The sequence below is a fragment of the Magnolia sinica genome, chromosome 18, assembly GCF_029962835.1.
Source record: "Magnolia sinica isolate HGM2019 chromosome 18, MsV1, whole genome shotgun sequence".
Lineage (NCBI taxonomy): Eukaryota > Viridiplantae > Streptophyta > Magnoliopsida > Magnoliales > Magnoliaceae > Magnolia > Magnolia sinica.
The window spans coordinates 43,129,074-43,257,027 of NC_080590.1; the positions used below are offsets into that span (position 1 = coordinate 43,129,074).

At 40.2% G+C, this 127,954-nt stretch overlaps 3 protein-coding genes across 6 annotated transcripts; 1 reads left to right on the top strand and 2 right to left on the bottom strand.

Moving 5' to 3' along the window:
- Positions 1-11,087: 11,087 nt before the first annotated feature.
- Positions 11,088-11,767, bottom strand: LOC131233436 (17.3 kDa class II heat shock protein-like). Its single transcript, XM_058230143.1, has one exon. The coding sequence runs from the start codon at positions 11,690-11,692 to the stop codon at positions 11,228-11,230; it is 465 nt and encodes a 154-aa protein (XP_058086126.1). The 5' UTR covers positions 11,693-11,767; the 3' UTR covers positions 11,088-11,227.
- Positions 11,768-26,030: 14,263 nt separating this feature from the next.
- On the top strand, positions 26,031-26,700 carry LOC131233262 (17.3 kDa class II heat shock protein-like). The gene has a single exon (XM_058229906.1). It carries the CDS (start codon positions 26,163-26,165, stop codon positions 26,625-26,627), a length of 465 nt encoding a protein of 154 aa, XP_058085889.1. The 5' UTR covers positions 26,031-26,162; the 3' UTR covers positions 26,628-26,700.
- Positions 26,701-28,491: 1,791 nt separating this feature from the next.
- On the bottom strand, positions 28,492-97,547 carry LOC131233967 (25S rRNA (cytosine-C(5))-methyltransferase NSUN5). Of its 4 annotated transcripts, XM_058230876.1 has the most exons (13): positions 97,164-97,545; positions 94,658-94,716; positions 94,012-94,062; positions 86,604-86,742; positions 77,253-77,338; positions 71,697-71,795; positions 69,629-69,682; positions 64,829-64,973; positions 60,805-60,866; positions 44,086-44,173; positions 31,220-31,294; positions 29,006-29,167; positions 28,492-28,919 (listed from the first exon to the last, which is right to left on the bottom strand). In XM_058230876.1, exons 1-13 carry the CDS (start codon positions 97,423-97,425, stop codon positions 28,582-28,584), a joined length of 1,620 nt encoding a protein of 539 aa, XP_058086859.1. In that variant the 5' UTR covers positions 97,426-97,545; the 3' UTR covers positions 28,492-28,581. The 4 variants fall into 4 exon arrangements, with proteins under 4 accessions (XP_058086859.1, XP_058086862.1, XP_058086861.1 ...); XM_058230879.1 differs by lacking the exon at positions 31,220-31,294 and having other exon boundaries at positions 97,164-97,547; XM_058230878.1 differs by lacking the exon at positions 69,629-69,682 and having other exon boundaries at positions 97,164-97,546.
- Positions 97,548-127,954: the final 30,407 nt, after the last annotated feature.

Genomic DNA, 127,954 nt, shown 5'->3' on the forward strand with positions numbered 1-127,954 from the left:
CCTCTATTCATAATAACATGAGGCATCGAAAGCCAATTATAGCTTATTGGAAGCCAGGCATGAACCTAGTGGAATAATAAATAGGAGCTAATCATGACAAAAAGTTGTCAAAGAGACAACCGAGCATAAAAATTAAGTTGTACCACTTGATGTCACTCAAAATTTACCAACATGTCCATAAATGTCCATAACTATTCCACAACATTTAATTTGACACATTTCTAGAATGCTTATAGGGATGACTGTCAATCACCTTGACCAAAAGTGAACATTTACTAAGTACCCTCAGGCACCATTCAATGGACCCTGATACATTATTTGAAAGAAGAAAACAACCTGTGACTTTATAAGAGTTTATCTAATTCCAACAGATATCCTTCTGCAATGACTGTCACCATAATCTGCCTCATGAAAATTTTGATGATCCCCTCATGAAGATCCAACCAGGATCCTAAAGCTGCAAACACCAAACAGTATGAAACAGAGGATCTCGATCTGATTCGTTCCTACATACTTTTCACTATAGGTGACAGTTTAGCATAAATTTAATGCTTGCATTGTCACTTGACAGTAGAAATTTTTATTGATAACCAAAAATGCAGTCACTGAAAATTCATGTGTTCATAAAAGGTCAGTTAAGACTGAAGTCTATTAAAGTGCACCAAGATACTTAGATTGGAAAAATAACACTCCAAAGAGAGAAAGAGAGAGAGAACAAGATGTTGGGGATTTGTGCTGCGAAATCACATAGATCTAGATCTAGGATAGCAATCCAATGGCACCAAGCAATCACAAGAGAACACAGCAATTCACGTGGAAAACCCTTACAGGAAAAACCACGGCACAAAGCGACAGAATTCCACTATGAAAATAGAAATTACAAAGAGAAAGGACTTATCCAATTCGAACAACCTCGAATCTCAACCTTGATACACCCTTTGAAAACCCTAAAACCCTTTTAGGAACCCTTGGAACCTCTTTACAAAGCCTTAACATTACTTAGAAAGGCCCTAGGGACCCCTATTTATAGTTTAGGAAACTCCACTTATGCAACTCTCTGAAACCACCTCAAATTTACGCAGTCCGTGCAAAATTCGCACAACATTTGCGTAACACTCGACTAGTCAAGCCATGTGTTCGACCGGTCAAGGGACGCCTTCGACTAGTCGAGCATGACCCTTGACCGGTCAAGCATCTCAGAAAACCCAAATACCCCGTTGTTGGACTTCGAGTCGAACGGGCTACGACCAGTCGAAAGGACCTTCGACTAGTTGAGCAACGCGGTGAAACAAGATTTAAGACATCCGATTTACAATAATCTCCACCATGTCTTCAATCTTTAACCGTGTAGCTTCTTTACTGCTTCTCTTATCTCTGCATCACATCATAGCTTCTCGTGTACACTCCATCCTCCTTTTACGCCATCACCAAGCCCAAAGAAGTTGCATAGAACTTCAACTTCTCTGTAGGAACGATCTAGGTGATCATGTCTGCCGGATCTAAATCCACAAGCCCAACTACCTTTGCTCATGTCTTCCCAAAAGTAAAGACGTAGTCTTCTTACCATCTCCCCGCTACCCAATATTGCTTGCCGGGGTATTTGCTCATAACATTGATAGCCTATGAAATAACCAATCTAATATAAACCATGGCATATACTGCCAACTACATTCGAATAAGGCTCATGAGATATGTCCTGCTTTTTCTCATTTGTTTTGGGACACGTCCTCAGGAGAGACACGTAGGGAACGCTCTTCGGCTTTGCCTGATCAATCACATACTTGATCAATACCTACCCAAGGTATTCTGCCTAAGATAACCAAAGCCTACTCCTCTTTCAGTCTCAATGTCGAGAACCATCTTTGCGGCCCCTCGATCCTTCATCCTAAATGTCCCACTTAACTGAGTCTTCAGTACATTGATTTCAGACATGTCATAATTGACGATCTACATGTCATTAGCATACAATTCCTGACTCACCATGAAGGAATCAAACCACTGCCTAGGCGACAGGTTATATCACAACCTCCTGCAAATTTTTTCTCAACCACTTTAACTTCGAACTGCTCTGGTTGCTTCATGTAGATCTGTTCTTCCGATTTCCCTTACAGAAGTGTAGACTCTCCATCCATCCTTTCAGCTTGAGATCGCATTGGCCAACCAGCACCAATCACGAATCTAATAGACACCTGCTATACCGTCAGCGCGAATATCTCTGAGAAGCCAATCCCTTCTCTCTGAGAATAACCCTTCACTACCAACCTCGCTCTGTATCTATGCCGTATTCTCCTGAAGATCCACTTGCATCTAACCACTTCCCGGCCCACTGGAAGCTCCACCAGCTCCCATGTGTCGATCTGGTACAACGAGTCTATTACATCGCTCATAGTCACCTTCTACTTCTCAGCACCAGGCTCACCTAGAGCCATCTAAATAGAGGATGGATCCCCTACGATATTGGAGTTGTCCATGTACCTCATCGATACCTGCGATTATGCCGTATGATTCTTTTCACAGGTGACTGCTGCACCTGCTTCGTATCTCTGTCAGCACGTCACATCCTTCATGCCCTGCCCGCTCATGTGGCCATGCCCAGCATGCCACACATGTGCAGAGGTGGAATCCGCTATAACCACTACAGTTCCACCTTTTGAAGTGCTCCTGATCAACCTGTAAACATTATCGAGTCGTTGCACTTTCATGATCACCCGTGCCCCCTTAGACACTTTAAGGACACCATCAATACTTATGAACCCGCACCCTATAACCTTGAGTGCACCGAGAGAAATCAAGCTCTTCTTCATGTCAGGAACATGTCTCAACCCAATTAGGGTATGCTCTGTCCCACAAACATCTTGACATGCACCGTACCAACAACCACAACATTACAGGCACTGTCATTGCCCATAAATATTTGTCTACCATCACATTCCCTATAGCTGGTGAACCAACTTCGATGAGGAGTCATATGAAAGGATGCCCCTGTGTCTAGAATCCACTCGCCCTTACAATTATCGTATGGGCGTCTGATCATAGATACAGACAAAACATCACCATCACATCCACTCGATGCATCTGATGTGGCAGCATTGGCCACCCTGTACGAATCCTCAGATTCTTCTCTCTTAGATTTAGGATTTGTACAATCCTTCTTCACATGTCCTTCCATCCCAAAATTCCAGCACTTTACCTTTCCATTGCCCTTACCCTTGGATTTGGATCTAGAACCTTTACCTTGTTCAGAATTCCTACCCCTTGTAAACAGTGCATCAGAAGATATCCTCGTGTCGATGTTAAGCTTTCTCATAGTCTTCCCTTGAAGGGTTGAGAAAACGGTGTCGACAGTCAGGGTTTTATTCATGGTGCACATTGTGTCCTTAAATGACTCGTATGGTACTGGAAGAGAATTTAACAACTTACATGCTTGTTCCCTATCTTTCATCACTTCCTCCATATCCAGCAATTTGCAAACCAATTTATTAAAATTACTGATATGAGCCTCCAAATCTCCACCCTCTGTCATCTTGAAGCTATACCACTGCCACTTCAAGTGTAGGCAATTTTCAAAGGATTTTTTCGCATAGACATCCTCTAACTTTGCCCATAACTTAACCGTAGTTTTCTCCCTCATGACATTGTAGAGAACCTCATCCATGAGATATAAATGGATCGATGATAAGGCCTTTTTATCAAGAGTATTCCAATCATCATCAGTCATAGTAAACTTTCGCTCTTCAAGAGCATCATCTTCGCCTTGCTTAATTAAGGAACTGATCATCTTGATCTTCCATAACTTAAAAGTTATTTTTCCTGAGTACTTCTCAATCTCATACCTAGTGCTTCCCATTATTGCTTATCTCTCAGATTCAAATCTGTGCCCTAATGATTTCTTTGATACCAATTGTTGGGGATTTGTCCTATGGAATCACACAGTTCTAGATCTAGGATAACAATCCAATGGCACCATGCAATCATAAGAGAACACAACGATTTACATGGAGAACCCTTGCGGGAAAAATCATGGCACAAAGCGACAAAATTTTACTATGAAAATAGAAATTACAAAGAGAAAGGACGTACCCGATTCGAACAACCTCGAATCTCACCCTTGCTACACCCTTTAAAAACCCTAAAACCCTTTTAGGAACCATTAGAATCCCTTTAGAAAGCCTTAGCATTCCTTAAAAAGGCCCTAGGGACCCCTATTTATAGTTTAGGAAACTCTGCTTACACACCTCTCTGAAACCGCCTCAAATTTACGCAGTCCGCACAAAATCCACGTAGCATTTGCGTAAACCTCGACTAGTCGAGCCATGTGTTCGACCGGTCAAGGAACCCCTTCGACTAGTCGAGCATAACCCTCGACCGGTTGAGGGTCCCAAAAAACCCAAATACCCCGTTGCTGGACTTTGAGTCAAACGGGCTACAACCAGTCGAAGGGACCTTCGACTGGTCGAGCAGCGTGGTGAAACAAGATTTAAGACATCCGATTTACAACACAAGATAAGTACATCAAAATCCAAGGCATGGAATCCAACCTACTATAGGAGACATGACATCCAGAACCAACATTTCCAGGTGTCATCAGTTGCTCACCAGGGGTACCAGGTAGATATGACGCAGAACTTAGTGTCATGCAGAGAAGAAGAACCCTATTTTCTCATATTTTTGGCTTCAAATAACAAGGAAATGGAAATGCGTTGCAGATTCTGCTTGAAATGGCAGGATGAAAACCCAAATCTCAGCAAAGAACATAGAAAATGAAGTCATTGGAGAGAAAGGGCGAGAGAGAAAGAGAGACAAAGCAAGGAAGCAATCAAACCTATAGAGAGGAGCCTCGGATTCCTTCAATTTCAAGGAGGAGGAGCAATTTACAAAGTAGCTCCAAGCAGAAGGAAATGCAATTTTAAGAAGATGGGTATTAAAGAAAATGTGATTTTGAGAAGATGAGTGTGAGAAAAGAATCGATTTTTGTAGAGATTTCAAAGTTTCAGGAGAAATTGAAGAGGAGGTGGGGTGGGGGATTTAAGAGGGGTTTTGAGGGACAACTTTACAGCTATTTTTTATTTTTATTTTTTCGAGAGAGAGAGAGAGAGAGAGAGAGAGAGAGAGAGAGAGAGAGAGAGAGATGCCCCTAAGGCTTTTTTTTTGGGAGACTTTTACTGGTAGTTTTGGTGACTGTTGGCTTTATGACTAGTAAATACTTTCACCGCTGGTCATTCCCTACACTAGAGGTGGCCACACGGAAGCATCGGGGATTCATCTTTACATCACCGTTTTATATTAGCTGCTAGTAAAAATGCGCTAGTAATTCTCATATTTCTTGTAGTGTCAAGAGAAAGTTTATACATCCCTTCTACTTTATATAACTTCCCTACAAACTTTTCATTCTTTAAAATAAAAAATAAAAAATAAATTAAAAATAAATTAAAAAAAAAACTTGTCTACACTCTATTATTGCTTTTATGCCAACTCCATCCAGCAAGTGATGAGACACTAGATTTTTTCTAAGATCTGGAACATGCAGAACATCCTTCAAGGTTAGTTCTTGACCAAAAGTAAACTTTAGATGACGATTTCTTTTTCCAACGCCTTTGGCAGTTGCAAAACTAGCCATATGGATGACTTGGTAATGTTAGGATGGTTCGCAGGTTTTAAATCAAGCTCGATCTGATCTAATGTGCCTCATTGCTCTCGATCCAATGTGCCTCGTTGCTCTTGAGTCAAGCCTCTAGCCTTCGTTCACTTCGATAGAAGGTCTCTGTGATCCTAAACACCAATTGTTCCTCCTCATTAGTTTTATTATCTTCTGCCACATTGGCTTCAACATTCCCTTTGTGGTATTTGGAATTCCTAGCAGTGGCCCGAAATACCGCACACAAAACAACCTAATTTAGCTTTAGTTTTCTTGAATTTTTCATATGATTTTTTTGGCCCATAATTAGACTATATTAGATTTACATGCTTTCTTAGGATTTGGCTTTTGGTCTCAACATAATGGACCTTAAAACGGATATCTTCCTTGTGGTATTAGAGACGAGCCTCCTCTTCTATACAAATGTCTACTATCAACCTTTCCATTGTAAGTTCATCAATTTTATGTCTAAGGTCCTTCTTTAATTCCTTCCATGAGGGAGGTAGTTTGTCTATGAAAGAGGCTACCAAATATTGTTTATCAACTTTGATTCCCTCTTACAATACCTCATTGAAGATGAGTTGGATTTCTTCGATTTGAGTCACTACGAATTTACCATCTAGCATCATATAGCGGTTAAAATGACTAACCACATATTTTTTTGAGATCCAACCTCTTCAGTGTGATATTTTTTCAGTTGGGGTCTTCGAGAGTTCCATCAATGATTTAAAATTACAATAGAAGTGAAACATATGATTTGTCATGCAACTTAGAATATGATCCTTGCACAACTCATCTTCTTTCCACTCGTTTAATATCCAACCACAATACGATTCCATCAGCTGGGTATCTGATTCCTCCTTAAGAATATAAAAGAGTTTTTCTTTACGAAGGAGGAATTCAATTTTTTTCTCCCACCTTTTGAAATTAGAGCTGTCAAACAAAAGGATAATTACAAAAGATTGGGAGTGGTATTTTGTAAATGCCATTATCCTCTTCCAATAAATATAGTTATGCCAAACTGTATTGAATTCTAATATAATTGAACAATAGAAATATTTATCAAAATATTAAAACACTAAATCAAATGGTTTAGCAAATGAATCTAAAATGGATCTAAATTAGATACCGATTCAATAGAATTTATGTCAAATAGATTAAACAACACTACATCGATTTAGCATAAATGATTAATAATCTATTTAATAGACAGATCTAAAGATAGTACAGATGATTGATAATCTATTTAGCAAATAGATCTAATAGTAATACAGATGATTGATAATATGTTGAGAAAACATATAAAGATTATGAGACATCTTAATTAAATCAGATGGATCTAAATTAAGAAGATAGATCTGAATTAAGGGACAATTTTGAATTAACAGACAAATCTAAATTAAGGAACAGATCTGAATTAATAGACATATCTAAATTAAGGAACATATCTGAATTAATAGACATATCTAAATTAAGGAACATATCTAAATTAACTAATCAACTTTGAAATAATTAAACAGATCTAAAAAAAAAAATTAAAAATTAAAAATATCTGAATTAAACAGATACGTAAAATTAAAGATATCCGAATTAAATAGAATTATCCCAAAAATAAAACTTAAAATTCACACGGTAATTATATCCCGGTTATGTGAGAGTTATCTCTACTATGCAAATATAATTTAATTAATAGATCACTAAAAGGATTCATCTTTAGATTGTTATTGCAGTGCTAAAAAAAAGAATCAGCAATAATATAATTTGCAAAATTCTAGTAGCAACAGACATGAAATAATAAAAAGAAATAACCACAATAATAAAAAATTTAAGAACGAGTGCACCTTATGCTAAGAAAGAAAAAAGTAGAAAATGAGAAAGAAGAATGATGAACTCAGCAGAGGCGCATAACCAGGTCGCTCACTGAGGATGATTCGCGCCTATATTTCAAACCAAATGAATGGCACAAATGCCTTGCTATGATTGCCTTTGGGATATAACTGCTGATGGATGAAAATCACTGACTCCACCACCATAGTGGTTGATGCTCAATATACCAATAAAATAATAATTAAAAATTATATACTAAAGGAAAATGAAGGATCAAAGATTTTTTTGTTGTATGTGAAAATAGAGAAGAAAGAGAGTGCCGGCTTTTGTTTTCTCCTTCGATGAAAATTAGATTTTTCAAAAGAAAGTTTATATAAGAAACTTAGTAGACACGTGGCACAGAAGTGGAAGCTAGCATGTGGCAACGATCATAGCACCGTTGTTGTAATGCGCGACGCGGAATTGAGTTTCTTGCACAAGACTCAATCAAAGAAAAAAAAAATGGAAAAAACAAAATTGATCATGCAGACAAGCTTGAGCCCAAGGTGCGGCAGGTGTGCACATGTTGTATTCGGCATACCATACCCAAGAGCCAATACAAAAGTTATTTACATGAAACTATATATAAAGGGGCCAATACAAAAGCTATTCACATGAAACAATATATAAAGGGATAAAACTCCCTCTCAAGTTCCAATGTGGGACTATTCGCAAAGGCAATTTTTCAAAAGAGTTTCAAAGACTCTTCTCTTTCTTTTATTTTTAAAAACAAAACCAAACCAACACACCTTCTGCTGGTGCATAATGATGACTTTTACGTAAAGTATAAACCACTTTGTTAAACCCTAATTCTTAAAATATTCATAACTTCAATTAAAATATATTATTCAAAGTAAACTACCATAGGGAACTAATTGCTAATTGTTGTATAAAAATATCCCCCAATATATGTAGATGTTAATAGATGATTGGAAGGTATGAGTATAAAACAATGCCTCCTTGTAATGAAAAGCGTGTAATGTTAAGAAAGGCAACAAATGAGGAGGTGGAAATGATGCAGTCACCTCGTCTCTAAGGTTAGGTTGGGAATTTGAATCTTGCTCTCAGCTTTGATTTTTTTTTTTTTTTTTCTTTCCCCTTTTTAATTAAAGAACATCGGACTTAAAGAATTTCAAGTTTATGAACTCCACACCGCACGTAAAGATGTAGCTCACTTGTTTACCTTTTAACATTCTTACGACAAGCCATGTCTACATTGGGACCCAATTAATGAGTCCCGCTTCTTAGAACTACAAACTATTGTACTTTATTTCTGACCGTTCTTGAAGTAGTCAATCAAGGATGGACATGTGTTATAGCAAGGGAAATATATAACATACTAAATATCTTCAAGAATACTTGGAATGTTTTTTTATACAATCATAGCTAGCAAGATGATAAGACATGGAGCAATCGAGAGGTATTTAAAAGCAAATCAAGTGACCAAGTGGCATGTAAGAGGCGAGGCCGAGAGGTATTTAAAAGTAAACCAAGTGACTGAGAGGTATCTAACAAGGTGCAGCCGAAAGTAAAGATGCGGTCAAGAGACGTTCAGAAGTGGACCAAGTGGTCGAGAGGCGTCCAGAAGCAGTGAGCAACCAAGAGGCACCCTAAAGCAAAAAGCGCTCAGGCGAAAGAGGAATAGATAGAGGGACATGTATCATGAAAGGAGGGATCTGGAAGGCTGACGTGGCAACTCCTCAACTGTCATAACCATTGGATTGAAGGAGAGAAACTTATAAAGAGAAGTTGCGGAAGAAATATATAAATAGTAAAAGAAACCAATAGAACAAGGCATCATCTCACACCAACCAAACCAAATCAAATCTATCAATTTACTTTATCTCATTCGATTCTAAGAGTAACGATAATCCAATAGAAATAACCCTTAGTCGTAATCCATGTCTACGCTCATATTGAAACCCGGCTCCCTTTCAACTCAAGGCTCTCTTAGTAAGCATCTCCCCCCCCCCCCCCCTACTGAACTTTCGTCACTTCCTTAAGACCAAGGCTTAGCTAGCAATAGACAACACACTGGACTTGATCTTTATCCAATATCAGCAGTTATTTCAAGAGACGCATTCTTACAGTCGTTCTTAGTCACCGATTGTGAGTTTTTTCTTGTGTTTGATTGCACTAGTATAATGAAAGTTCCTTTCTTGTGAAATGTAAGGTGCAACCCATTCTCAAAGAAAGAACTCCACCCTCCGACAATCGCCTTAATCATTGTAAATATTCTACAAGTGGTTGATTAGGAGACCGATCTTATCAAATTCTAGTCATATACGTTCATAGTCGTATCTATTTCTTTCGATGCTTGGGTCAAAGTTGTTCGGTTTGAATTAAACCGTTATATCGATTCTGGCACGCCGACACACACCGCACTTGACAGAAAACAAACTGAGTGCCAAAAAATTTTGTTATGCCCAGTGAGACTCTTAGTATTAGTATAGTTACCGATGCATTAATCTTATAAAATAATGAGCCAAAGACAAGTTCATCGAGCCTGAATAGTTAAGTTTACTACCGAATCCGGTACCTTTCCATTAAACCCCGGATATGACATCTGAGGCACTACAGGTGTTCTTAAGATGGGCAAGCACAAATAAGACGGCCAAATTTGATGTTTTTAAGCCAAGACGACTGAATTTACTGTAATTGGATCAAGATGGTCGAATTATCTATTTTTCATTCCAAATGGCTAAGTTCGACCAACATGACTGACTTTAATATTTTTAATTAAAATAGAGAAAATTAATGTTTTTACTCAACCAAGCTGTCACATTTATTGTGTGAAATGACAAATCGACATCACTCTCACTTTTCAACCAAAGGTGTACCTTAAAACAAAAACCAAAGGTGTACTTCAAAACAAACCAAGTCGAGAAGTGCGCTCCTTTTAACCTTCATGGTCCACCTGTTTTTCAACAAATCACACGTACGGCACACCTGTTAACCTTCCAACATCCAACATTTCGGGGCCTCACTCTTGCTCTGGTGGTAGACTATCAAGAGTTTCAACACCTGGTCAAGGGTTCGAGTGCCCCTAGTTGGTGAAATCCCACTACGATGAGTGCGCGGGGGTGCGTGTGCGTGTGTGAAAAAAAAAAAAAAACAAAAGTCCATGGACGCGGATTGCGTCCTAACCCCGCCCGTCTACAGTTGAGAACGTGCAGAAGCTTTGAGTGGCTACAGTGAAGCATGGGTCTTATCCACACCGTCCATCCATTTTTTCAAATCACTTAAGGGTCATCCTTTAAGTTGGATCATGGATGAACAAAAAACATCACGGTGGGCCCTAATAAAGTTTCAACGTTGAGCTGCTTCCTGTGGTGTGGTCCACTTGAGCCTGGAATCTAACTCATTTTTGGGCGTATACCCTAAAATCATACGAATAAATGAATGGACGGTGTGGATAAGACCCGCACATCACAGTGACCACTCAAAGCTACTGGCCGTTTCCTGGAGACGGGCGGGGGTAGGACGCAATCCGCGTCGTTCGTCACAGTCTTACGTCACAATGGGACCCAATTAATGAGTCCCGCTCGTTAGAACTGCGAACCGTCCATCACAACATAGTGCATCATACGCAACAACTTCCACTTTCTATTCATTCATGATCACTCGACACAAACAGACGGAAAAAAAAAAAAAAAACACGGGAAAAAGAAAAGAAAACAGAAAGAGAGAGAACTTAAAGGAAATGCGACTGCCCGTCTCTTCCGCTCAAGCGATGTTGACCTCAATGGTCTTGGGCTTCTTGGGCTCCGGAGGTGGCAGCTTCTCCACCGTCACAGCCAGCACCCCATCCTGACACACGGCCGAGATCGCATCCGTATTCGCGTTCTCCGGCAGAGAGAACTTCCTCATGAACTTGCCAACCCTCCTTTCCATCCTCACGTACTTAGCTTCCTTGTCCTCCTCCCTCTTCCGCTCGCCGCTGATGACAAGCACGTTGTCGTCCTCGACCTGGACCTTGATATCCCCCGATTTGATGCCCGGCATATCCACCACGAACACGTACTTCGTTGGGTACTCCTTGATATCCGCAGGGGTTGAGGCCATGGCCTTTGCATCGCGGACGTAGGTGCGTGTGGGGCCCTCTTCGTCTTGGGGGATGTGTTGGTCCAGCAGCATGTGATGGAGGGCTGACAGGAAGGGGTTTTCAAGGCCCACCATTCTCACGTCCATTTCTCTCTTCTTTCTTGAAATGTTTCGGTGGTTTGAAGGGGTGAATTTATTTAATGCTCGCGCTGATGGGAAAGAGAAGGGATTGTGGGTTTTATAGGAAGAGAGGGAATGGATTGAATGGTGTTTCTGGGAGGTTCCAGATCTATCCCGTTCATGATTGCTTTTTTTTTTTTTTTCAACAAGCTTCTGGAAAGCGATCCAGCCTTTTAAATTACTAAAATACCCTTCACTTCAGCATTTCCGAACCCGAAAAAGAGGAGCGCGGATTAGGTGAGACCTCGGCCTCACCCAAGACGTTGTGGCCATTACCGTGGGCCACCGTGATGTATGTATTTTGTATGAACACTGCTCGTCCGGTTTTTCAGATCATTTTAGGGATTTATCTTAAAAATGAAGCAGATCCAATTATTATGTAGACCATATTGTAAGAGACCGTGCTGATTGACTGTCCTACCATAAAAAACTGCTTGCACCTTAGCAGCTCCCTCATGTTTATTTACCATCCAATTTGTTGATAACCTCGGCGAGCCCTAATGAAAGGAAAAAACAAATATCAACGACAAATCAATATTATTTTTCAGGATATAATTTATCTGATAATTGATATGTTTCTTTTTTTTTTTAAGATAATGTTGATGCAAAAAACTAGCACACCTCCTTCTGAGTTGTCACCTGCACAAGAAAGATAGAAAAGGGGACCCTGGCTAGAGCCGGGAACCTCTAATGCTTAAGTCAGTGACCGGACAGGAAGGGAGGAGTTTTTGAGGTATTTTTCTGCGTACCTTTCATTTTAGAGAGTCCTTTTATAGGAGCGGGAGGTCCCAGCATGCGGGGATTCTCTTTCCCGTTTTCAGGAGATTTGATTTGGTTAGAATTTATTCATGGATTCTGCCCAATCCTGAAATCTTTGGGGTTGGGAATCCTTTTACAAGATTTTCCGGACGGTATTTGAATTTACACCGTCTCTTCCCTACTTAACTCAGCCGCAACCGACTTAGCTAATAACTGAGCCTCAGCTGACCATAAGGGTCGTGCTTTTTGCCTTCTGTCGGACGAAACAGAATCAGCTTATGACCGATGTTCTTCCTTAATTCGATAGTCGACGCTGTAACCGGCCTCATTGGGTCGGTTTTATAGTTGGTCAGGTGGCTTTTAACTTTAGGGCCTTAATCGACCTCTTTAAACGTTGCTGCCTTGTTAGCCGAAGCAACTTCATGCGTCTTAAGTATCTCGCCTATGGCTCGTGACTCTTTTACTCTTGATCGGGATTAATTTCCTACGAATCCGATCTAAGTCTCTCCTTTAGGCTTCGTTTTACCTCGGTCGCGCCTGGAGCCTCGGATTCTTGGGCAGTGTCAGTAGAGTTGGTCCATTCCATAACCGGGTCTCCGAACTTGTCATATTTTTTCCCCAACAGATAATATAATGAAATGATCTGAAAATCTCATGGACAATGTGGATGCATCATACAGATATCAAGGCGGGTCCTACTATAACCCCACAGTCAGGGTGGCACTATCTTGGGTGAGGCGGTCTCACTTATTCCACTCTTGAATTTGATTTGCACCGACACAACATGATGGGATGAGAGCTCATCTAATCTGTTGTCAATTTAGAATTGCCCATGCTTCTACAGTACGGACAGGAGACAGGACATGAAGAGATGAGATTATGTTTAAACTGTCGAATATGTATGTAGAACATTGAACCCATGTCTTTCAAACTGACTTGAACTCATATCTTTCAAACTAATGTTTTCCTGGTGTTTATTTGCCATCCAGCCTATTGATAAGGTCAGGTACACCTGATTAAAGGGAAAAAACAAATATCAGCTTGATCGAAAACTTTTGTGACCCACTTTTTTAGATAAAAAGTTTTTAATTATCAATCACCATTCTTTCTTATGGTATGGTCCACCTCAGATTTGCATCTGTTTCATTTTTGAGATCACGCCCTAAATGATCTGCCAAAATAGATGGACAAAGTGGATATATAATACAAGCTAGCCCCATAGCAAGGGCTGCACCATCTTGGATAGGTCTAAAAATGAGATAGATCCAACCTCTCCTGGACCATAAAGAAACACCAATTTTAGCTTTTTTAAATAAAAAAAAATTGTAAGCACCCCCACACACTCACGGTGCCGTGGGATTTCACCACCTATGGATACTCAAACCCTTGACCAGGAGTTGAAACTCATGAGTCTATCACCGGAGCAAGAGTAAAGATCCAACACAAATTTCAACTTGATTTAAAACTTCCATGCCCTTAAGAAGTTTTTAATGGTGGGCCTTCAATTACTACTATTTCCTTATGATTCGTCTAAGATTTGGATCTACCTAATTCTCGGGATAATAACCTTAAATGAGTTGGCAAAATGCATGGATGGCATGGATACAATACATGCATCATTGTAGGGCCTACAACAAGTTGATGTTGGAAAAGCTCTATGGACCCCACCATGATTATGGACCTCACAATGATTTGTCTTATCAACGTCGTCCATTCATTTTTCCATATTATTTTATAGCATGAGCCCAAAAAATGAGGTAGATTTAACTCTCAGGTGGACCACACCATAGGAAACAGTATTGAACACCCACTATTAAAAACTTTATAAAGCCCACTGTAATGTTTATTTGCCATCTAACCCATTGATTAGTTCATAAAAGCCCTAAATGAAGGGACAATATAAATATCAGTTTGATCCAAAACTTGTGGCCCCCAAAAAGTTTTGGATGGTGGGCATTCAATCACCACTATTTCCTATGGTGTGGTCTACTTGAGATTTGGATCCGTCTTATTTTTTTGCTTCATGGCATAAAATGATCTAGAAAAATGGATGGACTACATGGATAAATCACATACATCATGGTGGGGCCCACGGAGCTTTTTCTAGCACTGACCAATACTGAGCTCGGTACTAAAGGGGTCGCTACCAAATCTAGACGGTGTGGGATGATGTTAGGGTGTCATTATTAGGAGACCCTCGTCATGTGGAGGTGGGACCCACATGTGTGGGCTTAAGTAGTCTTTTTATCCACATGACCCTACTGGGGGCATTTTAGTCTTTTGGTCAAGCAAAGTAAATGGAGAAAAGTGACTCTTTTTTTTTTTTTTTTCCAATTGGAGCGACTTCTAGCAATATTTGAAAATTTTCTTTCTTAGATAAAAAGAGGAAAAGGAAGAGAAAATTGGGTTTTGTAGGAAAAAGAAGATCAAGTGTCTTCTACCACTGAAATCTTCACATATAGGTTCGTGAGGCTTCATCCACAATGTCGGTTTCTTCGATTATCTTCTCTAATAGTTGTGTTGGGGTTTTGAACTGTTGGAGGATCGCTGAAGCACACAAAGATGAATTAAGTCCAATTACAAACAAACCAAATTTAACGTGGAATGACTCTTTTAGGAAAAAAAAAACCACGGCACAAAGCGACAATAATGCACCATGAAAGCAGAAATTACAAAAATGGAGAGAATACCCAATTCGAACAAGCCCCAAATATCCCCTTACAAGCCCTTGAAAACCCTACGAATGAATTAGAAAGCTCTGAAATACACCATAATCCTGAAAGTAAGTTCGGTGTTATCGAAGTATTCCTGGAACTCAGAAAATATCTTTAAAAATGATTTTCCTACCATGAATAATTTTTAAAGTACGATTCCATGGTATGGTTGAGAGTGTGAAATCTTTAAAATCCTTCCATAGAATATTCAAAATGTTCAGAGGCCAAAAGTCCTCAAAGGTATCTTTTAGATCAAAATGAACCAATAACCATTCAAAGGAGATGGTTGATCAATAGGTAATAAACACTTAATTGTAGTATGTGTATCAACCTTTTCTGGTTCAAGATAAGTATCATATTATTCATGAGTATTTCAAAGGTTATGAATGATACTTGATATATATGGAGTTTTGAAAGCATTTTTATCAAACTGCATAAAGAAATTATTAGTCAAGAATTTTTGTGAATTGATTCAAAAGTAATATGCTTTTGAGAGCTCTAGAATCCAAATTAACCAAACGTGATTTATTTCTTGACTAAATTTATATTTTATATTTTATATTTTATTTTTATATTTTTATATTTTTATGGCTCACCTTTACTTGACTCATTATCAAATATACCAAAAAATGAGTCGAGGTAACTTGTTGATTTACATGGACTAGATGTTAGAAGGGCCCAAGTCATTTGCAGGGCACTTGTGTTTGTTTTGTATTATCCATTTGGTAACCACTTTCTTTGAGCCAGAAGAATATTTCTCTGAGTGACTTTCAAATGATTCGGATGTAACTTTGTGATTTGCTTTGGAAGTAACATCAGATTTCTTTACCATAGAACATTCCCATTTGTAGTGTCTTATCTTTCCACAGTGATGATATTCAACTGGGTCTTTCTGATTTGGAGTAGTTGAATTTGTCATCATTAATGAGGTAAAGGAGGATTCCGATTTATATCCTAGGCCTGTCATATTTTTGGATTTTCTTCCCATGCCTGGAAGTTTCTCAAAGTTTTCATTACTTTGAGTAAATTTTCAGGTTAACTCTGCTATTTGATTAGAATGTTTTACTTCCATTTTTAGTTTCTTGTTTTTTCTTTTTAATTTTTCAACTTTTAATTCCGGAAGTTCAATTTTCTTAATCAGATTATCAAAAGTTATGCTTCTAACTCTAGTTCCTCTCCCCTTTTTAATTTCTTCAAGATCAAGTTCATCTTCCTCATCTGAATTTTTAGGAATGACTGTAGTGGTGGAGACCATGAGAATCTTCAATGATTTTGTGTCTCCATCACTACTTGACTCATCTGAACTTGAATTTGAGTTGTCAGTGTCATCCCAAGTGGCTGCCATAGCTTTTCCTTTGGATTTCTTTGTAGGGCATTCCGTGGAGATGTGACCAAACGTTTTACATTTATAGCATTGAAGCTCTTTGGAATTGTTGAATTTGTCAGTTTGGCGCTTGTGGTCCGGTTGAGCTCCCTTATTTTTGTATGGTCTTCCACGGTTCCTATTAAAGAATCTTTTGAATTTTTTAGCTAAGAGGGAAACTTCCTCATCTCCATCTTCATTCTCACTATCTTCTTCCTCTATTGTATTCATGTTGTTAGAGGTTTTGAGAACAGTAATTTCGGATTTTGTGGGTGGTTTAAAGTGTAGTACAATAGTCTATAAGGAACCTACTAGTTCTTCTACTTTCATTTCTTTTATATTCCTACATTCTTCAATGGTGGTAACCTTAGAGTTAAAACGTTCTGGTAGAGATTTCAAAATTTTCTTACATATTTTAGGTACCGGAATTCTTTCTCTAAGTCCTCCCATGGAGTTACATATACCATTTAGTCTGGTGAAAAACTCCATGAATGTCTCATTTTCTTCCATCTTAATGTAAGGCCCATATCATAGTCTGTATCATTCCATAGGCTTCCGCGGTCCTCCCAGTCAAATTCCGGCAACCCGTGACCCTAAGTCGCATCCTGTATATCTATGTCAACTCGACTCGAAACTTGTACCCTAGCGATCGCACCGTCGTCATGGTTCCAACGTCGCGTCTCATGCGCTGATGCAATACCTAGGCTAAGAGTTGTGAGCCCGCATGTATTTCGAGGAAAACGCCGCCCGTTGCGAATACCGAGGGAATATCTAAAACACATCACATCAATCCATCAATCAATGTTAAGTACAAAACCTTACCTAGCCCATCGCTCTCCCATTCCCAAAGTCAACTCTCTCTCTCCACCCATCTCTTTCTTATAACTCCATCACTCCACCCATCACCCATCACCCATTACTCCATCCCTTTTCATCTCATCACTTCTCTCTCTCTCTCTCTCTCTCTCTCTCTCTCTCTCTCTCATATTCTCTCTTCACTCTCAAACTCCCAAAGAGAGCAACCGTCCAAGTAATTTCCATGGAGAAAGAAGCTTAATGTGGCCCACTCCCTACCACCCAATCTCCCATCTTAGCCATCCAATCTTCATCCTCCACCATTAAAGAGCAAGCCAAGGAGCCTAGGAGTCCAAGGAGCTAAAGAATGAGTGTCATCGGTGGGTGATCCACCATTGATTTTCAATTTGATGGCCCACTTGTGATGGGACCCAATTTGATGTATGTGTTGTAATCATATGAGGGGCCCATAATGGCGAGGTCCCTCCACTACATGTCTCTCTCTCTTTATCTATCTCTCCCATCTTGTGGCCCACCATGATGTATTTTTTATCCATGCCGTCCACCATGTGGACCACACCGCTGTCCTAGTGGGCCCACCTTGTCGGCATCCAGCAGACCTGGACGAAGAGGAAAACACAAGTATCAGCTTTATCCAGGGTTGATGGGTCCCACACGTGTGGACCCACCTTTGTATTTGTTTTCAATGTGGACCATCCATTTGCTAGACAATTACCCATGCTGGCTGCTGTATTAACTATTGGCAGGTTTTAAATACACACACACACACACACACACACACACACACACTCTGTATGTTATGGTGGGCCCCATGTGGGGACCCACCTGCGTTGAGCTTATTGGTTGGCTACCGCACACCAGCTATGTAGCTGTTGAATGGGTAAATCCCAACCGTCCGCCCATTTGCTGGATAGTGGGACCCACCTTGCACGTGTGGGATTTCCACCGTCCAGCTAGTCGTGGACCTCACCCTTAATGTATGTATTTGCACCGTTCATCTTTGGACGGTGCCATATGAGCCTTGGCATGATGTAGGTGTTATATCCTAGCCGTTCATCTATGTGGGACCCCACACATGTGGACCCACCTTGGGAAGTGGGATGGCTGGTGTACCTCACACAAGCTATCTAGCTACTGTATTGGTGTAGCAAGTTTTGTGGGTCCCTCCATGATGTTTACTTTGATCCACACCGTCCATGTGTGGGGTCCACCGTATGATGTACGTGTTACATCCAAACCGTCCATTGGATGGTGAGCCCATCTTAAGGCTTGAGACTAAAAATAAAACAGATCTATTTATCAATTGGACCACGCTGCAAAAATCAGTGGTGGGTTGAATGTCTACCATTGCATCCTTTAGGGATTACAAAGGTTCTAGATCAATGTTTGTTTTTCCTCTTAGTTCAGCCCTTTATGCGAGGCCCATTGCGATTTTCCAAGGCCCATTGTGACTGTTCGGGGCCTACTTTTATGTGTTACATGCACTATCCATCTATTGTGCCTACTTCATGGGCCCCTGTTTGAGGCCCAAAGTGACGTATATGAGGCCTTTGAATAGGGCCCAATATGATGTATGTGTGCGGCCCATTTAATGTATATGAGGCCCATTAGTGTGGTCCATTGATGTATATGAGGCCCATTGATGCAGCCCACTTGATGTATATGGGCCCCTTGGTGCGGCCCATTAATGTGGTCCACTTGATGTATATGAGGCCCGTTGGTGCGGCCCATTGATACGGCTCACTTGATGTATATAAGGCTCATTAGTGCGGCCCATGTGATACGGCCCGCTTGATGTATATGAGGCTCATTGTGATGTATTTGAGGCCCATGGGTTAAGGTCCAATGTGATATATATATATATATATATATATATATATATATATATATATATATATATATATATATATATATAAGGACCATGAGTGAGACCCAATGAGATGCATGTGAGGCCTTTGTATGAGGCCGAATGTGATGTATATGAGGTCTATTACGATGTGTGATTCCACCATGATGTATGTAATGATGTTTATGGCAGGTCATGCTTTAGGAGCAATGATGGTTTGACATCCACATTGTAAGAGCAATGATGGTTAAATGTCCGCATTGTAACTCTCCCTAGGGCCCATTGTTAGGCCCATACTTATTATGTATAGGCCGTCTAGGCCCATCCTCGTTATGAGTAGAGTTCATCACCATATAACATGCTTAGTATATCTCCATGATTCATGCTCATATGCATCATATGTATGCTTGATATGAGGAGTGACTGATCATAGCATATGCCTTCGGGCAGATCGTTTATGGGCTTCCTGATAGGCGGAGTTGCCCCACATGAGCGCGCGATACGCGCAGGATTGTTGCATGACTGATAGTGTGATTCATGCATCTGGCATTTATATAACATGATTATTATACGCCCTAGCGACATCAGGGTTGTGGCCTCCATAGGCATATCATGGATGGCAGGATCGGACACCGAAAATATTGTTACTAGCATCAGGACGCCATAGATGTCCCTCGGTGAAAACTCCTAAACCTGATGGTACCAGAGGATGCTCCAATGTCGAGATCAAGTGGATAAATGAGCGCGTGAGGGCCGAATATTAGGAGGTCATGTCTCCCACTGTGTCGTGGTTGGTTGGAAGGGGGTGGGGCCTTACCCATCCGAGTATGGGCATTGTTAGGCTGAGTATGACCAGTTCGTAAATGGATCCATTATCGACGTGCCGGATAGGTATTGACAGGCTATTGGCTAGGCGGATAGTGAGGTTTCTTATGCTCACTTGAACTACATGCCTGAGAAAAGGGCATTGTCATTTAGAGTGTACTAAACCCCGGTGATTATCAAATGTGAGAACTGTACTGATATTTGATGCTTTAGTGATGAGCTGCATTGATATGTGGATTGGTATGCTTGAGCTACATCTTGCACATGACATTGGCTATATAAGCCTTGTATCCTATAGCCTTGGTGTGGTCGATAGCATTCATGCCTTGCATCGCATAGCCTTGGTACGGCTGATTACATTCATGGTCTCATCAGTATGATTCCACATTACTTTGATATAACATTTTGAGTACGCTCATATTGCGCACACATTTACACCATCTTCTAAGCTTTCTATAAGCTTATGCACGATTGATGCATACAGGTGACGTCAGGTCGCAGCCGTAGCTTAACCGCAACAGGAGTGTGTAGTTGAGCTTCAGGAGTTTCCGTTATTATTATCATTGTATTTCCCTTCATACGCGTTGTACCTTATAATTTTTTATCATAGTGGATTTTGTGATGATGTCTTGGTTATTGTTCGTGGGTTATGTTTATGGTTATACTTATTACGAATTAAATTCATGTTAAAAAATCCTTCTTGTAGGATCTCAGGATTAGAACTCAATATATGGATGCCGGGAGCCGAGAATGGGAGGCTGTTGGCACCGGATTTAGCAATTGGGAATTTTGTGAGCCCGGTTTCCGAGTTTGGGGCGTGACATTTATGTGTTCAAACTGAGATGTTAGAAGTTAAAGTCTTGACATATTTACCGTGTTAGTTCCTTCGTGAGTATTTTTTAATAACTCTCATGCTGCCTTAGAGTTTGCACACATACTTATTTGATGAAATACTTCCTGTGAAACTCCACAGCAGATTGCATTCATGACTTTGGCTTCACGCATCCTCATCTCTTTGTTATATTGGGTCCACTTGACCTTTGATTTTGCTTTGGTGATTGTTGTACCATCCTCAAGAACAACTGTTCTGTAGGTGCATTGTATCCATTTTCAACAATCTCCCATACATCATCATCAAAAGCCTGGAGAAAAACTATCATTCTAACCTTCCAGTATGCATAGTTTGTACCATTAAAGATGAGTAGTCGTGAGACGAAGGGTCCATCTCCTTTGCCCATAATTCTTTCTTCAGTCAAGATCTTCCTCCAGGTGGTTAAACCTTTTTTAGAGGAACATCGCTTTAATACCAATTGAAATTGCAGTTTATACCGCTGATACTGAAGAAAGAATCTTAATTAAGGTCCTAGAGGGGGGGTGAATAGGACTTTATCAATTTTTTTTGCCTATTTAAAGTCCTAATCGCCTAACTTAAATAATCATTCAATTTAAAGCAAGTTAAGCAATATAACTCTAATAACTTCCAAGCCAGTTAGAGATTCTAATCACAAAAACTATTAAAGATATACAGAATATAACAACTAGCCTAGTGTTGTAAGCTTATGTGTGGAATGTGCTTCCTATCAATTTATAACATTCATGCAATCATGTATGTGAAGTTAAAATATTCAAGCATATATAAGCATGATTAAACAATGCGCAAATGACAATTCATTATCCTAGTATTATATGTTGATCACCTGTCAAGATATGTCTAAAATTAACATACTGAAAACTTAATTATTAGGGACATTCAAGATGAAAGATCTGGGGGCTGCAAAGAGGGTTCTCGGCATAGATATTCATAGAGACAGGAAGAAGAACAGGCTTTGGTTATTACAAGCAGAATACCTTGAAAATGTGTTGATCAAGTATGGAATGGACTAAGCAAAGCCGGTGAGCATTCCCCACGCAGCTCACTTTAAGCTTTCCTCAGAATAATGTCCTAAATCAGATGAGGAAAAGCATGTTATGTCTCATGTGCCTTATTTGAATGCGGTTGACAGTTTAATGTATGTCATGTTCTGTACAAGACCAGATATTTCATATGCAGTCGGTGTTGTGAGCAAATACATGTCAAACCCCGGCAAGCAACATTAGGAAGTGGTGAAATGGCTACATCGATACATTCGAGGTACGAAAGAATACATCTTAACTTTTGAGAAGACAGGGTCAAAGTTGGTAGGGTATGTGGATTCCGATTACGCAGGCAGTATAAATTCCAGAAAGTCTACTTTAGGATACTCGTTTGTACTAGCAGGTAGAGCAATCAGTTAGATGTCGAAGCTCCAGTCCGTGGTGACTCTTTCCACGACTGAAGCAGAATATATGGCAATGACGGAAGCTTTTAAAGAGGTGTTTGGCTCATAGGCATGATAAATCAGTTGGAACTTCAACAGGAGGCCATGCCGGTTAACTGTGATAGCGAGAGCGCTATCCATTTGGTTAAAAATTCTGTTTATCACCCACATACTAAACACATTGATGTTCGTCACCACTTTATCCGATAGGTGCTTGAGGAAGGAAAGGTAACACTGGAAAAGATTCATACCAGCATGAATCTAGCAGATATGCTCACCAAGGTCGTTCCTACAGAGAAGTTCAACTTCTATGCAACTTCTCTGGGCTTGGCGATGGCATAAAAGAAGGACGGAGTGTGCACGAGAAGTGTTGATTGAAGCAATGATATGATGCAGAGAAAAGAGAAGAGGGCAGTTAGATATACAGTTAAAGATTGAAGACATAGTGGAGATTGTTGACGGACATCTTAAATCCATACATTTATACATTACTCAACCGATCGAGGGCTTGGCTTGACTGGTCGAGTGGGCCGCTCGACTAGTCGAGGCCTGCTCGACTTAAAGTCCATCGACCTATGTTTTTTAGTGTCCAAGCCGCTCGACCAGTCGAGGGGATGGCTCGACCGGTCGAGGGGGTCCTTTGATTAGTCGAAGGCTCGTCTCGACTAGTCAAGGTTACACAGCCCACGCGCAGACTACATGAATTTGAGGCGATTTTCAGACTTTTCCAAGGTCGGTGCGTAAGTGAAGTTGCCTAAACTATAAATAAGGGGTCCCTAGGGCTATTCTAATGTATTCTAAAGCTTTCTAAAAGTTTTTGAAAGATTCCTAAAATGGTTTTAGGGTTTTTAAAGGGTGTAGCAAGGGTGTGATTTGAGATTGTTCGAATCGGGTAAGTCATCTCTTGTAATTTCTTCTCATAGTAAATTTCTGTCGCTTTGTGCTGTGGTTTTTTTCCGCAAGAATTGTCCACGTTAAATCTTTGTGTTCTCTTATAATTGTTTGCCGTTATTAGATTGCTATCCTAGATTTAGACATATGTGATTCCGCAGCACAAATCCTCAACACTAAATACAAATGAAGTGCTTTGTGAGCCATAATGCTCCATTGTAAATTGTTTTTTTTTTTTTTTTCCTCTAGATAGGTAGGAGAGTGGGGAATTGTAGGGCCGCATGATATTTATATGATACCCATGTAAGAATTTTATAAAATGGGCCTTATTGATCAATGGTTTGGATTGTCCCAAGTATTGGATAGTGTGATCGGGAATACCAGTGGACCCCACTAAGTTGTGATGCATCTAAAATCATATGAGGAGTGGTATACTAAAACTCTGATACACATATAGTGTACAGATGGGACTGGGATTACCAAATTCATGTGGAGTAATAAGAAGAGGAGTTTTGATGGATTTCGAACTCCTCGATCCTCTAAAATTATATATACAGGGCTGGGTCCCAATCATACACACAACAAAAGCTTCATTCTCATATCAGCTCTTCTCTAAAGGTGTAAGGTGTGGAAGATTATGCCATCAAACCTATACCGATGGGTTCCAACAAGATACGTTGTCTAGCTCATATGATCTCCATATTCGATGCGTAACACTATCCTTTGCAATTCCACGTTTATTTAAAAACCCACCATTCTAATAGATGTAATCCTCCATGATGCTTAGGAAAAGAAGAAAAAAAATGATTAAATAAATATTGAATGAGACACACTATAGAAATAATATACATATCAATTAAAAACATTAAAATGCACTTGCAACCCATCGGATGATCACACTGGAACGATTTTTAGTTGGTGTGTGTGTGTGTGTGTATAAAAAGGGTTGGGATGTTACACACATGCTATGCTGGCTTCAAAGTTTTCTGGATTTATTACTTCTTATAGAAAAATAATATATGAGTGCTCGATCGGGTAACTTTTCTTCGGAAAATCTAACTTTTCTTCCAAAAAACTCATCGTCTTTCAATGGGGAAATTCTCTGTAAATTTGGAATTAATGACGATAAAAAATTTTTATATAAGCATTTCTATATTTTTTAATATTTCATTTTTAATGAGATTTTTTAAACTTTAAAAAACACCCATCAAACAATCCTAACCGCCTAAATGATGATTAATTATCAAAAGTAAGATAATGATTGGTCCAAATTCTACGCGAATAATCAGATGATTACTCCAGATTGACTAATGTAATTTTTGGGTTATTCTCCATCCATTGGGTCAGCCATTTAAACGGTGTGGATTACCCTACAAAATTTCCATGCGTGTACTAGGAGAGCCACACCACATGTAAAATTGTGATAAACAATCACAGAGGAATACTCTTTATTCGGTTTTCTGCTGTGATCCTAACCGTTGGAAGGAGATCATTGCTGTTACCAAAGGCTACGATTGCCCCATGGGTAGAGTCCACCCTCAATGTGCCGCATCATTACAGTGGCCGCCGAAGCATGGCCCCACTTGTCAGAACCCAAAGATCCACGTGTAATGCTCAAATGGAATGCAGGCGTGGTCGGTATTTACTCGTCCGTAGTGAGGGTATTTTGGTTATTTAAATTACCAGCAGGTGGGAAAGCGACTCGGCTACTGAAGTGACGTCACTACGTTCTGTGGGCCCCACTATGATCTATGTGTTGTATCCACACCATCCATCCATTTGTAGATATCATTTTAAGGCATTATACAAAGAATGAGGAAGATACAAAGTTCAACTGGACCCCACCACAGAAAACAGTGGGGACCATGGCGCCACCATTGAAACCTTCCTAGGGCCTACCATGATTTTTATTTGAAATCCAACCTGTTTATAAGTTAAAAAAGACATAGAATAAAGGGAAACGCAAATATCAGCTTGATAAAAAACTTCTGTGGCCCAAAGAAAATTTTAATGGTATGCGTTCAATCCCCGCGGGGTACATTTGAAACTTTTTATCTCACTCATTCTTTGGATTATGCCCTAAAATGGTCTCTCCAAATGTATGGACGGTGTTGATACAATACATACTTCATGGTGGGGCCCACAGAACGTGGTGACGTCACTTCTCAGTAGCGAACCCGCGTCGTAGCAGGTGGCCCAAATGCGAGCGTGGCGGATAGTTTCTCGTAGTTAGCGTGGGCATTTTAGTCATTTAAATTACTCGCAGATAATGCTGGCGAAACCTTGTAACGTCGTGACAAATATCCCCGAGATTTTTAAAATCTCCTCCGCATTCATATTGCGATATGTTCAAAATCTCAGCAGTTATAATACCGCGAAATGATCGTAGATTTGTTTACCAGAAGAAATTGTTTTATCCGATAATGCCTCTACGGCTTAAAATTATATTAGTTTCTACATGATTAAACTGTCCAAGTGAAATAGTGCTCTCCGAGCACACCAGAGTATTTCTCTATTTTTAAATTTGTGAAGTCATTATTAGTTTATAACAAATATATTTTGTCAAATATTCACTTCCAACGAGAATTTTCAAAATTATCGGGAGAAATGGAAAACTTTCAAAATATCCCGAGAAATTCCGGGGCCGAGAACGATATTTGTCAGGAGGCACAAAACGCCAAAACGGAGGGCGTTTTGGTCATCTGGAAGGTTCGATCGCGTTCCAGAAGCTCGCAGAAGAGAAAAGCAAACGGTACGGCAGAAGAGGCGGAGAGATCCGGAACCTCCCAGAAAACACTCCTCAATCCATACCTTCTCTTCTTCCTATAAAACCCCAATCCTTCTCACCTTCTTTCACATTAGAGCGAGCACACAAAAATTCACTACTCCCTCAAAGCACCGAAACATTTCGAGAAAGGAAAAGGAGATGGACCTAAGGGTGGTTGGCCTTGAAAACCCCTTCTTCTCAGCCCTCCATCAGATGCTGCAGGACCCGCACATCCCTCAAGACGAAGAGGGCCCCACACGAACCTACGTCCGCGATGCAAAGGCCATGGCCTCCACTCCTGCGGATATCAAGGAGTATCCAACGAAGTACGTTTTCGAGGTGGACATGCCGGGCATCAGATCGGCAGATATCAAGGTCCAGGTCGAGGACGACAAGGTGCTCGTCATCAGCGGCGAGAGGAAGAGGGAGGAGGATAAGGAAGCCAAGTATGTGAGGATGGAAAGGAGGGTTGGAAAGTTCATGAGGAAGTTCTCTCTGCCGGAGAACGCGAACGTGGATGCGATCTCGGCCGTGTGTCAGGATGGGGTGCTGGCTGTGACGGTGGAGAAGCTGCCACCTCCGGAGCCCAAGAAGCCCAAGACCATTGAGGTGAAGGTCGTGTGACCAGAAGAGAGAGGCTGTCGCATTTCCTTTTGTTGTTCTCTTATATCTAATATCTGTATTTCTGTTTTTTTTTTTTGACGGAGTTTGGTTTTCTCTGTTTGTGGTTTTGTGTTAAGTGAATGAATAGAATATAGAACTTTCTGTGTACGATGTAAAGTGTTATGATCGACGGTTTACACTTTTCTAGAATGTTCAACAGGTGGGCCAGACGTTTACGTGGAGTGTGGACCACATTTCAAAAACCTGGGTGACTCGACTTGGAATTCTCTGAGTCAAACGGACTTTTTATTAAAAATAAAAATCAAAAATCAAAGCTAAGATTTAGATTCCCAACCTTACCTCAGGAACTGGGGAGTGCATCATGCCCACCATAGCATGCGAGAGCCGATTACGTGCTGGGACCTCGCGCCCTTACTGTGGAGCCCACCTTAGTGAATTTATTACGCATCCACGCCGTCCATATATTTTTTTAAGATCATTCTATGGCATGAGCCCAGAAATGAAGGTGGACAATACTATTCAACACTAAAAACTTGCATGTTTATTTACCATCCAACAAAAACGTGGATGAAGGGAAAATGAACAAATATCAGCTCGATCCAACAAAAACGTGGATGAAGAGAAAAGAACAAATATCAACTCGATCCAAAACTTGTGGCCTACTAACTTTTTAAATGGTCAATCACCCCTGTTTCCCATCGCATGGTCACCTGAGATATGGATCTACTTCATTTTTGGTTTGACGCATGGTCACCTGAGATTTGGATCTGCTTCAATTTTGGTTTGACGCAGGGTCACCTGAGATTTGGATTGCTTCATTTTGGCTTCAGGCTTCATTTTAGTTTCGTGACTTTTAAGTGATATGATAACACGGAAGGACGTCATGACGTGAAGAATACGTACATCCAGGTTGGTGAGGGCCCACTTAATCATCCGCTCCCGGTTTTCATTACGAGGAAGGATTATTTTATGCTCATGGCATCCGAACATGTATCAACCTTGAAAAGACATTTTAAATAAAGTCTTGAATATAAATATTTTTTGGAATTGGTGCTTAACAAAGTGGAGTTGAAATGCAACAGGTCATGCTTACGATCTAAACGCTGGCATATTTAAAGAACATGAAAAGACATTTTAAATGAAATTATGGGTAAGTTAAAAATTTTGAATTAAACAAAGTGCAGTGAAGATTTTACCCACAAACAGAACCCAACATTTATAATTATACTATTTGTGTACTTTGAGATCTATAAAGTCATTTGAAGTTTCTGTATGCGTACTTAGAGATATGAAAAGTTATTTAAATGAGGTAACGAGTATTTTATGAATTTGGTACTTGACAAAGTGTTAAGATTTCACGGACAAATGCAACTCAATGGTTCATATTTTACCTTTATAAATAAATACATTAAAAATAAAAATAAAAAACCCAACAACTCTCTCCCCTTCCAAGTGGGCCTGGGATACTTACAGTTGGGTACCTGTTTTTCTTTCACAAACCATGAAAGATCCACCCTCCATCTGGAACACTACCCCATTTTAACTGTCATCATCCAAAACTTTAGAACGCCAAACAATAGGAAATGGTTGGATGTAGTTGGGATGGAATGAGTACCATTAGCATTAGTTTTGTTCACCTGATGTGCCTCGTCATGACGAAAGAACTCTCCCAAAAATACACAGTATTTCAAAAAAATTAGGTGGGTCGTACCATAAACTTTGATTTTGGGGGCATAATTTCATCATGTGGCGCACCTGAGAGTTGAATCAGACTGATTTTCAGAATCAGTTGAGTCCATTCGAAACAGTAAACACACTTTTGGTAGCAGAAGACATTTGGCAAATTTCAATTTCCCCCCAAAAATAAGTGAATAGAATATTCCTATGCATGAGCAGGCACCACTAAAACGATTTCATGTTGGAGGTACCAACTAATTCTGTATAATCAGTACCATCATTTGCTTTTCAGACGCAACAAGCTACCTTTTTCAGAAGTTCTTTTTCTAACCATGGAACCATGTGAAGACATTCTAAGCATCTTCAGGAAGGGAGATGTCATGAGAGGACAGGAGATTTTCTTTCTTGGATGTAACAGAGGCCTTCCCTTGTTTCTTTGGCTTGACAAGTTCTTGGATCTCACATTAATAGAATTTGCCCGAGTGGACATCTTTGAAGCTTTCATTTCCTCAGAAATAGCAGTCTCTGGTCCAGTTACAGCATTCTTCCTAATAAACAGAGCGATGAAAAAGCCTTCCATGTCCTCTGCTAAATCCATCCTTAGCAAATGCTCAGCTGAAAGAGGAAAGGCAAAAGATACAATGTAAGAGAAGTTTATCTACTTGAATGAAAATCTGATGGCTTCTTTTGATAACACTCACAGCCTTCGAACACTGGGAGACCACGGCGAGGCCACTGTGGGAAGGGGGTTGCTAGTTGAAAATTGAGGGCAGCGGCAAGTGGGAGAACGGACTTGACAACATCCTCATTTTCTTCTTGGTGGATGGAGCATGTGCTGTACACAACTCTTTCAACAGCAGGGACTGAAAATGTTGAAATGCATGATGACATGGTTTTCTGAACATGGACTGTTGTCCAAGATATGATGAAATAAATTTTAAGAAAATATAGAAAAAGGTCTTTTTTTTCCTTCTTTTTTTTTTTTTTGCTTAATAATAGGAAAAAAAATCTACACTCTAAGACTGTTAGCCAGCAACTCTGTTGGTGGCTAATCCTCACTTGCAGGTAAGTGACTGTGTTAACTGACTCGTGCATGCACTTTATCGACCAGCTGTCAACAGCATGTGTGTGAGACTTAACCTAAATTTAACCAAAAAAATAAAAAATAAAAAATAAAAAAATCCAGACCAAATTATGAGATATCTGTCACTAATTGGGAACCTTTTGAGGGTTGTACACACGGAGCTGGTCAAATGCTTCCAAGGAGTATGACCCTTTTAAGACCCTCTTTTAGGTAGTATAGGGTTGCGAGGACATTTTAGGCTGTTATTAGTGAAAATAGCCTCTTTTAGATATTTGATTAATTTACCTAACCCTTCAATAGGTGTCCGGCAGAAAGACAGGAAAGAAAATGTGGCAATGGCTCATATTCCGATAAGCAAGACAAATATTCCACAAATAGAATCTTCCGATCTGTGGAATTATTGGTGCATGGGCCATCCATGGCGGGGTGCATCATACCAATGGTTTTGATCAGTAAGCAATGGGATCCTCTTATACAAAGTGAAAGCCCAGGTTCGCTGTAAAATCTCTTGGCCGAGCTTTGTATAGTACCTTAATGAAACAAACCACCGTCTAGTTATCCAAAACAAGCTTCTCCAGGGATACACTCAGGGTCTCCAAACTAGATCTAAAATCAGAAGCTGATCAAAAAATTGAAAAAGGGTTTTATAACCTAAGTGCATGTGAACCTGCACGCATCATGCATGGACAGGCGTATCTATTAGTCTGAACGGGTTGATGAAGAATACAATCCGAGACTTCTAGATTTATCAACTGTGAAGTGGACGTAGAGAGATTATTATGATTTCTGAAATATTGTTTCACTATATATAATTAAATTATAAAAATGCTACTCTAGCTTTTTCTTTCATCCTTTTTTTCCTGGATAGGTAAGCTGGGCTTAAACCCAGGACCTCAATGTTGAAACACGCCCTGTCTAGCTTTCAGTTACGCCAGTTCTTAATAAATAGTCAACAACCATACTGGATTTTGCTTCAAATGTTTCCACAAACAAAATGAATGCATTCAAGGGACCTTAGAGTAGTGCCAATAGGTAATAAGATGAGGAAAAGTAGACTTAGATGGTTTGGTCATGTGCCATGGAGACCAAGAACCGTGTCGATTGGGAATAAGTTGGTACAAGTGGAAGGCTCTAAAAGGGCAAGAGGAATACCCAAAAGGACATGGATGTAGTAAGAAAAGACTAACTGAAAGTATGGCCCTTGATAGAGTGGAATGGCAGAACAGGATTCATGTAGCCAACTCCAATTAATTAGGGGATTAAAGCTTAGATGATGATGATGATAGTATCTGATTGAGCTGACATTGGTAAATATACAACTAGGGATATGTTTCTACAAAAATTTTACCTCGAAGTGTAATATGGGACACATCTCTAACAAGGTTCTTGTGTGCTTTGGATATGATTCAGAGACAAAGATCTCCACATTTTTTTAGGTCTTCTTGAAGGTCCTGCTGCAATCACTGGGAATAAAAGTGCTTCTGTCCTTGAGGTTTTAGACTACTTCAGTGTTTGCTAAATTTTTCGCGTGAATATTAGCCAAAGAAGATGCTGAATATCTCAAAGATTTAGGGTTATGGGCGAAGATGCCTTAAGGAATACATGGATATGATAGTTATGCTTGAGAAGCAGTGTTCACCTTTTAAGCTGGTAATTTTTTTGTGTGTAAAATTATAGTGTTATAACCAGTACTATTTAGTTAAGTATTAGAAAAGGAAACTGATAAACATCATTTCCCACGAAAATCATTTTCAATGCATCTTCCTTAAGAATAGGTTCCAACTCAAAGACAAGTAAAAAATGCATTTTGTTCTGAAGCACTGAAACATACAGGATAATGCATGTTCAAGGGCTCTTTTCTGAAATGCAGCAAGCTTCTTAACACGTTGCATGTCTGCAGACTCTCCTACATAACCGCATGCAGTAAAGGAGATCAGCTATCCAGTATGAAAAAGATATACAATACAGAAGGTAGTGCATACTTCAATTAGATGCCATTTATATAAAAGAAGAACAAAAAAAAGAAACAAAGAAAGATAAGAAGGCAGATAAAGTTGCTTAATTGGAATATTGATGCCTACATGATTAGCAATTGCCTGAAATGGAATGCCAGCAGTATACCACATTAGACAATGCTAAAAACCAAATAAAATAAGATATAGAATTATCTGGTCCTATACTGCAGGACATATGGTATCCTGCAACACCCATGTCTGTACATGTGGGGTCTTAGTGTTCACTGACACAGACTGTCAATCTGAAGGCCCCACCATGGATGGAGATCTTCCAAAAATCTCGAAGATCAGAAGATCATAGATATCCATGTTTGGCATTCTATCTACTGAATGGGGACCTTTATTTATTCTGAATTGTGTATTTGTAGGCAATCGGTCAAAAGAATAGGATCCTCCAATTTGCAAGTTTTTGGGGCATCCCCATTCACCATGGGGCTCATCAGATCAACGATCTGAATCACTGAGCCATGGGCTCTACATGTATGAATTGTTTTGATGAGGACACCCCATCCTGTGGCTCACGGGACCTGATAATTTCTCAAAGATCAAATGGAAAGTTTTTTTTTTTTTTGAAGGGTAACTGCAATTTTATTTAAAGAAAGGAAGGGTAAAAGGGGGGTACAGGAATGGTTGGGTTTGTTTTGGTGACGAGGATTAGATCTTGTTCCGTTTGGATCTCAGGACCTGAGAGGTTGCTACGGTTTAGGTCGATTGGGGTTGACGGTCCCGGGTCCGGGTCCGGATATAGCACTGGAACGGACTCGAGAGGTGGTTTTGATTGAAGGGATGAGGCCACTTGGCATCCCGCAACGCTACCACTGTTCTCCTTTAATGCCATAAGAGACTGACTGGGAAACGGAGACCCACGCTGATGACGTGGCTCAATCTGCAATGCTCTTGGATTGATTCCCGCGTCTCGAGGGGCACAGCTATCGAGGCGCTGTAAATGGGTTTCAGAAGGAGCGACGCGTGTCCCCTGGAATGACTAATGCGGCAGGGAAACAGCTGGAGTCAGGCTTCGTGTTCCGCAGGAGCACCGATATCGAGCTCCTTCATGCTCCCTGGGCTCATCCGACGAACGGCCGGAGGAGGATCCTTGGCTCTCCAAATGTCGCCCCACCGAGGAATGAGATTGTCCTTCACCTCCCTTTGCACCGGAAGGAGGATTTGCCTGTTGTCTGCTAGAATCTGAATGTGGGGAGGAAGAGGGTCCTTTTTCTTTCTTCTAACACGAACTCTAATGACCGCCAGTTCCTCACCTATCTTCGTTTTGAGATCCACCTCTATGAGAGAACCCAATAGGTTTGTCGTGGAGATGAAGAACTCGTCGTACCATAGCTCCATAGGGATTCCCCAAATTAGGATCCAAACCTCCATGCCGAAAATGGAGAACTCGTCCCAACTGAGGACCTTAGACACAGGGCCTTCGGAGTGGATGGAACCTGCCATTATCAATAGATCCGGATTGATCCCCAGGCAAACTCTCAGCCATAATTCATTGAAACCGATCGGTTTGATATTGTATTTTTCCAGTTTGAGACCACAACACTCGTCGATCCATTTCCGAACATCCGATATGGAGGCCCCTTCTTTAGCAATCACCACAACCGAATCCCTCAGTTCCATTCTTTGGCGATTCAACCTTTCTTGCTCGATTCAAAGAGCGTAGTTAGTTGATAAGCCAGCAGGGTCTTCTAACTTTGGCCCTTGCATCTTACCAGAGTTCATATTTGAGGAGAGAGATTCAGCGTGGATCGGATTGGAACTCGCCAGTCGCTTGGAGTTGAGGAGGGCATCTCTGAAAGAGACACCATCGGATTGAACCTCATGCTTTGGTTTGAAATTAGCCTGAGACTCCTTTGGGGCCTTAGATCTATTCGGATTGCCAAATGCCGGGGGACGTTCTGGGCCAAATCTCGCCCTTTGAACAAGTAAGGGCACCCCTCCAAACCTCTCGCCATGTAACATCTCAACTGCTTTGGCCAGTTCTTCTTCTGAATTCATTTTTACTAACACAAAATGATGCGGACACAGGTGCATTCAAGGTGTACCAACGAAGAAAGCGCCAACCACAAGTGCCGTCCTTGTGGATAGGCGAATATTGAGGAGCTAAAGACCTTTCACATGTGATTGGACATATAGAAGACCCCACTTAGGGAAGACACATGTGAAGGAAGATTGGAGAAAGAAGACCGAGTGCCCAAATTTTCCCATACTTAAGTTATTTGTGCGTTTTTTGACTTAGTTAGGGGTCTTTTAGTAATCTTATATCTTTATTTGCTTATCCTAGGGGTATTTTAGTAATTTTATGTCTTTATTTGCTTATTTAAGTGGGGTAAAGCCCTAAACACGAATTTCAACTATTGATTAATGAAAAGCAAACCCTTTGGTAGCCTCATTCCTCTCTTCTCTCTAATAGTACTTCTTCTCTCCCCTTGATCTTCTTCTTCTAATTTCTTCTTGTGCCCCTCCAACTTCATCAAGGTAACAACTTTCTTCCTTCTATTTTTCAGTTTTGGCTAATTCCTCTTCGATCAAAATCTTGAGAACCGATCTAAACCCTAAATCCCCAAATTCTCAAATCCCTAATCCGAGAAACTTCTTAGTTCTTTGGACTAGTGATCTTCATTGATCGATTGGGTGTGACCATGCAAGATCGGGAGGTCTCATCCCTCGCCAGATCCAACCTAAGTAGTAATTGAATTCCATACTCCATGGTTGTAGTGATGGCCCGCTCCATTGCATGTTTCCTTTATGATTTTCTCAGTTATGATGATTACTGTTAGAATTTTATATCATTTATTCCTTTTATTTCCGCTGTTTAATTATCTCCATGAGCATGCATCATAATTAGGGCTGTCCTGCGTCACAAAACCTCTGTACTGTCCTGAAATCCTATCTCTAGGCATTATGACATCCATAACTGCTCCTGCTCAACCAAAAATCCTGGAGATGTTGATGGGGAGCCATCCATCAGGATACCCTCTAACGAAGAGGGTTGGATATGCATGTTTAGACCCTAGAAGATGATTCAATGAGCTGGCTTTCCTTCTGTTTCACATGATCTCTATCCATTCTTCTTTTTCCTATTGCGAGGAGTTCTGCTCGAAGCCGGTACCTTCACCTTCACCTTCTTGGTCTCTAAGATCTGTAACATCGCCAACATCTTTCACTTTTGCTTTGTCTTTCGTCGTCACTGCACCCTTTACCGTTCTCTTCATCGCCATCGTCGCACTCAGTACTTCGTTGCCATCATCTGTCTCAAATGGAAGAGTTTAATGGATGGAAATACGAAAAACTAAGAGAATGTCATTAAGGAATATGATTCTGTGAATAATGAATTTTGTTTCCATTAATTAATTATCTATTGGAAAGAAACAAGTCTCCCAGCGAATTCTGGAACCAGAAGGAGCCAACCGTCCAGGCTTCAGGGTCCCACAATTAGAGGTGTACATGAGTCAAGCCGAGTCGAGCTTTTCCCAGCTCGTGCTTGACTCGGATTACTCGAGTCCCAGGTCGTGCTCGGCCCAGCTCGGCCTTCGAGCTCGGAACAGCAGATCGTGCTCGGCTTGGCCGAGTTCGAGCCGTGCATTGGACTGACTGCAGTGGCATCCTTCTTCATTATGTGCAGGCGCAATCGGTAGTGACAGGGCTGGACTCAGGCAATACCAGTGACGTCGCGGAATGGCGGACTGAGTGTGGAAGAATCGACGATAAGGGTAGAGATTGGGGGTTTCTGCGGTCACATTTCCATTTGTAGAGGGTCGAGGAATGACGGAGATGGGTTTCTACTGGCTTCGGAGATGGTGATGGACGTCGGGGTTGACTCCATGAAAACAAGCTTCACGTAATGAAGAGAGGGAGGAAGAGAGGGTTTGAAAAGGGGGTAGGGTTTTTTGAAAAGGGATTGTGCGGGCGCCGGGCGGAATGTATTTTGAAAAGGGAGTAGGGTTTTTTTTTTTTTTTTTTAAAGGATATATATATACCCTGTACTGAGTCGAGCTGAGTTCGAGCAGTATTCGAGTCGAGTCGAGTTGGGGCAAGATCGAACCCAAAAATCAGCTCGACTCGATTCGAACTCAGCTTCGATCCGAGTCGAGTCAAGCATTTTCGAGTCGAGTCGAGCGAGCTACCGAGCTTACTCTGCTTGTGTACACTACCCACAATCCACAAAGAAAGCTAAAATGTAAACAATGAATTTTAAGAATCTGTTTTGTCAGTTGGATGCTGGAAGCTATATATTGATGGAGGAAAATATAAGTTCTAATGAAGTTTTTTTTTTTTTTTTTTTTTTTAAATTGAAATTACATTACTACATTTCTGAGTTGTCCCAACTATAGTTGCATAAAGCGTGCAGAAAGGCAGCAACAAATTTAGGTGCAAGAGTGGAGAAGTGTCTCATTCAAAAAAGTAAATAAATAAACAACTATAAATAGATTGGTAGTGGGAGCGAGAGCGAGAGCAAGTATGCGAACTGGGGATTCAAAGCGGGAGAGGCACCTAGTTAGAAGGATCCTGCAACTAAGGTCCGAAAGATTGGATCATGGATCAAGCAGCTATTATAGGCTGCCTGTGGTTGTCTACTAAATCTAGGACAATAGGATCTCATTCACCACCACTCCACCACCATCATTCATACCCTTGACCCAGATATTTGGGGTTGGCTTTATGACATGTTGCAGGGGTAAGAAATTATGAATGCCGATTAAATGTACCATAGAAGACTTTAGAGTTCATGATATCCAAAATAGGTATGTCAAAAACTATGAGACTGGCAGGCCCAAGAATTACTTGTGGTAAATTGAGATTGCCAGACTTATATTAAACTCCATGTATGTTTTTCATCATTGATATCGGCCATTAGATAAAGCTTGATGAAGGACCGATGCATGAACTAATTAACTCATGAGATCAAGTAGCTGAATTAAGATAATTAAGAAAAAAAAAATCGCTATAATCATCACAAATATTATGAAAATCAAAAGAGCATATCCTAGCCTAAGCTACCAACGTCGTAACACAAGATCATTAAATAAAAAGAAACTAGGATCTAATGGATGTAGTTACATCCAATTAGCATAGGGTATAGTCTATTTCAAAATAGGAAACCTAATACAACTTAGGGTGAAAATTTGGGTTTCAGTAATTTGGAAAAGTAGGAAAATTAGGAATTTTAAGTTTAGGGTTAGGATATCGAGGATGGAAGAAAGGAGTTTTGATATAATGATGGTAGGAAACCAAAAGAGGCAGGTGAGATTCACGTGTAGTCGTACGGTCACACGTGTGGCGTGGGATGATAGTTTAGGTCGGTTAGAGTTTGGATTGTGGATGGGTATGCGAAAGTTGAGTTTGGTAGAAGACGAAAATCTGGGATGGGGAGAATGAAGAACCCGAAGAAAATACCTGGATGGGAAAGAAAAGAGAAGATGATGTGGGGATAGATGAAGACCTCGCACCTCCGTTGATGAAGATTAGCCTCGCACTAATCTTCCTTCCAAATCGCATGGAGTATCGCATGAAAATGGAAGAAGAAAGCACGAGCTTTTCTTTTTTCTTTTTTCTTTTTTTATCACAAAATTCAATGGGAGAGAGGTCACACGCCCCCTTCTCTTTATCGATATGAGAAGTTTCAAAATTTACAATAATCCCCGTCTTGTGAATATTAACAAAAATAGTTTCAGTCTAAATAAAATCAACCAAAATACTTATAATGTGTCCAAATATAAAATAATAAAAAATTAAATTGATGCAAGACAATTAACTACTTGCTCTAAAAGCTCGAACTGTTAGAGTATGACGAATTAATCCCTTTATCTCATAGCCCAAGCCCCACATCTCATGGGTTGGGACCTCGGCTGAAACCCACTCGTGGGACCCAAATCACATGGGCCGCCCACCACGAGTGTGTCCCGCATCTCACTAGCTACCCCACTTGAGCCCGCTGTGAAATGCCCCTGCATTAATCACCCCTGGTGAGGAGTCTCGAACACCAAACCTCCCTCGTGAGCCCCAAATCACATTGGTCACCCACCCCGAGTGTGCCCTCGGATCCCACGGGCTACCCCACTCGAGCCCGGTGTGAAATGCCCTTGCATTAATCACCCCCGGTGAAGAGACTCGAACACGAGACCTCCCGCTCTGATACCAATTTGATATAGGACAATTAACCACTTGCTCTAAGAGCTCGAACTGTTAGAGTATGGTAAATTAATCCCTTTATCTCATAGCCCAAGCTCCACATCTCATGGGTTTAGGACCTCAGCCGAACCCCCTCGTGGGCTCGTAGGCCCCAAATCACATGGGCCGCCCACCCCGAGTGTGTCCCCACATCCCACTGGCTACCCCACAAAGGCCTAGTGTGAAATGCCCCTACATTATAAATCCTAAAAGATGATAAAGTCTAAAACTGATGTGGACGATCAACGATCAATGGCCTGATCATGTAATCCATGCGATCCATTGCGTACCTCCGATCCAACGATCTAGATCACTCCATAAAGCACCCCATGTGCATCTTCCCAGTGTGGGGTCTTCCAGATGCTCACACATGCACATAGGGTCTTCAGGACGATCACAGGTACTCGCCTAGCCACGGGGAAATCGGTATGGCCCGCCTCCTCCTCTAATACGTAGATAAGGGTGTACGTGACGTGATGTCCTCGTCAAAGCTCCAATGTATAAACGGAATAGTAAATCCCCCTAGAAGGCGTGAAGTGAGGTGGCAACATATTTGAGTGTAGAAGCAAGGAAGTGCCTTTTTTAAGACATTAGCAAGTATAAACCAATGTTTTAAATAGCTTATGTTATCTAGCATAGCTTAGCCTCAATGCTATATATAGCTCATGAAAATAGCTTAAATTGCAAGTAGCCTCCGCTAAATGCTAATTTACATACGCTATGCACTATGTAGCTTACATTACAACTTACAAGTTATTTTTCACTAAAAGATAAATCAATTAATGTTCTCAATGATGTGTTACATTTTTCTATTTTTCAATAAAAATTAGATGATCTTTTCGGTGATTTTAGTAAATTAATAAAAGAAACAATATTAAACCAATTTTATCGCTCACTTGTTCTTTCTTTATATTTATAGTTAATCTTTGCCCTATTTTCCTATTATTTTAGGTTGTGTTAGATTGCACCAGATATCATGAAATTTCATTATTAGTCAATCAAATTTGGTGCAAAATATCATGAAACTTCATAATATTTGATGCAACTAAGAGCAACCTTAATTAAAAATCTAGAAGTAGCATGTAGTTTATGCTACACGCTATGTAGCTTACGCCTCATATGCTTTAGAGAAGTGAACATTATGATACATTCTATTTGATATTAAAACAACGGTATAAACAGTTAGGAATGGGGAGCATGAGCAAGGTTTTAGATATTAGTGGCGGTAGGCATATTGGCTGGGTCCAAAAGTGATACAATACGGGATGTATCAGACTTCCGATACAGGCTAGTATTGGCCTCGTTTTTTTTTTTTTTTTTGCCCAAAAATTTTGAATAGTTACTAGGAAAATAGGAAAAATATAAAACATCGTAAGCTCTCACTTTTTTTAATGTTTTTAACACGAATTGTCACATGTCCATAATGGGATCAGGTAAATGGAAATGATCCATGAATGATGAAGGGATAAAATAACAACACCAAAATGTGCATTCTTTTACTTCTGAAATGCTCATACAATAGCGTAGTGGTTGATTGGGTATTCAAGTTTCTTAGAGTTTCTTCTAAGGAATTGCCATAGGGGTCACCCTTCTAATAGTGACAGAGTCATCACTAACACCATGGTCAGAGATGGAAGCTTCGAGGTGATGGTAGGCAATGCTAGTTGTCTCCGTGGGTAGCAGTGATAGGTTACGCGTCAACACGAAGGACCCCTCGCTGATGTAGCTAGAGCCCTCGTTGCCAGAGTCATCAATTAAGGCGGCATCAGAGGGCTTGAGGATGGTGGGAGAAGGCCACATGTCACCACAGATTTGACTTGGCATACACCTTTTACAGAGCAACTAATGGCATTGGCAACAGCAAGCTCAAAAGAATGATGGCAAGGAGCCATGCATTGCCAAAAAACTGGCTCCAACAAACTCAAGGGCCTACAGTTACTAGCACGTCTCAGAGAGGCGTCTCTCGCTATCCGAAACACAGTGAATGACATCAACGGCTTGGTTGTTCTTACATGTGCCAGCAACAACAGGCTTGAGAGAGACACATCCAGGCCATACATCGTCAAAGGAAGAAAGGGGAAGACCTCATCAAGGCAAGAGCAGCCTAAGATTGTGCCACGTGCCTGCTGCAATTGAGGGGTGGGGGGATTAGAGCATGTGTGTAGGGACATGCTGGGGAGTCATCGTTCGACTGAAGTGAGGCATCGACGGCCTCGTTGTTCTCACATGCGCTAGTGGCAACAGGCTCGAGCAGAGGTATACCCAAGCCATGCGTCACCAAAGGGAGAGGGGCTAACCTCATCAGGACAAGAGTAGCCTAAGACTGTCATGTGCTTGCTTTGGGGGTCGGAGCATATGTGAAGGAACATGCTAGGGAGCCACATGTCGACTGAAGGGAGGTTAAGCCGCCACTTACCATCGAAAAAAGTTCAGTACTTCATTGGAGCAACAACGTGATGGTACTCCGTGTCTATTGGTTGTAACTCCTCTGAGATCAAGCAGAGTGACACCCCTCCACGTACCATTAAGGCCCAAATGACTAGGATCGACCTCCCCTCAAAGCCTCCTGCCACACCTCAATCTCAAGGTGAGCCATCCCCACAGAGAGGGATCTTAGAAGGGGTGGAGAAGAGCCACTTCTTCCTAATGAGGCAGGCTGCCCGAACCTCCCACCCTCTTTCCTAGCAGAATCAAAAGATAAAACCTCTCCAATACAAGAGACAACGGCCAACAAGAATTCCTAGCTCCATAACTCTGACGGAATGCCTCAGAACTGAAACTAGTGAGTCCTTTGAACCTAATATGGATCTCTTTGCCCATCTGCACAAAGAGGTCACCAACTCGTTGTTGAATAGGGCTCCCACCATTTGGATGCGATCGATGTTCTCGTTCAGCTTGAGGTAGAGGAGCAACACGTTCTCTCCTAGAGGCTTGAGGGCAAAGTCACCATCCTTAAGGTTACAACAACCTTTTAACCAGACTTTAATCTCAGCTCCTTTCTTAGATTTTGATAGCTAGATTCCATTGGAATGTAGTAGCAACTTCCTCCACCACCAAGTGGTTAACTATGATCTTAGGATCAGATGCAAAGCTTACTTTCCAGACCCAAAGACCATCTGACTTTCAGACCACATCTTGGATACCACTATCCATTGTTGTAGGGGGAGAGATGAGGCTCTAGCCACTACATCTTTGAACGAACGACAGGAGATCGCCGTGCCCCAAATATCTTAAGGGGGATGACTGCCTTGCAAAATGAAGGTCCATGCCTCTAACCTCCATGACCCTCACACTTAAGCCTTTGTTGACAAAGTTCGGACCATATCCAGCGATTTGGACGGAGAGCTTACTGTTGTAGAAGCCAGATTGATGGAGGATAGAAATGGCTTGAGCAGACTCCTCTGCAGTCTCCATGCGAACAAAGGCAAAGCCAATCCTTTCTTCTTCAGGATAACTACCTCCTTCAATACCCCTGCCTTTCTAAAGACTTTAGTGAACTAGTATTCGTTCCAGACTTTCGAGAAGTTGGTGATGAAGAGAGCGGGGTAGTCTAGAAATAAGGACAACAAGGGATCCCTGATTATCGGAGGTTGTTGCATAAAGACCATGGTCCAGCTATTTTCGTCAACAGGCTCAAGATCAGGACTGGCCATTGAAGGCTTCTTTCTATGGACAATGACTCCAGCGTAACCTCTACTGATGGGGCAGCCATAGCCAAAGTGATTGCTTTGACTGGAGGGAGCTCTCCCCTCGCGCACAAAGAGAGCCTCGTATCTAAAATAGGATCCTTCTCTCAACTTCTCCTCAAATCTCCCTTTTCCTTTATCCTTTAGCACTAAAGTCACGGCCCGAGATCCTCTAACTCCCAATCTTCCTCGAGACCTCGAGAGAGATTCTCCTAGTCTTCAAGTTGGAAGGAGGTCTCTCTGATGCAGGACAACTAACCACTTGTTGTTAAAGCTTGAACTGATAGAGTGTGGCAAATCAATCCCTTTATCTCATACCTCAGGCCCCACATCCCATGGGTTAGGTCATAGGTTGAAGCCCCCTCGTGGGCCCCACATCACATGGGTTCTGCATCACACAAGCCACCTACCTCACATGGGTGGGACCCACCTCACATGAGCCACTCACCCCGAGTGTGCCCCCGATCCCATGGGCCACCCCACTCGAGCCCGATGTGAAAATGCTCATGCATTAATCACCCCCGGTGAGGAGTCTCGAACATGAGACCTCCTGCTCTAATACCACTTTGATGCGGGACAACTAACCACTTGCTCTAAAAGCTCAAACTAATAGAGTGTGGCAAATCAATCCCTTTATCTCATAGCGCAGGCCCTACATCTCATGAGTTAGGTCATTGGCCGAACCCCCCTCATGGACCCAACATCACATGGGTTTGGCATCACACGAGCCACCCGCCTCACATGGGCCGCCCACCCCAAGTGTTCCCCAGCATCCCACAGGCCACCCCACTCGAGCCCAGTGTGAAAATGCCCCTGCATTACTCTCCCTCGAGACAACTCTCTCTCTCTCTCTCTCTCTCTCTCTCTCTCTCTCTCTCAAACACACGTATGCACACACATGCACACACACATATTCAATGGTGTATCAGACCATTCTTTCATAAGAACGCATTTTGTTTATGTGATCTATTGAAAGTCAACCAAATAGGGGCCCCTAATCGAACACAAATCAAGCATGATTGGATAAATTAGGACCATTGTATTGAAATACAATAAAAAAAGAAGACAGAGAATCTGAAGAGAAGTGATAGTTTTCCCATTTGTCTAATTTCTCCCAAAATGGTTCATTCTGCTTCAATTCATTGAATCTTAAGGCTTGTGTTTTGATCCCAGCAGTAGGCCTAGATCTAGTCTAAAATGAGTTTTTAAGCTTCCTGTTCACTTTAGGATGTTCATAGGTAGGGGTGTACATCAGGCCAAACCGAGTCGAACTGGGCTCAACCCGGCCCGGCCCGGTCACCAGTCAAACCTAGCCCGAATCCGGCCCGGCCATGTCCAGCCCAAACTCGGCCTGGTCAGCAATCGGGCTAGTTCGGGCCGAGTTCGAGCTAGTTTCGGACCTGCTCCATTTACAAAGGGACCCACGATTTGGACGGCCTGGATTGCTGAATCTATGCCACCTGTGAAGTGGATGAGTCACTGTCACTTCAAAGATGAGCGGTGAACTATCCCAGAAGTCAAGAGCGAGAGAGAGAGAGAGAGAGAGAGAGAGAGAGAGAGTTTTAGGGTTTAGGGTCGGGCGGCGTTCTCACTTCTTTGTCTCAAATAGTTAGGGTAAGGATTTAGGAATATATATATATATAAATGGCCAAGTCGGGCCAAGTCGAGTCGGGTTTCGGACCGAGTTGGGCCGAACTGGGACCTGTTCGAACTCGGCCCGAACTCGATTTCGAACTGAAGAAAATGGTCGGTCCCGGACCGAACTCAGTTCTGGGTCGGGCCGAGTCGAGCTTTTTCAGGCCGAGTCGAGCGAGTTAACCGAGCTAGCCCGGTTTGTTTACAGCCCTAATCATAGGAACTGCCATCAGAGGTCCCGTTAATGAGTTTGTGTATGATATTTGACATCTCATTTTGTATTCGTGAATAGTATTACTAGATTCTGAGAAAATGCAATAGGCTTTGCCACTGAAGTTCCTTCTTGCCATTCTTATTTGTTGATCTCTCACTACAAGGAATTCTATTCAGCAGAATTATCATCTGTCTGAACAAAACCAAAGTGGAACAAAGGACAGGGAATTCAATCATCTTGTAAAAAAGAGATGCAACAATGTTGAAGAAGTAATCAACTCACAGTCAACTTATCTAGCTAGTTCAAGCTTATGATAGGGCTACTCACTATCATAACCATTACTGATCAACAAGAAGATTACATGGCACCAGGAACTACAAACTTAGGTAATATGTGAACTGAATTTTAAGCATGTAGGGCTTCAAGCTGATCAACAATACCTAGGTGGACATACCAAATAAAAATTAATACGACAAAAGTCGTAAAAGATCAGATGGAGGACAGCTCATTTTGCCCAACCTTTTCCAAACCTTTAAATTTCTTGATTTAAAAAGCAATAATGGTTCAATTCACCATCTTTTGGAATCATTTAAATATGAAAATTTGGACCCAACATGGAAACCATCATCCTTCTGTTGCTAACTATAATGGTACCCAAGATTCAGATCAAGAACATCTCCATACGACCTTGTCAACGACTTCAATGTTATTTTGGATCAATTTGGAATTTTATAAAATCATAGATATGGATGTTTCTCATCTGAAACATAAATTTTCTGTGCTCACTATTTAAGATGCGTATAAACGATGAAAAATTCCAATGGCACTTATGGTGGCTGGTTTACACTCGTGCACAAATTAGCTTGGTAAAATGAAAGGGATAGAAATGTTACTGGAAGGATTTGTAAACTTAATAGAAAAATACATGATTGAATTTGAACCTGCATTTATGGAAGAAACACATAATCACCTGCAGTATATGAAGGAAGCAGATGATCTAATCTCTCTGCAGCCATTCCGGATCCAGAGCAGGAAGGATCTAGGAGAATGGCACGGACCTACATGACATGATCATTATAGAAACAGAAAGAGCAAAAGATGATTAATCATATGGTACATGCAGTACAAAAAGAGAAATTGAAATGCTCAGATGAAATATTTCCATCTTGCCTCTTTTTTCTAGCTGAGAAACTAAGCTCAAGGGAGCATTAGATGTGGTGTTAATGGTATTGTTGGTCCAATTCTCGGACTTCTATTAAATGACTATTCCCTATTTAATCAACAAGAACCAATATACTGACTTCAATCAATTTTCACTAATGATTTTGGCATGAAACATCATCAGATGACAATCTGAAACACGCACATCATTTTCGTTGTCATCTTAGCCCTTCTCCATCAATTTTGGGGCCGGCTTTCAAACGGTAGATTGGCAAAGTTTTATGATTGGTTACCACTACATATCAACCTCTCTTTTACCAAGGCTCTTGGAAACAGGCATGGCAGAAGTTCATATTGACACCAAAGCCCAGGTATTACATGCACACCCCAAAGGTTGAGAAAACAATGTCAGGTTATGGAGGGGCAATTGCAACGGTAACTGCTACGCACAAAGCACCAACATTGAGCCAAATTAATCCGCACCTCATCGACCCTTCAATAAATTTCCCAGTTTCAACCTTCTGATCAAACTCGAAAGCTTTGATTTCTCATAAAGTGCCAGTGGTGTCTCAGAAGCAACTTTTGCAAATCCCTGATTAGTGGAGACTAGGGCTAACACAAGGGAAAAAAAATAACAATAAGTGTAAATGGGTAACAATATGGAGAGACAATATATATAGTCATAGACCTGTACCAGCTATTTTGGGGTTGGATTTAAGAATTCTGTTTCTCAAGCAATTCGAAATTTATTCTCATTGTAGCCCGGCAAATCAATCCTCTTTTTCCCCAGGCTGGGGACTGGTGTGCCACTGTCACCAGCAAGAGTTTAATGGAGTTATCATAACTCATAACAATATCATGCTAAAATGACAATTTTGCAACTCTTACTGTATTAGGATTAATAGTCATGATTTTGTGATGGACAAGGCAACGTAGATTGATGATTGGGTTCTAAAGTGGGTGGCCTCAATCTAGACCATGGATAGAGAGCTAATTAATGAACACCGGGATAAGCAAGCTCTAGGTCACACCCTAGAGGTTTCTTTAGAAACTGTTAGTTCCCTCCCTCCCTCTCTCTTGCTAAGCTGGACTTGATTGAGAAGGATAAGGAGCTACCTCCCTCCCTCCCTCTCGTTAACCTGGATTTGATTGAAAACGACGAATAATAGGGATCAAAATTACTAAATGAATTAGCAAATCCAACCACTAAAAGATTCCTTCTCAACTCCCTCTTTCGTCAGATTTATCTCCTCAGGTATGTGAGAGAACATTAGACTAGATCTCCATGTCTCCCTTATTTGTAAGATCCATCTAGATAACCTCCAAGGATACAAGCTGGGGGAAGACACCCATCTTACAGCATTAATGAATTGCTTCCTACCACCTCATGGCAGTTGAGCAACCAATGGGTTTTTGTGAACCCATTTGCCTACAATCTAATCTTCTCCTCATTGGGGTTCCAACCCATGGCTCAGTGGTAGACAGAGTGTGTTACAACACTGAGGTCTTGGGTTCGAGTGCCCAGGAAACAGGGAAGCCTGTCATAGAGTAGTCGACTAGAAGTAGAAGACTGCTGGCCATGTGGTGGTGGTGGGATGGGCGTGTGTAAAAAAATATATATTAAAAAAAAAATTAAAAAAAATTTAAAAAAAAAAGATCTTCACCTCATTTGAGTCGTCACTTACTAGACCTGAAAAGGCCCACCTGAAACACCTTTATCATCACAGATCAGACAAACAATACCTATTAATCCCGACTTTTAGCTTGAGCACCCATTTAAATTTCCGCTAACCTCCCTTATTTTGCTTTCAAAGCAAATATTGTGGGATCCACTCATTAAGGAATGGTCAACAAACTCTTTCTAAAAGGGATATCTGAGTCCAACTCTCCCATTTGAAGTGGGAGCCAAAAACGTCAAATGGAGAAAAAAACCCATAATATTTTGCGCATGGTAAGCACATGTTTCTTTCACGGATAGGAGGTTCTTAATTGAACTTCAGGACGTCTGTTGATCGGTGTTGATCACATGATCAAAGGTACCTTGCATGTGACAACAAGTGGAAAGGCAGTGCAGTTTGCAGGGCCCTGTACCATGTTTGGACTCTGCATGTAGACAATGTTAACTACCATTAGAGTGATCTTTTCGGCCTTCCATATGAGGACATTTATACTCCTAGCATTATAATTATGATCCTCTATTTGGTTAATTGCTATGAAGTTATATTCAACATGTAAGTACCATCAACTTTGGGGCAAGTGGGAGTTTGTCATGGTTGTGTGCCCTGGAAAGCTAATGTGAACCTGATGCATTGGTAATATATACATACAATATGTGTGTGTGTGTGGAGTTGTTCACCTACGCACCTTCTTAGGTGAGCACCTGTGCACACCTTTGCACACATGTCATGGGCACAAAATCTGAATGGTCCATGTGATGCGGCACCCCATGGAACCCCCAGGGCCCAACTTTCAACCTGATCCAAAACTCTGGTGGGCCACAGCAAAGAGAGAGGAAAATCAAGAGAGTTAAATGTTTCCTTTTGCCATGGCCCACCAGAGTTTTGGATCTGGCTAAAAGTTGGGCCCTAGGGGTTTCATGGGATGTCGCATCACATGGACCATTCAGATTTTGGGCTCACATCACGTATCAAAAAGTGCTCACGAGTTCTCGTGAGAACCGGTTCCGGTTCCCGGGTGAGCATTTCACTATATATATATATATATATATATATATATATATATATATATATATATATATATATATATATATATATATATATATATATATATATATATATACGAATCAATTTAGAAATCGATTAGTTAACATGTTGGTTAACCGTATTTTGAAACATGGAAAAAAATTTATTGGCTTATCAAATTATCTATCAAGCCATGAAAAAGATTCAACAAAAGATAGATAGATAGATATATATATATATATATATCTATCTATCCCTTAAAATAAATAATCTTAGTCGTAGATCATGGTGGTCGTTGGTCCTATATGGATGTGTTATTGTTGCCATAATTAATTTATAAACTTGCCTTAAACATACATGAGAACATGCATTAAAGGTTTCCTCTGTTGCCCTAGCGAACAAGAGCTCGGGCACAATAACTCTGGTGAAAGAAGAGTTGTGTTCCATGGATCTCAATACCTTTTTTTTAGAAGACGAGATATATTCATTAAATCTCGAGTGGTGCTATATAGACGGCTTACAATTCGGGCTAGCCCTCCGAGACAAAAAGGAGGGGGCAGCCTATCATAAAGAAGGAAACAACTGTGCATAACGACATTAATCTACCCTGATCATGCCTAGGCTCGCATGGTCGAGGAGGAGCTCCCATTTGCTCAGCATCGGGAGGGCAAATACCTGGTAAAACTCCCTTGTTATTCCATGACTACCATGGTTCTAAATATCAATATCAACAAGCATATCAGCCTAGAAAACATATATTACGTAGATCTATCATTTCCCTAAACTAATTCTAGATAATAAAAAATTAATAATATTTTAGAAAATGTCCCAAAATGTACAAAATATGCCAAAAATACATTCATAATTAAAATCCAACAATGGATGGCAAATCTATGTTCAGAAAACATAGATTTACCTAGATCCATCGTTCCCCTAAACTGATTTTTGAAAATAAAAATAAAAGTTTCAGAAAATGCACCAAAAATGGCTCAAAAAAAAAAAAAAAAAGGAAAAAAAAGTTGTAAACAGCTAATTTAAGCAATGCATGGGTAGATCTATAGTAATAACATTGTCTTCATACATCATTACAAAAAGTATTTTTTAAAAAAATTGAAAAAGTACGAAAATTGCTGAAATTTTTGAAAAAGAATCCAAAGAAATAAAATAAAATAAAATAAAAAAATATGCAAATATCCCCAAATTGAACATAAATCAAGCATAATTTGATTGATGTGGGGTTATTATGTTAATTTGACATGATTGTAGGAAGATTTAAAATAAAATAAGGTAGATTTTTTTAACCCCATTTCTTCTATTTTCCCAAATTGACCACCGGGCATTCGATTCTACGATTTGAGCCCAAATCCTTTGTTTTAATCTTTGAAACAAGCATAGAAGTGGTCGAAAATTTGCTTAGAAGGCTAAGGAAGAAAAAAAAAAAAATTAAAGAAGGAAAATAGGAGGAAAAGGTGAAAAAACATTATTGTCATATGACATTTATACGTGTATCGATTGCGATCGATAATATGCCATATCCAAATATCAGTGCTAAGACAGCCCATTCGACCAATATGGGCCAATGAGGGACTTTTGATATGGACTGATATGGACTTGTATCATGTATCGCATCGTGCCGATACGGATATGATACAATTGTATCGGTTGATACGATACTAATATTGAAACCATGATGACCACCTACCACGTTGTAGGATGAACCTGTGGTTATTCTTATGTGGTCATTTTGTGTGAAAGGACCGATGACAAGTCAGGATGGAAAGTCTCCACCATTAGGCTCGACAACGAGTCAATGCGTTTGTCCTACCCCACATGGGAGTGCGAGTAGTCTATGGATATGGGATCTTGTTATTAAACTTGTTGGATGCTTACACTGGAGTATCACTTGAAGTATCTAGATAGAGAGAGTGAGAGACCCATGATACTTGATTCAGATCAACTTTTATTATTTACTAGCATTGACAATCCTTAGACCTGAGGACATATGGGGAGTTCAAGTTCCTAATGTCATGTACTTTGGCTCACCACATGGAGCCAATTGCAATGGTTCATATATGTGGTGTGGTTGGGTACATGCATTAGGATAAGGTTGGGGTTCATATGATCCAACAAGGGATCCACTAGTTACTGGTAAGAAACATTATTATGGTTGAGATCGGGTAGATTGGACCATCCATCAAGTGGTCTTTCACATGGGTCCGGTACTCAAAAGGCTTTAAATGCTTCTACAAATGTTTTCAACCGTTGATCTTTATTTAAATTGTTAGTATGTTTCGATCAAACTTGATGGTAATTCTGAAGATTAGGATCTTCTGGTCCACTACTTGGTTTGAATGGGAATTAGATCAAGGATGGATGACCATGGATAGTAGAGGAAAAGCGTCAATTTAGGTACATGGTTAAGGAAAGATCACAAACATTCAATGCAGTAGGGCATACGGAAGATTGTAGGGTGGCAGAGCACCATATAAGTGTTTCTTCCTAAAACCCTAACTACCTGTAAATAGATCTTATGTCGGAGGGATTTGAGAGAGCCTGGACATCCCTAACCCCCTTAAGCAACACCTAGAGAGAGAAGCAAGAGAGAGAATAATGTAGGGGCATTTTCACACCAGGCACGAGTGGGGTTGCCTGTGGGATGCAGGGGCACACTCGAGGTGGGCAGCCCATGTGAGGCGGGTGGCTCATGTGAGGCGGGCCCCACCCGTGTGAGGCGAGTGGCTCGTGTGAGGCGATACCCATGTGATTTGGGGCCCACGAGGGGGGTTCGGCCGAGTTCCTAACCCATGAGATGTGGGGCCTGGGCTATGAGATAAAGGGATTGATTCGCCATGCTCTAACAGTTCGAGCTTTTAGAGCAAGTGGTCAATTGTCCTGCATCAAATTGGTATCAGAGCAAGAGGTCTCATGTTCGAGACTCCTCACAGGGGATGATTAATGCTGGAGCATTTTCACACCGGGCTCGAGTAGGGTCCCCTGTGGGATGCAGGGGCACACTCAAGGTGGGCAACCCGTGTGAGGCGAGTGGCTCATGTGAGGCAGGCCCCACCTATGTGAGGCAGGTGGCTCGTTTTGTGCCTACCTCCACCTTGCACTGAGGGTTGGTCTTTTGGCTCTCCTCTTCTCCTTCATCTAGGATAGATCAAGGAGAGACCTACTTTTTAGGATAGGCATCGACATTTTCGCAGTTTTGCTACATCTACAAAACAGGTAATTCTAGTTGTAGAATTTTCTTATTTTGCTTTTGTAGAAATTAGACCATATCTAGACAGTGATTCTTAGGGCTAATTGATTAAAATCTGGATTTAAAAAAAAAAAAAAAACCTTTGTTTTCATTGCATTTCAAAGATCCTAATGGTTCAGATCAAGGGTAGGACCTCTTCTATTATAATAAATATGAAACAACCATTTCCTATCCATGATTGGATGGTTAGGATCATCATATTGGAGTGGCTTTTTAGACGGGCTATTAGAAGTGGACCTCACATGTTGGACAATCAAGATCAATGATTGAACATTTCTCTATTAATATTATAATCAATACGGACATTTATTCTCCTAACCATTGATTGGATATTTAGAATTATCCCATCAGAAGTGAGATGCATGATGGATGGCTTAGATACATTATTGAACATTTTGATATTATATTTGATTGCTAGTAATTTTAATGACCATTGATTGAATGGTTTCAATAGTCTCATCCCATGCGATTTCACTGGGGCTTTTACCTGTCTTGCAAAATGTAAATTTAAATAGATCAACCAAACAACAATTCTAAAAAAACATGAATTTGACAAGCAAAACCCCAAAAACCAGTTGCGTAATAGCGAACTTACAATTTCACAAAGATATCAATTAATGAACTTTCAAATTCATGAATTGACTAATTTCATGCATCCAAACAGGCCCTTACTAATTTTCCATTTTAAGAGACAACTAGCATATAACCTCCAATTTTATTTTATTTTAATTTCCAGAAAGAAACAACCTATACAATCTATATCATAACACGTTTTAGAGATTTTAGTTTTTCTCATCTTTCTAGGTCATTGTTTTGTGACAGTGAGAGAGGTGAGCTATTCATAAGCAAATCTTTGTTGCTTTATGACAATTCCGTTCATGCTTTCCATGCAAGAGATGCAATTCCTATTTGGATCGTGGGAAAAGAAAAGAAAAGAAAAGACAAGTGTAATGATTATCCAATAATGGATTCACATAAGTTCCATGAGCATTATTGAAACATGGATTCTCATGAATTCCATTTTTGGGGGTATTGTTTAGATAGCAAGTGGAAATCGCATCTTCGTCTAATAGTGGTCACCTTGTACCTTGTGCGTGAGGATTTGACTATAGAAAAAGATAATGATTGCTATGTGAAATCCACTATTTCCTTTGCTATCCAAACAAGACAAAAGGTCCAAACATTATAATACCCTTTTCTTTTACTTCCCACAAACTATGTGCTTTTGTACATCTTTGATACAGGACAGGGAAATTAAGTATGATATGCAAGATTTCATACTTTAGATCATACTAATTTAGAAACAATCACAAAAATTACACATCCCACATAAAGTCAAGCATTCAATAAGGGGGAATCTACAAGGGTCCAAGCCTACACATGTTAGGGCTGGATCAATTAAAAATTATAAACCAAACAATGATCAAAGGAGAGTAGATTCATCCACACATGCAAAGGATTACTTCCCCAATCTAAGGGATTCACACGTTTCAATTCGAAAAACCTTAGGGTTGCAAAAGTATAATAGAACTTAGGAATTTGAGATGATCTAGGGTTAGGGTTATGGAAATAAGGCGAGAGAGGAGTGAATGAGAGGAGGAAAAGAACCTGGAATCAGTCCGCACGTGTGGGCAACAAGCGGGCCTGACGCACGTGCGTGGATTGTGGCCCGCACATGTGTAGGGCTCACAAACCCAAAAAGGGCTAGCAAGAGTTTGGTCCGCCAAGGATGGGCCACCCAGACACCGATTTTTAGATCGAACGGATGACGGGTTTGAGCACGGTGCTCCGCCAAAGTTTCAGCCCTCCTGTAGGGCCTGATTCTAAAAATCTGCTGTAGAGAAGGATTGGCTGCAAAATAATGGCGGATTTGAAGGTTGGATGACTGTAGGTGAAGATGAATATGGATGGTAGGAGGTTAGTGCGAATCGGGATGGGTGTGGCTTCGTACCACGGTAGTTAGCCCTTCGAAGAAGGGAGGGTTTTGCACCCAATTAGGCTCCCACTCAGAGATTTAGAGAAGCAAAAAACGCAGAAATTTTATTTCAATCTTCCCTCAAAAAATCCTACAAGGGGTTGCCTATTTATAAGAAAAACCTATATCCCAAAAGCCGCGCCATGTGCGCACCCTATTACTTCGAGACAAAGTAATCAAAAATAACAACTAATCAAAACAATCTAAACCGTCCATGATATTCCTAATAACAATAATAAGCAAAACCCAAAGTACTAGATTATTTATAGTGGGCCACAATCATGAGATCCAATGGTGGGATCTCCATGACGATCGAGTCTAATCCAAGGAACCAATATAGTTTTCTAACTAGGAGGCCCTCCACGGACATCGTCATTGATCCAGATCGATGGTGGGGCCCTCTTCTTCCTTGCGTACTGCGTAGGAGGGCGTGCATGTGCGCGAGATGTCCCCATCAACTCTCCCCGGCTGCAAAGATTTTGCCACTGGCGAAATAAAACTCCTGAACCTCTCCAAGATGTCAGGATCAACTTGTTGAAGCTCCTCCTCAGTGAGCGTGTACTATCTGAAGTTGGGCGTAACTTCCACTTAAATAGGCACTTTTGAAACCCACCGTCCGACGTTAATACTATCTGATGGTCCAAAATATCCTCTATCTCCTTTATGGGTATGGGAAGAGAAGGTATGGAAGGTAGAGGCTGGGAAGAAAGGTCAAGAAGAGGCCATGGATCAAAGGACAGGTCTGAGGAATCAGGATGGTTAGGCGAAAGGTTGGACAATGTATCAGGGGTCCCCTGAAAAGCAACTAGATCCTCCACATTGAATGTGGGACTAATTCCCATGGAAGGTGGAAGATCTACTACATACGCATTAAGACCGTTTCGTTTTATAATTTTGAATGGTCTAGCGCTACGCGCGTGTAATTTACGAACGGCTCCCTGAGGGTACCACTCTAGCCTGATGCGGACCATTATAGAGTCTCCTATATTGAATTCCTTGAAACGTTTATGCTAGTCTACAAAAGTTTGTAATGTTCATTACTAGTAGCGATCTTTCGCCTGATTTCTTTATACAATGAATGAATGTGATGCGCAAAAGACTCTGCAGACTCCGATGGCCTATGGGACAGGGACATAGGGATAAGATCAATAGGGGTCCTAGGTTTATAACCAGTAATGACTTCAAAAGAACCTAAACCTGTGAACCTATTGACAGAACTATTAAATGCAAACTTGGCTATAGCCTATAGGTAATACGGTGTCTTACGTCCTGGTCTGCTCCCCTGCTAAACATCTGAGTAAACTCCCTAGGCTCCTATTGACCAGCTCAGTCTGACCATCGGTTTGAGGGTGGTAGGCAGAAGAAAATTGGAGCCTAGTATTCATCACGTGTTATAGTGTCTTCCAAAAATAACTCATGAATCGCACGTCACGGTCAGACACTATGTTTTTGGTAACCCATGAAGTTTGACGACCTCACTAAAGAATAACTGAGCAACATGAGATGCGTCAGAGGTCTTAGAACAAGGAATGAGGTGGGCCATTTTAGAAAAACAGTCCACGACAACAAATATGGAATCATGTTTCTGAATAGTTTTGGAGAGCCCGAGCACGGAGTCCATACTGTTGTCCTGCCAAGGGATGAATCGAACTGATAAAGGTGTGTATAGTCCCGTATTTTGTTTTTTCTGCTTTGACAGTTGACAAGTACGACATTGCCCTATAATTTTGGCCACGTCTCGCTTAAGGCTTGGCAAATAAAACCTATCCTCTACTAGGGCAATCGTCTTGTCTCAACCAAAATGACGCGCGACCCCTCCTGAATGTAACTCCCAGACAAGAAAATCGAGGGAGATGCGTGGTATGAATAAGTGATCACTCCTAAACAAATATCTGTCTAAAATCAAGTACTCATTGCTAGCTCCTGACGGACTCTCTAACAACAACGCGTACACAACTCCAAAATCTAGGCACTCAGAATAATCCTCTCTGACATACTCGAGACCCGTGACTTCGACACTCATGGAATTGAGTAACGCAACTCGATGACTCAACACGTCGACAGGCTTATTCTCTACACTGGCCTTGTGCTTAAGCACAAAAATGTACTCTTGAAGGAATTGAACCCACTTGGCGTGCCTATGGTTTAATTTCTTCTGAGAGTTCAAATATTTCAAAGCCTTGTGATCTGAAAACAAGACGAATTCTTGCGGCAATAGATAATGACGTCAATGGCACAGTGATTGCACTACCGCATAGAATTTTTTGTCATAGGTGGAGTATTTTTGCTTCGCCTCATTTAGTTTCTCACTAAAAAAGGCGACAGAGTACCCTTCCTGACTAAGTACTCCTATGCCGACTCCTGACGCGTCGCATGCGACTTCAAAAGCTTTCAAAAAATCTAAAAGTCGCGTGACTGGAGCTTCAGTCATCCTGACCTTTATCTCCTTGAAGGCTTTCGAGGCTGCCTTCCTCCATTGAAACTCTTTTTTTTTATGCAATCCGTGATGGGAACCATAATGGAACTAAAACCTCGAATGAACCGCCTATAGAAGGTGGCCAGGCCGTGAAAGTTGCGCACCTCGTGAATATTACGGGGTTCAGGCCAATTGACAATAGCTCTAACCTTCTCGGGATCTGCCAACACACCCTCAGCTGACACAACAAAACCTAAGAAGATAACACTACTAGACATAAATGCACACTTCTTTAAGTTGGCGTACAATTTCTCGACTAAAGGATCCCACAAACTTGCCTCAAATGGTTGAGGTGTTGTTCCTTGGTCGTGCTATAAATCAAGATATCGTTAGAATAGACGACCAAGAACTTCCCCATGAAGGGCCTCAACACTTGGGTCATCACACGCATGAAAGTACTTTGGGCATTAGTCAGCCTAAAAGGCATGACTAGCTACTCGTATACCTCATCCTTCGTCTTAAAGGCTGTCTTCCACTCTTCAACAGGGCGTACACGGATTTGGTGATAACTGCTTTTGAGGTCAATTTTTAGAAGATAGTAGCGTTGGCCATCATATCCAACATATCATCAAGACGCAATATGAGAAACCGATACTTGACTATGATTTTGTTATTGGCCCTACTATTAACACACATCCTTCATGTGTCATCCTTCTTAGATGTAAGAAGGGCGGGCACGGTACACGGGCTCATGCTCTCTCGAATGAAACCCTTTTCTAGGAGCTCATCAATCTGCCTTTTCAACTCTGCATGCTCCTTTGGGTTCATTCTGTAATGATGGAGGTTTGGTAAAGTCGTCCCAGGGAATAAATCAATGACGTGTTGTATATCTCTCATAGGAGGAAGCTCATCCGGTAGATCCTCCAGAAAGACATCACGGAACCCATCCACTACCGAAATGGCCTCAGTGGGTAACTCTACGCTAGCCTATGGTGCACTCTCCCTAGCCACAAGGGCGTACACTACCTAGTCCGACTCAGTCTCTCGCTCAAAGTCCTTAGCATTTAGAATATGGAGAGGCTTAGACTTGGACTTCGATTCATTCAATTCTTTTGAGCTACTTACACCACTATGTGTGGTGGACTCCTTTCCAGTTGTGTTCTTGGGCGGAAGTGGATTTAGCTTGACTTTCTTGCCCTCAAACCAAAATGTACAAATATTCGAATGACCGAATATGGTGACATCCTTGTCATAGAGCTAAGGCCTACCCAGAATGATATGGCCAACATGCATGGGAACAACATCACACCAAAGTGTCTTTACATGATCCAAATTGAATAGGAACAAGACAACGGTGTGAAACTGGAACGGAAGTTTCATCAACCCGGGACTCTATAAGGTTGAGGATGGGCTTCAAGCTTCAAGCCCAAACGGCTCACAATGTTAATTAATGTCCCGTTGACACAACTACCACTATCCACGATCATCTTACAGCTCTTTTCACCACGCTTCGCGTAAGTATAGAAAATTGTGTTGCGGCACCAATCATTAGTATTCTTGGCTTGTGCAAAGGCGCAATGCACAACTGCGAGGGTCGTAGACTCTTGCGCTCCATCTTCCTCATTACTAGGGGTTTCTGCTGGCTCATATTCTTCGCCTTCGTCGTTACTTTCTGGGGGGCACTACTTCTACTTGCCCATCAATAAGGAACACCTTGATGCCCTCTTTCGTGCCACACTGGTGGGTAAAGTGACCAAACCCCTAACACCTAAAACACCTAGTTGCCTCACTTTTGCGCGAACTAAACCCGACAACCTCTTTACCCTTATCATCCTTGGGCCTAGACTGAGAACCACTAAAAGACTTATGTTGATATCCAGTGCTGGGCTTAGTCACAGAAGGGTTGGCCCTGGCGCCAGAATCACGAAACTCAAACCGCCTTACCACAAATGCTTTAAGGTATTGCTCGACCTCTAACACTACTTGATACATCTATTCAAGAGCATCTACATCCTTGGCAAGCAACTCTCTCCTAATGTCAAAACGAAGACCCATCTTAAATTGAGCAAGAGTGAGTACGGGGTCCTCATCAACTTCACATCGAGTCAAGTACTCTTCGAACTTTTCAATGTATTCAGCAACACCCATGGAACCTTGTCGAAGAAATTGTCATTCCTCAACCAACCTCAAGTGATAAGAGAAAGGGAGGTACTTTTCCTTAAGAGCAGAGTGTCCCATATCGGTTACGTATCGGCCGTAACGGTAACGGTGGGGTCCGTTACGCGATATGGGGGCGTAACGGGCGATGCCCCGATTTTGCTACCGTAACGGCCGTTACTGACCCGTAACGGCTGTTACGGGCCTTAAAAAATAGGAAAAAGAAAAAAAAATACTTACCTTTTTTTTCTTTTCTCATTCTTCTTCTTCTCGGGAAGTTGCGGCTGCGGCTTGCGGCTCTGCTGCGGCTACGGCCACGGTGGCCTGCTGCTGCTGCTGCTTCCTCTTCTCTCTCTCTCTCTCTCTCTCTCTCTCTCTCTCTCTCTCTCTCTTCTTTCCCTCTTTTTTCTTTTCGGTTTCCCTCTCCCTTCTTTTTTTTTTTTCGGAGGTGTACTGCGCACCAACTGGAGGTATGTGTCATGCTAAGACGAGCGCTGACAGTCCTCAAGCTCCACAGTGATGTATTTATTATATCTACACCGTTCATCTATTTTCAGAGATCATTTTAGAGCACCACCAAAAAATGAATTATATCCAAAGATCGTCTGGACCACATCAAAAATAGCGGCGGAGATAATGATTTTCACCGTTAAACAATTCGTAGGGCCCACCATAACGTTTATTTTCCATCCAATCTGTTCAAGCCTTAAGACGAGCTCGTCAAATAAATGGACGGTTTAGATATAACACATGTCAGCTTGATCTAAAACTTTTGTAGCCCCCAGTAAATTTTTAATGGTGAACTTTTAGTTATTGTTGTTTCTTATGTTGCAATCCACCTAAGCTTTGGATGTGCCTCATTTTTGGGCTCATGCCCTAAAATTATTTGGCAAAATGGATGGACGGTGTGGATATAACACATTCATCACGGGTGGGGCCCAAAAAACTTTGACACATGTGCTACACTTCACAATCCGAGTCCCGCCTAATTTGGGCCCTTAAAAAATTGTACATGAGACATATATTAACTTAAAATTTACCAATTAAATTATGGACTGCAATTGCTAACTCACAATGCCAAAATCAAATTGTTTAAATAGTTTTAATTGTTAATTTGTGGACTTTTATTTTTTTAAATAGGGCCTTTTGATTTTTTTCATGATTCACTATCCAATAAATGTCCACAAATTCATAAGTGGGATAATGGCAATAAATTGCAGGAATTTGAGGCTAATTTAGCACATAGATTGGTCCTCAAAGTCAGCCCCAAATTGGCAACGCCATCTGCCTGAATTTAATTTCATTTTTTTAAAGAACCATTGGGAGAAATGATATCAAATTGTTAAGTATATAAATTAGATATTTAGAAAAATAAATATATGAATTTTGTAGTCAAATTCAGGTTACCTGGTTCAAAAATTAATCAAAGAGTCCGATACAACTTCTCACCAAAGAGTGGACCGTTACACCACCATAAACATGTTCAAATTTATAAATGAATGCATATTTGGAATGCTTAGAATATTCCGGATTTAATCCATATTTTTTTGGCGAAAAAAAAAATTGCACCGTTACGGGCCATTACACCCCCGTATCGCCGTTACACCCCCGTATCCGTATCGATTTCGGAGGGCACCGTTACGCCAACCGATACCGATACGGGATACCATGCTTAAGAGTCTCTTTCGTTTCTCCCCAATGGACTATTGGGAGCTCCCTCAACCTTTCTTTCTTTCGCTCTACAGTAGCCCAAAATCTCTTTACTTAGCCTACAAGCTTCATCTTGGCGAATCGGACTCGACGAGCATCCGACATGTCATACCACTCAAAATAGTGGTCCATATCCACCAACTAATCTAGAAAAGCCTTAAGGTCCAAGTGGTCATCAAACGTAGGGGCGTCTACTCTAACTCCCTTGAGGAGTTGCACATCTCGGTTATAATGATTATGATGCCCCTCACGGTGTGGGTGCACGGGTACACGCCCATGACCAATTCCTTGGCCACCTCCATTCCTTCGTCTATCCTCCTGACCACCTACCTGAGATTAGGTAACGCGCACATTAAGCTGATCAAAGCGTTGGTCAATACGTTGTTCCAAGCGCTTACCCAAAGACTCAAACTGTCGGGTTATATTGTTCATTGATTCTTGCAATTACTCCATGTTTAGTGTAGGGTGTAAGCCAAAACCACAACCAGTACATGTAGGCATACAACTACTCACTCAACTCAAAGAACCTCTAACACAACTATATGCACCTAAATGGAACTAAATGATCATATAGGACTCTATATGAGGAAACTACACAATGCTACTAAAATTCCAGCAACATAACCGCCTAAATAGTCTGTTAATAGAAAATTCAGCCAAGAAATTTGGGAATTTTCTGACAACAGAAAATTCAGTAGCCCATACTGTGAATTATGGGTCCTAAACAACCCTATATGATGAGACTTGCTACAAAATAGACAAACAAACTAAACCCTAAACATGCAACGCATTCCCCTATGAAAAACCTAATCTCTGATACCAAATTTGATGCAGGACATGGAAATTAAGTATGATATGCAAGATTTCAGACTTTAGATCATACAAATTTAGAAACAATCACAAAAATTCCACATCCCACATAAAGTCAAGCATTCAATAAGGGAGAATCTACAAGGGTTCAAGCCTACACATGTTAGGGCTGGATCAATTAAAAATTATAGACCAAACAACGATCAAAGGAGAGTAGATTCATCCACATATACAAAGGATTACTTCACCAATCTAAGGGATTCACACGTTTTAATTCGGGAAACCCTAAGGTTGCAAAAGTAGAATAAAACTTGGGAATTTGAGATGATCTAGGGTTAGGATTATGGAAATAAGGCGAGAGGAGTGAATGAGAGGAGAAAAAGAACCTAGAATTAGTCCACACGTGTGGGCAGCAAGCGGGCCTGACGCACGTCCGTGGATTGTGGCCCGCACGTGTGTGGGGCCCACAAACCCAAAAAGGGCCCCAAGGGGTTGGTCGGCCAGGGATGGGCCACCCAGACACCGATTTTCAGATCGAACGGATGACGAGTTTGAGCACGGTGCTCCGCCAAAGTTTCAGCCCTCCTGCAGGGCCTTATTTTGAAAATCTGCTGTAGAGAAGGATTGGCTGCAAAATAACGGTGGATTTGAAGGTTGGATGACTGTAGGAGAAGATGAATATGGATGGTAAGAGGTGGAGGCGAATCGGGATGGGTGTAGCTTCATACCACGGTAGTTAACCCTTCGAAGAAGGGAGGGTTTCGCACCCAATTAAGCTCCCACAACTTAGAGATTTAGAGAAGCAAAAAATGTAGAAATTTTATTTCAATCTTCCCTCAAAAAATCCTACAAGGGGTTGCCTATTTATAAGAAAAACCTATACCCCAAAAGTTGCACCATATGCGCACCCTATTACTTCGAGACAAAGTAATCAAAAATAACAATTAATCAAAACAATTTAAACTGTTCATGATATTCCTAATAACAATAATAAGAAAAACCCAAAGTACTAGATTATTTAGAGTAGTGGGCCACGATCATGAGATCTAATGGTGGGAGGCCCTCCCTGGACGTCGTCATCGATCCAGATCGATGGTGGGGACCTCCTCCTTGCGTACGTGCGTAGGGGGGCGTACGTGTGCGCGAGATGTCCCCATCAATCTTATACAAAGTCCTTCCTAGAGTTAGAGTCCACTTAACTGTCTCCTAATCAACAAAGAAACGAATTTGCATATTTTACTGCTCAACTAAAAAATTTCTCAGGGATTTGGATTGGCCGTAACATCAGGAATAACCTTCAGTGACTTCATGTGTTATGTGATAATAGTGAGTAGGTTACATTGGTCGTTAGTGCTGAAGCACAAGAATGACGGAAGCTATTAGAAGTCTTCTACGTAATCATGCACTAAAACATTTTCCAGTCTCTGAAAAGGTAGCAAAGCCACCATTAGAAGCTTCAATAAAGGAACTATTTCAAAGGTTATTATAGTATATACCTTTGAGTACAATGAATCTTGTATATTGATATTCAAAAAGTCATCATGCAGAACATCGATATCTGGAAATTAGGTTAGGGTCTAAAACATGTAACTGTACCATTTTAGATTTAAAAGAGGCATGGCAAGGGAATTTAATAAACATAAAAACGTGATGAAGCCATAATTCATTTGATAAGATGACCAGCAAGATAAGTATTCACTTTACGAACTTATCCATTAAAGGAAGAGAAGCATCATGACCAGCAAAATGTGAGTCAAGAATATAAACGCTAAAATAACTGACCACAATAACATTACATGGACATAACATGTTGCATTTACTAGTCAAACAGACCTACTGTCAACATTATTGACAATGTTATCCACAGGATTTTGATCACTCCAATGCCATAGAATGAAATTTTGAGGAATTTCTTCATCACACTCTGAAAATATAACAATGAATGTTACAGCTTTCACTTCTTTCCATGTATTTTCTGTTGTAGGCGAAACTGATGCATGACAATGACATCATGCATACATTTTCTGTAGACCACTCATGATTGGAACCTACTAAAATCTTTTTTTAGGTCAAACCATTGCAAATTGAAGACATGTTGACATTTCAGCAGTTAATAAGAGAGAGAGAGAGAGAGAGAGAGAGAGAGAGAGAGAGATGTCTTGATTTGATAGTAATAGCAGTGCGTGACATTGGGAATTAAAAGAAAAAATAAAAAATAAAAAGAAAGAAAAGAAAAGAAAAGAAAAGAAGAGAAGAAAAAGTCCTCCCAAATTTTAAATGTTTAAACCCACTAATGATTAATTAAGAAATTATGAATTTATTAGTCATTTTGGCAAGGCCAATCCCTTTCTAGTAGATGATTTAGCCATCTTTTCTCGAAGGTATTAGCAAACAAAAGACCTTGGGAGTGGTGTTTGAAATATCAGTATTGCATTACATATCGCATCCTTGGGATACAGATACATATCGGTTATCACATAGGACATACCATTTGTATCGGGCAGTGTTCGAAGTATCGGTATCGCTACAAGTTTCGCTGGCAAGGGATATAGAAACAATATCGATATCGCTAATAATCGGAAATGCGGGGAAACATGGGAAACGCGGTGGAATTTTCAGCGAAACTTCAAGAGATGTTAAAATGTACATATTTGCATATTTAGAAATTTAAAAAAAAAAAAAAAATGCAAAAAGAATGCATATATAATAAGTTTCAATTTAATGGGGCCTATTTAACCATCCAACCTTCTATCCAAACATCCATTGATATTGCAAAATATTAACAACACATGATATTTCACCAAGAAATCATTAACAATTGGAAAGGAAATGAAAGATTGTGGTCGCGCATGTTGCGATATCGATATTATCAATATTATTAATGACAAATTGAACACTACATACAACCATGTGCCCATGAAAAAAAAATTGAAATAATTTTTTTTCTAATAAACAAATTTTGATGATATCAATACTTTGGCGATATTATTGAAATACCGTCGATACACTTATGATACAAGCATTACCTAGAATTTACATAGTTGAAAATATTGGTGATACATTGGTGATATTGATGCACTGGCAATACAAGCGACACCTAGAATTTACATAGTTGAAAATATTGGCTATACATTGGTGATATTGATGCACTGGCAATACAAGCAACACCTAGAATTTACATAGCTGAAAATATTGGCAATTACATTAGCGATATTGATATGTTGCCAATTACTTAGCGATACGTTGCTAATACCAAAAATTTCTGATACCACCAGTGTTATCGATATCGCCACCAGTGTTATCGGTATCGTTGAGTTGGAGATAAAGATAACATCGGAGATAATTCAAACACTGGTATCAGGTAATTTATTGCACTTTTTGGGAAACATGGGGAAATGGTTGAATTTTTCAATGAAACTTCAGGGATTGTTAGAAAAAAAAAAAGACCTTAACACACACTTTTAAATCATAACATATCAAAAAAGAAGTGCACATAATAGGTTTCCTTTGTATAGGGTCCTAAGATATGCGTTGTCTAACAGAACTAATACAACTATATTCAAATTGAATGCACAACATTTAGAGTGTATGTGATGATAATTTCATCAAACACTTCTAAATACTTGGAAATTAGTCTCATTTGGTAGCTGGTTGAAGGGAAACTTCGAAAAAAAAAATTAATATTTTAATATTTTTAATTAAAAAAATATTTTTGGAAATTGACATGGACTAAACAAATCAGTAGATCCACCCTCATACATACTCAATTTCATGTTTGGAGTGCAACATTGCAAGCAATTTGGGAGAAATTAGGGAATTTTCGAATTTCCCCAATTTTCCCTCAATCAGACCACCTACACTCAAATTTCAAATTAATCTCAATTGACAACTGGTTGAAGGTAATTTCGAAAAAAAAAACATGGAAAATATGAAAAACCAATGGATATCGAAATCAAAACAACAACTCCATGATTTTTCATGCAAAACATGAAGAACCAATGGATTTGTAACCATTTGACATTGATTTAACATAATTTCAACAAAAAAGGGATTAAAATTTGAAAATACTCACTGGATCGAACGTGTGAGATATAATGGCACTACCTGTGCGTTTCGTATCGCACAGGTGGGATACAAGATACAACAGCCGAAATTTAAAACATTGCTTGGGAGGACTTGGAAGGTACAGGCTTGCTAGCGGTAACAGAACTAATGCAACTATATTCAAATTGAATGCATAACATTTAAAGTGTATGTGATAATAATTTCATCAAACACTTCTAAATACTAAGAAATTAATCTCATTTGTTAGCTGGTTGAAGGGAAATTTCGCAAAAAAAATAAATTAATATTTTAATATTTTTAATTAAAAAAATATTTTTTGGAAATTGACATGGACTTAATAAATCAGTAGATCCACCCTCATACATACTTGATTTCATATTTGGAGTGCAACATTGCAAGCAATTTGGGAGAAATCAGGGAATTTTCGAATTTCCCCAATTTTCCCTCAATCAGACCACCTACACTCAAATTTCAAATTTATCTCAATTGACAACTGGTTGAAGGTAATTTCGGAAAAAAAAAAAAAACATAGAGAATATGAAAAACCAATGGATATCAAAATCAAAGCAACAACTCCATGATTTTTCATGCAAAACATGAAGAACCAATGGATTTGTAACCATTTGACACTGATTTAACATAATTTCAACATATAAAGGGATTAAAAATTGAAAATACTCACCGGATCGAACGTGTGGGATATAATGGCACTACCTGTGTGTTTCGTATCGCACAGGTGGGATACAAGATATATCAGCCGATTTTTAAAACATTGCTTGGGAGGACTTGAAAGGTACAGACTTGCTAGCAGTCTAGCACATCACCTCAATGTACCTTAACAAGGAAGGTCAAAAACGGATTATTTGGTCATCATAAGACAGGTAATAGCAAAAGATAAGCCAAACATTCTTGATGACCCAGTAGAGAAGAAAAAAAAAATCAGCGGGGGGGGGGTGGTTTGAGGGGATATATCATATATCTACTCCAAAGGAGACTAGAAAGTGAAAATAGGTAAGAGAGATAGGCAAGAATCGATGTCTCCCACATTTTTCTATGATGGCATGGTATCCTCCTCCCAAAATAAAGTTGATGAAAGTCTCATAATATGCTTATGACCCCAAAGCAGCATCATTCAAAGGAGTCTAATGTTAACAATAATGGTATAATTGGAGAGGGTTCTTGCTGTCACTATGTTTTGCAGAATGTGAGGATGACAGCTAGAAATAGAAATCGTAAATCTTCATGATTTTTAAGATATTCCAATCCATGCCAACATAACTTTCCAACATTTTGTTCAAATAAAAGATACCTTACCCTCCAGTTGGTTCACTGATTAATAGAGTTCTAACCTAGACATGTATAAGAGGTCATTTAAAATGCAAGCGACAATAAAAATATACAATTGTTACACCATAGATGATCAGTTGAAATAATGAACAGACATGCCAAGGATACTAGGTGCCCCAGACCGCTTGATAGTATCTTCTAAATGTTTTACTCTGTCCTTATTAAGTTCACATGCTATAATCTTTCCCTTCCCCCTCATGAGAGCAGCCAGATGAACAGTTTTGTTTCCTGGTGCTGCGCAAGCATCAAGAACCTTCACAAACAGATAAAGGGAACAGAGAGTTAGCAGGAGTCCAGACAAATAACTGAAAAATGCCATGATTGTGAAAACAACAAGAGGTTTATAGATGTATATAAATCCTATATAAGCTGATCTGATTGCAATAGAAGTAGAGATCTACAATGAAAATAAGGCAATAATCAATGGAGAAGCAAAAGAAGGATTCACAATCCCACGCACATGAACTGAAACTTAAGTAGAAAGCCTGATATCCACATGGCACATAAAATAAGAGAACAATGTCTTTACATTCACATGGCACATAAAATCCCATAGAGCTGGATATTCAACTCTTCAGCACAGAACCATTCCCAATTCAAATTCTATTGCCTAATTTCCTTTCTTGTGAAATCAAACTTCACCACAACCAAAACTATCTACAAAATTACTAGAAATCTCTAGAACTTCATGAAAATACACATCCTTCAAATCTAGGAAAATTTATTGAATTCTGATCGCTCCTTGGGTTGTGTGACATTTTAGTTTTACCATGCTAGTCGCCTGAACTTATTCAATTTCTTCATTCAGCTTTAGAGGAAATTTTAATCCACAGTTCCATGTCACTAACACATTGAAAGGAAATGCAGTCATTGTATTCCTGTAAGTTGTGACAAGTGACAACGAATATCAGAGGAACACACATCTCCTCAGATAGGTCCAATGTTGTCATAACCGTTATCGTGTCACCAAGAAAACTAACATATTATGGCATCATCAATTGAGAAGCTGTATAACCAACTCGATGAACTTCATGATAATGTTCCCCTCAAAGCATAAACATTTTCATGCTTTTAAAGTCAAAATCATAAAGTGGAAGTTAGAAATGAGGCCTTCGAAAAAAAAGCCTTTTAATACGTTTTTCATTATCATATAAAGAATCAAATATTTTAAAATCACATAATGAAACCCTAGGAAAACACAACTTGAATTCATAGTACGTGACAAAAATAAAATAACCATAGTATGACTTTAAGTTGAAATCAAAACCTGACCACCACTACCACAGTTAATATAGGTCAACATGATCGCAATCTTGCATAAAAAAGATTCCAGGTAAGTCATGGATCAATTTGGTGTCTCGATCAGTTCAAAGGCAAGAAATCATAAAAAGAGTTCCACCATCTAAAGATTAAAGAAAAGATCCATCATTTAATCTCTCATAAAGAATAAAATATAACAATTGACCCGCTTTAAAAGATTCTTAAAGCTCCCACAAATTTAAAAACATGAAATGGAGGCCAAATAAATTTTAAAAGAGAATAAAATAAATAAAATTTGAATCGAGCAAGTCGAATAGTAAATAGTGGGACTCAAAATATAGAAATGAAGTATTCATCCAGAAAGGGATTCAAAGTGGCTAAATTGATAAGACTTAAATGGTAAGTCATAGGATTTTGACAACTTTGGGTAGCTCAAGCTTGTATGCATCATCTGTAGTCTTCTTCGTCTAACATGGCCTGACTTTCTTTTTCCACAACTTGTCATATGTGCAGTTAAGGATCTAAAAAGTACAAAATTCAGCTAAGTACATGGAAGGCGCAGACGGAAATATCCACTGGCACGGCTCTAGGAGAAAAGGGTTAAGTAGCGACCAAAAAGTTGCATAGGTACAATGCAGACCCCTAAAGTGTTTAAGTAGACAATGTTGATTACATCTGTGTTTTTGGCGGTGGACTCTTTTAACTTTTGTTCACATGTCATCATGCACCTCTTGCAGCCGTTCCGAAAACTTTTTTCTACAACTTTTACAAGGGTGCCGTTCTTGAACCCCCCCTCCCCTTCCTATGATTTCACACACGCTACCATTCTGATGGTCCCCCACCACACACACCCAACTAGTTGTTTGGCTAAGCCACTAAGCTCGTGCATTAGTGCCAACATGTGATGTGTGTATGACATCCAACCCATTCAAAAGATTGGCCTACCGTGATGATCACTTGGTAGAAAGGCCAATCCACTCATCGAGTTAGCCACCAAGTGTAATACGGATTCGCCTGGTGCTTCTCCATTGTTTTATATTTTGTGGTGTGGCCCACAAGACAAACATCTCAGCCTGATTTTTTGTATGAGTTGATCTTCTTGGTGGGGCCAAAATGTTGTAGATGTGATCCACGCATGACAGGCACTGGTCGGACAGTAACTTTGTGGTCCAACTAGTATGTGAGCATTACTATCTCTCTCACTCCACAAACACGCGGACGCATGCGTGCACGCATACAGAGCTCAAATACAAACTAGTTGGACCCAACGTACTGTCCAAGTAGTGCACTATTCCCAATCTGTTATGTAGGCATGGCATCCATCCAAAAGCAGGGTGCCACCTTAAAGATCACCTGATGCAAAAATAGCCCGATCATTTCATCATGTGGAAATTCATCCATACGTGCATGCATATGAGAGATGATCATATCCAGCTAATTGTTTATAAAATGACTAGCTTATTCAAACATATTCCCAAATTTGTCAAGCTATCTTCTAAATTTAAAGGTAAAAATTCTCTCTCGTCTCCCACTCATTCACACATTCATGATCATATGCAAATTACTTGTATGTGAAACAAGCAGTGGATTCCATCCCTAATTGTGTGTATGTGTGTCTATACGTGTGTGTGTGTGTGTGTGTGTGTGTGTGTGGAGCGTCTGATGCAAGATGAGATTTTCTAACTTAAGATGATAACAAATTTAGATTTCAGATGTTGTGAGCAATAAAGATGATCTAGGGTTAGGATTTTGAGAGAAAAGGGGAAAACCTGAAAATTAGGGTTAGGGTTTTGAGAAAAGGGGAAAAGTATGAATTAGGGTTAGAGTCTTGGTTGAATGATAAGGAAAAAGAGGGGTTGGGGTTTCCCACGTTTGGCTCATCCATACAGATGTACGGTTATGGGATGGGTAGGTTTTGGTATGTGAGGGTTTGAGGAGAAGTTATGATGGAGAAAGGATAAGAAAAGGGAAAAGAGAAGAAGATGTAAAGAGAAGTAGGGTTAGAGAGAGATACCTTGGAGAGAGAGAGAGAGAGAGAGAGCTTAGATTCACACCAAATATTAAACCCTTGGAATCACACCAAGAGAAGGCTTTACACCTTGAAGATCTCTAAGCACACAAGCACAAAGAAGAGAAAACTCAATTTTTTTATTCCTTAAATCATGCACAATAAGGGAGGGACATCCAAGCTTTATAGCCTATTTGGGCTACAAATTACAAAAACGCCCTCTTAGTTCTATTTTGTTCTCAACATGTCCTACCCATAAAATAAATGTACGAAAAGTTTTAGAATCTAAAACTAAACATCTAAACCACTAAATAACATAAAATAACATAATGTCCTTTGATGAAGATGGCCCACAATCAATGGTTTGATCATGTGCACCGTGTGATCCAACGGTCCGATCATCACGTCCATCTAATCTAACGGCCCAAATATCTCCCTCTAGCAACCCATATCAATCTTCCCGGTGTAGGGTCTTCCAGATGCTCTATGTGAGGTCTTCAACATGGCTACTCGCCTAGCCACAGAGAAATTGGGACCCACCTCCTCCTCTAATATGTTCGTAAAGGTGTGTGTATGGTGATGTCCCCATCAATGTTGTCCTTGAATTTAAAGGTGAAAATTTTCTCAATCTCCCACTCCCTCCCTCGGTATTTTTTTTATTCTATACGTGTGTTGCTTGTGGAGTGTGCTTCACTACACTTAGTGGATTGAACAAGATGCATTTGGACATGTGGGCAGCCCAAACCATCGATCTGGACCATCCATTCGGTCCTACCTATTCTTCTTGGGCTATCATGCAAAAGTCATGCATATTATTGATTCTAACCACCTCTTCTCATATGATAGTACATTTTTTGAGTCAATGATGAATAGATAGAATGGAAAGCATCAATTGTCAATGATGAATCATTAGAGCCATAAGCAATCCCAAGAAGGGCCCCCCCACTGACAGATGATTAAGAGTAATGATTGGATCTTTCCTTCTATGCATCTTATAGATCTGGACTATGAAGAATGGGTTGAACTAAACAGGCAATCCATATAAGCAGCATGGACAGCCCATGCATGTGCGGGGCAGTGAATGCACGCACGCGCACGCGCGCGCACACATATATATATGAGAGAGAGAGAGAGAGAGAGAGAGAGAGAGAGAGAGATTATGAACACCAAAAGCACATGAAAATTTCCAAGGTACTCTTGATGAAGAAATCTGCAAGCCAAAGTTACTCTAGTGAACCAAAAAGCAGTGTGACCATATTAGTCAAATGATTCAAGAATGAGCAATATGTTGATCCTACATGGCCTTATAACATTTCTCCAATCAATGATCCAATCCAATAAATGACACCCACAACAAAGTTTACATGGACAATGTATGTTTGAAAGACAAACAAAGGGGAGTGGAATCAACATGACTCTTGGCAATAATCACACCTTTTTATGAAAGCAAATAGGTATCCAAAAGCGAACAAAAGTTATCAAAAGAAAACCATCATTTATGACAAAGAAGAAAGAACAATCAACAAACAGATATTTCTTACTAGCCTATCAAATTATTCAAATCTTATTTAGTTTAGGATTAATTGACATGCAATGAGGCTTTGAATAGCAAGAATTGTTAAACAAGCCTAATAACGCACCTCCCATCCAGGTTCGGGTCCTAGAGAAACTGCCACCATACAACTTGCCTTGCCCTGAGGAAGTAGCCCAAGCAAAATCAGCATACTAATATAAAAGAAGAAAGTGGAAACCATCAACATTCCCAGTATCACCAATACCATTGAAAATATCAGCCGATCTTTTGCAGGTTGATATTATTTGTATTGCAGGTTGATAATATCACTGATATCGCATGAAATTTTCAATGTCGTGAGATATCGACAACAGGTTTTGAATAAAATACACTGTACTTGTACCATCAGGCTATGTAATAACATCTACGATACCAGCGTTACTCGTGAAATTCCATAAAATAAAAAAATAAAATACAATAAAACAAATCACTCTTTTCCTTTTTCGGGAGGGGGGGTCTTTTCCCTGGGGTGTTTTAAATTAGTGCATTATATGTGCTAAATCATTATTTCTTAGAATTAGTGCATTAAAATCATATTTATTAATTAAATAATTGTTTGACAACGCATAGTTTGGGGCCTATACGACGAAAGCCTATCATGTATAGTTCATTTTTTGAAATATTTTGAGTCTCAAGTGTGAAAGCATGTCTTTTAACATTTCTAAGTTTCATTAAGGATTCCGCCTTTCTCCTAATGTTTCCTTCAGACATGATTCTGAATGACGGTATCGGCCACTGTATCGGGCCCGTGGAAAAATTATACGATACGGCATCGCATATCGGAATCGGGGTTGTATCAGTCATAATTTCTTTTTGAAGTAAAAATAAAAATAAAAAATACCATAAAAATATGAAAAAATGAGATATTCACGAATCTATCATTTTTTTGTGTTTTAACCACGTATTCAATGGTGTATCGAACCATTCTTTGATGAGAATGTTGTCTGTCGATATGACTTGTTGAATGTAAACTAAATGGGCCCGAGTTGAACACAAATTAAACATGATTTGGTGAACAATGGCCCATTAAATTGGAAATACAAACAAAAAAAAAAAAAAAAAAAAAAAAGATGAATATATATATATATAAGAAAAAAAAAAAAAGTGAAGGTTTACCCTCCTTTCCGATTTTTCTCATGATGGTCCACTTCGCTTCGATTTGTTGAATCCCATTCAAATCATTTGTTTTGATCCCAAAATAAGTATAGATCTAGCCTAAAATGAGTTTTTAAAATTCTTCTATGGTTTAAATGAAAAGAAGAGACATGAGTGAATTAATATATATATATGGGGTTCTATGGGTGTATCAGCCGTATCGGCCCTATATCGACACCGATACGGGTTGTATTGGCCAATACGGGCCCATACAGACTGATACGGTCCAATGGATTCCAATACGGATAATACAGCCCTGTATCACGTATCGTATCGAGCAGATATGGATACGATACACCCGCGGCTGATACGATACCGATTTTCAGAACCATGCCTTCAGACAGCAATGCATTCAGAGTATCTGCTGCAATATTATCTACAATATCAATACATGTTTTCACATTCCATATCTCCAATACATGTAACAATAACAATATTTTGAACTCTGGAAAAAATAACAGTGAAGATTGAACAATTAAAAGATTTATATGGTTGTAGTAATATCTTTATGTGCATGTACACAATTCATATATGGCAATAGTAGCATCTTCATGTTTGAGTCAAAAGCTTGTCCAGTTATGCTTTGGAAATGTATAGCAATAGTCAACATGAGACAAAGCAGTTAATTACATGAAAAGGCTAAGCTGACTTTCTATTTCCATTTTATCTTCCAATCAATCTTCTAGTGTGTCTTGTAAGCCTTTGGTTTACATTCTTTATGGCATGATCTACACCTCACCAGATTCTTGAATCTGGTTTTCAAACTGTTTCTTTAACTAACACAAGTTTTTATTGGCACATCATTACTATTCCAGAGGAAAAACAAGAATGCTGAGAATTACATAAAAATTGGGATGAAGAACCAACTATGGCAATTTTTTATGGTCTATCGTGTTAAATAGGTTTCATGGTGATACAAGAAATGCTAAAAATGGCTCATGGACGGCAAAATTTTCTAAATTATAACTAATACAACTTACTTGCAAAAACACACTTCCATTCATGACTAATGGATGATTGTGCAAATCTGTGCCTGAAGGGAGGACCAACAAGTCTGGAACCATGTCATCCTTTGAGACCTATTCAAAACAAATGATGTTACATAGTAGAAGAAAGACAATTGAGAAACATGAATAGAAGGCGAAGTTATCTATAGTTGTTCAGAACTACAGCATGGTCATGTAAATGATGACATAAATTTGACAATATGAATACAAACGAAGTTACCCAATCTGTTGAACTCAGTACATTGATTGACGAATTAGATAGAAAAAAATTGATGGAAAGAATAAATATTGACTTCTTTTCTTTCTGATAAATGAGAAAGTGCTGGCAAATTTGATAGAATGTAACTGGTGGAAAGAATAAAAGGAGTTTTTCTTCTCTATTTTCATTAATGCAAAAGGTAGTAGCAGAAGATTGATACACACGACCTATTTGATAAATGAGATTGTTTTTCGGATGTAATCCTTTGTGACCTATTTGATACTCATGGCATTATAGTAGTAGAAGAAGATTGAGAATCATGTAGAAAAAAGCTCTTCTTCTTTTTCTTTTTTTCTTTTTGAAAGATTAAAGAAAAGCTATCTGTAGCGATTCAAAACTATAGCATCACGATGTAACTGATGATATAAACTTGACAACATGAATTACAAGAAAGTTACCAAATCTGTTGAACTTGATTCTTTGGTTGTAACCGATGGAAAGAAGAAAAAACTGGATTCCTTTTTTTTATAATGAGAAGGTGCAACACCATGTCTTGGAAACCATAATTTGGGCTTCAAGAATTTCCTTAGAGAAGAGGGGAAAAAATGGAAGTAGAATGGAAAACAGTTCGCAGGAGGCAATCCAGATCTGATCTCCACAAGGTTGTTCATCCAGCAGTGATGTTATTCGTGAATGGATACATTGAAGAATGGTAGATATCAGATATCTGATACCAGTTTGTAAGTTTGGGAAAGTGGAGGAGGCGGTTACTCCTCCAATTTGCAAGGGTAGAAAGGGTGGAAGACGCATAGGCAACCATTAAGGACTTAATGGCCAGATCCCCAAGTGGAGAAAGATCAAGGTCACTATTGCTAAGTGTGGACCAGACGTTCTTCAGAACAAATGTAGGGTTCCACTTCAAACCCTAGTACAGTGAGCAGAATAAGGAGAAAGTGAAGAACAAGCAATTCACGCATATGGGCCATATGATTCACCTTAGGCTTAGGTTGGAATGGTCACACATGAGTGATATCACTGGATGGTTTCAACGATATGGTATCCCAGTGGAGGCATATGGTTGAAGGAGGCACTATCAACAGTGGGTTCTCGGTTCCGCATAGTTGTGGAGATAAATGATAGGAGCTCATGCAAGGAGCTTGTTATGTTCACTCAAATTGAGGAAGAAACAAATGGCTACAAGTCTAGATCACATTGATCTGTGGGTGGAGGGTATGACTTTCCCACTCTCATGAGTGCCAAAAAAATAGTGATGGTGGTTCTCTTTCAACTTCACTGGCAAATCAGAACAATACACTAGTGGAAGAGGATGGTGGTGAAGATGGAGCAGCATCTCCTATGCTCCGTTGTTCACCGTTTGGTTTCGAGGCTAAGGACACATGTTGAGGTGAGAGGCTAAGGACAAGGATGGAGAAGAAGCATGAAGTGTGTAATGCGGTGGTTGACTTTTACTCTCCTGATTGCTGAAGGATGGATCTGTCCCAGCTTTGGCAATCTGGATTTCAGTCAGAAATGTGGAGAAGACATGGATTGGGTGGAGGAACAAGAAGCAATTACCAGCTTTGGTTGTGATAAAACTCTTGAGCCCAATTGACAATGTGTTCTTCCCAGTGTTCTAGGAGACAATGGAAGGGGATATTTTGGAGTTCATCACCATATTCTATAAGTGGGCTAGGATATCCAAAGAGATGACACCTTGTTCATCTTTTTTATTCCTAAGAAGGATGGTGCAGTGTGCTTGGAAGACTTCAGGCTGATTGGCCTCACTGGCAGTCCATATAAAATTTTAGGGAATGTCCTCATAAGTCATAACCTTTGGGGAGGGGTGGTCATCTCCAATTCTCAAGGGGTGTTCTTCTTTGGAAGTCAGCTTACTAATGGGTGTTGGTTGCACATGAGTGTATTGACTATTGACTTGAGATACAAAGAGTGTCAAACTGGCCTCAATACTTTAGTTGGACATGGACAGCTTATGACTATGTAGATTGGGGTTTTTGCAGTAAATGCTTCATGTAGACATGTGCATATGGGCCTATTGGACCGTTACGTTGTGGGCCTTTGGGTTATTTATGTTTTCCCCTTTTGCCCCCTTCTCTCTTTAAGTGCTAAGGACATATTTGTAATTGAACATGTCCACATATTTTAAATAAGGGCTGGACATCCAATATGTGTGTTTTTACTAATTTATTTTATACTGAAATTAATAAAAAATAATTTTTTGACCCACTACGTCGACCCACCAAATCCTGGGTTGACCCAGACCCGCTTGATCGACCAAGTCCCGAGCCGAGTCCTTCCTGGTTAGCAAACTATGGATTCAGCAAGGAGACCCCCTCTCCCCTCTCTTGTTTTTCGGGATAGGAGGGCATTGTATTCCTTTTGTGGGTGAGGTGGGTTGATTCCTCATCATCCTTCTTCTCTTGCTTCCTTTCTTTTTGTCTTTTGTTCTCACTTCAGTTTGGCTCTAATAAAATTGTGTTTCCATTCAGAAAGAGAAGTGTTGGCAAACATGGATACACCATTCATCCATCATATTTTAAGTTCAGCTCTCCAATGAATCAAGAAGCTCATGGGATGTGTGAATCAACAAGCATTTTGATACTTTTATTTTTTGTAAAGTTGCAAATAAGCCCATTGGTATCCTAATATAGAGGTTTGCTAGCCCCACAAGCACCTGTATATTGGGGTGCAAATGGTTTAGGTTGACCCACTAGACCCAACATGAAAATAAAGGGGCCTGGGACTCCAAATTTTGTATCCATCAGAGCAGGTCCAGGTCCAAAAGCTCAGGCTGATTACTAAATAGGTCTAGGACCTCTTAAAATCGATTTGACCCAACTCAACCTAGACCAAAGTTTTAAGTGGGTCTGATTTGGACCATCCTAAAATAGACCCACCCTAGACCCTTGAAATTAGTTAACTACTAAATCTAGGGAGAGTGGGAATTGAGAGTTGTCTATAATTACTAAGTCTAAATAAGTTAATTAGTAGCTAGAGTCAACCCTCAACCTGATTATAATAGCTAGATTATAATTAGATGGGTCGAATCTCGGACGACCCTCAACCTAACCCAACCAATCTGCATCCTCACCTCTATAAGTAGCCGCGTGTGCCAAGGTGACATGTGTGCGGGACATCCAGTTGGTCCCACTGCACAGATGATTGGCCAAAAAATATGCCAGTAAACAATCAGGTGGGCAATACACACCCGTGCAAAAAAAAAAAAACGAATAATGTAAAAAGCTTGAAAATTTTTTTAGATTGTGCATTACTTTTTTAAATGTCTAGCCTACGAGATAGTTGATACGTGTGGATGTTGAACAGATTGGATATTCAACACATGTTCCAATTTGGCACATGTGTATGTGTGTAGAGATCCATGCACAGGAGGCACATGTGGGGCTAGCAAACCTCCCAAGAAAACCAGCTGGTACCCAGCTCAGGAGAGGAGGTGATGTCAAGTCCGCAGTGGTTGTCAAACATTTGACAAGATACCAAGAGATTTACCATTTTTTCTTGGGGAAACAAGATTTGTAAAGTTGATCCCAGTCACTGGGAGCTTGGAACAAGGGTATGATTGATCAAAATGATGATGATGATATACTTCTTATTTCGTCATCTGACCCTTATCCCAACTAATTGAAAAAACCAAATGAGTTAATTTTTGAAAGAATGGATGAGAATCTGAGTTTTGAATCATTCATAATAAACTTGTACCCAAATCTTAAAATATCACAACAATTTGTGAGTTTAAGAAAAGGGACAATCAACCAAAAGTACCCTATACGGCTATACCTACCCCGTTGAGACAAGAAAATCAAGTTCAATTAACTCCTAAGGTAGAAGTTCAAAATTCCAAATTGGTCATCTTTCATTTTAAAAAAACGCAAATTTGAACATGGCTTTGAAAATCTAGAAGCACTGGTTGTCCAACACAAGTCCAATACATATCTTTTGAGAAATTAACTTGAAATTCAAAATAATCATCTTAAACTCATAGGAAGGTATTTTCAAAATCCTCAAGGGCCTGTTGGATTTTCTAAATCCTCCATAAATAGCTTGTAAATAAGCAATTATTACTTTTTCAACTGGTTTGAAAATGTGCATGTATTTCTGCTTTGAAAACTGGTCCAAAAGATTGGTTTAAATTTGTGGGCCCCACCATAATGTATATGACATATCCGCCTTGTCCATCTATTTTATCAGAACATTTTGAGTCATGAGCCAAAAAATGAGGCAGATCCAACACTCAAGTGACCCACACCAAAGGAAACAGTGGCCCCAAGAAGTTTTTAATGGTAGTTGTTCGATTCCCTTCTTCATGTGGTGTGGTCCACTTGAGCTTTGCATCTGCCAAAGTTTTTGGCTCATGCTCTAAATTCATCTACAATAATAGATGGACGGTGTGGATAAGCCACATACATCATGGTGGGCCCCACATACATTTCACAGCCTCCTCATTTTTGGTGTTCAAAAAGTAAGCCGCCAAATCAAGCATAGGTAACGATGCGGTAATTACTGAAGGAAGTAATTATTACCCATTTGCAATGGATTTACACCGGATTTGGAAAATCACGGAGAGAGAGAGAGAGAGAGAGAGAGAGAGGAAAAGGAAAAAAGAAGAATGGCTCGCAAAGATGCCTACCAAGTCATGAGGAATTGCCTTAAAGCATGAGGTTCCAATGCTTCAAGACCTCTTTTAAGGAGTCTCTAAGCATGGGACCCTCAAAACACGTCCCCATTATGGAAGGTGAGCTTTTCCTTCAAGAGCAATCTTTCTCTTCTCTAAAGATCTTCGGCCTCTCCACTTATTTATAACAGAAATTTTTAAAAATTTTTTTTACTGGTATTGTCGATTATTATAGTTAGATCTTGAATAAGAGAATTACAACTACCATTGGATAAGTGCATGCCAGCATCTCCATCCAGTTAGCTGTTAACAAAGAAGGAAACAAGATAAACTAGTAAATCATAGTGTGGAAAGTGGGGGGCTATGATACGGAAGAATATGAAGGATTTGTGCAGTCTTGAGTGTTTGTGGATATCCCTAATGATATTTTATTTTAGCAATTAATTTTTTTGTTACACTTGGTTAAAAAAAATCCTTATTACAGAGAAATCCTTAATACATTTTGTTCACTTCAATCAAAATGAAAGTGATTAATAGTTTAATACAGTGGAAGAAGATTTCTATGCAACAAGCATTAGTATTACGTCTAATGGCACAGTGGCACCAAGCACTCTTGGATCGAAGAAATTAGCCTTAGTTATCAAGGATTTGCAAAAAAGTCCAAGGAAAAGGATTTGCAGACCTTGTGTACTTTTCCTAATTCTTGCAAGGCTGACTCAACGTTCATTTTCAGCGAATTTACACGAACATATCGGGGCCTGGAAGCAACTACAAGGAAAAATATAATCACTTCAATTTAGATTAGCACAAATAATTGCAAGTTCCAATTTTAAGTAGAAGAAAATATTTGAAGAATGTAATGAGTAAAATTATTAAGGACATTGCAACTGGAAGAGAACAGTCTAACTGTGAGGCAATATTGTGTAGATTAAAGACCCATCTCACTTCTGCAAGGAGCATACTCTACATTGACAGTTCCTTTAGCTTATCTTAATTTGATCCATTTGCACTAGCCAACAGATTCTGGCAGTATAATGAGCCATCAGTCATGCAATTTCATTATGTGCCTTTCATCACAAACAATGCCAGTAACCAAGTCTTATTTACAAACGTGAAAGGAGAACTGTCTGGTCATTTATCAGGAGAACATCTATTACGGGTAATGATAGATAAAGCATTTAGATTCTAAAATATATATTTGTTATGGTACCTTTAGGATAAGGTAGTGATGATGATGATAAACACATACTAATAGCCATGCCCCAGCTGTTTGGGGTTGACTTCACAAATCCTGTTTTGCTATGATGATGATAAACACATACCAATTGTCATGTCCCAGAGGTTTGGCGTTGGCTTTACAAATTTTGTTTCCCTCCCTCCCTCGTGTTGAATAGTACATCTCATCCAATTATAACTGTGTCTTACTATTCTGTTTCTCCTTCCTTTAAAGCCTTTCTTTTCTCTATTCCCTCTTCTCCTAATCCATCTAACACCGCAAATGCCTTGGCTGACCTTAGTTGGAAAGCTACAGTGATCGAGGAAATGGCAACTCTTGAAAAGCAGGGCAGATGGGACCGGGTTGATTGCCCTGACAACAAGCATGTGGTTGGTTGTGAATGGACTTTCACACTCAAGTGCAACCAGTTAGGTATGAAGAACATCTTTCTTCATGGCAGTCTTCATGAAGAAGTGTATATGGCCCTCCCTTCTGGTTTTCGGCCTTCCGATGCAAAAGGTAGGGTATGCAAGCAGCAAAAAGCTTTGTACAGTCACAAGCAATCACCTCATGTGGGGTGTGGAAAACTTTGGGATTTCTCAGTGATTAGGTCTCATAGAATTGTGTGTGATCATTCCATTTTTATTAGAGACACAAGCCAATTTTTCATCATCTTTGCCGTTTACATTGATGATATTTGTCCTTACTAGGGACAGTGAATCTGAGATTGCAGAAGTGTAGTTTTTGGCCCAACCTTTGGAGATTAAAGATTTGGGCTTCCTCAAATACTTGGGTTTAAGATGCACAATTATAGCGTGGGATTTTCATATCTCAACGGAAGTACGCTTTGGACCTCTTTCATGAGATTGGAATGTTGGGTGCTCAAGCAATATCCGTGCCTATAGAAGTTAACCATAGTCTTCATTAAGTAGAGTCCACAAGTCTTAGTGATCTAAGCAGGTATCAGAAGTTAATCAACAAGCTGATTTACTTTACTATACTTGTACTGAAATTGCTAATGCTGTACATGTAGTCCACCAGTTCAAGCAGTCGCTTGCTCTCATCACCTTGATGCTGTACATCGGATGCTTAAATACTTGAAATCAGCTCCAAGAAAAGTACATTGTGTTTTGATCATGGTCATCTGGAGATCCAGGCCTACTGTGATCCAGATTGGGAAGGGTCTCTGATGGTCGACGCTCCACTTTAGGTTATTGCATGTTTGTTGGAGGTGATTTGGTTTTGTGAAAGAGCAAGAATCAGTCTATGGCGGCCAGTTTGTTTGCAGAAGTAGAGTATTGCTCTGTGGCACATGCGGCATGTGAAATCATTTGGCTCAGTCTCTCCTCCAGGACCTGCATGTCTCTTTTCTTACTCCACTTCCCTTGTATTGTGACAATTAAGTAGTCATCCATATTGCGTCCAACCCTATTTCCATGAATGAATGAAGCACATAGAGATTGACTGTCAGTTCTTTCATGAGAAGATCTCATTTGGCCTTTTATGGTAGCCGATTCATTTGCAGAAGTTGAGTATCGTTCTATGGCACATGCGGCGTGTAAAATTTTTGGCTTCAATCTCTTCTCAGTGACCTGCGTGTCATTTTTTCCTACTGTCATTCCCTTGGATTGTAGCGATCAAGTTGCCATCCATATTACACCCAACCTTGTTTTTCATGAATGGATGAAGCACATAGAGATTGACTGTCAATCATGTTCGTGAGAAGATTTCGTCTAGCCTTCTATATACTCCACATGTCACTACAAATGATTAGCTGGCTGATATTCTCACCAAAGTCATTCATCCTTCTAATCTTCAATCATTCTTGAGCAAAGCTGAGCATGATTGACATCTTTGGGGTTTAAGATGCACAATTATAGCGTCGGATTTTCATATCTCAACGGAAGTACGCTTTGGACCTCTTTCATGAGATTGGAATGTTGGGTGCTCAAGCAATATCCGTGCCTATAGAAGTTAACCATAGTCTTCATATCTCAAATACTTGGGGTTTAAGATGCACAATTATAGCGTGGGATTTTCATATCTCAACGGAAGTACGCTTTGGACCTCTTTCATGAGATTGGAATGTTGGGTGCTCAAGCAATATCCGTGCCTATAGAAGTTAACCATAGTCTTCATTAAGTAGAGTCCACAAGTCTTAGTGATCTAAGCAGGTATCAGAAGTTAATCAACAAGCTGATTTACTTTACTATATTTGTACTGAAATTGCTAATGCCGTACATGTAGTCCACCAGTTCAAGCAGTCGCTTGCTCTCATCACCTTGATGCTGTACATCGGATGCTTAAATACTTGAAATCAGCTCCAAGAATAGTACATTGTATTTTGATCATGGTCATCTGGAGATCCAGGCCAACTGTGATCCAGATTGGGAAGGGTCTCTGATGGTCGATGCTCCACTTTAGGTTATTGCATGTTTGTTGGAGGTGATTTGGTTTTGTGAAAGAACAAGAAACAGTCTATGGCAGCCAGTTTGTTTGCAGAAGTAGAGTATTGCTCTGTGGCACATGCACCAGGTGAAATCATTTGGCTCAGTCGATCCTCCGGGATCTGCATGTCTCTTTTCTTACTACACTTCCCTTGTATTGTGACAATTAAGTAGTCATCCATATTGCGTCCAACCCTATTTCCATGAATGTATGAAGCACATAGAGATTGACTGTCAGTTCTTTCATGAGAAGATCTCATTTGGCCTTTTATGGTAGCCGATTCATTTGCAGAAGTTGAGAATCGTTCTATGGCACATGCAGCATGTAAAATTTTTGGCTTCAATCTCTTCTCAGTGACCTGCGTGTCATTTTTCCTACTGTCATTCCCTTGGATTGTAGCAATCAAGTTGCCATCCATATTACACCCAACCTTGTTTTTCATGAATGGATGAAGCACATAGAGATTGACTGTCAATCATGTTCGTGAGAAGATTTCGTCTAGCCTTCTATATACTCCACATGTCACTACAAATGATTAGCTGGCTGATATTCTCACCAAAGTCATTCATCCTTCTAATCTTCAATCATTCTTGAGCAAAGCTGAGCATGATTGACATCTTTGGGGTTTAAGATGCACAATTATAGCGTCGGATTTTCATATCTCAACGGAAGTACGCTTTGGACCTCTTTCATGAGATTGGAATGTTGGGTGCTCAAGCAATATCCGTGCCTATAGAAGTTAACCATAGTCTTCATATCTCAAATACTTGGGGTTTAAGATGCACAATTATAGCGTGGGATTTTCATATCTCAACGGAAGTACGCTTTGGACCTCTTTCATGAGATTGGAATGTTGGGTGCTCAAGCAATATCCGTGCCTATAGAAGTTAACCATAGTCTTCATTAAGTAGAGTCCACAAGTCTTAGTGATCTAAGCAGGTATCAGAAGTTAATCAACAAGCTGATTTACTTTACTATATTTGTACTGAAATTGCTAATGCCGTACATGTAGTCCACCAGTTCAAGCAGTCGCTTGCTCTCATCACCTTGATGCTGTACATCGGATGCTTAAATACTTGAAATCAGCTCCAAGAATAGTACATTGTATTTTGATCATGGTCATCTGGAGATCCAGGCCTACTGTGATCCAGATTGGGAAGGGTCTCTGATGGGCGATGCTCCACTTTAGGTTATTGCATGTTTGTTGGAGGTGATTTGGTTTTGTGAAAGAACAAGAAACAGTCTATGGCAGCCAGTTTGTTTGCAGAAGTAGAGTATTGCTCTGTGGCACATGCACCAGGTGAAATCATTTGGCTCAGTCTCTCCTCCGGGATCTGCATGTCTCTTTTCTTACTACACTTCCCTTGTATTGTGACAATTAAGTAGTCATCCATATTGCGTCCAACCCTATTTCCATGAATGAATGAAGCACATAGAGATTGACTGTCAGTTCTTTCATGAGAAGATCTCATTTGGCCTTTTATGGTAGCCGATTCATCTGCAGAAGTTGAGTATCGTTCTATGGCACATGCGGCGTGTAAAATTTTTGGCTTCAATCTCTTCTCAGTGACCTGCGTGTCATTTTTTCCTACTGTCATTCCCTTGGATTGTAGCGATCAAGTTGCCATCCATATTACACCCAACCTTGTTTTTCATGAATGGATGAAGCACATAGAGATTGACTGTCAATCATGTTCGTGAGAAGATTTCGTCTAGCCTTCTATATACTCCACATGTCACTACAAATGATTAGCTGGCTGATATTCTCACCAAAGTCATTCATCCTTCTAATCTTCAATCATTCTTGAGCAAAGCTGAGCATGATTGACATCTTTGGGGTTTAAGATGCACAATTATAGCGTCGGATTTTCATATCTCAACGGAAGTACGCTTTGGACCTCTTTCATGAGATTGGAATGTTGGGTGCTCAAGCAATATCCGTGCCTATAGAAGTTAACCATAGTCTTCATATCTCAAATACTTGGGGTTTAAGATGCACAATTATAGCGTGGGATTTTCATATCTCAACGGAAGTACGCTTTGGACCTCTTTCATGAGATTGGAATGTCGGGTGCTCAAGCAATATCCATGCCTATAGAAGTTAACCATAGTCTTCATTAAGTAGAGTCCACAAGTCTTAGTGATCAAGCAGGTATCAGAAGTTAATCAACAACCTGATTTACTTTACTATACTTGTACTGAAATTGCTAATGCTGTACATGTAGTCCACCAGTTCAAGCAGTCGCTTGCTCTCATCACCTTGATGCTGTACATCGGATGCTTAAATACTTGAAATCAGCTCCAAGAAAAGTACATTGTGTTTTGATCATGGTCATCTGGAGATCCAGGCCTACTGTGATCCAGATTGGGAAGGGTCTCTGATGGTCGACGCTCCACTTTAGGTTATTGCATGTTTGTTGGAGGTGATTTGGTTTTGTGAAAGAGCAAGAATCAGTCTATGGCGGCCAGTTTGTTTGCAGAAGTAGAGTATTGCTCTGTGGCACATGCGGCATGTGAAATCATTTGGCTCAGTCTCTCCTCCGGGACCTGCATGTCTCTTTTCTTACTCCACTTCCCTTGTATTGTGACAATTAAGTAGTCATCCATATTGCGTCCAACCCTATTTCCATGAATGAATGAAGCACATAGAGATTGACTGTCAGTTCTTTCATGAGAAGATCTCATTTGGCATTTTATGGTAGCCGATTCATTTGCAGAAGTTGAGTATCGTTCTATGGCACATGCGGCGTGTAAAATTTGGCTTCAATCTCTTCTCAGTGACCTGCATGTCATTTTTCCTACTGTCATTCCCTTGGATTGTAGCGATCAAGTTGCCATCCATATTACACCCAACCTTGTTTTTCATGAATGGATGAAGCACATAGAGATTGACTGTCAATCATGTTCGTGAGAAGATTTCGTCTAGCCTTCTATATACTCCACATGTCACTACAAATGATTAGCTGGCTGATATTCTCACCAAAGGCATTCATCCTTCTAATCTTCAATCATTCTTGAGCAAAGCTGAGCATGATTGACATCTTTGCTCTAGCTTGAGAGGGGGGGGGTTAGAGAGAGTGTGTGTTTGTGTGTGTGTGTGTGTGTGTTTTGGGTCATAGGTCTTGTGCTTAGGTGCTTTATATTGGGGGTGTGTATTTACTTTCAGTGCTCCCTTTGTGCACCATTCTTTTATGTTATTTAGGGTTTAATAAAAGACAATTAGGGTGTGGGAGAAGATTCATTATCTACAACTCTTTTGAAAGCCTTTCTCTTCACTCCTCCCCCATGGGAAGACTAACACCACAGGTTGAGTCAGTGCCACATGGCTGCAGATGAACCCATTCCGCATGGGTGACATGTAGCATGCATCTCTATGTCATTGACATTGCCGCTATCTCCCCATGCTGCAGCCTTGAAGGATGAGCGTATCTTTCCTTGGCCAACAATGTGCCTGAGATCTATAGTTATCAGTGATCTATGGAACCCTAGTGGGGTATTCCTCTCCCCTTCTTCCTAGCATCTTATCTAGTATGATCTCCCTTATACTATCAGTGGGATGGATAGATTCAAATCAAGGGACCCATCAATGATAACCCTAACTCCTCCCTTCTCCAAATCTTCTTTACTGATGATATAAGGGGCTACTCCCAAAACAGTTCCAACTCAAGACCCCTGGGCTTGAAGATCTCTACATCCAAAGCATAAAGGGGAACCACCACAAGTTTAGCCAAGTTGATGTTCAATCCATGATCGTAGTCATTTCACCACTTCCAAAATTGACATTGGATCTTCGAGTTTTCTAGGACCTCATCATATTTCAGCTTGGCCCTTTTTCCGATGGAAGGAGAAATAAGGTGGTACTCTGGTTCTTTACCCCAACTGGTGAGATTGTTCCCCTCTTTCAGTATCCTATATTTGAATCGTCTCCAGAGAGGATTTGAAGTTGACTAACCCAGTAAAGCAAGAGTTAAGAAGAAATCTGTTTATTAAACATTATCCCTAACTGTCATCTCAAGGCTACCTAGATCGCTGGTTGCTTTGGTATGTGGAATGGAAACGAGTATGCGATGCACTACTTCCTCTGATAAGTGGTACGCTAGGGTTACAATCACGTGCATCACTCCAATATATACATTGTGTATGCAATATAGTTTTATATATGAACTTGTATTGCGATTTATACATGAAATTATGAATGTTATTATTACAAACCCCACATGCTTTCTGTTATATTATAACTAAATAAATAAAATTATAAATCTCTACATTAGAAATATAAATTTGCATTAACTAGTTAATAACAAGAATATAGAGCCATAATTTCAGGTTGCTAAAAATAGCGATCTGGATCACAAATGAACTGTTAAAGTCCCTTGATATATTTTGATATGCCATCCTCTAACAGCTCAAGCTTTTAGAGCAACTGGTTATTTGACATGGTATCAGACGGAAGGTCAACATTGTGAGCATCCCTTCACTTGGGTGTGAGTGGTAAGCGTCCCTCCACCCTTGCCCAATATGTTCCCATGTGGAGTTCCACCCCGCACGTGTGGGGGGGCGTTAAAGTCCCTTGATATACATTGATATGCCATCCTCTTAACAGCTCGAGCTTTTAGAGCAACTGGTTATTTGACATGAACCATAATTCAGATGCTTAATGTGGAACAGAAAACGTGGGGGTTTCGTGTTTTAAATGACATTGGTCCATCAAGGGTTTCTTCCGGGCCTTTGAGCACACCTAATTGACCAATCCCAATGCAAGCAACTCTAAATGAAGAGGACAAACCAAATCAATGATTGCCGCTCCACTGCATGAGTTTTCAAGTACGGTTTAGTAGTAGGTTTGTTCTTCTCCTTCCAAACATCTTCTCTTCCCCAATCCTCCCTCGACTCCTTCAGTATTTCACAAGGTTCTCCAAGATTGTTGCCCCCCTTCAAAAATAAAGAAAGACAGAAAGAAAGAAAGGGAAAAAAAAAAACAACACAAATCTCTCATTAAGCACCCCGATCTCCTTCGATCCCTCATGTACCAGAAACAACATGTCTTCATCTTCTCTACATGGGAGACTTAACTTTTCAAAGACAAATGCAAGCTCATCCACCCCTCTTAACCAGGCTCAAATCCAGCTACAAAGACGATAAATTGGGACCATTTCCGGTCTCAATCTTTCTCGCTGATTGACAGCATCTTGAAACCACCATCAACCATTCACACCGTCAAAGAAAGGAGCAATTACCAACAAATTTTCTCATATTCATCAGCATGATGATTAAACTTTAGGGTCAAAAATCAATGTAAGGATGTCTTCAAGGTTAATGGAATGCTCGAATTACTGTTCAGGTTGTCTGAGACAACCGGAACTTCAACTCTCTCCTGACCCATTCATGATGGACTTCAGTGAGCCAATTTTTCTATTTAATAAGCTTTGGGCATAGATGAAAGAGTAACTTCCATGTAAATGAGTTCGTAAAGGTGCCTCCTCGCACATGAGTTCATCTAGAACAGGATATAGGGGAAGGTTGGAAAGTTCAAGTAAAGTGCATCAAAGATGGTATGGGAAAACGGTTCAAGAACCTAGCAAAGATTCACAAAGCTATCAAACCTTTTGAAATTAGGTCCATGGAAGTGTCAGCTGTCGACATATAATACTGAAACCCTTGATACATGATCTGACCTAACAAAGTATAGATATGATCATGAATATGCCATGACAGAAGCAGAAACATAGCCAAACTCTCAGCACATGGATTCTTGATCAGGAGGAGCAACACCATGTAAATGAATCCAGCTTCCAAGGGTCATAATGATTCTAGTGAGAACAAGATCAGCAACAGGCAACGCCTGATGACAACATTAATGGATAACACTGTAAATAGGAATAGCAGGTACAGTACACCAGGACCTTACAATCGCAGCCATCAACGGACAAATGCTGTGCTTTGAGATAGATAACACTGAAATACACGCGAGGCACTACGATATGCCTGGGAAGGGGAAAAATTCCACCTGAATATTTCTGCAGGCAAAAGCAGTTCCACCAAAATAACAGGCCTTTTACTGGTTTCAGAGGATATCAGAGCAGGAAACTATGACAGCTAACGATCGCAGTTCAACAATACGGATTGCATCTACCAATTATTTCTAGAACACGTGTACCGTAAGTATTTTATGGGAATCAAAAAGCCCAAAAGAAGAAACAGATTAATATCAACCCAATCATTGTGTGAAAGCATGCAGACCGCTGAGTTCTCCTAATGTATCTTGTGTTCCAACGTGATATCTCAAACATCCAGCATGATGTGTCTACAAAGAGTGTCCTACATATTGACAAAAATAAGAAGTTGAAGATAAATCATTTGCAAACAGACCAGGAGTCCGATTGTATAGGGTCAGCAAGTCTTGAACATTTTTCACTTTTTGTCTCACACAAAGCCGAGCTAGAGCTGTTTGTAGAGCATTTTTCTGAAGCAGGAGGAATTTTTCTGCAGCTCCCGCAAATAAAATTGCCTATTTGAAACAATTTAGCTCCAAGGGTCAGTAAAAGTACTCACAGAAGATGACTAAAATCAACTACAACATTAAGAGTGGAAGGCACTAAAAAAGAGTGAAATAGAAAAAATTGCATCATTCCAGGATGATAACTACCATATAATATTAAATAAGTAAAGATGCATGGTACTGACCCAAGTTGCTGGGATAAGGCTTAGATGATGAAGATGATGAAGTAAAGATGCATGGTGGATGAAGTGGAGATCTGCCCTTGGGATGGGAAGTCTGAATGAGGAGTTTCCAATAGAATTAGAGCTGGACGGATGAAGTGGAGATGCATCTCTAGCATGCTGTGTGACCAACACATGCCTATAAAACTTGAGGGAATTTTTATAAGACAATTATTCAACCAGCTATGCAATATGGGGCAGAGGTTTGGGCAGATAAGCAGCATGAGCAGAGATCACGTGCTACAAAGACAAGGAGATTGAGATGGATGTGTGGGAAGACTAGGAAGGATAGAATTAAGAATGCAGTCATCTGAAGTGGCCTAGGAGTAGTCCTAATAAGAATAAAATGACAGGGCAAATTGAGATGATTCAGCCATGAGTACATTAACAGTTACAAGTTACAACTGGACCTCCATTTTAGAGTGATGGGAGAAACTTCTTGATAAGGACATCAGAGGACCTACTCAGGTGTACCAGAGATAGAGGCGACCACCTATATCAGCGCAGCTCTTTTTGTGGATGGGAGACAAGTTCCAAATGAGGCCCGCTGGGCTACTTTGAAAACCTCACATGCATTGGACGTGTTTCAGGAAAACCCCACTTAGGGATGATGCATGTGGGTTGCTTAGGAGATTTTGTCGATCAGGCCATCGGGCCACCAGATCTAGGCCCCTTACACCCTGATCTTGTTTTATTTATGTTTTATGTTATTTTAAGGGTTTATTTGACGGTAAGTGTTTTAGTTTTGCTTATTTTGGATAATGGGCCATGTCACTTAAGTGAGTGGCATGTTTGTAATTTTTTTAAGTTTTAACATAAAAGCCGGGGAAAAAAAGAGTCTTCCTTCTTTTGAAAAGGTATTCTTCCTTTTCCTTCAAAGGTTGTGGAAAAACCCTCCCTTCCAATCAAATTGTGGAGGGATAGAAGCTTGCTTGGTGGTGGATTCCTCCAAAGTATCTTTCTTCCTCTTTCTCCCCTCCAACAAGGTACACCATTTCTTCACTTTTCTTCTCATTCCCTTACAACTCATCTAAACCCATCAAAACCCAACCCAATCCATCTCCTTTATCTTTCCCCCTACCTATCCACACGTGAACACGCACGCAAGCATGCACGTGCGTCTGTACAGGTTGCCATGTGTGGGGCCCTTGGTACTTTTTCTTCCTTGAGCCCCCTCCAAACCCTACCTATAACAAAGCCCTAATCCCTAGATCCCTAATTTCGAAAATCCCCAAACCTCAATCTCTAAACCCCTAACGAAAATCTGATTTTTTTTATAAATAAACCTATTCCCCAAATCTGATTTTTTTTATAAATAAACCTATTCCCCAAATCTAATTTTATTCATGCCATTGTTTTCTCACATAGATGTTGCACTACCCACGCTAGATTGTCCCTACTTCCAAGTGGGCTACTCTCGTAATACTTTATATCTTCATACACCGCGTATGTGATAACCTAGGCCCTTTGCGTTGCTAATCTAAATTTTCTGAATTTATTATGTAGATGTATTTGATTTTATATGTTGAATGTTGAAATCGTTGCATATTTGATCTCACATCTTACATTGTAACATCCCGGATTTTTTTGCCAACTTGGAAATAGATGTCCTTGAACAATGGATCGATCATAACACCTTATTAACTTCTTAGAACTCAATCTCAAAGCGTCAAATCCCTTTTTAACCCATTTCCTTCAAAATCTCACCATTCACCACCTTATGTTTCAAATATTTCTAAGTACTATTATATTAGACATGAATCCTAAAGTTTAGGTGATGAAGAACGATACTTAAACTAAAATTTACTATAAATAGTAATTAAATAAATAAAATGGGTTTTTGACCCTCAACCTTTCGAAATCTCATGAAATACATAGGTTATTTGGATAGATCAGCTTCTCCTACCCTAAAATCATATATTGCACGTTAAACAACTCATTCTGGCTTGCAAAGGGGATCCGAAAACACATCAAACGGACTCGGGGGGCAAACGATGCAAATCGGGGGGACCCGAGGTGGGCCCCGCATGTTTCCGACACCCCCGGGGGGGGGGGGACCTCGCCCCACTGGCGACCCCTTGCCGGAAGGTCCAGAGACCGGCGAGGACCTCGCCGGTTCCGCAAGGCCTCGCCGGCCAGTGGGTTGGGTGGCCCGTTTTCTGCCCCATTTTCTGCACTTTTCATCCAACTTCAAAAAGTCATATCTCCCCCGTTATAACTCCGATTTAAGTTATTTAAAAGCCAGATTGAAGCTTGATAAGTCTAGTTTCATATAAAAATAAGTGAAAAATATAATAAAATAGTTAAGATAGTTAAATATAGGTCGTTGGGGCAACTCTCTGAAAATCATTAGTTTGGACAGCTGCTGCTTCTGGAATTTTTAGAATTTTTCTACAACACAAAATATAATGAAATTTGGTAGGGATGAAGTGGACTTGATGATGAACTATTATAAAAATAATTAAAATAATATACTAACTAAAAGTGCCAGAAAGGGACGTAGAACTGCCCTAGGACCTTATTCTATCGTAATTAGGGCACGATTTAGTTAAGTGTTAAACTGAACAATCAATAGAATTAGCTCGAACCACTTTAAATATGAAATGCAAGACTCAAAATGTATAGAATCGTTAACGCTACATTATCTTGAAACTTAGGATCCATCTCAAAACCCAGTTGCTCTCGGGAGCACCTTGAAACTTCGTATCGGACCTGGACCGCACGTCGAAAGTCCGGTTACTGCGAAACCATACGGTTAGGACCGCCTCACTGGACTTGACATCCACCTCAAAAATCAAGTCCTAATGATACCCAGAAATGCACAACTTGAGTCCGGAGCGAAGTGTGTGAGAAATGCGAATATCTTTAGAAAACGAACTGAAACTTAAGTGAATTGAGTCGGTTCACTTGCAGGCCAAATCTGAGGATTCTGACCATCAGAATCTGACCCAACTACACCCTCGGATCAGGAAAAATTTTCAACACATGTCAGTACACCTGTGGCCCTGATCGAGTACCGGTGACCGTTGAACTGAAACTGGTCCGCCACGGTCGATCTGTAAATCCGATCGGACCGAAAACTTAGCTTGACCTAGATCCAATGTCAGGGAGCTTAAGTCCGACCGCACGTAGAAAAGGGGCCTCCAGAAGTGCTCCGTTGGACTGAAATAGCCATTATTTGGCTATAACCTAAGTATACCATGGCCCTGGGGCCATTGACATCGATTCTGGGCTTATAAATAGCCCTTAAACCCCCTCACTCCCAATCCATACGAATTTCTTAGAAACCCTAGGTGAGAGAGAAAGAAAAGGAGAGAAAAGAGGAAGGAAGGAGGAGAGATTCTTGGGGATTGTTGTTGGGATCTTTTCCCACAACTCCACACGCCGTTTCGCTTCTCTACTACGCTACTCAACTTGTTTCGGTTCCGATTTGGGTAAGAAATCCTAACCCTAATCTCGTTTTAGAAATCCAAATAGAGATATCGACGAAATAGCTAATCTATTTCGTGATTCAGGTAGCCGTAGTGCCATAGACAAAGACGTAGTATTCAAACTGAGCTCGGTACGGGTTTACCGGCTAAAGGTGTGGATTATAAATGTTTAGGTTATGGTTTTCAAGGCTTTCAACGTCAGTTAATGATTTATGACTGACTTGATTGCTATCACATGCTTAAATACGACATTTCCCGCGCTTTACACATATATATATGAATTATGTTGAATATAGTATATTCCATGTGTTTGTTGATATGATTGAATGAATATGGAATTTGGATCTGTGCTTGCCATGATTATTAACCATGAATATATGCTCGTTATGTACGTGGCAACTCCTTTGTAAAAGGGCTTACCAGGATATATATTATAACTAGTCTCATACATGTATGTTAAAGTGTGTAGTCTATGTGTTTGTTGAAAAGTCTGAATGGACATAGAATTATGATTTGTATCAGCCATGTCTATGGAATGCAAATACATGAATTGTTATGTGCGTGACAACTCCTTGTTGCGAGGATTTGTCCACATATAGTATAATCAACATATGTTGTGTATGTTGATATGTGTAGTATAAGTGTGTGACACGCTAACTGTATGTGAAGTAGTTAGATGAATTGTACTTAATAGGGTTGTTGGGATAGGATTCCCAACTACCGTAGTTTATATGCATAATCCTTCAAGTTGTTGTAATCTAAATAGCGTGGTTTGTGTAGAATACGTATATGTAGAATGGCATGTTATATGTGTTTCATTATACATTCAAATGCTTTTCATGTTTGCATTGATTATTAAATGTTGTATGATTGCCATGTGTACATATTTCTCATATCCGAATGTGTTTGGAACTATAGTATAGTCCAGGCAATCGGTAACAGGCCCTGTTTTGGTGGCTAAGGTTGTTTCGCCACGCAGGACGTGTTCGATGAGTCCGAGTCGTACTTCGGTTGTCGACAGTGGTTAGGCCACACGGAGTGCTTGTGCACTTCATATCGATCAATTCGAGGTGCGCTCGTACCAGTCGAGCTCGTCAACTAACCCGATTTACCCGATGTATGTTCACCATGTATGGACGCTACTGCTTGAATCTAAGGTACCAAACTCACCAGTGGAAAAACCCTTTTAACCTTGGTACCTCGATCCGCTGAGACTCATGAGCCGGGCATGGTGGTATGGGACACCATGGTCAAGCTGTCGACCTACGCTGGAGTAACGAGCCTCCCCGTAGTGACCAGTGAGCAAACCAAACTCATGAGCCAAATACGGTGGTATGGGACACTGTATTCGAGCTATCGGCCTACACTGATAAGGTGACGAGCCCTTTGTAGTGACCTCGAGCATACTCTAAGACCGCGTAGAGGCAACGAGCCTTTACGTAGCAACCAGAGTATATATTAGGCCTGCACTGATAAGGTGACGAGCCCTTTATAGTGACCTAGAACTGCAACATCGTATGAGATTTGCTAGGACTGACGACCCTAGAATGGATCATTGTTTGGAAATTAATATAAGGGAGGTACCTTAGCTTCTCAATCCTGCTGTATGAAAAGGACTAATAAGAACTTGGTAATCACACTCATGCACCACATTACGTTTGTGTTTGGCATAACAGGTCAAGAACTGAGGAAGTGTTGCATGCGCGATCATGAGATGAAGTCGCTGAGCGAGCGCAAGCAAGGGCATACATCATTATTTTATATCATTCTTGCATTAATCACAGTACTTAGGAATGTTTGCTTGTATTGCGTTATCATTACTGCTTGACTGAATTGATAACATGTTAACCTTTGCATTATTGTTCCACTTAGTTGATCACTCACTCCCACGTTACGGGATGGTGTTATACACACCAACCAGACCCTGTTGTAGGTTCAGATGATGGCGTAGCCTGCGAGGCGGAGCCGGACTTTGAGGATGACGAGGAGGCATTCTCATACATGCAGTATTCAAGCGGGTTCTCGTAGACCGTTCTGAATCGTCAGGGCTTCAGGGTTTATGCTTGTAGAGGTCTACCACTCTTTTGACATTTTGTATTTTGAATCAGTACTTGTGACTATTTAACCTGGTAATATGTTCATACTTTGGGGACTTACAATGGTATATATATGGTCTCCCCTTATCACAGTCTTCTGCTTGCGAAAATTCAACAGTCCCTGGAGTATGATTCGCTGATTTAGCTTAATCCCATTCATGTTTTATGCACTAACATGGACAACATCAAATCATCATTATATTTGTTGCATAAGTGATGCGTTGGAACTCGGAAGTTAGGTACCTGCTCGACCCCCGATTTTCAAGGCGTTACATACATCCTACATTAGTTTCACTCATCCTACATCTCTTCTTCATTAACGAGAGCAAGAAACTACTGGATGAGTGGTTTCCGATCCAGAAGTCAGAGTAGAGGAAGATCATAGAGGCGTTTGGGAGCTCGAGACCAAACGTACAACGAAAAGTGATCTCAGAGACAGAAGGCGAGGAAGAACAGTGGAGGAAAATATCTTTTTTTCTTGAAGGTCCCCATGGAAAGGGCACGGTCATTGCAGAGCGAAGGAAGGATGGTGAAGGAAGGTGGAAAATGGCCAACGATTCTCATGTTGATTTAAGAGGATGATGACCTTTTTAATATTGGGTATGCAATAACAACCACAGGAAAGAAGGATGAAGTTTCGAGCACTTGGAATGCTATAACCAAGCTTTACCAATCAGTTGAACCACAAGACAACTTGATCACTTGTTGTAGCACTGAAAGTGAGACTGGCAAATTCAGAAACGAGAATGAACATGGTTTTTGTTTATGAAGCATTTGATCATGCATTGGAATACAAAAAAGAAAGATCAAACGAGAAGGAATGAAGCATCATCAAGAATTGATGGGAAAATAAATTTATCTCCCATTCAATTCAGCATGTATTTAACTATTTACACCATGTTACTCGTGGCTTTAAATTGATAAATGCATCCATCATCCTATATATGTTGTACATTAGTTGTTACCTATAGGATATTTATCAACCCAAAGAGGGGTCTAAAAGATTGAAAGATTAAAGCATTGTATTAATAGAGATAGGCATCATTACGTTTATACATGTAGTTTTGGAATGGCATGTATTAATTTATACTTGGAACTATTTTTGAATTTCATATGCATATACTTGCTTGTTATATGTTATCAAAGTGGTACAATGTTGACCTCCAACCATCCATTTTAATGTCAATATTTGTTCCTTTGACGAAATAGTTGTTTTTTTTTTTTTTTTTAAAGGATAAAAGAATATCATATTGCAAAATATTTACCAAGGCAACAAGAAATGATGGCCCATGTTCAATTTAGCAAGTTGTGTATGCTTAATCTACATTAACTAGCATGAAGAAAGTGAAAAAAGGAAGATAAGGATGAAGATAAATGAAAATGTTTTTGCTCCCACTATCGCTGACGATATTAAAATCAAAACATGAGAAATAAAAGATGTTGGAAATCGCATGACTTTTTTTTCCTTTTTTTTTTTTGGGATCAGCAAATTGCATGACAAGTTTATGCTAAAATACGTTAAGAGATCACCTGCCCAAAGAGGACATCATACATAACAATGTACATCAATTCCTCTTGCCTCTGCAAGAAGGAAGAAAAGGATAACTACCAAAAAGATGATAAATTGATCAACCAAAAGTCTTAATATGCTTACGTAGGTAAGGGTACCAACAGGTCAGGCTAGCCCGTCAAGCCTCTCGACCTGGCATGTCATGGATAGGACTCAGGCCAGATTCCTAAGCCTGTCCTGGGTCAGGTCAAAAACTTTGGACCTGACTAGTAACTGGGTCAACCTCATTGGTCCATTGGTCATGTCTGGTGATGGCCCATGATAACAATAATGTCAATGTCGATTAGTTTTATACATTCCATTTGTATTTATGTAGAAATTGCTAACAGGCTGGGCTCAGATTTGACAAGCTTTTAATTGATCGGGCTTGGGTCTAAAGGGCTTGCCCTGTTTCAGATTTGGATCGTGCTCAAGTTCAGGCTCACCATGACCCAGCCCAACCCCTGGCCTGTTGACACCCTATGCATAGGTAGCATTCATCTAAAATACGAAATTTGGTCAACACATATAAATGACTTTCAAAAAATAGTTAATAGAATATAGGTGTTAAAAAACATCAACATCAAAAGTACCAGTTGAGGCACATCAAAGAAGTTCACTTTATACCTTCCACTTGCCATTCAATATATTAGTAGCCGCTAGAATGTCCTTAATAAGTGGGAGATCTAGAATATAGGAAAGCCAGAGTTAAATGTCAGACTTTCAAAACCATAATTTGGGAAAAGAGCAAGACTCCCTAATCGATCCAAATGCATAAACACATCTATTAGTGTTAACAAAACCAAACTCTACAATTCATCAGCCTTATCTAGGACAACACAATGTTCCTGGCATCACCAATAGTATTGGTATTGCAAGTTGGCCATATGGATACTGTGTAATACAAAAAATATATTGCATTGATAAATATTATCAATAACATTGACATTATATGGCAATACACAAAATATCACAACATATTGACCATGTTCCTTCACTATAAATGCAGAGTGCTCATGACAAATCAATAGTATCGTCAATATTGAATCATTCATGCAATGTGGGTGTTTGTGGGGGGGGGGGGGGGCTGCACATCTTCATGGAATGCTTTTTGCAACTGTTCCCACTTGTTTACATTGTTGAAGAGGGAGGGCCTCTAGGCGGAACTATGTGCAGTCAAACATCAATTTAATAGGGCCAAGGTGTGTGACGGGAGATTCTAACATGGTGTATTGACCGAAAGAAATCCTAGGACTGCTAACCTCTCCTCAAGGATGATTCACTTTTCAAGGTTCATGGTGAGGAGAACCAATTAACAGTAGTGAGTTGTGAGCAAACTCTTGTGAACATAGCAGAATGAAGAGTGACACAGATGAGCATGGAGCATTTATCTTGGTTGATCTATCTGCACAGCAAAATGCAGTATGGTAACTTGCAAGAGATTTGAGTCATCTGACCCTCAGCTTTTGACATCTTGAACTATACTTGCATATTCGACGACCCCCACAAAGACTAAGTGGCCAGTGTACATATAGCAAACGCAATAAATTAATTCGCAGCCATGAATGCATAGCTAAACTACCATGATCTAACCAATCCGTTGTATATCATGGTAGGCCAATTGCAGCTATTTAAGTGTGTAAACGCACAAATGCAAGAGCGTTGCGAAATTGCATGCAAGAAAAATATAAAAATGTATCAATTGATGTGGATAATATGAAACTATTGTACATGAATAATGATTGTGCTGATAAGAAGTCAAGCTTTCACAACTGTCCCAAAAATAAAATAAAATAGTTCAAGCTTTCATCAATACCCTATGTCCAAAGATGTCAAAATAGAGAAAATACAGAATGTCCAACTGAAGAAAATGGCAGATTTAGCTCATTGAGCAGCCATAAAGGTGGAGCCCACTTTGCATGGTCCAGATTGATCATCTGGTCATGCCCATTGTAAATCATCCATTGCCCCAGAAACCTCCCATTCTAAAAGATCCTAGCTATATGATCATGGATTATTTTTCCCATTTAATGTGAACCAATGAATAAACTGGCCATTTGCAAGCCTCCAGTCTTTTCTACCAGAAATTCAATGTGTAATCTCAGCATTCAATGTGTGTTCCTTAATAATCTCATTTTTCAATTCTTCAACAATTTCATTTTACCAAGTTCAACATTAGCCAGATTCTAAGATCATTTGATGCCAGATTCTAAGATCATTTGATGGAGAATAAACCATCTATTCAATCAAATCAGTTGCTCAACCCAACACTAGTACAAGTGAGGCTACTGATTTAGTGATCCAAACCATTCATAATGTGGAAAAAAACCATGGATGGGTGGTACCCGAAAATCAACAACACCATGCATTAGAGAGAACCTTTTGGTGATCCAAACTGTTCATAAGGTGTAATCCATAATGCCATTCCAAATAAATAATTAACATGCCAGAAACCATCATGGATGGAAGATACCCCAAGAATCTACCACAATGGATGATCCTAACTGTCCTGCAAAAATTCCCCATTAAAGACAGACCATTACTGGCTATAATTGCCCATTTGGAAGCACCAATCGGATAGCTACAATCGACTTGTCGAGGAAACAATCAAGGCATTCAACATCCAAGGACTGCCTCATCAGATAAACAGCTTGGACTACTTAAAAAACGGGACCCACCAGTACCATTTCCAAGAAGAACAAGAACAATGTTGCATCATACAATACCTCCACCACCTCATAATAATTATAATTACAATAAAAAATAAGCTGATCCAATGCCTCAAGAGGCACCAAAGATAATATGCATCTGCAACATTTGTCATAGACACAGTACAAGTGGATGAGATCTGGACTGCCCATCTCTCAGAATCCACTACCGATTGACGACTAACCGAAAATTGCTGTGATAGGACAATCCTAACCGTTCAATCAATGAACTTTTTTACTTAGTGAAACTGAGCCACTCATTTTCATATCTGCGAGTACAAATCAATTAAACGGTTAGGATTGCGCGCTCAGTATGAACCTCTTAGGTTTTACGACCCGTCCGCTACTGAACATACGGTCCGTATGTCATCAAATGCAGCGGTTTTATTCTGAGAAGCCGAGTAGGGTGAGAAGGGGGTTCATACACTTGAGGGTTTGGCAGACAAGAGCGAAAGTGGCCTTCTTGTTCCTGATGGATGGGCTGTATACGAGCGATTTGATGGAACCGATGGCCTTGCGCCTGGCGTCACCCTGGAGAACGGTCCGCAACACCTTCGCTGCCTCTCTACGCGCGAAGTATGATGAACGATCCAGATTGCTCATTCGCCTGCTGCTATTGCTGCTTTCGGCCTTTCTGGCTATAGCTGGTGCTGCTGCAGTGGGCCTCTCCCGGTTCGTACGCAACATGGCGCACTGTTGCGAGCTCGCGTCGCACTCGTTTTTTTTTTTTTTGGAGGGAGAAAGGGGAAGAGTGTTGAAGTAATGCAGATGAGTTAAAACAAGATTGATGAATTTATACGGGACAATATGCCCTCACTCTGTATTTTCATTCCTGCGAACCCCTGTTTTTAAGAGGGTCTTGATCATCTGTTGCGGCAAAACATGTCTGTTTGTTTGATTTTAATTGGTCCACGTCGTTATTATTCTTATTGATGTCAGTAATATAGTCTTGATAAAGAAGGAAAAAAGAGAAATACAGCTATTATTAAAAGAACAAATATGTATTAAAAAAAATCCATACCCCCTTCTAAAACCTATTCATTTTTCCCTTTTTTAAACCAACCCCTCTAATCCCATTTTGCTATAAACATTGGATCCGGAATATAAAAGTTTCTCATACATCTTCTCTCCTAACTTATTTCATATCATTTTTCTCATTTTCTCTTCTTACACATTTTCTCTCAATTTTTTTACTTTTTTAAGTTTTCACCTCTTCTTTTTACATTACTCCGCAAGGTATGAGCATCATCCAAAATATTCATGTTTGTGAGTTCAGCTTCAAGTGGACTGTGATTTTTTCCCCATTTTATGATTTATTTAATGATTTGCATTGTTTTACTGTTAAATGGTTTCAAGTAAACCTTATCGCTCAATCTTAAAAGTCACTCACAAACTAAAATGTAACCAAATTAAAATCTACACCAACCAATTCATATTCTCATATGGAACCACAATAACTCCCTTATCATTCTCAATTTTAACCTCAAGCGTAATACCATCACTATACGTTGAAATCCACGCACATCATTAAATGTTACCAAATTATACTCACAACCAACACATCACGATTTCAAAAGTTAACCCCATCACACACTCCATCATTCCCTACTATTCAAGCTTTTAACAGTTTCCAAAAACACAAACAATCTCCTCCATACTATTCAAGCTTTTCACAGTTTACAATTGAGTGCATTTGAAAGAATGATTAATTATCTTCATTAGTCAACTTTGATATCTATATGCATTTTTGTTATTTGAGAAGTAATTAATATCTTTTTGTTATTTTGTTTTGCAAGTTGTAAGCAGAGACGAATGAGGGCTGGATTGGGGGATTTTTATTTTTCTATTCTTTTATGTATTTGAAACCATTATGAACATTGTTGTAAATATTAACTATTTTTTTATTGTAATGCAATACAATTTTTTAAATATTCATTTTTAATTGTTTGGGGTAACATTATTAGGTTTCAAATATTAAAAAAATAAAATAAAGCGGCAATAAAACATAAAACACCAAATGGATTAACCAAAAACTTTTTTACCGGCGGCCAGCACCTATAACGACATTTTCTATGACATATACTAGCTAGGGCTGAAAGTCGGGCGGGTTGGGTCGGGTTGGTGATTAACCCTATCCCAATCCAAGGTTCTTATACCTCAACCCTAACCCAACCCAACCCAACCTCAGGTTGGGAATTCTCAACCCAAGCCCAATCCAAGCAGTCATGGTCGGGTTGATCGAGTTGGTTCGGCAGATACATGCTAATATTTTCACTATTACATTAGTCTATTATATTTCTATACACGTCTTATTTTTTGTACCTTTGATTTTATTAATTATATATGTAATTATTTATCATAAAGAACTTCATTTTTTTTCTAAATAAACAAGCTAAGATATGGGTCAACCACTCATTTAAAAGTTGTGTTGTGTAGCACACAATCTAATCGGGAGGGAGAAATTTGGCGTATCTTGTTAGCTTGGGTCATCGGAAATAATGTGGACTAATGAGATCCGACGGCATTGGAATTTCACATGCCATCAACACAGAAGATCCACACTCAATTATATGTCGATCGGGTTCGGGTTGGGTTGGGCAACCCAGGACCTTAACCCAAGCCCAGCCCAAGTTTTATTGGGTTAGTGTTTGTAAAACCCAAGCCCGAGACCAAGCCCAATACATCCAACCCGAGCCCAACCCAATGTCGGGTCGATTGGGTTGAACCTGCCCGACTTTCAATCCTAATACTAGCAAGTGCATGCCTTTTTATTAGTGCTTGGCTTGGTGGGGTTCTTTTACTAGTGCTTCATTAAGTCTATACCAACGCTTGGACAAGCTTTTAGCAACGTTTTGATGGACTTTTACCAGCATTTTATCAGGCCTTTACAGGCTTTTCGGTAGACCTTTACTAACATTTTGGTAGACCTTTACCGGTGTTTTTGGTAAACCTTTTACCAGCGGTTTAGTTGCCGATAAAGGACAATTTTCTTGAAGTTACTGTTTTTTAGGGCGTGATTCACTTGACCTTTAGATCTGCCTCATTTTTGGGCTCATGCATGAAAATGATTTTGGTGAATGGATGACGACTTAGATAAAACAATGCGCAAACAATAATGGGGTCCATAGTACATCGGCCAATGCTTCATGGAGTGTGTGATTAGGATTTCGAAGTGTGTTGGGGCTACACTCGACGGTATGATAGGGTTTATGGAGTGAGATAGGGTTACACGTGAGAATTTGAATTGGTTGGTAAAAAGTGTAACTTAGTTACACTTGAGAAGGTTATGGAGCTAATGGATGGTGTTCGGACACAGATACACTTGAGTATGTGATAGGGCATTATTCCATAAATGAAGCAAAACCAATTATCAAGTGGACCATAACATATGAAACAATGGTGATTGAAATAGTGAGATGTAGTTACACTTGAGTATGTGATTGATCGCATGAGCATGGATGAAGGGCAAAAACAAATATCAGCTTGATCCAAAATTTTGTGGTCCATTAATGGTCAATCATTACTTTTTCTTATGGTATGGTGCGCCTAATAATTGGATCTTCTTCATGTTTGGGATAATGCCCTAAAATGTCTAGAAAAATGGATGGACGACATGGATACATGATACATACATCAAGGTGGGCCCCACGGTATCTCCACAATAGAGGCCACATCATCTTGGGTGAGTCCAGGGTCTCGTCTAATCTACTCTCAAGGATGTGAAGGGTTACACTTGGAGAATGTAAAGACCACTTGAGGATGTGAAGAGGTTCGAGTCCTTGCCTTGGTGGTAGAGTCTCAAGAGTTTCAACATGAGGTTTGGGGTTCGAGTTCCCATAGGTGGTGAAATCCCACTATGGCGTGAGTGTAGGGGTGTGTGCACGTGGGTGGGCATGGGGTGTTTGTGTGTGGGGGGTGCATGTGTAAAAGAAAAAAAAAAGGATGTGAAGGGGTTGATCAACCATGTAATCAAGTTACACTAAGGACCTAATATGTTAGTATGACGGTATGATGAGGTTACACTTGAAAATATGATACGTTTGATAGACAATGTGATAAGGTTGCACTTGAGGATGTGATATGGTAGTGTAATAGTGTGATGAGGTTACATTTGAGAATATGATACAATTGATTGCCTATGTATTGAGGTTGCACTTGAGAATGTGATGTGGTTATGTGACAGTGTGATGAGGTCACACTTAAGAATATGATACAATTGATGGACTATGTATTGAGGTTACACTTGAGTATGTGATCTGGATGTGTGACAGTGTGATGTGGTTCCATTTGAGAATGTGATATAGTTAATGGACTATTTAATGAGGTTGCCCTTGAGGATGTGATATACTTGTGTGATAGTGTGATGTGGTTCTTTGGATGCTGGAGGGTGGATTTCCATAGGGACGGGAGATCGACTCTCTTTTCCATTGGTTGTCTCGCTCCGTTTGGGGTGAAATAGTGTTATATTTGACCAGAGTCGTCACTAACAAATTATTACGATTCTACAATCAGTTAGACCCTATAGAAACACTTAGGATTGAGAACTTGAAAATACTTAACCCTAAGATGACTCATGAGTTGGTGTTCCAGAGATTCCAAGTAAGGGGTCACGATTACAACAAAGGAAGGTGTTAAGCACCCACTTTGCCCGTACAGATGTACGGTCTTTACTTCATAAGATCTGACTAATTTCTTTATAATGTGATTAGTTCTCATGTGCAGAAGACGTAATGCGATGCAATGATAATTGATTGATCCGAATTTCTGATGGGCATGATCTGATTATATCGACAAGCCGCATAGCATATATTCGAAACGATCGAGTGCAGGGTGCAAAGTATATAAAAATGTGATGTATTGGATGCTTAATGTTGTATTAATGTTTATGATAAAACAATGGCTAATTGGCTAAGGTTTTTGATGGATATGCTCTGATTATATCAGCAAGTCGCAAAGCATACGTCTGTTAGTTAGATGCAAGAAAATGATGAAATACAATGTAGTGTTGATTTATATGAGGAGCAAGGGGGTTGAGAAATGAATGAATATTACATGATGTTAACTCTCTGGTTTGATCAAACTGATTGATGCTTAAATGATTGGATGAACAATAGTGTCACAAGCCTAGATCAAGTGGCTCAAATTTGAACTTAGGTGGCTCAGGAGGCTTGGACTCTGGCCAAGCTAGGTAGAACCAGGGCTGGGCTCTCTCTCTCTCTCTCTCTCTCTCTCTCTCTCTCTCCTTAGTGGAGGGATCGCTAAATGGCTAAGACCCTAAGGGATGAGGAGGGAGGTTAAATCCTTCCCGAATGCTTTGGATGTAGAGGGTGTTTGAAATGAGAATGGGAGGAGGCTATTTATAGCCTTCAAACCCGATTTCCTAGAAATTCCTAGTGATCCTATGAGCAAAAGTTGGTTGAAGGGATAGAATTAGAGATTGTCACATAGCATCATCTCATAGGTTAGATGAAGTGGTAAAAGTGTAATTTTGGGTAAGGAGATGGGCACTGGAGTAAATATATCTCAACCGCACACTTTGGGTCTGAAAATGAAGATTTCGCATGCTTGAGGGACGCCACCCCAAAGAGGGGGAGTGCCACATAGCTGACGGCAAGCTGGTCGCCACTAGTCCCCACTTGGACTCTCTGCTTTGGTAGGCAATCTCCTCCAAGCTTATGGATGCTCTATTGTGAAGGTTGCTACTTTAAGATTTTTCATATTTTCTCTGATTGGTATTGGGTTTGGGCTTGGTTTTCGGCTTAACTAGGTGAGTTGACTGGGTTGTTGGATAGGAGAGGCTGATCGAGTGAGTTGACTCAGTGAGTTTATTGGATGAGTTTACTCGCCGAGCTAATTCATGGCTCTAGGGTGTTAGGTTCCTAGGGTTTAGGGTTATGTCGAATAGGTTTATTGGGTTGAATGGGTTGAGTTTAGGGTTTAGGATTGGAGTTCCTAGGGTTTAGGCTTCTGAGGTTAGAGTTTAGGATTGGGTTTTGGTTGACCATTCATCAGTCTAAACTCAATCAGTTTATCATACTGAGTGGGGTGTTTACAAGTTTCACCTGAGAATGTGATACGATTGATGGACTGTGTGATGGGGTTGCACTTGAAGATATGATATGGTTGTGTGATAATGTGATGTGGTTCCACTAGAGAATTGAATACGGTGGATGGACTATGTAATGAGGTTGCACTTGAGGATGTGATATGGTTGTGTGACTGTATGATGTGGTTCCAATAGAGAATGGGATACTGTTGTTGCTCGATGTGTTGATGTACTGGAGAGAGTGATAGGGTTGTAGGATAGCATGATGTGGTTGCACTTTAAGATGTGGTGGAGTTATGAGGCGGTGTGATGAAGTTGCACTAAGAAGTGTAATAGAGTTGTTAGAGTAAGTGAATTGGTTTGTATAGTTTGGATTTGAAAGTTGTTGTATTTGGAATTGTATAGCCTGGATTGAACCTAAGTACATTGTAGCTGAAGTTTGCCACATCCTCATATGGCAATTTCTTTTCTTCTTCTTTTTTTCTTAAAAATAAACAACAAAAGAATAAGAAAACTCCATACCTTTCCTTCATTTCGTTAGGATTATAGTTTACCTTTTTATATCCACTTTTCAATCTTCCTTCATCTAAAACCCTCAAGAGAAAGAACAAAAGAAATGAGCAAAAAGAAAAGAAAAGAAAAGTCTCAAGTCCTAAAGCAAATGTACCTAAGTAGATTTAAGCGACAAAATTTAGTTAAACAAGTGAATGGTATTTGTCAATTGGCAATTAAAAGGCCTTGTTTGGATGTTCAATTGAATTATGACAATACAATATCATAAAATAAATAACAAAAGTGAGTTCCATTCCATTCACATTCGAGGTTACCGTGGTTACTAAACAACCAAGTTAAAGCTAATGGTTAGCACAATTTCATTCGCATTCAAAGAGATGCACCTTATTGTGGTTACTTGCATCTCCAACTACCAAGATGGATTAGACTATTTAGCTCATCATTTTGCTGACAAGCCTTCCAAATTAGCATCTTAACAAACATCAGTATAATGCCTCGAAAATCAGCACCCAAGTACATAGACTTAGGCCTCGAGTTCCGAGTATTAACTAAATGAAAATACACGTGTGTCCTCATTCATATTCAAATTCATTTCACACATAGATAATCAGAGTTGCGCAATTCAACTTAACGAAACCAAAGCGAGGCGGAGATAATAAAAATCCATAAATACAGGGCTAATAGTCAAAAATACAATTCCAATACTGGTGATCACCCAAAATGGGGATTATACAAGCCACAATGAACATACAATAAAACTTACACATAAAGCACGACTTTAACATATATATGCACAAAATTAAGTAAACAAAAGGACTTCCAGCTTCGTCAGACGCTCCCAAGGCATCACGACGAAAGTGTAAGTCAATCCAAGCCTATCCGCCGAAGGCCTCGCTAGTACCTGCATCAATAATATTGTCTGGTTGGTGTTTTAAAATCCCGTCTTAGGTGAGAGTGAGTAGCTGACTCAATGGTTCAATTAGTTCTAAGTTACACATGTTATCGACTCAATCAGTGCAGTTAATGATAAACAAGATATCAAGCATTTCCTAAACAATCTTGTTAAATGTATGAATGAAATTATGAAATGATGCACGCACCTCACAATCCAATGCTTCCTCATAAGCGACTTTAACGCTTGTTTTCACTCCCTCACCACGCGACTCCAACGCCAAATTGCAACAACCTATCTAATACAATGCGATTGATGCATATGTTAGCCAAGTAATTATTAAATTTTATTCATCCAGCATATTGGCGAAGCTAAGATACCGATGTCATATCACTTGTCCTTATCCGGATCACGTAACTCGTTGCGGCACGTAGTGTCACGACCCTAAATCTAGTGTTGCTAATCCATGATTACTATACATTAAATTTTGGTTGACAGCCTCCGTAGAACTCCGATTTTCGGACTTCTAACTATCACATACTAAGTCCCATAAGCGGGGCTCCACAATAAGGATTTCTGAAAGTAAAGACGACAAACACGCTTCATTTCTCAAAATTTCATCATATTTAACATATATTACTGTGCACAATTGAGCACATCAAGGCAAAACCAAAACATAAACCATGTCATATTTACCATACCTGATGTACATATTTAGGGTATTACAAAAAATATATATATACACTGATATGTACAAAACAAAGGGACAACTGGAGTCTGTAGCATCTACTCTTGCTGCTCCCTACTCTCACCTGTAAAAAAAATAGAAAGGAAAGCTTGAGCTACTAAGCCCGATGAGTGCGTGTGTGCAGTGAAAATGCATGTTTCATGTCATGCTCATATAATGCACAGGAATGCATAGGCTTTTTGAATTGATAACAATAAACTAAAGATACAATGTATTATACTACTTTTTATGTTCTAAATTATTTTTATATAGAGAGGTGAGACTTCTACCCACTTGTAACATATATACTCTTTTAACGTTTCCACAACTTTTCATATTTCCTAATTGGATCACCAAAGTCTAAAATAGATGTGAGACTCACATATGATTGCTACCCACTTGTATAGACTTTTCTACCGTGGTCAACTACAGAGGTGAGACTACATAGTTCACGGGCCGAACTAGTCTAACCCACTTGTGTTGAATCTCACTATCTTCCTAACAACAAGAAGTCATAAGTCGCCTGGCAAAATGATAGTGGACAATTTACGAGTTCGTCATACACAACCTATCTTTACTTGCCTATAAGCAGGTCAGGTCAAACTCTCAACCAATCGACACGTGTCGGTGGGAGTCACTGCCTACTTTGGTATTTCGGCATTCCAGCGCTCTATTCTTCCACCCGGTCTAAGCATTAGTTGGTCCCAATAGTACCAGTCGAAGTTTAGAGACTTTCACCCATGGACCCTGTAATCATGTCCTATTGAATTTCACATTTTTGGTGTGGTGTCCAACTCAAGGCTTAACAAAGTATATTTCATCCCATTTACAATCACCATATGCATGAGTCCATACACAATCACAATATATATATATATATATATATATATATATATATATATATATATATATATATTTCAAGACAAGCAAAGGATGACGTTCCTCATGTGGTCTCCTTATGAAGTTTAAGTGTTTCATCGGGGTCTCATCTAATGCATCATGTATCTAGACAGTTCACATACTAATCATAGACACATCGTCTGTCACAACATAACCCACTATGATCACCATAATATGAATCATTCACTCTAAATTATACAATGATACAACACCTATGGACTGTGCATATGATATGCACATGACTTAGCCAATCTAACTCCAATCCGGGATTCATTTCGCTATAAGACTTCATGCCACAAGCATGTTTTTTCTCAAGAATTAACTACATCAAAAAGAGGAAGGATAATTCTTTTAAACATTTTGTCAAACAGGTAGCAGGCGAACTTTGTAAGGGACAGAGAGAAACCGATGGCAATACATTTGAATTTAAACAAAACTAAATCATCTCTATTATCCAACCTTCCACTAATAATCTTACTAACTAAATCAAAAAATTCAACAAGAACTTCAGACAATCCGGCAATAACCTAACCTTAGATTAGTAAATTCAACAATCACTTAACCCTAAATCAAAAAATCCAGCAATAACCTAACCTTTAAGCAGAAAATCTAGCAATCACCTAACCCTAAATGAAAATCCAGCAATAACCTAACCCTAAAGCAGAAAATCCAGCAATAACTTAACCTGAAAACAGAAAATCCAGCAAACGCCTAACCCTAAATAAAAATTTAGCAATAACCTAACCCTAAAACAAAAAAAAAATCCAGCAATAACCTAACCCTAAAATAGAAAATCCAGCAATCACCTAACCCTAAATGAAAATCTAGCAATAACCCAACCCTAAAACAGAAAATCTAGCAATAACCTAACCCTAAAACAGAAAATCCAGCAATAACCTATCCCGAAATTAGAAAATTCAGCAATAGGGTTTTTAAGGAAACCCTAACGTACACATATGCGTGCTCCTAATCTATGCACTCACCTGTAACTATCAGATGATTGATTCTTAACCTCAGATTCTATTTCCTTTTCTTCTTCTTCTTTTTCTCAACTAGAGTGCTGGAAATGGGATATTAAAAGAGTGTTTTTATGTTTTATATTTATATTTATGTTTAGGAGGTGTTTTGTGATATTTTTAAGAAGTGTAGGCTTATGGTAATAATATAACAATGTTATTTAAGTAATTTGGACTAACGTATTTCAAGGAGTTTAAAGACATCGAGGTATTTGAGTATATTTTCTCAAAATATACATATGCATATCTATGCATAACTTACAATCCGGGTGTCCTATTGACATTCTGTTTTCGTCGGTAACTCCGTAACTTGACTACGACTACAACAATTAAGCTCTCGGACCTAACGGATTTTGAAAACTCAATGGTGGGACTTTGCCAGATAAAATAAGGACATAATTATCATTTCTCAGATTGTTTAATTTGAAATCTGTATATTAAAATTCGGACATCGAGTTGAAATACAGCTTACGGATCAATAATATAACAACATTATGATCAAGTCAAAACATTCTCGGGGCCAATGGACTTACAGCCAATGGCTATCCAGTGTACAATCCAGATTTTGGGGCCTTGGGTCTTACACGTAACGGTTCCTCACCAGTGTTCCTTGATCTAAATTTAGGTATCACATGCCTATATCATGAATCAACAATTCCAAATGTATGGCATGATACCCAAATATATGAGGATCAACTCGATATGAGTTGTCACCCAATACCGGGTATGATCACTCAGTTCCGAGATACGGGCTTATTACATAAAATCAAAACACATAAAGGAAAGGGCTCGTCACCTAATTTCATTCACGTCAAGGTCGTTCGAACGGTACTCTGGCACGAAACCATCGACCAAGTAATTTGATGAAGGCCGTTCGAACGATGATCTATCACCTCCATTAGTGCTCACAGGTCATTATGGGGAGACTCGTCACCCCAGTGTAGGCCGACAGCTTGGACACAGTGTCTCATACTACCATACCCAACTCATGAGTCTTAATGGGATCGTATCGCACTAACAGTTATGAATGGACTCATTCATTGGGAACGAGGTATCCTAGATTCGATTTGGCCGTGTTATACTTATGAACATACATGATCATCAAACGACTAATGAACTAATTTGATTGACCTGGGAGAACCCCGACGTAACCGACATTGGGTGCAAGCAACCCATATAGTCCAGCTACTGTCAGTCATCCGTGTTCAAACCGGGTCAATCAAACAAGCCTAGGGTGGCCACCTTAACTCGGGCCACCCTTTTAGTTTGGGCGGTTAGCCTACTAACCCCACACCATAAGCAATCCTAAATAACACTACGAACTTACCAATTTGTCATGCCGTCATAACATAGATTCAACGACATAATCACATAGGCATTTTATCAAACATGTGAGCCTTAATAAAGTAATATATTCACTAGAGCATTTAATCAAACATGTGAGCATCAACAAATCAACACATTCAATCGAGCATTCAATCAAACCTGGGAATATCATTAGAATAATACTTTTAATCACATAGGCATTTTATCAAATATGTACGTATCCATAAATAACCAATGATACATAATACAATCAAATATGAAATATGAACATGTTAGCTATTACAACCCATTCAACACAAAACATCATTAACTGAGACCCTTAAGGGTTGATAAATGGAAACCTAGGCATAATGGTCCGCACATTTAAGAAGAAATTCTGATCTTAAGCTCCTAGGGTTAGGGTGTTAGGAAAAGATCGTCGAAAGACCTAAAAAAGCACACAATCTTGTGAGATTAGGGATAAACAACTATTAAACCCTAAATTACAAGTGAGATTCAATACTTACATCCAATCATTGTCGAGAAAGTTTCGACGACGGCTCTAGTTATGACGAGACAACTAGAGAGAGGATGAAAGGGTGAAGGTGCACTAACATTCACGCCCCAAGCTCTCTCTTTCTTCTCATTTATTCTCTTTTTCTTCTTTCTTTCTCCCTTTTTCTCTTATTCTAGGCATGAAATTCATATGCGAGGGAGTGCCCAAGCAAGGGCCTTATATAGTGCTAGAATTGGTGAAAATGGCCCTAAAGCCTGGGTTTTTACTATACTAGCCCTAGGGGTGTGTGTTTCTACCCTTTGGGGGCCATTACGAGTCGTAGGAGTTGATACCCACTATTAGATAGTTGGCCCTAGAGATAATCTACACATAGACAGAATCGGCCTACCATTTGGACGCGTCGATCGATGAGTATAATCAGAAATCTATTCGACGGTCCTCGATAGTCGATCAGGGTCGCGGCTATATGGATATGTGCAAGATATTAAATTAAATTATTGCCCTAAATTTGGTCGTGATCTAACGGTCTGAAAGCTACAACTTGGGCAAAGGCCGAACGCAGATAAGTGATTTAAGTTCTTGGTTAATTTCAGGAATATTCGCACAACTCATGCACCGACCTTACAAGTCCAAGTTAAGCGATTTGAGGCACGATATTAGCTTGATATCTCACGAGGGATGCCAAGCTCACTAAGACGAATGTATTTCTATAGCCTTGGGTTTAATGGCCCGTTAACGAACGATTTAGAGCTTCTTTGGATAATCAGGGTATTTCTGTAATGAATTGGGTATAGAGATTTCTTGTGCACAATGATTAGGGTTTGGATTAGCTAAGTTCATAGTGTGGTCTATTTGCAACTAGAGAAAATAACGATTCGAACATAATCACCATAAACCGTTGGTTCTTAGGTTAAAATGATATTAGGTCAGTTTAGTTTCTTTTGATATGTCTTTATTTAGTTATAGTTGTCTTAATTAGTCAATGATAGGTCAGCTAGATTTGGGCCCCATGTGAACAAATTATGTAGCTAAACTCGGTGTTTAAGTGATCGGCCGGATTCGTTGGCTTCTTACGGTTGATTAATCGCATTTGTGTGGTTCTTTATTGGTATCACTCACATATAAGCTAACACCAAGTGTTAATGGTCAGTAAATGACAACGTAAGTTAATTATAATGAAAAAATTCTAGAGTTTTTAAAAATCCAAAATATCAAAAATCTGGGATGTTATAATTAGCTTCACCCTGCATCAATTACAATTCAAGATTGAAGCTTGATGATGTGATATTCATTACACAAGCAAGTTGTATATGTACATCATCAGACGTAAGCACCGACTCATTTCAAGGGCCTCTAACAATCTCTGAACTTCTCACTTGCATGACTTCAACTTCCTTCGTCATTATCACATTTCAAAAGTGAAATTTTAATATATGGACGGTATTCCAATGCATCTATAAGTGAAATTTCGATATGTAATTTCATCCATTTTTAAAATTTTATACATGAATTCAGGTAAACCCACAAAATGTACATGAATTCAAGCAGGTTCCACAAAAAAAAGGGCTTCACCTTTCTCACTTATCGTGTAATCTATCGAAAAAGCACAAAATATATATGAACTAAAACAAATCCCACAAAAAGAAAGAAACCTCACCAATAATATATGGCATGTATATAATACAATATGTACATTTGATATAAACAGTGAAAAAATATAGCCATTCTGAGTTCTTGAAACGGGCCAAAATTTGAGAATCCTTTGACTTGAAAATGATCATCGGCATAATCGAATTACCCTCTCGAGGTACATAACGAAAGAGCTATTATTGCTTGAACTTCTTATCCTCGTAAGCTCATCCACAACTGAATTGCCCTCTCGTGATATATAATTCAAAATGAAGTTCACCCTTATGAAATAAAAATAAAAATGAAAGAACGCAATGAACATTTAAATTCAATTGCACATTTAATCCACATTTTGTATATTTGGGTTATATACTTAGAGGTGTATATATTTACATTATACATGAGAATGTTGAGAGGTTCGAAGACAAAAAGATATATTTGTGATAAGTGTTGATGCAATTTTCTGGTAGATCCTCCTTGGTTAACCCTTCGGGACCTGTACAGACGAAAGCAATAGACCAAGGAGACCCTTGCTTGTACAGGAGGCCCTCCGATGCCTAAGTCAGGATCTCAGGTCTTTTGTAGGTTAAGATCTTAAGGAAATGAGTCACCAGTCGAGTATCAGGGTATGTATGTGTACCTAACATTGGCTAGAGATACCTCTATTTATAGGAGAAGGAAGAGTATGTCGCAGGGAGTCTTTCCTGATATGTCGGAGACCTTTCCATACAGATCCCAGATTCATTTGCGATCTCCTCAAGATTATGGTTACCCGAGGTCCTCGGGATCTGATTTGATCCCCCGAAGATCTTGGTAGAGATCATCGGGCCGTTGGAGGGATTCCTAATTTGTTGGTCCGAGAAGAGGTCTGGTGGCAGAGGTGCCAAATACATCATATGTAAATAATACTAAGCCTCCCGTCAGATCAGTATTTATCTTGTTCAGAGGTTATGCTGACCTATAGCTGAGTTATGGCCGAGCTATATCAGGTTGACCTGTAGCCGACATATGACCTATGGTTTAGGTTAGCAATGTTCACTTCCCAAGTATACGGTTGTGATGTAATAATAAACTCGGTGAGACCGAGGTCGAATCCCAAGGGACTGAAACCTGTACGTAATCTGAAATTAACTTGAACTAAAACTAGACTAAGATGAAATCTAAATCGAATGAAATTGAGAGAATAATGGTGGAATAATTTAGAGAAATCAGATGTAGGAAACTAGGGATTCAGGATCTACTTGTAGAGATCAGGGAGATCGTATGCCTGCTTTAAGAACTCAACTAGACTTAGAGTCCCATCTTTATCCAGTTGAAGGGTGTAACCATGAAAATTGAACTGAACTTTCTTTGATATAGTTTCAAGAGATGAAAGGTATATGAATTAGAATGGATTCCATCTCCAAACCATGCTCAGGAGATAAAGCAAACAACAGAATTAAACTAATTAACAACCAATCATAAGATGTATGAAGGTTAGGAAGGGTTCCAACATCCAACCATGCCGTCTCCGATGGTGAACAACAGGGCTTCCTGACATCATAATCATAAAAAGAAAAGGAACATGCTCAAAGCTATTGCAGACCCATTGTAATTTTAGTCACAACAGCCCATTAAAAACTAAAAATATTCCCTTAATTAAACCGAAATCAACATCACTTCAGTCTAAACAAAAGGCACAAGCAACAAGTCTCCCATTACGCTACAAGCTTCAACTCTTAGCCCTAGCTTAGAAATTTAGCCAGACATGATGAGGCTATAATCTCTGAAAAAATTCATAAAAGAAAAGACTAAAGAAGAAGAAGGGAAATTAGAACCCGTCTTTGCCCTGTCTCTCTCTCTCTCTTCTTGCTTCACGTCCCAGTTCCTGAATCCAAAAGATGATGCTCACGTTCTCTCTCTCTCTTCTTTCTTATAGGTAGGGAAGAGGTGGAGTTACATCAGTGTGAGGAGAATGGGCGTGCAAGTTATGCAGCAAGCAGCGTTTCGCAGTAAGAGAAACGTAGCCGAATTGCATTTGACTTGGTTTTTCGGCCAAAGGACGCTCCAAGTGCAAAATCTGAGCCGTTCATGCTTCTTATCCCTGGACGGCCTCACCTTGGGAGTGATTTGAATAGTCCAGATCGACCGTCTGATCACTTCCATGATCATGCAACTCCCGTGAAAAGCGGACAACGTCCGGACGTGCGAAACGGAAGATTCTTGCGCTGCAAAGCTCGGTGGGGCCCACTTCACTTTTGTTTTGAAAATCCACACCGTCCATTAGATTCACGACGAAAAACCATATGGGAATGGCGAGATTGGATTGATTTCGGTGTGGTCCACGTGGTTTTCTTCTTTGCTGTCTGTCTTGCATTTGGACGGTTAAAAACCGATCTCTGCTGTCATTTGAAATAACGCCACCTAGGCGATGGTAATATGGGCCATTATGGTCTAATGGATGGTCCGGATTGGACCCTATAATCGTGATGGTGGCCCACAACAGAGGACCGCAAGTCCCTATTTCAAAATTCGCTAGCCGTAGTGAAGAAGGAAACTCCTTCGGTCGAAGACGGTTTGATCGTCTTTGATTATTGCAATACACAGCGGATGCGCATGCACTATGTGTGCACCAACACTAGGTGAGGTCTATCGCGATGCTCATGAGAAATCTGATCCGTCCATCCTTTTTCTCATATCATTTAAACTGTCGAGACCAATTTTGAGACATGGTTTATGGGCTGATCTGCCCTTTGGGCTACTTACACAGGGATCTAATGACTGAAATTCGACGTGTACAGTTCATTTATGATCCTCAGGCCACATATAAAGTTTCAAGCCGAACGGATGGTGGGAACCCTGTGATCTTGCATTCTGGACGATTTTCGGGCCCATTTAACGTGAGTGGCCTGATTTTCTCGAATCTCTGGCATGTAATTTCTTCAATCTTCACCTTGCAACACAAACACGATTAAAATAAGCTATTAAACAGTATCATGTTCGTAAATGAAGGTAATAACTGGAGTCTAATATGCAATATTTGACCCTCAATAGGCAACCGGCCATTTGAGTGGACTTACAGTTGTATCTTATTTGAGTGGCCTTACAGTTGCATCGACCTACATGAAGGTCAACTTTTACTTGCCAGTAGATGCCTCTCAGGTGGTTTTAACCCTATTGGGTCCGTACTGGTTTTGTAGAGTTGGTCCATTCCATAAGTCGATCCATTTTTCCCCCAACAGTAAGCCCCCCTTACTTTTCGGGCTGATCTTTGAAGGCTCGGAAAGTAAGTCAAATGTAGCTTAGGTCGGATTATGTTGTCATAAATGCCAGGTATGGCGGCCAGCACGGTAGTCGAGGCATGTCACTAATCAAGCACGGCGCGGTCAAGGTGACGTTTCGTGGTTTGAGGTCACATGGTCTGCCAGGCCGCCGTTTTAGTGTCAGACCAATGAGAACGTGACACGTGGCCAATACTTGATATTAGGGTCGAGTGACGCATGGGGTCGTGTCACGTGTCGAGAGGGGGTAGTCGAGGGGACGTCGTAAGGAATCCGCATTAATGGTCGTGCTCAAGTGTTGCCATGTGGCTTCCCTATATAAGGGAAGCCCTAACCCTTAGTCATTTTCGTCAACATTTTCTCCTTTTTCCTTCTAGTCGTATTCCCTAGCGCACATAGGCAATTTCTGGTGACTGTCTTCATTAGCGGCCGAGCACTTGTTTCTTCCCCAGTGAGCTTCAAACTTCACTCGTCCCCTCCTTTCTTTTTTCCTTTTAACAACGACTCTCAACATCTATAAAAAGCCGCCATGTCGAACTCTTTGAGTTCATTGGAGGGGGTTTCTGGCTGCGACAGTGGGGCGAGTATCCTTCGGGTAATTTCGAACCCATTGTCACCGTTGGTGACGATGGTTGACGTTGATTTCCAGGCATCGCGGGGGGTGAAAGGTCCCCATTAGAGAGGCCGGTTAGGGTAGAGTGTGGCCAGTCCAGTGAAGAAGATCCGGAAGAGTCCGCTGGCGAGGAGCGTCTGAGAGGTCCTATACCCTCGACCCTTACTGAGACGGAATTAGCTCAAATTAGACTAGGGTATCACATCCCTGAGTCCGTAATCCTTTGAGTTCCCTCGCCAGATGAGCTTCCTGACCGGCCTCCAGAGTGAGCAGTTGCCATTTTTCACATCGCCCTTCAATGCGGCCTGAGGCTTCCTCTGCAGGTTTGGTAAGGCGTGCACTTGCTCGCTTGAACTTAGCTCCGGGGCAGATGATTCCCAACAGATGGAGGGCTTTGATCGGCTATGCGGTCTTATGGTCCGAGCTAGAGTAGCCTGAGCTTACCGTCGAGGAGTTCCTCTATCTATATCAGTTGAAGCCGAACAAGTTTCACCTTGGTTGGTTTTATTTCTCCGCTTGGCGGGGGACTGGAGGGAGCCTCATTTTCGACCCTCCATCGTCTAATAAGAATTGGAGGGATAAGTGGTTCTGGGCCTTTGGATGTTGGGAAGTGGTCGACCTAGCTTTGGATCAGCACATGGTCCCCACAATATTTTCTGACCCAAGTTAGTGTTCCATGGATGTAGTTATTCTTTAGCTCGTTCTTGGTTGGTCGATTTTCGAGTTTTCTTAACTTGTTCGCATATATCTTCTGTTGCAATTATCCCAAGCACACTCCCCTGTTGAACAGTGGATCTCTTGCTCGGATCAGAGGGGAAAAGCACTAGGGGAGGAGGAAAGATCTTGGAGAGTACTTCTCCAACCTGAGCTGCTTCTTAAGTCAGGCTTAGATCTTACTCTCACCAGTAAGACCATCGGTAAGAACTCTGGCCGAGCCTTAGGACTTAGAAAAATTTTTATGAACTTCCATAATAGAGTTTCTTCATGTTTTGATGCAGAAATGCCTGAAGCCCGTCCTCTACTAAGGCTTGCCTCCAAGCTCCAGGCGACCTCCCTGGAAGAAATAGCGGTGCCAAAAAGGAAGAGGCAAAAGACCTCCTCCAAGAGCAAGGGGAAGGTCGGCCCTTCTTTCCCTGTCGTGATGGAGGTCAAAGGAGAGGAAGCGGAGGCGGAGCCCATCCTTAATGCTGCTACTACAATGGTCGAGACAACCGTTCGGGAAGAGGCTTCTTCTACTGAGGCGCAGGGAGCTACCGAGCTTTTCGTGGAGGCTCATTTTGCAGGGGCAGAAGAGATCAACCGTCCTCCAGCTGGTCCTTCAGGAGCTCATGAGGAGGAAGGTTGGGGCCTCCGCTGAGCTATTGAGGAGATCCTTCCTTGGGCGGATCAGCACATGCCTAAGGCGAAATTCCTTGACTTGTTCGACTCTTCTGCTGACTCGGTCCTCGCGTTTGCGACGACGAGCCTTCTTGGGGTAAGCACATCTCCATAAATAGTTCATTTTTCTTTTTTATTGTTCAGCTTCATTTATTTTTTCTTTACCTTAGCAGCTCGACCTGTGCATGCTGAAGGTGCGCAGTAAGATTACTCAGCTGCAGGGACAAATAGGTAAGACTAGTCAGAAGCTTGCTCAAAAGGAGATTGAGGTCACTCAATCTCAAGCTCGTGCTTCTTCTACAGAGGCCGAGCTAGAGGCTACGAAGAAGCTTCTTGAAGAGGCTTCTGAAAAGTTGGCTCGGCGGGAGGTTGAGCTGGGGGCAAAGCTCAGGGAATCCGGGACGAAGCTTGGGGAGACTAAGGTGAAGCTCGAGAAACTTAAGGCAGGAGCTCGAGCTACCATTGCCCAAGCTCGGGGGGATGTTGTTAAAGAATATCAGTCCTCCCAAATGTACGTAGATGACAGAAATGCCATCTATTGGCGGGGTTACGCGAAATGCGTCAAGACCATAAAGGAGGCCTTTCCAAATTTAGATCTCTCTGGCTTTGACGAATCTGAGTGGCATGAAGCGCATTGTTTAAAAAAGGTACAATTTCCAAATTTAGACCATGAAGCGACGCATCTGGTGATGAAGCGGCTCCCGAGCAGCCCCCTAAGTCTTGAGGACCAACTTTCCTCTGCAATACCTTTCCTCCCTTTTTTAAATGTAAAATGATGTAAACATGCCTTTCGAGGTTTTATCAATGGAAATTGTACCTTTTTTAAACAATGCGTTCACTCGTAGATTTTTCTAAGTTAAGTAGATCGCACTCAATAGATGAGTCGGATCTAGTAGATAGATCGAATTTGGGTCGAATTATGTAGATAGGTCGTCCGTAGGTTGAATCCTATAGGAAGGTCGTCCGTAGGTCGGATCCTATAGGTAGGTCGTCTGTAGGTCAGATCTAGTAGACATGGTAGACCTAATAGGAGTCATGTTATAACAGATCTTTATTAGCTCTATCTTGAGGCTGATCAATATACAATAAATTGCGCGTCGATCTGTTAAGGGCGATAGATCATGAGATGTTCAGTGTTCCAAGGATGTGGTAGGAATTGACCATCCAGATCTTGTAGTCTGTATGAGCCAAGTCGGCTTGTACTCCTTACTATGTAGGGTCCTTCCCAACTCGGGCCTAAAGTTCTCAATCCTGGTTCCTTGGTATTTTGAAAGGTTCTTTGAAGGACTAAGTCGCCAGCTCGGAATCTTCTAATTTTCACCCTAGAGTTATAGAAACGCGTCACTTGTTGCTAGCGAACAACAGTTCAAATTCGAGCTTGTTCTCTCCTTTACTCGAGAAGGTCGAGGCTTAGCGTCATTAGCTCGGAATTCATTTGTTCGTTGAACGTCTCTGTCCGAGCTGTTGGTAGTTTGATCTCTACTGGGGTGATCGCCTCTGCTCCGTATGCTAAGGAAAATGGTGTCTCTCTAGTGGTTGTTCGGGCAGTAGTTCGGTATGCCCAAAGGACTTTAGGGAGTTCCTCGGCCCATGCTCCCTTGACTCTCTCGAGCTTGGTTTAGAGGTGATACTTAATGATTTTGTTGATTGCTTCGACTTGTCCATTTGTCTGTGGATGTCGCGGCGAAGAGTAGACATTGCAACTTTCGAGGTTCTCATACATCCCTTGAATTGCTTGTTATCGAATTGCTTTCCATTGTCGGAGATGATGGTTCGAGGAATTCGGAATCTGCATATAATGTTCTTCCAAACGAAGTCTGTGATCTTTTGCTTGGTTATCTTCGCCAATGGTTCGGCTTCAGCCCATTTCGTAAAGTCATCAATCGTTATTGCAACGAACTTGGTCTGCCCTTTGCTGGTCGGGAGAGGACCAATGACATCGATTCCCCACAAAGTAAATGGCTATGGCCCGGTCATTAGGGTGAGCTCTTCTGTTGGCTGTCGGGGTATATTCGTGAAGCGCTAGAACTTGTCACACTTTTGAGCGAATTGTCGAGCATCGGTTTGGATGGCCGACCAATAATAACCATGCCGAATAACTTTATGGGCTAAAGCTTGGCATCCGGAGTGGTTTCCATGGATCCCCTCATGGGTTTCCCTTAGGACGTACTCTGCTTCCTCCGGTCGGGACATCTGAGAGATGGGAGATAAAAACCTTTTTGTAGAGGATGTCGTTGAGCATCGTGTAGCGGGCTGCCTTAGTTCGCAATCTGCGTGTTTCCATTCGATCTTCGGGTAACTTGTCCTTGTTGAGATAGTCGACAATTGGATCCATCCAAGTAGGTTCCGAACTTACTGGAAGAACCGTGGCGAGGTCAGCCTCGTCAATACTCATTTTTGTAAAGAACTCGATTGGGATAGATCTTGGAATATCGTCTTCGTCTGCAGTGGCTAGCTTTGTTAGCATGTCTACTTTGGAATTCTCAGCCTGAGGAATCAGGGCAACACTGCATTTTTAGAATTTTTTGATCAATTCTTTGGCCTTCCGTAGATAAGCTTTCATGCGTTCCTTCTTGGCCTGGTATGCTTCAACTATTTAATTGACGACCAATTGGGAATCGTTGAAGACTTCGAGGTATTGAGCTCCCATGCTGGCTGCAAGTTTAAGTTCGATAAGCAAAGCTTCGTATTCTGTTGTATTGTTGGAGGCTTGAAATCTAAATCTTAAGGCATATTGCATACATATATGGTCTGGGGTCTCAAGGACAATCTCGGCCCAACTTACCTTAGAGTTGGATGATCCATCAACATAGAGCGTCCACTTGGGTGGGTCAGGAAGAGCTTGGGCATCGGACGCTTGGTCAAATGTGTGGTCAGATGTTTAGTCAGGCAGAACATTTGGGACGAGCTCCAGCCTCTGTAGGTCAGTATCTTGCCCAGATGTATGAGTTAACTCGACAATGAAGTCACCAACTGCCTGACCTTTAATTGTTGCTCGAGGCCGATACTTGATGTTGAACTCACTTAACTCGATCGCCCACTTAGTCAGTCGTCCTGAAGCTTCGAACTTTTGGAGTACTTGACATAGTGGTTGATCGGTTAAAACAACGATGGTGTGAGCTTGGAAGTATGGCCGCAAACGTCGAGTGGAAATGACCAAAGCCAATGCTAATTTTTCCAAGTTTGGGTATCTTGTCTCGGCTGAAACTAGGGCTTTGCTAACGTAGTGTACTGGGAATTTCTTTCCTACGTGTTCCCTAATTAAAGCCTAGCTAACTGCTGCATCAGAAACAACTAAGTATAACAGTAGGGACACTCCTTGCTCGGGTTTGGACAGTAGTGGTGGTGACCCTAGATTGCTTGAGCTTCTGGAAGTCCGCTTCACATTCTTCTGTCCAGTCTACCATTTGTTTCCCTTTGAACTATTTTAAGAAGGGGAGATATTTGCCTATAGCTCGGGACACGAAGCGATTGAGAGTTGCGATCCTCCCTGTAAGTCGTTGAATGTCTTTGGTCGTCTTCAGTGACTTCATATCAAGGAGAGCTTTAATATTCTCGGGATTTGCTTCAATTCCTCATTAGCTGACCAAGAAACCAAGGAACTTTCTCGAGCTAACCTCAAAGGCACATTTGTTCGGATTCAGCTTCATCCGATATTTACGAAGGAAGAATATTTCCTCAAGATCAGTAACATGATCTGTAGCTTTGATGCTCTTGACGAGCATATCATCAACGTAGACTTCCATTGTTTACCCTATTTGGTGGGCGAACATTTTGTTGACCAGTTGTTGATAAGTAGCACGTACATTTTTCAATCTAAAAGGCATGACTCGGTAACAATAAAGACTTTTGTCGGTGACAAAGGCAGTTTTTGTTTTATCATGTAGATGCATTACAATTTGATTATAACCAGAATAAGCATCCATAAAACTAAGTAACTCGTGCCGAGCGGTGCTGTCGACAAGTTGGTCGATTTAGGAAAGAGGAAAACTATCTTTGGGACAAGCCTTGTTCAGGTCTGTGTAGTCAACACAGACTTGCCATTTCCCATTTGCCTTTTTGACCAACACAATGTTGGCTATCCAGTCTAGATAATAAACTTTCTCAATGAAACCAGCCTTGAGGAGTTTGTCAACTTCTTCCCCGATCACTACATATCTTTCATGATCGAGCGCGCGGCACTTCTATCGAATTGGTCGGTGAGCAGGGTCAACGTTCAGGTGGTGCACGATGATCTTGGAGTCGATGCTGGGCATGTCTTCATGAGACCATGCGAAGACGTCCGCATAATGTCGAGGAGAGCTACATCATGCCCTGTTGTGGTGCTGTTAGAGACGACCCAATTTGGACCGTCTTAGATGGGATAGATTCGTCGAGTGGGACGAGAACATGGTCTTTCATGGGCGGCCTCTTTTTTCGAAGTCCTCGCGAGGATCCAGAGAAGCAACGGTCATGGCTTGATGTGAAGCTCTTAGTGCAATCATGTAGCACTGCCGAGCGTCGTGTTGATCACCCTTCATTGATCCGACGTCTTGCTTGGTCAGGAACTTCATGGCTAAGTGGTAGATTGAGACCACAGATCGCAGAGCGTTCAGAGACGGTCGGCTAAGAATCGCATTGTAGACAGACGGACAGTCCACTACCAAGAAGTCGACCATTGTAGTGACTTGGTTTTATCCGTCTCCAGCTGTAAGTGGGAGCTGTATTGCTCCCTCCGGTATGACCTCCCGCCCGAGAAACCGAGTAATGGAGTTTTAACAGGTCAAAAGCAGTGATCGACCAACTCTCATTTTGTCGAAGGCCTAAGCAAAGAGGACATCAGCCGATGACCCAGTGTCTACAAGAATTCGGAACACTTTACGATTAGATATGGTCAGGGTAAGCACATGCACGTCGTCGTGTGGATGGTGGATTCCTCAGGCATCTTCTTCAGTGAAGGTCAGGCTATGAGTCTCCACCTTATGCTCCTTCAGAGGTCTTCCAAAAAGTAAAGTTTCATCTTCAAGGTGACCAATGTTCCTTGTGTGTACCTTCCAAGCATTACTTAAGTCTCCTTCGCCTCCATGGCCCCCGAAGATTGTGTCGATCTCCCCAGTCGGCTCGTTATTGATTGGTTGTTCATCTTTCACAGCGACTCGATCCCCTCTATGATTAACGTACTCCCCAAGATGGTCATTGCGGATGAGGGCCTTGATCTCTTGTTTAAGGTCAAAGCAGTCACTTGTGTTATGTTCATGATCTCGATGACAGAGGCAATATTTATTTTTTGCTTCTATTTTTAGGATCAGACTTCAACTTGTTCAGCCAGTGGAGGATGCACCTGTCCTATATTTCCATTAGAACTTGCTTGAGAGTTTTGTTGAGAGAAGCGTTAGTTTTAAACTTACTGTCGAGCCGCTTGTTCAGGCGATGATTGTCCCGCGATTGATCGTCCTTCCTCTTCCTGTTTGCATTGGCCGAACTTGGTTCTGCCCTTGTTTGCTGCTCTTTGGTTGAAGGAACCTTGTTCTGGATGGCCTCTCGCAGGATACGAGATTCTTCAGTGTTAGCATATTTTTGCGACCTATTCAGTAATTCGCCCATCGTTGTAGGAGGGTTTTCGTCCAGCAAAAAGAGGAACTGTCGATCTCTTGACCCACTCATGATGACGTTTGGGGCGAGCTCTTCTGAGTGCTTCCGAACCTACAACGCTTCCAGATTGAAGCGTTTGACGTAGTCTTTCAAAAGCTCACCATTTTTCTGAACGACGTGAAGGAGGTGGGCAGGTGCTTTGAGCCTCTTCTTTCCCCCGATAAAGTTTGTGATGAAGGCTTGGCTGAGTTGGGAGAACGAACTAATAAAGTTTGGTTTCAACTACTTGAACCACAATCAGGCAGCTCCAGCCAAAGTTATGGAAAAGGCTCAGTACATGACTGCGTCAGAAGCATCATGGAGCTCCATGTAGACTTTGAAGGACTCCTTGTGCTCCAACGGGTCAGTGTTTCCCAAGAACGGAGTGATATGAGGTAACCAAAATCTATCTGGCAGTCGCGCCTACATGATGTCGGCAATAAAGGGGGGATCGGATTCCTCCATTATGATCTCGCAACTTTTTCAGCTTGGCCTCTTAGGGTTCACCACTTTCAGCAGTAGTTTTGACCGGGACCTTACCGCACTTCTTCTGGTCTAGCTCATAGCATAGATCAGAAGCAGGTAAGGTCGCAGTTTCCAAAATGCGGGACGAGGTTGGTTTAGCCGAGCTATGTTGTTGGCTCCTCCGGGAGGGTGGTCGGCTCCTTTGAGAGGCTGCGCGTGTTTTGGCACTACAAAATTTGACAATTATAGGAGCTAGAAACCATAACACTTATAGCTGAGGCTGCAGTTGTGCCAGCATCCACTTCATGTAGCCCATGTTCTCTCTCAGCATTCCAACCTCCCTTTCGAGGGAGTTTAACCGACCTCCTTTTACGCGAGACCACTAACCCTGCCTCCCAGAACCAAAATTAGCTTGATGTTGTGAGGACGAGGCCTGATGGCTTTCCGGTTGTTCGGGTTGCTCCGGGGGCGGTGCTGTGCGGTTAGGTGCAACTAGAGCTGCAACTAGGGAGGATTAAGTTCTCTTCTTCCCTCTCGCCATTGCAATTTTTCTAGTAAAGAAGAGACAGCTACGACGTCATTCCCACAAACGATGCCAAATTGTTGATGCAATTTTTCGATAGATCCTCCCTGGTTAACCCTTTGGGACATGCACATACGAAATCAATGGACGAAGGAGACCCTGACTTGTACAAGGGACCCTCTGATGCCTAAGTTAGGATCTCAGGTCTTTTGTAGGGTGGGATCTTAAGGAAAAGAGTCACAAGTCGAGTATCAGGGTATGTATGTGTACCTTACATTGGCTAGAGATACCTCTATTTATAGGAGAAGGAAGAGCATACCGTAGGGAGTCTTTCCTAATATGTCGGAGACCTTTCCGCATAGATCCCGGATTCATTCAGGATCTCCTTGAGATTATGGTTACCCAAGGTCCTCGGGATCTGATTTGATCCCCCAAAGATCTTGGAAGAGATCTTCGGGCCGTTGGAGGGATTCCTGGTCTATTGGTCCGGGAAGAGGTCGGGCGGCAGAAGCGCCAGATATAGCAGATGTAAATAATACCAAGCCTTTCGTCAGATCAATGTTTATCTTATTCAGAGGTTACACCGACCTATAGTCGAGCTATGGCCGAGCTATATTAGGTTGACCTATAGCCGACATATGACCTATGGTTTAGGTTGGCGACCAGCCATTTGAGTGGACTTACAGTTGCATCTTATTTGAGCGGCCTTACAGTTGCATCAACCCACTTGAAGGTCGACTTTTACTTGCCAGTAAATGCCTCTTAAGTGGTTTTAACCCTATTGGGTCTGTGCTGGTTTTGTAGAGTTGGTGCCATAAGTTGATCCATATTTCCCCCAATAATAATGTTTCAAGATAGTGTGATTAGGTTGCACTTGAAGATGTGATATGCATTTTAAAAAAGTGTGATGCAATTGAAAATGAAGGCATGTATAATTTGGTTACACTTAACAATGTGATGTGGTTAGAGTATATATCTAAGTTGGAATATGTGATGGGATTACCATTGAGAGTATAGTGTGGTTGATTAAGAGTATAACTTAGTTCCACTTTAGGACGTGAAGGGGTTTTAAGATAGAGTGGTGGGGTTAAACTTGATAGTATAATAGGGATGATGAAGTATGTGTTGAGGTTGAACTTGAGAATGTGATATGGATAGTGGAGTGTGTAATTGGTTTACACTTGATAATGTGGTATGCATTATAAAGAAGTGTGATGTGATTACATGTAAGGGTGTGATGAGGACGGAGTATGTAATTATACTTAGGGGTTGAGAAATTTTAAGAAAAATCTGAGAATTATGATAAAATAAAGCTACATAATATATATATATATAAACCACCATCTAACACAAAACACTCCAAAAAAAATCTAAAAACACTTTAAATAAATCTAATGGGTCATTTAACAACTTTAGTATGGGTTTATTTGAGTGCATTTGGTTCCCAAAAGTCATTTGGCAATGCGCTGTCCAATTTTGGAATTCTTGCTCGTAGCATTGAAGTGAATTTCCCTAACACATATTACATGCATTTTTGGGTTCTTTACATGGACTATTTGAGCATGGTAGATGAAGAGTTAAGTTGCACCTGGATGCATGAACGAATTGAATTACAAACATTGATTTCGAGCACATTAAATTATAAAGAGTTAATTACACCTTGTTAGCTACTAACTGAATTTCGATTTGATAATGTATCAATATGTTTCATTTGCATTTGGTTGAACATCTTGATGGGACGGGTTTGTCGTGAGCATGATCAGTGTATTTCCTTAGCATTTGGTTGAAAAGGACATAAAAAAAATAGAAGAAATGCAGAGAGGAGCAAGAGTGCAAGAGATCACTATAAAACCTAGACTAACTCATGGACATCTTGGTGGGACAATTTTGTCATGTGCTTGTGTTAAGAACCTTGCCAATATCCCAAAAGCCCCAAGACTGATGAAACATGATATGTTATTCTCTTTAAATCATGGGGATATCAAACATTCGGTTGCATGTAGGAAATAAAACCCAACTGGGTAGGTTGCTAGTTCTCCACTACAAAGTAGCAAATCTTCTCATATCAAATAGCGACATATTAACCTAAGGAAAAATATTTTATATTGCCACCCATCCCTAAGGTATTTCTCAACTCTTACGGCCCATCTGGATACCACCAAATAAGTTACCTTTTCTACTTACAATTGTAGACAAGTAACTTGTTTGAGGTAAGTTTGGTTGAAGACCAATTATAAGTAAAATTTTGTTTACTTAAAGTTAATCATTTCAAGTTAATAAGTATAGACCAAGATAACATACTTAAGGCATAAGTGGATTATCGTAAGTATCTTATGATCCATACGTCCCCTTAAATATAAATCACAAGAGCAATGAGCTTGTTAGGTCCTGCCACACACATTGATATTTTAGAAGTTATATAGCTCTTGGGTGATGTGGAGTTGGATGTTGATATGGACTTCAAAATGTTAGTTGGTTTAGCTGATCTTCTCCTCAGAAGATTTTTCAATCTATTGTCTTATATACTTAATAGAAAAGCGCATAACAATTAAGAGAAAATGAAAGAAAAAAAAATTAATCCATAGACAAAATAAGACTTGAAAAATGTTAATCCGTACTTGGAAAGTCCTATGTCAACATGAATATGGGACCATAAATTCCCTAATTGTTATTTGTTTTACATATCATATTTCAAGGGAAATGTTAAAAGGTTAATGGTCAAAAGGCGAGAGCTGTGTCTCTTAACTGTGAAAATCTACATTTAAGTATTTAATATGCTTTTTAAGAAATTGTTTTGCAGATTTTTGAGAAAAAAGCTAGAAAAGGAATTTGATTTCCCCATCTTTTCTTGTCAAACAATGGCAATTGTTGCATCAGAGATTCTTCAAAAAGAAAAAAAACAAATGTTGCATCAAGGGAATTTATATTCTTTTTCATGACATTTCAGGATTTTCTCTCCAAACAAACATGCCCTAATGAAAATTTGAATATTGACAGCTTTTGTGGTTAATCACTATAAGTAGATCTCTCATGTTGGCTACATTCCCTATATTTGATTCTTGAGAAGTGGTTTCCTCCCATATGCTGAAGTAAATAAGATTCCTAGATGAAGTTGAATGTTCATAATAGAGTCTTGAAACAATTTATATATTATGTAAACCATTACCTGAGGAAGAAAATTGATTGGCGAAAAATAAAGGAGGAAACGCCCCCTTCTTTCCCTTTCTTTCGGGATGAGTTCAGATCATCTATCTCTATCAAACATGCATCTGATAAAAAACTCGAATGGTTAGACACACCCATAGATAGCAATGTACGACAATCATATCTAAATCCTATATATTCTGTGGGCCACTTGAGTTTTGAATGGCTTGATTTGGTGCATCCCTTGATCCCCATGAATAGGTTGGATGACATTGTACACTATACGTGGACCCCGCATTACAGATGTAAGTTTCTACGATGGGCATCACCTACCCAATGTTCCATGCTGCTCCATCCAGTGTGTCCAACACGAGTCTGTATCTAGCAAACAACGTTGTTGGGAGAGGAGGAAAAGTTGGGAGAGAAGTCAGGTTGGCAGAAACACCTCTTTCTATTGTTTTTCTTTTTCTTTTTCTTTTTCTTTTTTCTTTTTCTTTTGATAATGGTTGTACTTCGTTTTTTCTTTTTCTTTTTTTAAAAGCTACAATACTTGGATGACATGGACAAATTTAAATGAAAGAAACAGATACTCCCTGTTTTGCTACAAACAGAGGATGCAAACTCTTAAGAAAATGCTCCGACAAACCCCCTATGTCGGAGAGAACTACTGTTCCGTTGCTTCTTTTTATTTCTATTGTTATTCAATTTGAGAGAGAAGAATTTAAAAATTAAAATAAAGAATCCAGAACCTTTGCCACAAATAGGAAATTGTTGTTTTCTTGCATCATGATTGGTCTACATCATCACTAACATTGTCAGCACTACTCCATTAAATGCAATGTGTGATGATGTGGCCTAATCAGATTACAACAAATAAGAATTTTTTATTTGTGACAAGCAGAGGATCCAAATTCATAAAGAATCTGGTGTAGTCCCTTCGAGCTTTCGTGCCTAGCCTGCTCCATGCCAAACTTGTGCCAGAGTATCACGCATGAAGTCCGGCAAGGTTTAAATTTAAGCCATTTCAAAATGGGGGTGATCTTGACCTATATGTCCAAAAGCCCGTCAACCCAGCCCATTAGGATTTGCAAGGAACGTAGGCTAATTTTTGTCTTAGAGCATAAGAAGAATGTGACCCACCTGACAAACGGTTTGGTTTTATGCTCTTGCCCCGCGTGGTTTGCAGATGAGATATCTTGTACACGCCTGGGGATCAACAATGCTTAGATGGTGCATAATTTATAGAAAGGCATATGAATCTCATGCCATGCATGAGACGCATGCATACCATCCCTCAATTAAGATGGTGTCTTATGCATGCATCATTGAAAGCAGCATATGGTTAACCAAAATGTACTAGTTCACATTCATTCTCTTAATAAAATGCCCAAAGAATTAGATTATACATGGACATTACGAAAACACCCTGCCTTAAAAAGTCCACAAAACCATAGATATCTAGGTCATTTAACCCCTAAATTATTATTATTATTATTTTTAATTCCTTTTCAGCTATGTAACTTCATTGATGTCTTTCAAAAGGGCCAAGGACATATTTGGAGACCTTGGCCTCCATTCCAAATAAATAATGCAAAAGGAAAAGGGTTTTCCTTTAATGTAACAATTTATGTTGTTTGGATAACAAGGATGGACTCCAAACAATCATTTCACTTTTTCATAAATTGAATTCATAAATTGAATCCTTGACACAAGAAGCTAAATATTGTGAGAGGAACCACTTGCCATCTGAGCAAGAACTTAAAATTTGAATCCATGTATCAATATTCTCATGGATATCATCATAACAAAATTATTACTTTTTCCTTTCTTTTGCCTTGAATTCCATGCACCCAAATTCACAAAATCCAACTTATGAATGTTGGATCTAAGTTTTAACTCAACGGGTGTGAGTTTTATGTCCCCACTGCTGATCCCAAGCCGAGATAAAAGAGGTTTACTTCAATGTAGTAACCAGTATCAAACTTCCATAGCAACTTTTCTCTTGAATCTTTGATTATATTTTCAAAGATATTGCATTTTTCCGAAGTGATCTTAGCTTTTAAAATAAAAAATAAAATAAAAATGCATAAAGCACCCAAGGCAGCCATCGCCACAATGGCAACAGTAGGGCATGTTGCCGTAGAGAACCCATCAGATCATCTAGGAGATTGTTTGGCCATGCTAGGACCTTCTTTGGAAGACTTCAAAACTTATGTTTTCTCCTAGCAGGTACTTGGGAAACCATTTGGATGCACCCTTAAAAGGTGTATTTGATACTTAAATGACTGTTTGAGCCAAGCTCAGTTTGTGTTGTGTGTTTGGATGCACTTACATAAGCCCCACTTAAATGACCGCATGTTGAAATAGGTGCTAATAAGCCCACTTTTGGAAAGCCAATCAGATTAATTCTTGGCGAATTGACCAATTTTATTGATATGAAAGTTGCATAAAGGCTACCTCTTACCAAAAACCCATCTTGGGCTCTCCCCTCGAACCAGGTCTTGACTCAGAAGCCTAGTGTGAATCTTGCCTGACCCAGCATACCGAGTTTCCCCAACCCAACCACCCAGTAGGTAACCAGACTGCATCGACTCAGACAAGTTCAAGTCGACCAGCTTGGCGTCCAGTGAATTTTTTGGGAGAGTACTTGGTCAGAAGCATTCGGTATCTGTTCAGGTG

Bases quoted from the DNA above. Each gene is read 5' to 3' on its own strand.
- LOC131233262 (XM_058229906.1), top strand. From the start codon at position 26,163: ATGGACCTAAGGGTGGTTGGCCTTGAAAACCCCTTCTTCTCAGCCCTC.
- LOC131233436 (XM_058230143.1), bottom strand. From the start codon at position 11,692: ATGGACGTGAGAATGGTGGGCCTTGAAAACCCCTTCCTGTCAGCCCTC.
- LOC131233967 (XM_058230876.1), bottom strand. From the start codon at position 97,425: ATGTTGCGTACGAACCGGGAGAGGCCCACTGCAGCAGCACCAGCTATA. The intron at 94,063-94,657 runs GTATAAAGTGAA...TCCTTCTTGCAG, and splicing joins TATTGAATGGCAAGTGGAAG to AGGCAAGAGGAATTGATGTA. The intron at 71,796-77,252 runs GTCTGCAAATCC...TGTTTTGAATAG, and splicing joins AATTAGGAAAAGTACACAAG to GTCTCAAAGGATGACATGGT.